Here is a 105,162-nt window from a genome sequence, read left to right as displayed (position 1 = left end):
ATTCAAATGCTTGCGAATCCCCTTTGAAAGAATCAGACATTGTCAATAGGACTTGGCACTTAACCAAGACTCACCCTACTCAGACATATGACACGGGCATCTTAAATCGAAATCTGAAAGCATCATTAATGGGAAGACATAATAGCAACTGGGGGCTAAAAATTGAAATGAAAGAACTAGGGAAAGAACTAAGTATACCTTGACCTTTTGTGCAGACATACACCAAGTAAAACTAAGTCAATTTGAAAGCGGTTTATATTCCCGCAATTCTGGAAATGATGGCCCTAAGAACCTAAAGCATGTGCCACACGGGCACAAGTAATATCTTGACGCCTGCACCCTGGCTTCCAGCAAATCCTTAGACATCATTGCGAAAATCGTAACAGTATTTTGATTCAGTCATGTAATCCTGTACGAACCCTTCTATAAGTCAACTTACTTAGGACACCTCGGATTATACACAGTAGGACTCGGATTTCAAATAATTTTCAAAGACTTCTTCGAACATAATAAAGTGTCGTTGGTTTAAGCTAAGTATGCGTTTATCTCGATGTTGCAAGTGAGTCAAAATTTTTTAAATATGATTATGGGTAAAGAAAGGCACCTAGCTTTTGGTCAAGGCACACTTCAACATGTGACTACCTTGACCATGGCAATGTCGCACAATACGACATTTACAAGAGAAGTAGCAAATCACTACTCGAACGTATCTCGAACTAAACGAGTCTGGTTCAAACTATTCATGATCCATGTCACCATGAATGCATAAAAACGTATGCCAAGCATTATAGCACCAAGCCAATCCCGTAGCTACAATTGGGGGCTTGAGAAAGACACTCTAAAAATGCTCGAAATGACGATTTTATCGCAAATTCTCGACGCTAATGCTATACACACATCATAGGGGCACAATCCTAAGGTTTAATCGTGTAAAACGAACCTTTGAATGGCTACAACCCCTCCCAAATTCTAAGCACTACTTAGAATATATAAAGTCACCCCACTAACAAGGGTAACTGAAAATCGTGAGTCACCATAACTCCGATCAAACTACTGCACATAACGCTCGCCCTACAAGCGCCCGTTACACAGTCTACGTCGTTCCAAAGCAAAAGCAAAAGAAAAATCAAGGATGAAAAAGAAAAAGAAAAAGAAACATCTATGAATCCTCGCATCGAACGAAGTAATAAGCCGTGCACACCCACGCAGAAGGTGCTACACTTGTTCGAACACCTGAACGAGGCGTGATGAAGTACTCCAACGCAAAAAATAATAATGATATCCCAACACCTGGAGGAATGCTCTAAGACACGCTGTAGGCCACACAGGCCTACGTCGCACCATAAGTTCAACCAACCCACGGTACAAGTCTAAAAAAAAAGATTAAGGCATATTGCACTAATAAGGGCACGACCGAGAGCATGTGTAAAAGAGGCAAAGACTACTTATCGCCCAAATTCAAAATGCAAGACACACGATTTCTACATTAAGGATTAAAGGTAGCAAAATATTTCCTACCACGGAAGGGATAGCTCGCACCTACACGAGCGGAACCCCAAGGCATCTTTCTCGAAAGAACCTACAAAAATCGTACGCCAAAAGGAAGCATCCCAACATACTTGGGGGCTCCAAGCTACGAAACGACCATAGCAAAATAAAAATAAAAATAAAAAGTCTCAAAGCAAATGTTTGAACGATAAAAAAGGCACGATGCTTGAGCCCACTTCATGAATGGGCCTGAACCCTATCGAGCTTCTAAGCAAACTATTCAACATCAGTCATTGCTCAAAAAAAAATGATTCAAGCGAACTGATTAATGGACCGCACGCAACGGCCATTCTATGAACGCTCGTTCGCACATATGTATCATCATCCTAAGTATCGAACATTCACGAACGCATTCAAAAGAAAAAAATATACGTTCAAAATAACAACAAGAGCGATTAAAGTCTTACGCCTCAAGGTATGTTCCTCGGGCCATATAGACTCGCCCAACTATTGCAACGCCTTAAGAGCGACAGTTCCTTTAAATAATCGCCCCAAAGCGACAAACACCGTAGTCCACCAATCGGCTACGGCTTCTCAAGAAATCATCACGATCACTCAACTCATTGTGATCTCTAAATTCTACGTTCCAAAAATAAAGAAAAATAAAAGAGAAGAGAATACGTAGAATTTCCAAGTGAAATAAACGAACGAACAAGAGGCCAACTGTGTCATCAAAAGACCAGCCCAAACAATATTTTCAACGCCCCACCTGGGCGTGAATAATTTTTAACGCCCAGGCCTGGGCGCCGAAAATGAGCTCAGGCCCAAAAGAGGCCCTGACTTCTATAGGGCCCTGCCGTATCCATTCGATTCGAAAATTGCCGATTTCTTTACTGAAAGTCGCACCTCAAGGCTTTGTTAAGAGTAGCACACCACTACAAAGATCGCTCGCACTTACGAGCACGATCCTAAACACGATCAAGGACATTGCAATATGCGTATCCCCAAGGAACCTCTTTGACAAGAAATGACCATCAAGCACGAGTGCTTGGGGGCTCGAAAGAAAATATATATTTCAAAAGAGAGTATGCAAAGTTAAAACAATATTCCCAGACTACGCTGTACGAAGTCCCATGTTTGGATAATCTCAAAAGATAAAACCGGATTACGACCTCAAGACAAAGGTCGCCGTTGATACTTATACATAAGTCCCCTAATCAAGGACCCAGGTAGTGGCAAAATTGAGCCGTAAAGACTAGCTCAAAACCATGAAAGATGATGACCACGAGACAATGGTCCGTCTAAGCACGTTGTCAACCCACATTCAGGTTGCAACTAAATCCGAGCATCCCTCGAAAGAATTCGCTCTTACAAGAATGAATAAAAAGAAATTCTCAAAAGAAATCACAAGAACAAATGAAATAGGGACTTGCCCACCTCAATCGGGCAAGATCGCGACACGTACCCTGCGAGTCCCAAATCAAATAGACGAATTCAGGTTCGCTCACCTCCAGCGGGCGGGGCGTCCACCCTTAGCGGACAGGGCTCGCCCACCTTCAGCGGGCGGGGTCTGCGCCACTAAACCGCGCAGGTCCTCAGTTTTCGAAAATGAAAAGAAAAATAAAATCTGCAAAAACAAAAAAACAGGCTCGCCATCTTCAGCCGGCGGGGTCTACGTCACAAACCGCGTAGGTCCTTATTTTCAAAACATCAAAACAGATTCGTCCACTTCTATCGGACGGGGCGTCCACCCTCAGCGGACAGGCTCGCCCACCTTCAGCGGGCGGGGTCTGCGCCACTAACCGCGCAGGTCCTTAGTCGCTGCAGCAATAACTTTTCCTGGTTTATCTTTTTCCAAAAATCAAAAGATGGTTTATCTTTTTCCAAAAATCAAAAGATGGTTTCCCTTTTCCAAAAATCAAAGGATGGTTTCCCTTTTCCAAAAATCAAAGGATGGTTTATCTTTTTCCAAAAACCAAAAGATGGTTTATCTTTTTCCAAAAATCAAAAGATGGTTTCCCTTTTCCAAAAATCAAAGGATGGTTTCCCTTTTCCAAAAATCAAAGGATAGTTTCCCTTTTCCAAAAAAAAGTAATGTGCTGGATTTTCCTTCGTTTTACGTCCTATAAAAACAAGGGGGTTTTCTCGTTTAGCTAACCCTGAAAATGAGAATCTTTAAAACATTTTACCTCGTGATTGGGCTTGGCCAGGCCTAGTTACATTTAATAGCTTTTATTTCGAAAACATCTTTAGATACTTACAATGACAAAGTGAGGGAGTTTCTATACTATCAGTTAACGAATTCCAATGACGCGTGAGGAATGTGTTAACACTTCAAGTGATGACCCTTAAGTCAAATGTTATCACTCGGGGGCTCGTGAGACCCTCGCAAAACAGGTCACCTACACCATGGCTTGTATGACGCATTCCGTCTAGTACTTTGACCATCGTCTCATCTCGAGACTCGGTCAAAGTGGGGGCTAACTGTAGACACCTAATTTTGTTCCCATTCCCGAAAGGGAAGGTTCGATGATGAGAACATAAATCTCCACTTGGCAACGCATCTCCTATAAAATAAACGAATCTCAATCACCCTCTCATTTCAGCCAAGGCTACTATTTATAGAAACCTGCTAAGAATAGTAACTGTCGTAAAAGGTAGTTGTTAAAAGTGGCAAAGTCATAAAAGATAGAAACCTGTCAGAATTAGGTGTTGCACTCCAACATAAATCCTAAAAGAGATAGAATTTGCATTCCTAGTACAATTCAAAAATAAGAGTTACGTATTAACTAAATTCCTAATTAACGAACCTAGAGTTCGTAATGGGCCCAGACGCATTCCGTCATAAAGTTAATACGCACTAAAAGACTCGGATAAATCTCAAAAGCTCCGTATTCTAAGAGTCCGAATCTGACAAAGAAATCGGCCTAGATCCCATTTTCAACGCCTGGATCTGGGCGCCGAAATCTTCGGCGCCCAGCCCTGGGAGCTGAAAATGCCTGGGGCCGTTTTATTTCCGGATTCTTTTTGGATCTGTATCTTAAAATCTATCTTTTCACACACCCTTTTCCTATAAATACAGCCTAAAACCGACGTGAAAAAGAACACACAATTGCATAACCTGAGTATTGACTCTAGCCTTAAGCCTAAGCCTCACGCTGCGAAATTGATCCGGCGTTCTGTCGCAATCGACCCAAAAGTCGAACAGAGTGCATCCTACCCCTTGTAGCTTGATGAATTAAGCCTAAATACTGGAACATTGCTTAGAAACCCGAGATTCGTTAAATAAAAGGAGAAATAGCAAAGCCAAGTGGTTAGTTTTCTGAGAACCACAACGCACCTCTCAAGGGTGCGTTGTAATGTGTCCCTCATATGATTTAATCGCTTTTATCACCCTTTTATAAAATTGTCAAACTATTAATTTGATTGATCTATCACGCCTAATAAGATAATACCTCGGACAATTGAATTATCATGCTAGGTACCTTAAATCAATCTAAATAAGACAATCATGATCTATTTAGTATTATGTGTTGCATATTGCTAAAATAAATTCAGAATAGTTTAATAGTTTAACGCATGTCCCTTCAATTATTTATGCTGAGCTAGTAATGATAACCTGCCTCTGGAGTATTATCGATGAGCACTCCTCTCGGTAGCTACAGTCCCCCGAACTCTCAATCTCTGCCCTGCGGGTGTACGTTGAGCGATCCCCTCACCAGGGATCACAAGGGAACCTATGGTCGTCGTGGTCGAACATAATTGCACTCCCTTTATGTCACAATAACCGGGTTTTGTCAGTTTTTCTCATTGTCGTTAAAAACTGAATGGCGACTCCTGTATTACTAGTCGATTGGGTGTAAACTCCCAGGAAATCTAACTACACTTGATCTGACGACGTCACGCCCACGAGGGACGAGGTCATGCATTAGCCTCGTGCTTTTTCGACCCCCTCACAAAATGCGAATTCTCAATTGTTCCCTCTTACTTTTGCTATTGTTAAAAGTGAAAATGGTGAGAGTTGGAAATGGTTAATGAAACACATTCGGCATTTGGTTACTCAAAGGGAAGGTTTGTGTGTCATTTCTGATAGACATGCAGGGATTTTGCAAACAATGAATGAGGTCAACAGTGGGTGGGAGGAGCCGCGTGCCCACCATCGATTTTGTACTCGTCACCTTGCATCTAATGTCAACACTCAGTTCAAGAATTCTTATGTGAAGAACCTTTTCGGAAAAGCTGCTGATGCTTGACAAAGAAAGAAGTTTGATTACTACTTGGGAAGAACTGGTGAATTGAATGTTGAAGCTCGTCAGTACTTGATGGATATTTCTTCTCAACGGTGGTCGATCCACCATGATGGTGGTTTTAGATATGGCGTGAAAACCACAAACATGTCCAAAGATTTTAATGGGGTGATGAAAGTGTCGGGGAATACAGTTAAACATACATAACATGTGCGGAACAATCCCCAAAGCCAGGAAACATGTATAAAGCACAGTTTAAGCAAACTTACATTCGAAGCGTGTTTTCCCGAATATTATGTCAACGAACACGAACAAAGAACTCCACTTGTCGTTCCTCTACTTGGTTCACCGACACGTTGAGATCCGTCTTGATAATCGTAGCTTAGACAATCACTCAAGAGTTTTACTTTTCGGGATGAACAGTTTTCACAGAAACTGAAGAACGTAATATTAGAATTAGGTTTAGGGATTTTGGAAAGCTGATTGTGAGTATTGGGTTGTATGCAAAAATATAATAACCTAATATTATATTAGTGTAACCGGCCAAGACAAGGCCTTGACCGGCCACACTTGCACACACGGCAAAACAAACCCGCGCACAGCCAACACGCTGCAGGTCGAAGCCCACAACGCGCACAACCGAGCAACTGGGTCGTGGGCCTCGTGTGCTCGATGTTGCGTCGATATGTTGCTGCGGGCTTGTGCCATGCCACGGGCTGGCATGCTTGCTTTGCTCGCGAGCTCGCTGGCTCGTTGGGCCTTGCGCGCTTGCGCGCTTGGCTCGACGGGCCGGCAGCTCCAATGCTCCTCGTATTCGCGACTAATACCTTACGGCTATTATTTATCGTATTGTATACGACGAATCACCGTCGTACGATACGATTTTTTGTTTCGCCCAGCTTACGAATATTCGCGATACGATATACGATTCCGATGCAAGGTCCTATCGTATAATACGTTTTCCAAAACTAATTCCCGAAAAGCTATTAAATGAATTTCCGATTCATTTAATCCGGTGATCTGTTCCATGCCATTGGTGTGACCTTGTAGGTTCAGTCAAGAGTAAGTTGTGAGATTAGTATAGATTAGAACTCACTGATCGGAAGCATTGCTCCAGCTAGCTGTTCCGATCACTTGATCTCACTGAATTAATTGTTCGCAATTAATCTGAACCTTGGTATTAGACTTAATGCACCTTGGGTGAAGGACATATTTCCTTCAGTCTCCCACTTGTCATTCAGACAAGTGTGCATTCACATTCCTTTGTCGCTTAGTGTTACTTGTTGAACATAAGGTAAGATCCAAGCCATCCTTATTAGGTCCAGAAGTGTTTCTCGGATTACAGAGCTCAACTGCTAAACTTTTACAGAAGGTTAAGCCTTAACCATTTTGAGCACGACCATGCATTTTTACAGTATCTAACTCTCCGAGAGGCCTTGTTACACAACAACACCATATCCTATCACAGATAGGAGGACATTCCATTCTTGCAATCTATGAGAACTCACTTTGATTCATAGTACGCCCAATAACTGCTTTTATAGCCTCCTTTTACGGTGCAACGTTTAGCTAGCATCAAAGCGAACTAATTCTCAAACGAGCAGACATAATCACTCATGTTCTGAGGAATGGTTCTAATCACCATTAATGAGAACTACTTATGACATGACTTTAATCTCTTAAAGTGTCCTCATGGTCAATCCGATACAAGATCCAATAAGTATCTATGCAAATGATTTCTGACATCCAGTCCATCTAGTTCAAGAAACAGAACTATAAATCAACTTGCAATCTAATCTTCATTAGTCATTGGTCGTCCAACCTTTCAATGACCTGGATTAGGGATCCTTTTGTGATTTCAATATTCAAGTTCACTTATGGGTGTTTCTTTGTCGAAGAATTCATCTTGACATCCCATTTGAATGTTTTGAATCACTTGGACTTCATCATTTAATACTAAACCAAGATTAAATGATTTATGAAATGTAATTTCATAAATGATAAATGTTTAAACCAAATGCTTACCAATTTGTGGGCCTCTATCCCAAAATCAAGCATTTAATGTTTTACAGATATAGGCCTTTCACCCAATACTTAAAACATTCATGGAACTCAGACTTGATTCCATTTCTGCATATGAATGTTGTGTCTCATTCAATGTAGAGGTTTAGTTTTTCATACTTTGCTATTCTTAGCATCCTTTCTATCGAAAGCCTTTCGATGTAAGATGAAAAGATCTTTAAATATGTTTATAGAATGATCTAGTCTTTCATTGCTGTTAGAATGATTCTCATATTCAAAATAGAAAATTATCCAGATAGCAGACTTGTGATTAACCTGAGTTCATTGAAGAACTCCCACTAAAAACAATTCCCTTTTATTGCTTCTTAGGCAACAATGAATTCATTTTAATTATGTAGAATTTCAAATGATGCTTCCCTTTTGGAATACTCCAACCAGTTCACATAGATGTGGGAGATACATCTTTCAACCGAGAACTTGGAAACTAATCATTGATTCAGTTTCCCATGCATCACATATGGTTCAGAACCTATATTACCACCTTTTAATCACGACACCAAATTGCCCGTGTATGTTTGTGGTTTGCCTAACAACAAGATTCAACTTTTTCTTAGGCAAATGCATGTAGAATCAAAACTCTAGTTCATCTTCACTTCCTCTTATCAAGTGCTCATTGCACATATCCAAATGTATTAGATGTTCTTGATATGGTTCTAATGATCTTTGATCTAGATCAATAGAGATTGGTATAAACTCATCACGATCCAAAGTTCACGAGTTATCTTGGCGATCTATATATCACATCATACATCATTGATTGTAATGCAAAAACCATTCGCATTTTAAAATCTATCCATGTAACTTTTAGCTTTATTATGTTTTAAGAGATACTGAATGTTGCTAAAATCTTGGCATTGCCATGTGATATAAGTTGAAGGCACCTCTTCAAGGTCCTTCATGTTTAACTTTAGTGATAACAGCCTAGCTTTATACTTAGTTAAAGCATTCATTTCTTAGACTTACTCATATGGGTTAAGAGTCTCTTTTGAGTCTCTTAATTTTGTTTGATTTAGTAATTACTTTTACAGAATCCAAACAACGCTTTAGATCCTATCCAATAGATCTTTAACCCAGTATGTTCTAAGTTTCGCCATAGTTCTAATATTGACAAATACTTTCAAATCTAACCAATTAGAATTTGAATGTCATTTTCAATAGAGAGATATGTATCTCATATGTAGAACCAATAAACTTGACTTAGCTCCCACTAAACTCATCATCTACAAGATGATCCATGTTTTCATAAAGCTATGATTGCTCAATAGCCTTGTTGAAAAATATGGTCCAATTCCCACTTGCATGCTTTAATCTAGGAATAGATTTCTTAAGATTGCTCTTTTATCTAGCATCCAAAACTTTTACATTGTGTGATGTACACAATTCCTTTCTACAAGTCCAATTGAGGAAGGTGTTTCGTTTTCCAATTGCCATATTGCCATATGCAATTATTGCTAGATTTATCCAAAATAGTTCAAGCATTCCGACTTGGTGAAAAAGATTTCAACATTATCAACGCCGTGAAGTTATTTGTAATCTTTAACCACCAATCTAGCTTTTCTTTTGTATGTGTATACAGTATCATCTTTGTATGTTTTGAAAACATGTTTGCAACCAATGGGAGTGTACCCTTTATGAAAATCAACGTTGTATGTTTAGAAAACATGTTTGCAACTAATGGGAGTGAACCCTTTATGCAAATCAACGTTCTATCATTAGAAAACATGTTTGCAACTAATGGGAGTAAACCCTTTATGCAAATCAACAAAATCATAGATATGATTCTTTAAGATGAATGTACTTTGGATAAAATGGCCTCAAACCATTTTATATGGCCTCGAACCATAATAATGTTTCTGATGGCCTCAAACCATACTTGGGAATTTTAATTCGTCGTAGCTAACCTGTAAGTCGTATGTTTTGAAGCACTTCCAAAGTCTTCATAGTTTCCATTCCTCAAGATATCTATGTATCTATCTTGGTTGAATTCTATTCCTTATACGATTTACTTAGGTATTGAACATCAAATTTTAGTGTCTATAAAGACATTACTCAATTGAAGCACTTCTAAAGTCTTCCTGAAGCTCTTCCAAAGGCTTCTACGTACGGAGCTTTTCCAAAGACTCCTAAGTATCCTACATTTGTTTGTTGCTTGACTCGAAGTCCTTTTGAGGTCACTTCGAGGTCATTTTCTCCCACTTGCCTTTTTGGAAATATCATGGTTTTCTAAAAGACATTATCTAGAGCAACGACCATATGTTCTCAGATTTTTGGTAGAATCAATACCTTTTGTTTCTATGAGTCGCCCATAAAGAAACATATATCTATTTTTGAGTTTGTTTGATGTAAACACTAACTCCCACTGGGTTTGAAAACCCTAGATATATATATGAACTGAAAAGATATACTGAACCGAAGTTCAATCCTTATGACTGAAGGAAATAATGCCCTTGGTCCAAGTATGCATTCAATGATAAGTCTAATATATGCGGTTCAGTATTAATTAACAAGTTAATAATTCAGTGAGATCAAGTGAGCTGAATGCCTAACTAGAGGCCGCTTCAGTTCAAGTGGAATTAATGATATTAATCCACAGCTTACTCTTGACTGAACCCGTAGGGTCACACAAATAGTACGTAAACGGATCAAGTATTTAATGGCATTAAATACTCCATCTATGGATATTCGGAATCGACGGATCTTGGTTTCAGTGGGAGCTAAGATCGTCACAGGCAAGAAAAGAATACTCCGGAAACGATGATATTGCCGGAAACGGAAATATGGATCGTATCGAAAATATAAATATTATCCAAGTCGTAGATGTTGCCGGAAACGGAAACATGGTACGTAACGGAAAACATTATCGGAAATGGAAATATTGCCGGAATCGGAAATATTGCCGGAAACGGAAATATTTTCAGAATCGGAAATATTATCGGAATCGGAAAATAATTCCGGAAACGGAAATATTAAATATTTGTTCGAAACGGAAATTGATTCCGGAATCGGAAATATTAAATATTGTTCGTATCGGAAATGAATTCCGGAATCGGGAATTTAATCGGAAGCGTATCGTACGAATTAGCATCGGACGAGGCCCGCTAGACGAAGGCCCAGCACGAAGCCAGGCCATCGCCCAGCGAGCCAACACGCACCATCGCATGCCAAGCCTCGACCAGGCCCAGCGCAAGGCCAGGCCCAGCCAAGGCCTGGGGCGCGCGCGCGAGAGCACAGCAGTGGGCCGAGCGTTGTGCGCCTAGCGTGGGCCGCAAGGCTTGCGCGGGTGTACGGTGCTCATGCAATGCTTGTGCGGGAATCCTAAAGCAATCGGGATTCGAAATATGATTAAATCCTAAAACTATTAGATAATGATTATTTAATTAGAGTCCTAGTAGGATTATAATTAAATAAATTAGTATCCTAATAGGATTCCAAAACCTTTTCCATAACTCTATAAATAGGTGCCTAGGGTCACATATTTATATAGATTATTCAAGTATTCAAAGTGAGTTTTTGAGAGAAAAATTCAGTCACATACCTTGCCTAAAAGTGCCGAAATTATTAGTACCTTAAGGGCGATTCTAGTTGGTCAATCTTAAGGCGGATCCGGACGTGCTGTGGACTATCTACGGAGGGACGACACTTGGAGTCCTAAAGACTTGTTCTTGTTCGGTTCGGGCGCAGCTAGGGAAGGCACGCAACAAAGAGTATGCATCTAAACTATGCTATATGATTATGTGTAAATAATATGTATTCCTGGCTAAATGGTTTTTCCGCATGATTTATGAATTGTCATATGTATCATAACCTAACAGTGGTATCACGAGCCTCTTATTATTTTCATAATCTAAATTGCATGAACATGGTTAAATATTACAAATTTGCAAGAATTAAAAGGGGTGATTAATTTTCGTAATGGTTAATTAATTGCAAATTGCGTTTATTTAATTATACGTACGCAGTTTTTCGGCAGTTTCTTCGTTACTCATCCAAATCGAGTGATTTTTGTGTCAATTCCGCATGTAAAAGGCATTCTTAAATTTTGACAAAAACAGTATTTTTCTGCCGAACCCAGAATTCTCAAATTCGAAGCCTAACTATGACTTTTCGAAGGTTTTAGTTTTTCGAATGCAAAATTTCGTAAATTTAAGATGTTAAATTAAATATTTGCGATTCTTGTTGATAAATCTTGAATTTTTGATTGACCTACTGTATATGTTTAACAAGTTTGAATGCCTAGCCTTGTTAATTATGCAATCTAATTTGTAATTATGATTAATTTGTTGAAAATTAGAATAATTTAGAATTAATTTGATTTTCATAATTAATTATAATTTAATTAGATACCTATGACTAAAAACCACCATAAAAATTGTAAATTTATGATAAATTTTAAATTTTTATGACCTAGGCTTGAATCCATGTTAATCGGAAATCAATTGAATAATAAATTTTCGATTTTTCGCCCTAAAATTATGAAATTAATATTATTTATTAATTTGTCATTAATTTTAAATATAAATTTTTTAAATTTTATGCGATTCGTTCATATAACTTGCACGCACAAAGCAATGGACGCTACGTGTTACCCTTAAGGGGTGTTGTATAGTGCGGGCATGTGACGACGAGCAAGGGAGCTCGTCGCCCATGCGGCATGAATGCAATGAGCAAGGGCATGGTGCACGAGCACAAGGCAGCAGCCCTGCCTTGTGTCGTGGGCTATGAGCAATGGACGAATGGGCATGGGCGAAGGCAAGGCACAGCAATCGCGTGTGGGCAGCAAGCGAGCTGCGTCACAACGCGCACTGCCTCGCGCAAGCGCGCGCAGCCTCGCGCGCAGCGAGCGCAAGCTCGCGTGCCACGAGTGCTGCGCCCAGCGTCGATGCCGCGCGCAGCGAGCGCTGGCTCGCACCAAGCGAGCGCTAGCGAGCGCGCACAGCATGCGCTGGCGAGTGCACGAAGCGAGCGCTGGCCCGCGTGCAGCGAGCGCTAGCGAGCGAACGCAGCGAGCGAATGCAGCGAGCGATGGCTCGCGTGCATCGAGCGCTGGCGCGCGCGCAGCGAGCACATGCTCGCGTGCATCGAGTGCTGGCGCGCGCGCAGCGAGCACCAGCTCGCGCGATTGCTTGCGAAGGGTAGAAGCAGCAGCTATGCGACGCAACGCATGGGCTGCGCGCACATGACCAGCGATGGCTATGTGCGTGTGGCCCATGGGCGTGCGATGCGTAGGGTGTTTGCGTTGCGATTAGATCGTTTTGAATGTTTAATTTGAAATTTTCAGTTTACGTAATTTTAATTAATTTTAAAATTAATAATTTAAATTATTTTCTTGGATTTTAATTTTGAATATTGTAATTATAATAAATTTTTATTTATTCTAATTATTTTACTAAAATTAAAATCATGAATTAATTTAAATACGACTGAAATTAAATTAAACTTTTGGATTCAATTATAAATTTATATGAGCTTTAAATTTTAATTAAATTTGCATGTTTCCGGTTAGACTAGAAATACATTTTTATGTTTAAAATTAGTAAAGCATATGAATTTATTGGTTTGAGTGGGAGCCCTTTTTAGTCATAAACTCTTGATTAGGTCTACAAATCCTTAAGGTTAAAACAACTTGATTAGAATTAATAAGGACTGAATAATTGGTAGATTATTGGTGCCCTTGATTAATTGCTGCAAATGTTTACGTGATGCATAATGTGTTTTACTAACCAGCTATGTGGGCCATTCATGATAATGAATGGGTGAATGGTATATATTGTATATGTACTGTTTTGCAGGTTATGAAGTGACTAGTATGGCCCAAATAGGATAGAAAATATGGTCTGCGTACCATTAATTTGAATGTAATTGGTCTAAAGTACCAAAGTTGTTTTTCAATTCAAATATGGTCTGCGTACCATCAAATAGTTGTAATTAGTTTTAATTATAGCTTATCCTATTTGAAGAAAATGGTGCCTCCCACGGAGATTTTCGAGACGGACTTTGAAGTTGAAGCTTCAAGATGAAGTCGGGCCATACTAGATCACATTTATCTTATGCATGTTTTAAGTTATTTATTACTTTTAAATATGTCTTAAAATGCATGAGATCAAAAGCTTGATTATGTTGCATGATTAAGGATTTTAGTTCACTTAAAATCTAACCAACATAGTAAGAGCCTTAAGTTCCAAACTTAAAAATTGAGTTAAAAGGTGCCATGCCAAAATATACACTTGCTTGGATATCCTTTACATCAATCTAGTAATAGTTTTCGCTCAGCGAGGTGTTACTTATTGGTCCTAAAGGGGCAAGGTACACAAATAATTGTGAGTACATGTTAGTTTTGGTGAAACTCAACGATATAAGTAAGGAGTCCTTTTATGTCGTGGCAAAATCGATAGGTTTACCTAATAAGTTCTTAGACGTACCTATCAACCAAGAATAGTTTCTAGACTATTAGCAAAAGGCTTTTGCTTACCTAAGATGTTTTAGGATTAAGTCGACAAACTGTGCTTAGTTCTTCAATGATTTTAGGATCTTGGAATCATTTTATTCACACCTGCAAGAACAATAAATTCGAATAAAATGCTAATAACTTGTTTAAATTGCATGATTGCTTTCATTTTCAAGTTATTATTCATGATAAATGTTTAGACTTTGCATGCTTCAATGAATGTTTTAATTATTGTTTATAATTAAATATCTTGCACTGCGGTAAATCCTTTTAGAAAGGTAACAGTAAATTTCCTCGATTGGTAATCCAAGAACGATTCACGGAAATGAGAGAAAGTGAGCAATTTAAAATGTACGTTTCTTATATCGACTTTTATGGTTGTTTTCGAGTATCAAAGTCGAATGGCAAACCGATTGGTGCTTGTGAATTCAAAATACAATGTAGTTTTGAGATCATAAAGCATTGAGTTTAAACACTCAGCTTTACCATTGGTTAACAACCTAATATCTTTGTCCATTTAATTCTCGAATGAGTCTAGTCCCTAGACATCCGAATAGATCGATGCTTAGAGAACTTTAGAAGCTTCTGGTAAGATCATCTAGTTGAAACAGAATATTCAACATAAATTAAATGGTAAGAACCTTGTTGGAGTAACATTGGACATGTATAACAAAGTATAAAAGTCAACACTAAAGAAATCAATTCTTAAGACTATAAGAAATGGAACAAGAAATAGGAAAACGAGGAACAAATGAAAGGAATTTACGATTCCGTTTCTACCTATAAGTTTATGTTTAAAGAGAAGTGACCTAGCAATCAAACTTCCTTGGTATCATATACCGCTTGAGGTTCTTACTTCGGTAATAACTCAAACAATGGAAGCTAGGATACACTAATGACCTACAAGTGGGAAATGAAGCATGGCAATGCTACATTAGTTGTAGGGTCATCTAGTTTGTTTTAAGTCCTTTCAAAGGCTGGAACTTAATGGCTATTTTGTTCCATAATCAGCATACCTAAATTTCTGCTTCAAACACAGAAAGACTCACATTCAGAAGAACAAAAACAATGCTTGTTTGTTTGTTTATTTGAATGAAATGGTCAATTACAGGTTGAGTCAATATGCTTGATTAAAACAAACAACTCTTTAAAGAACTTTACTAGGTTCAAATCAAACCCTTGATTTGAGTTCCATTAATCTTTGGCATTGTTGCTTAGACCATATCAACAAGTTAACATTCATAAGCTCTATTTTGATGGACTTTTTGAAAGTTGGTTGATTTCTAGATCAACTTAAGACAAGCTAGTCTTACTTGTTGAAAGTAACAAAGAATATGAACTATTGTTAGAACGCCTAGACGATAGAGTTCAAAGCTAAAGAAAGGTTTTATGACTTTATTATTTCACATGGATTTGAGTGAATATAGGTTTATTTACTCAAATGTGATATAAGTTGAATCTGTTTGGCTAGTTCAAAGATTCAGAAGTATAAAATCCACTTGGCAAGAAATCATAAATATCTAGGTTAGATCATGTTGATGATTACTTGAGACCAAATATGATCATCAAAGATTGTGTGTTGTAATTTCACAATCTAGCTCCATAAGATATGGCATATCTATGTTGGAATGATCGAAGTCAATTAGTACTTGATTCGATCAATGATGAATCATAAAGACTTTTCCTATAATTTCTAAAACAAAATGCTCAACTACCACCAAACTAAACCAAATTCGTCAAAGCTATTGAAAAGTAATTTCAGAATATCTTTTCATAATATATCTAAAGAGTTCCTAAACTCAGTGGGAGCTTAGTGTTTGTTATTCAACAAACTAAGGCCCAAGTATAGATATATGTTTCATTGTGATTTATTCAAATGAGACACAAGGGTATTGTTTCTACCACGAATTTTTGAGAACATAATGTTTGTTTGCTCGAAATAATGTCTTTTTGGAGATTCGTTTCCAAAATGACAAGTGGGAGAAAATAGACCTCGAAAGTTTTCGAGGCGAACAACAAACATAAACGGACATTCCGGAGGCTTTTCGAAGTGCTTCAGAAAATCCGAACTTATTCTTTAAGGACTTTAGAAGTGGCTTTAAAGAATAGACATCTCTTAGAAGACTTTACAAGTGCTTCAAGGAGAACAGAATATTCAAAGGACTTTCAAGTGGCTATTGATATTCTATTGTTTGATGTTCTATACCCAAGTAGGCATAGAATTCAAGTCACTGAAACTATGAGATTCTTCTATTAGATAGTGAAGAAACATAGAGATGAGGTCAATGAAACTATGAGATTCTTCTATTAAATAGTGAAGAAACCTACAACTTGCAGTCAAACTATTATCATGTAGATTAATGAGTTTGTGACTTATAAGAAAGCTATGACGAAACCTAGATTCCCTAAAATGGTTAGAGGCCATATATAGACTCAAATGTTTTAAATGGTTAGAGGCCATAAAACATACTCAATGTTTTGATGACAAAATTGAAATTTTGTTGATTTGCAAGAATAGGTTCACACCTATTGGTTGCAAGTTTGTTTTAAGGATAAAAACCATCAAACATGAAATTGTGTTCACACACAAAGCGAGATTAGTTGCTAAAGGTTACAAGCAAATTCATGGTGTGAATTGTGTTGAAACCTCATGCATAATCGTAATGCACAAGTCTATAATTCAAGCAATGATTGCATATTAGTACATATAGCAATTGGATGACAAAACGTATTCCTCAATCAAATGTTGGAATAAACTATGTACATGGCATGTCATAGGATTTGTGGATCCAAATAAATGCTTGAAAAGGAATGCTAACTTATGAAATCTAAGTACAGATTTAAGCAAGCAATTGGGAATTGGAATTGTATTTTAGTGAAGCTAATAAGTATTTTAGTTTCATAAAATGTACATGATTCTTATAGATATATAAGAAGTTTAGTGGGAGTACATAAAACTTAATTGGTCCTATGTGTATCACACACACATCTCTCTATTGTAAAATAACATTCAAATGCTAATGACTTAGATTTGAAATTATTCATCAATGACGGACCAAGGCGAAACTTAGTACATAATGGGTATTAAGATCTATTTACAAAGATCTTATATTAATGTTTTGGATTAAGTAATGGCATTTACTAAATCAAACACGAAAGTCTCCATTGGAGACATTTGACCCATATGAATAAATCTAAGTAAAGAATGTTTGAACTATGTATAAGCATTTACTAAAGTTAAACATCAAAGGATCTAAGTAAGATTCTTAACCTATATTATATGTCAAAGAATTTAGCTGGATTCAGTATCTACTGAAATTGAATGAGTTAAAGTTACATGAATAGAATTCAATTGGGAATTATTCTGCAAAAGAATTTATCATGTATGATATAATATGAGGATCGCCAAAAACGTATCGTATGACTTTAGGCATGACGAACATATACCAATCTCTATTGATCTAAGTGAAGATCAACTAGATTGAGATCAAGAATACTTATGGTACTTGAAAAGGTGCATAGGAATAGTTCTTGATTCAAGGAAATAAAGATATGCTAAATATTGATGCTACACGCATAAACACTGGCAAAGGATCAAGCAAGATTCCCTTGGAGTTAACCATTGATAAGGACGAGCTATAGAGCATCGTGTTTTGAAATGGCAACATGGATTGGAGACCATGAGTTGTTGCGTGGGAAATTAAATATTAATTTCTATGTTCTAAGATACAGCTGGAAAGTCTTCCACATATCCGTGAACTGCTTGGATAAGTAAATCCAAACCAAAGCATCACTAGCAACCTATACAGTTGAAGTAGAAGTACTTATTGCCTAAGAAGCAATAAAACTGAGTTGTTTACATTAAAAAGCTTCTTCACTGAACTTGGCTGGATCACATGTCTGCTGACTTGATGGTTCTTCATTGCAAAATGCGTAGAACCACTATCGAAGTAAGAAAGACTAGATCACATACTAAACAAACTCAAAAGATCTTATCATCATATCTCGAAGAACATTCGATGAAAAGGATATTAAGATTGGCAAAGCATGATAACTAAACCTATGCAACAAGTGAGAAGCAACACTCACATTGTAGCACTGGAAATCAAGCATAGCTTTGAATTCCATGAACTGTTTTAAAGATGGGTTTTGAGGCCCATGGTTGTAAAACGTTGGGGTTGAACATTTATCATATATGAAATGTATTTTCATATTCCATTTAATCTTGGTTTAGTATTAAATGATGAGTCCCTTCAATTTGACGATATATTCAAGATAGACTGTCAGGACCAGTCCTGTGACTAAGAAATGTCTATCAAGTGAACTTGAATGTCAAAGGTTAAAAATGGTCCCTAGTCGGAGTTTTCTATAAAATTGGACGCATAGAAAACGTTAGACGATTAGAATGCAAGATGACTAGTAGTTCTGTTTCTTGAACTATGTGGACATGGAAATGTCATAATCATTTGCATAGATACTTACTTTGTGAAGACTAGTATCGGACAAGACCTATGAAACTTTACTGTAAGAGATGAAAATCTGTCATAAGTAAATTTCATTAAAATTATTAGACACTAAATCCTCAATACCTGAGTGATTTGAGATTACTTGTTTGAGAACTGGTTACTTTGACGTTGACCAACCGTCGCACCGTAAAAGGAGGCTATAAAGGCAACGCTCAGGTAATCACCTATCAAACGAAGTCTAATCTCAAGATCGCAAGATTGGGATTGTCCTCCCATAAATCGGGATGAGATACTTAAAAGTTGTACAAGGCCACTCGGAGAGCTAGAAACTGTGAAATGCATGGCCGTGCTCGGATGAATCATAGGCTATGATTATCTGTTTATTTGATCAGTTGAACTCTGAAACCGAGGAAACACCTCTGGACATAATAAGGATGACAACTCTTACCTTATGTTCAAGAGCAAGCATCGAGCGACAAAGGAATTAGGAAATGCACACTTGTCCTTAAGGACAAGTGGGAGACTGAAGGAAATAATGCCCTTGGTCCAAGTATGCATTCAATGATAAGTCTAATATATGCGGTTCAGTATTAATTAACAAGTTAATAATTCAGTGAGATCAAGTGAGCTGAATGCCTAACTAGAGGCCGCTTCAGTTCAAGTGGAATTAATGATATTAATCCACAGCTTACTCTTGACTGAACCCGTAGGGTCACACAAATAGTACGTAAACGGATCAAGTATTTAATGGCATTAAATACTCCATCTATGGATATTCGGAATCGACGAATCTTGGTTTCAGTGGGAGCTAAGATCGTCACAGGCAAGAAAAGAATACTCCGGAAACGATGATATTGCCGGAAACGGAAATATGGATCGTATCGGAAATATAAATATTATCCAAGTCGTAGATGTTGCCGGAAACGGAAACATGGTACGTAACGGAAAATATTATCGGAAATGGAAATATTGCCGGAATCGGAAATATTGCCGGAAACGGAAATATTGTCAGAATAGGAAATATTATCGGAATCGGAAAATAATTCCGGAAACGGAAATATTAAATATTTGTTCGAAACGGAAATTGATTCCGGAATCGGAAATATTAAATATTGTTCGTATCGGAAATGAATTCCAGAATCGGGAATTTAATCGGAAGCGTACCGTACGAATTAGCATCGGACGAGGCCCGCTAGATGAAGGCCCAGCACGAAGCCAGGCCATCGCCCAGCGAGCCAACACGCACCATCGCTTTCCAAGCCTCGACCAGGCCCAGCGCAAGGCCAGGCCCAGCCAAGGCCAAGGGCGCGCGCGCGAGAGCACAGCAGTGGGCCGAGCGCTGTGCGCCTAGCGTGGGCCGCAAGGCTTGCGCGGGTGTACGGTGCTCATGCAATGCTTGTGCGGGAATCCTAAAGCAATCGAGATTCGAAATATGATTAAATCCTAAAACTATTAGATAATGATTATTTAATTAGAGTCCTAGTAGGATTATAATTAAATAAATTAGTATCCTAATAGGATTCCAAAACCTTTTCCATAACTCTATAAATAGGTGCCTAGGGTCACATATTTATATAGATTATTCAAGTATTCAAAGTGAGTTTTTGAGAGAAAAATTCAGTCACATACCTTGCCTAAAAGTGCCGAAATTATTAGTACCTTAAGGGCGATTCTAGTTGGTCAATCTTAAGGCGGATCCGGACGTGCTGTGGACTATCTACGGAGGGACGACACTTGGAGTCCTAAAGACTTGTTCTTGTTCGGTTCGGGCGCAGCTAGGGAAGGCACGCAACAAAGAGTATGCATCTAAACTATGCTATATGATTATGTGTAAATAATATGTATTCCTGGCTAAATGGTTTTTCCGCATGATTTATGAATTGTCATATGTATCATAACCTAACAATGACATCTTATCCTTAGCTTTGACAACTTTGTTGTGTATGATCATTAGTTTAAATAGTGTTATAAGCCGGTCCTTAAATAACGACTTGTTGTGTATGATCATTAGTTTAAATAGTGTTTTCCATCTAACATGTGCGACTAATTATCCTAGATAAAATTCAAAATAGAGATCGATACTCGTTAGTCGTTACTTATAATGAGATAGCTTTAATTTGATAGAGCTCCATTTGATTTACTCGCTGATAAAATTGATCGCCTAACATTTTTAAAAATAAAATAAAATTCTACGTAATAAATCTTCTACTCCTCATCACAGGGACCTATTTAAAATGGTTAAATACAATGACTTGTGTAGTTGTATATGATAATCGATAGGTCACATATTTGAATCTTTCCCTCCATTTGTAGTATTTATTGCCTTATCGCTCATTCGATAAATAAAAATCATGTCACATATCCGAAATAGTTATGATCCTATCTGCGTCTTTGACCATAACACCTCATTATGGCTAATTGGAACTAAAATAAATAATCCCTAAAAATAATGTAATAAATCTTAAATTAATCACGAAGCTAATCAAGACACATGTGAAGATCAGAAGATGAATCCACAACAAAATCATAAGATAATAATAATAATAATAAATTTGTCTTAGTTGAACAGATAATTCTAAACTAGGCAAATTCAATCTTATCATTAAAATCCAGAAATAAAAGTCAAATAATAAATAATTTCCTCATTGATGAACCTGGTACTAACTTACAAAGTTATAAGTACGAAGTATTTAATTTGGTAACGTTACTGTATTTGGCCACACTTTGGCTTTACATACAAAAATAACCCAGAAAAAAAAAACGTTAATTTCTTCTTCCCTATTAACTTCCCAGTTTTTTTTCTTCATTTTTCTCATCAATTAATGATCTTTTCTTGGGTATTTTGATTTTTTTTGTTCTTTTCCCTCATTTTTTTTTTGTAATTTCCAAAAAAGAATATTAAAAAAAATATATCAATTTTCTCTTTTAATCCATCAATCGATCATTTTTTGATTATTTTTTACTGTAATTATTCATTTTTGTTTCTGAATTTGGCAGAAAAATGGCAAGTGTGGATGTAGCAGTAATTGAGCATGGAGAAATAGAGAAAAATGGCGGAAATATTTGCTGCCATGGAAAAGGCCCAGGCTATGCTACTCCCTTGGAGGCCATGGCTGGTCCTAGAGAAGCTCTTCTTTATGTTACTTGTGTATATACTGGTAAAACCCTTGAAATCTTAATAAAATTTAATCTTTACCGTTCTTAAATCTTTACAATCATGTGATTTTTATTGATCTTCTTTAGATTAAGAATTTTCATAGTCTAAATGTTGGGAGATGATCAACTTTCATAGTCTGTTTTTTTTTTTTTTTTTTTTTGCATGTTATGTGATGTAGATTCTACTATCTGTTATTGTTATTGTTTGATTAAGGAATTAATAGAATTAATACATTTGATTAGATGTTTGGATATTTAGTGATTTCCATGAGGATGGTTTTGATTGGAATTGTAAAATTTTAGTTGTGGTGCGTACTAGTGTCTCAAAGATGGATTAATTGATCATGGTGGTTGACATTGTAGAGACAAATTGGTAAACGAGGCTTAAACAAGTTAGTAAACCTCGGGATTAACGAAATGGTTTCCCTTGATGAATGGTAATCACTAATCACAATACAATGGCAAAAATCTAGTATGATTTGGTCTCACAATAGACAGTTTAAGTTTAGTGTGAAATTAGGGTTTGGGGGTGAAGAGGGTGACTTCTGACTTTGTTAGATCTAATGTTTGGCGTCTCCCAATAAATTAGTCTAAGACAATCTCATTTAAGACTTGCTCTTTTTCATTAGGATTGGGGAATTACAACTGGGAAATGTTTTAGGTTGGGACATTGAGTTGTTGGATTGATTAGCCAAAGTAACAACCTACTTGAAATATTCTGTCAAAAATACTTAAACTTGCTTCATGTCACAATTTTATTTAATCAAGTTAGCGTATGAGTTCGCTTGGTGCCTTAACTTGTGAAGAATCCAGTATATTCTTGTTAGGTTGCTGCAACATTAAGCTTACATGGTTTCTGCAGGAACTGGAAGAGAGAAGCCTGACTACTTGGGCACAGTTGACGTGGATCCAAACTCTCCTACATATTCGAAAGTTATCCATCGATTGTCTGTTCCTAATTTGGGGGATGAGTTGCATCATTCAGGTTGGAATTCCTGCAGTTCTTGCCATGGAGACTCGTCTGCTGACAGACGTTTTCTCGTGCTTCCTTCTTTAATGTAAGGCTTGTTGCTTCTGGCATTACATCCAAGTATCATATCTTGCATATCGATAAATCTGTCTTAATTAGCAATATCACCTTTTGTATAAAGACTTCCAATGATTGATTCGCATTCGCTGGACAAGAGCCTCCTTAGAGATGGTATTGTATGAGTATGAGAGTGTTACTTGCCATGATTGATTTTTGCTGCATGTATTTGAAGTTTGGAATATGGAATCTGATGGTTGGATTGTGTAAATCTGTCAGGAAGAATGATTCCAGTAATAACTATAAATCTGATCTTGATTTTCCAGTGAAGGTTGCATATTGATCTTGATCATTTCTTCTTGCAGATCAGGAAGGGTGTACATTGTAAATACAAAAAAGAATCCGAAGACCCCGTCGTTGCACAAAGTTGTTGAGCCTGAAGAGATCTTGGCGAAGACTGGATTAGCTTACCCGCACACTTCTCATTGCCTTGCCTCCGGTGACATCCTTATCTCATGCCTCGGTGGCAGCGATGGGAAAGCCGAGGGAAATGGGTTTCTCTTACTCGACTCTGAATTTAATGTAAAAGGAAGGTAAACAAAATGACATTCTTATTTCCTGCTACTGCATAATTCGCATATGTAGCTTTTGGTAGCTCAAAACTTGTGCTTGATGGAATTTTATAATGGTAGGTGGGAAAAGCCGGGACATAGTCCATCCTTTGGCTATGATTTCTGGTACCAACCCCGGCATAAGACAATGATAAGCTCATCATGGGGAGCCCCTTTGGCGTTTTCCAAGGGTTTCAACCCTCAACATGTGTCAGAGGGCTTATATGGAAGACATTTATATGTATATAGCTGGCCTGATGGTGAATTGAAACAGACAATGGACCTCGGAAATACTGGACTTATACCCTTGGAGGTAGGTCAACAATATAAATCTATTTGTAAAATTCTTGATTCCTTAGCTTAAATTTGTTTCGTAATTATGCAGATACGATTCCTTCATGACCCTTCTAAAGATACTGGTTATGTTGGGTGTGCACTATCAAGTAACATGGTTCGATTTTTCAAGAACCCAGATGGATCTTGGAGCCATGAGGTATGTATATTGTGCCAAGTTGCATGAGTTAGTGTCCAATAAAGAGTAAAAACAGCAGTGTAGTTGGTTTTCTGAGATAGGAATAAGAATGAAGAAAAGAATTATAATTTCCATTGGTTGCCTATCTTTTATTTCACTGGATTACCAAAAGGAACCATGATCATTTTGTGTGGTTTACGTTATTGGGTCTAAGCACAGAAAGTTGGTGGATCAGTAAAATACTAAAATGAGACTTCCAACGAGAAGCATATCCTTAAAATTTCCTCCTTGCCTCTCAAAATCCAAGTAAACATAAGAAAGTGAGTCTTTTTTTTTTTACTTTCGACATTTTTACTCAAAAAAGCTAGCAGATATAGCGTGGCTTAGACTACTGGTAATTTTGTGTTTCGCTTTCCAGGTTGCAGCATCTGTGAAACCAATAAAGGTGCAAAACTGGGTTCTTCCTGAGATGCCTGGGCTGATAACTGACTTCTTAATCTCCCTAGATGATCGATTCATTTACTTCTCGAATTGGCTTCATGGAGATATCCGACAGTATAACATTGAGGATCCCAAGAACCCCGTCTTGACTGGCCAAGTGTGGATTGGAGGACTTATCCGCAAGGGAAGTTCTGTTTCAGCAGTAGCTGAAGATGGTTCAACTTATCAGGTTGATGTTCCAGATGTTCAGGTAAAATTCGTCAACCATGAAATCTTAATTAGCTCCTCAAATTAGGCATTTAGGCTAATGACATACCATGCCTGAATTAGCTCTGTGACACTTTTGGTCCTACAAATTGATTAGGATTGATGACATACTATGCTACAATTAAATCTGACAAATTTTAGGGTTTTTTTTTTTTGGTGTGTGGAAACAAATCTTAGATCCTTATATTTGAATTATCCGAACGGGATGCTTTACTTGGATTAGTCCCATGAAACCTGTCTGAAAATTGAATCTGATTCATGACATATTGACATACTTTACTTGATTTAGGTTTGTAAACTTTTAGGTCCTTTAGCTAATGTTAGACTTGAATTTGAATTCTGAAATCTTGATAATGATAAATAAACCTTGATAGTCAGACTAAGCTAAGGATATGCTATGATTTGCAGGGCAAGAAACTGAGAGGTGGACCTCAGATGATACAATTAAGTTTAGATGGGAAGCGGCTTTATGTGACCAACTCCCTCTTTAGCGCATGGGATAATCAGTTTTATCCTGAACTAAAGGAGCATGGATCTCATATGTTGCAAATAGATGTCGACTCTGAGAAAGGTGGACTTGCTATAAATCACAACTTCTTCGTAGATTTTGGGTTGGAGCCTGATGGTCCTTCGCTTGCCCATGAAATGAGATACCCAGGGGGTGACTGCACATCAGATATATGGATTTGAGCAGCCAAATTACTCGGGCAAATAAGAGGTCATCATGTTGAATAAATTTAGTTATGTTATACTGTCATCATTACCTTTTACACTTTTCTTACTTCACATATCGCAAACGAGTCCTTGTGACAGTTGATGTTAGCTGACCCCAAATCATTTTGGGAATAAGGCTTGTTGTTGTTGTTGTTGTTGTATACTGTCGGATTGAAATAAAACTGGGTGTTAATGTTCTTTTACAACTGTATAAATGCTGTTGAAATAAAAGGATATGATCTTTGGATGACCACAAGGGATGAATTCTTGGTTTATGCAGCGGACCCATCATTTTATGGGAATAAGGCTATGTTTTATTTATTTTAAACCATATTCATTATGAAAGGCGGAGAAGAGCCATTTGGAGCATCATGTTTATGACGCAATGCTGCACTTAGGTGTCTGATATAACTTGCAGGAGAGAAGTTTATCTTATGTATGCACGCACTTACTGTAAATTGAATTATATATGGCACATAAATTTTGACTTTGAGCGAGGAATTGGATCTTATTCATCATCACATCCATTTGCTGGATTGTCACTTTTGACCTCTGAGCGAGGAATTGGATCTTATTCGCCCGTTACATTCATTGGATGGGTGCTGATACCAGTAGTAGCATCAGTTCTTGATGGCTACTGTCATGAACAAGTTGCGTGTTAAGCGAACTGAGTTATGTATCCAAGAACAAATTTACCTGAATCTGATCAGCTAACTTACCTTAACTTTAGAGGGCAAAAGCCGATAACTGATAAGGCGCCATGAATACAGGTCTTTAAGAAATTAGTTGCACAAATTTTGTTACTGTATACATTCTGATTGTTAGCAGTTAACAGGTTTCAGGTTTTGCTTAAACATTTGTATGATTTCGATGTTGACCTTAGTTGACCTGAACTCTTGTTCATTTTCTGGAATTGACCACAAGAGTAAAAGACACAGCTCAATAACATTATCAACCATCTTACTAGTGTCATAGGAATATATTCAGTGCGCTATCAAAGTGGCCATATTCTACTATATCCTTTCCTCATTACATTACATTAGTCATTAGATGAATAATACTACCTATTTAAAGAGAGTATATTGTGGTAACAATATCACTTGTCATTTCAAAATACAAACCCAACAACATCAGTATGGAGTGCTATCAAGACTACAGGCCATACACAAACCAAGAATACGACAGTGGTAGTGTGACTCAGGTGCAGCAGTACAACGAGTATGATGGGTTCAACAATGGCAGCCAACACGATGAGGTTGAGCGAGACACGATGTTTGCTGATCAGAAAAACTACATCAGTTATAACGCTCTAAGGGGAGATCAGGGTAATCCATACCCAGGAAGTCACAATCAACTTCAGCCTGCTAACACCTGGCGCCGTGGACACTCTAAGTGTAACAGGTGCAGGGGATGATAAAAAGAGACAATTATAGGGACTTTCAGTTTCTTTCATAAATAAAACTAGACCCATGTTGTAGGGGATTCTGAAACGCTATAATACATACCAACTATCTGTTCAAGTACAATAAGTCCATATCTATATACTCCATTGATACATTGGATTATTGGAAAACATAATTATTTTCTTCCAACAAAAAGAGCATCATAATTATCTAAGTACTAATATTTGGTTAGATTGAAGGCAAGTATTTCAAATCTTATTACTTTCCTCAATGTTAATGTGCATAAACTCAGAGTGGGGCGAATTTTTTGACACTTGTCCCACATCCGCCCCAAGTAGGCGGAGTGGAGATGAGGGGAGGCTTGGTTGGTTATGAGGCGGTGATAGGTATTAAAATTACACCCGCCATGGGTGAAAGGGCGGGTGTGGATTTTATGTTGGACCTGCTTCATCCCACAACCCGCCCATGCATACTGCAAATCCATGTCACTTATAATTTAATACTTGAATATAAAATTTATGAACAATTGAGACGTAGGAAGTATATAAATAGCGTAGAAAGTCTACATGATACAAGTATATATACAACTATTGTGAAACGGAACAAGTAGTAGTTATTGATTGGTTAATAAACAAATTGTGAAATTAGTTGGATGTGTGAGATGGGGATGGATACCCAGGTGGGTGGTGGAGCGGATTAGTTTGTACCCGTCGGGATAGGGATAGATGTTGGTAATTTACCTGCCATTGGTAGTGGGGCGGGGATGAATATGAAAATTTTAGGTTGGTGTAGGTATGAAGGTAACATCCTCCGCATCCGTCACATTGACATCCTTAATTAGACTTTCTCAAGATAGGCTCTACTAAAAACTACACAATCGAGGGAATTGATGCCCATCGGATGGAAGATTTCAGCTTTCAGAAGTAACAAACTATGCTACGACATCTAAGACAAATAAAGAGTTTAAGTGTTGATAATAGAGTGGAATCTGATTCTTCCATAAAGAAAGAATGTGAATAATTTAGAGAGAGGCCATATGTTATATAATATAATATTCCCTCCGTCCAAAAAGAATAAACATGTTCCTTGTCACAAATGCTAAGGTGAATTATACCTCATAGAAATAGCATATACTCAATTTGTTTTCTCAAATTTTTTATTTTTTTTTATCACCAACGTATCATTAACATTGTATTGATGCCTCTTAGACGTACTCTTAGTAGACTTTCGCCTAAATGAAGAACCAAAAGGTCGCCTTACTAATGTTTTGTGACTATGAAAGTTTAACATAAACAAGTTTCGAAAATGATAAAGGTCGCAACATGTGACCTTTAAGGCGTGTCACAATGATGACATGTCATGATTTAAATTGGAAATTAAAAAATTTATCGTATATAACCTATTATACATGTTTCAAAAAAAAAAAAGGAAAATATTAATATTCTAATTTGTTTTCTTCTTTATATGGAATACCTTGTTTACATATTTTTCATAGTAAAAATATTCTGATGACGCATAACCTACGTGACGCCTATATGTATCAATTAAACTTCGACATGTAAAATTGTGACAACGAAATGTTATTGCAACTTGTGACCTTTATCATCACCCAACAAGTTTTATCCAAGTCCGAGCTCGAGTTGTTTATTGAGAGTCTCGACTTATTTACACCCCTAAATATATTATCAATAGATTCCAATTTGTTGGGGGAATAGATTCAGTACCTGCAAGACTTCACATTGTTAATAAGTTAGCCTATATAAAGAGCATAAGTTCTCACTCCATAACAGAAACACATTAGAAAAACAATGAAACGGTACCAGCAGCATTTTGATGGTATCCAACATCACAGGAAGAAGAGCTGGACAAGTGACGAGTCCAGTGATGACGACGACTCTAGCGATGAGGAACACTCGACAACACTAGTCTATGTCCCTAAATTGTCTTTGAGATCTAACTTCATCAACTACCAAACACTGAAACGTGATAATGCAATTAACGGCAACTCCCACCTTTCACCAGCAAACCCCTGGCGCCGTCCTAGGAATCGTCGCGGGAACTGAAGCTTCCGTGGTTCACTTAAAACACTTAGAATAACTTATCATGGTCCATGGCCCGAGCCCAACTAGGCTGGCCGCACGCGTATATTATATTATTATGTGTCCACCCATGCCACTCTCATACTTTCTTAAACAAGTATTACACTCAATCCCCATATATAAACAACAAATAAAGTTTCTCACTTTTTCACTCTTTTCTTTTTGCACTTTCAACAAGAATTTCTAACTAAGTAGTAGCACTTTGGCAGACTCTAAGTCTCAACTAAAGCAGTGTGTGTTTATTAGACTGATCACTGATGTGTGTGCTTTGGCTTATTGGGTGTCTCTTGTTCTGGCTCATAATCAGCTAAAATAGTTGGCATCCACAAAACTCCACGTATATAAGATTGAATGAAAGTTCATATCTTAACTTGTTGAATTTCTATTCCATGTCATTGTCGACCAAACATATCTAAGACATGATTTGACAGTGGTTTACCTAAAACAGGGCCTGCCTTGTGGTTTATCATAAGTCAAAACCCACCAATTAAGCTAATCATGTTTTACCCCATTAAGCGCGCAAAGCATATCTTAATTAGTGAAAATATTAAATCGTATAATTTGACTAAAGCTAATCATTCTGAGCTACTAAATTATTTTGACACATTAGATCATTTTGTTTTTGTATTATTGGAGTAAAGCTAATCATTATTGTGAGCTCCTAAACGTGCAAAAACCCAATGAGCTTTGTGATAAAGAGGAAGTGGGTGACTCAAGTGCGGTCCATCAAAATTCATGCCTAAAGTTAGCCTTTTTTCCACTATCCACTATGTCACCTTTATAACATAAAGGTGAGGATGAGGAGGACACTTATATACTTCCCCTCTAAAGGAGAAACCATCATAAATAAGGAACACAAAGCCATGAGAAAACTTACATGTTGTTTGTTCCTTATAGTGATCAGTATCCCAGTCCACCACGTCCATGGTGTTGAAGCGAAGAAGAAGACAGGTACAAACTTGCAGTGTAATGGTTCAAGAATAGGTGAATGCGAAGAAGAAGAAGAGAATGAGATGTTAATGGTGTCAGATATAGCACGGAGAGTTCTTGAAGAGCGGAGGTACATCTCGTATGGTGCTTTGAACAGAGATCAACCTGCCTGCGGTGGTCCTCGTGGTCAGGCCTATTCCAACAATGCTGAATGTCTTGGTCCTGCAGCCAACCCTTATCACAGAGGTTGCTCTAAGTATTATCGCTGTAGATCAGATACCTAGCATTTTACTCTACCTGTTTCATATTTTTTGCTGCTACTTTTTGTATTCATCACACAGAAAAACAATCAGATTGTTTTTGAAATATGGTTTATCAGCTGTGCAGTCCATTTTTGCTGTAACTATTTATGTTTTCCCCATGATTTTGGTTACTTAGACCCTGTTAACCATTGCTGTCAGTCTGATTTTAGGTCAGGCATATTTGGTTTCAGACTTTCAGTGCATGGTGTATTTCAGGTTAAAATTGTATACGGGAACCTAAGTTTTCTGGCGGGTTTTGACCAACTTTCAGGCCGGATTAACATTTTTCCTAGTTTACTCTGTTACTAAACTTTTATTTCACCTCAAATATCTGTGTTGGATACTCGACAAGCACACGAGTATGACACTTGTACACTTCGCTTTGGAGTTTGGACCAAAAATGATTGAAATTATTCACAAGATGGCCTTGGATCTATGCTGAAGCCAAGTCCGAGTAGCAGGGCTTACTGCAGACTTTTTTATACCTGTAAGAGTGTTCTATTCTGGCAAAGAATATAAGAAAACAACTGAAGATGGCAGTTTCAAAACTCAGCTGGAAACCACAACCCCATTCATCTTATTAGAACTCCCATTCATAAGTTCAAATAGTTCCTTCACATCACCTACATGAGGGAACAAAAAAGCCCCTACAATAAAACAAGTGTAAAGTGTGAGGTGTTACATTTCAGCAACATTAATCAAGATTACAGCACGCATCAAGACCACTTTGCAGCAAAACCAGAAAGCAACTGCCAAATCGATTATTAGGTCTGCTAACTGGTTTTCCTTCAACGCTTCTCAACAGTCAGTCCCGCCATTTTTGAGGCCTAGTTGCATCATCAAAACTGAAATTTTTTAATTTCATGCTCACTTGCACGACAGTTTCCAAACCTCTCTGAGGTTTGATGAGCCATCAGCCACTTCAGCAATTCGGCTGGCTGTCATCATGCCTGCGACATCATCACAGCAACAGATTAAATTAAACCCTACAACAGCATGGGTGCTCAGAAATGGCAAACAACAGAATCTCTGTAATAATTTCCTTTATAGTAAATTGATCTGAAGTTAAGTCAAGTACTCCCTCCGTCCCAAATTATTTAGCATAGATGTCCATAATAGCATGCAACTACACAACTTACTCTCTTTCTCCACAATAGACAAGAATTGCCTTGATCCTCCACCTACGCCAAAGTAATGCTTCTTTGCAGAAAAATAGATAACACCATGTGGACGGCTGACACACTGCAGGGCGTAGTACATATTATGTTTAGTCTTAAGAAAACAACCCCTTGTGTTGCAAAAACCAAATACAAAACAGAAACTTCAACAACATACGTTCTTAACAAGGTTGTAAAGACTCTGTAGGGTGGAGATGGAATAAACAGTTTCCGCCATCAAAATCACATCATATCCAGTCTTTGGATTGCTATCAGATAATGTGGCATCACTACTGATTGTGTGAGCATGGGGAAGAATACGATCCAGTTCTCCCCAGTCACCAGCAAAGTAACGAATTTCACAACTATCGGAAACACTAGTTCCAGGGGGAATATTTGTATTAACATTAGGAAGCGTGAGGCATTTTAAGACCTCTGCATTGAAATCTTGAAAATGGACGGATCCTGCACCCTGACACAACAAGAAATTTGAGCTGCTGAACAAATGAGATTAAAATACCAGTGGGGCAGTGGATATAAGATTACAAATGACATAATCACCTTGAGGGAGGCAAAGATGCCAGGAAGCCCATGGCCACATCCAAGCTACAAAGAACAACAATTACAAAGTTAGTATCAAGCAAGGAAGAAATGAAGATCTCAAAAGATGTTGAGCTGCACTCGATTTTCATTGATAAAATTAATTAAAAGATAATTCACAACATAACTAGACTTCAGTTCGAGCGAAAGGTTTACCATTCAAGAATTACACAATAGTTCACAGTGGATAAGGCTAAGGCATCATCTAATAATACTTGCAAGGGGCTATACCCTATAGGCTACATGGCTACAACCAAGGGAAAGGTATTACCCATGAAGGCCAAAACCTATGCATTATTAAAACCTAAGGCCAATGTCAAGACAAGCATACACATAACAAATTTCAGAGGCTATACTTGAGGTCACTTGACAAAAACAACAATGTCTGTTTTAGGTAAGGGGGATATCTAGATGGAAATTACAGAGGAACATCATCCCAAGTCCCTAGGCAGTAATCTAGAGTCATAACTTAGATAATACTTGGAGTACAACTCGATATGGTCCAAACAAAATTAAAGGCTAGAATTTTCACCCCGTGAGAAAGTCAGCCTTATCATTTCCTTGTTGCTCAACATTGCATAATAATAGAAAAGCAAGAATCACCTGAAAATTAGAAGCACACCTCTAAAACTTTCTTCCCTTGAAATGATAAATCCCCTTTTTGTATCTCTGAATGGAGAGCTTTCACCAAATCAAGTGAGCCTTCCCAGAGTTTAAGACCTCCTATCCTCCATGATTAATTCATAAGCAAGGACACCAATTTATCATAGTCAGCAAATAATGCCATGGTAAAATCATAAAAATTATGCCCGCAGGTTAACCAAAAGTAAATAACTTTCCACACCTTCATATTTCCCAGGAACCAAATCAGAGTTTGACAATGCGAAAACCTCTTTTGTACGCACACGACCCTGCAAGAAGAAGAAAAACATTATGTTCAAACTTTGTTGCATTTCAAATCAACGTGTCAAATTCAGAGTCTTCTACCCAAATGGTCAAGCCCCTTTTTCTTCCCATTTTTAAAGTAAAAACAAGGTAAGAAAAAACTATGTAAGGCTTCTTCCATTCTAAAGAAATTTAAGTTTAGAGTGTGGTGTTGTGCAAGACCTAAACAAAATCTTGGGACATTTCAAAGGTTAGAGTTTAGATATGTATGCTCGGTAACAGTTCCAACTATTAGAAATGGTTATCTCAAACAAAATGCAAAAGATGGCTTCAGTTTTCGAATTTGATCACAATTCTTATAAAATGTGATTAGTGTCTCTTAAGTTTTACAAGACATTATCTTCGCAATGCATTCAACATCAATAAAAGCTCTAGCTCAGACCATTGATACAAAAGAAACTTACTGACAATACAACAAGATAACTTAGCCTATCTTTGCGGCGATAGTTTCCTCTCCTTATCTCACAATAGTATGTTCCAAAAAATCCTATGATGTGTAAGTTCATTAAATATGTGTCAAGTGTATCCCATGAATCAAAATGACAAATTTCTAAACCATACATTCTTGAGAGTTTCCAACATTTTCCTGTATTAAGTTCGGAATGCACGGGAATATCACACGTCAATCGGCGTTTTTAATGTTTATAATTTCCTGCTTTCAAACACACACCATCTCTAGCAATAACTATAAGAAAAACTCTAATTTTTCTGGGTAATTTTTAATCTTTATTAACTTATGCCATTCAATAAAAAGAAATAGAGTGACAACAATTACCTTAAGCAAAGTAAGAACCCCCAAATCAACCTGCTCCACAATATACTTCACAGAACTAGAAACCTAAATCATCAAAACCCAACAAAATTACTAACCAAAAATGCAACAAAAAAACACTAAAAATTCCCACACAAAAAATTAAAAAATTGACTAACCTCGGAAGGGAGTACTTCTACACAAGGGGGTGGAGGAGGAAGAGGGGTTTCTGGGGAATCCATAAACCCTAATCCTCCGAATTTGGGCTTGTTTTTACTCTCATCTGTTGATTGAAATAGCCGAAACGTTTCGACCCCTTTATTCTAAAAGATTAAAAGAAAACATCAACGAGAAAAAACAGGAGAGAGTAACAGAAGTTGAAGGTGATGGATTCGGAGCTAACCTCGGAATTTGCCGCCATTTTTTGCTTGCAAACTTCAATTGCTTTCACCGGAAAAGTGAAGAACAATCCACAAAAAACACACTTGTGTGAGAAAGAGTAGCATAGCGTAACGCATAACTATAGAGAAGCCCATTATTGATTTGTTGGGTCTAAAGTCCGAAGTAGGGCGGTCAAATCAGGTCAACAGTGGGTTATTAGGCTCTGCTCTAAATTTCTAATTGGTTTGGTTGTCGATAATATTATGCTCGTACGGATTGAATATATGAATAGAATTTGTGTCAGTTTAGTTTTTGTTGGATGTCCGTTGAATATGGTTAATTTTTTGTGATTGTAGTTCGAATTCACAAATTTTTTATGGGCTTAATTAGTTTAATTCATTTAATTAGGGTTAATGTTAAGGTTAACAGAGTAAATGGTTGATTAGGGGTTAATTGGTTAACGACGTACGTTAGCGATCGTTAATCAATATTGGTATTTGGTACATTTTAACAAACCTCGAGGGTATTTAAGGTATTTTAAAAACATGAGAATATTTGGTGCATTTCGTTAAAACTTAGGGACATTTAATGAAAAACCCGTTAATTTTCTCTTTTCCTTACTTTTCCCCAAATTTTGCCTCTTGGACATTTTTTTTCTCTTCCATTAACAATGCCCTAGAGTCGACTTTGGTTTAAGTCACTCACCACTTATCATTTTAGCTAGAAAGCATCATGTTTAGATTCATTCTCCAACATTACTTTTTTTTTTTTAGTAGGAAAACTAAAAGCTTAGAAGATTTTGTTTTTCTCCTATGGAATTCATTCTCCTTTTCGATATGCTTAATTTTGGACGGTACATAAAATCAATTGAAATAAATAATCATATGAATATATTCAACGCAAAAAAAAAAAAAATTCTCTGAAATAAAGAAAATTAAAAATTTAATAAAGTTAGGAGCTTTTCTAGAGAATACAATACACTTCGATAGTTACATGACCTTCTTCCACTATTGTAAAAATAAAAATAAAGGATGGCTATATCCTTTCGTTGTGCCAAAAAAAATTCTAGCACATAAAATTGTCCAGTGAATGATAATGGAATAAACATCATCAATGAGATGTTGGTTTAGTGGCTAATAATGAATATGCTATCCCAAATTTGCGCTAAAAAATAAAATGGAATAAACTTTTTAATAATCACACACAAAAATAAACTAAATTCAGGCTCTCACTGCTCTCAGCTTTCGAATCTATATATTATATATATATAGATAATATAGTAGTAAGACCATATGAGTCATATGACAACCAAATTTCTTGCATATACACAGAAAATTTATTTCACATTAAAACCTCAAGAGACCCTCCTTGCAAATGAGTTGAATACTCGTAATAAACTCTGCGTACTCAGAACGTAGTTGGGTGCAAGTCGTACAACCGTGTGCAACAGCTAATGAAATATGAGTTGGGGGTGGGACTACGGGAATCACAATTATTCATCACCATGGCAATATGAACCATCGGGTTATGGTGTCCCTTACTACTATGACGATCATCATCATCATGGATGGCATGGAGGACATGATCATGATCATGGTCATCATCATCATCAACACCACCATCATTGTTACGACCATGACTACGTTTGTGATCATCATCATTACCATCGCTATCACGATGGTTACCACCACTATGACCATCATGGTGGCTACCACCATCCTCATCACCATGATGATTGTTACTAAATTAAACGCCAAGTTTTATGCATTCACAACAAATCGAATCAACGAGGCGACCAAGACAATCGCCCTCTTTAATAGAGAGGGTAATATTTTTTGGTCGCCCTAAGTCAATTTATTAAGTCCGTGCCTTTGATCAAAGAGGGGGAATTGGCTTTTTAAGTTACCTTCGTTGATGAAAGTAGTTCAAAATTTCAAATAGGCTAGGCTACTTTATCGGCCCTCATTGTTGTACTAATGTATGTACTAAACTTGTTTCACACCACATTTGTTTTGGTTAATTAGCTACTCCGTACTACGCATATAAATTGTTGTTTTACTAAAATATATAAATAATCATCGAAAAATTAATATCACCCGATAATTAATAAACTCACAAACAATCACCACGCCGCAACAACAACAGTATCCAAATCTTTTTATACTCCCTTCGTTTCTTTTTTGTTATACAATTAAGGACTAGTTATAATATATGTTAGATAAGATTGTATACGATGCTAGATCAAGTTTGGTTTAATTAGGCTCTGTTATGTTCATCTTATTTAGACAAAATAAATTCATACAAGTTCAGAAAAAATAAATTTTTTTCATACAGTTTCACACATAAATAAGTTAATTTCAAATAAAATAAGTCGAATAAAACGGAGTCTTATTCTAATTTGATAAATTCAAACATACGTACACTAAAATAAATCTAATTCAATAAACCAAGAAGCCAAAAGTCTATAAACAAATCTAATCTTTAAATTTAAAATCAGACCTATTTGAACCACCACAACAAGCTCCGGTTTGAAAAGTTGTGACATAATTATCTCCTTTAACATCCCCATATCCAACCTTAATCCCACAATTAAAGTCATTCAATAAATTAAAAACACCATCCTGAATCTTGTTATAGATAACAGCAGCAGTTTTAACAAAAACCTCGTCAACATTTTCACCAGTTTTAGCAGAACACTCGACAAATCCCATCAACCCATGATCCTTGGCAAACACTTTCCCTTCTTCGACGCTTACTTCCCTCATACGACAAGGAACATCACACTTATTCCCTACAAGCACAACTGTCATATTCTCGCTAAGAGCGTGTTGTCGTGCATCATTTAGCCAAGTTTCTAGATGATTAAACGTCTCTCTTCTTGTAATGTCGTAAACCAGAAGTGCAGCTGCAGCACCCCGGTAGTACGATCTTGTGATTGATCTATACGCTTCTTGACCACCCGTATCCCATATTTGTAACTTTATTACCTTTTTGTTTTTGTTATTATCAATTGTAATCGTTCTGGACCCGAATTCGGCACCGATTGTAATCGCATGTACGGGTTTAAACCTCTTGTCTGTGAACTGTAGATTGAGACATGATTTCCCGACTCCTGTATCTCCGATTACGATGTATTTGAAAAGGTAATCGTATGGCGATGACATCTTCACCGATTATACAAACTAACAATTACGTAACAAATATATATTGTGATTAAGGTTTATTCTATTCAATGGATCGACGTTTTGTTACTTTATATAAAAACTAATACTCCTAATTTGCATTGGAATATATTATAACTTCATCTAATTACACTAGCTTAGGAGTCCTAATCTAACTCGTGTTCGTAAATACAAACTAGTCTTGAATTTTCATTCATCAATTTTTGTACAAGTTACATACGATGAGAGTCCTAAGTAACTACGGAGTATTGTGGAGCCAAAAATTATGGAAAGTCCTTATTGAGTTTGAGGGCACTAATATTTAATTAGGGTGTGTTTTTTCAACTTATACTTCCCAACACCTTAATTGAATAAGTTTTATGACTAATAATTTTATACTCCCTCCGTCCCTTAATACTCGCACCGTTTTGATTGGACACGCTTGTCAATGCACAACTTTGACCACCAATATCTTTTAATACATAATATAAAAACTTATACAAATATTAATATTTTGAAAATATATATTAAGATGAAGCAAATAAGATATTATATACTAACATTTGTTTTCATATACTAGAAATAAAATAAGGTCAAAGTGAATTATGTGAATAATCTAAAAAATCAAAACAGTGCCAGTAGTAAGGGACAGAGGGATTATACGTTCTAATAAAATTTTACTAACTTCATTCCTAAAAGTTTTTTATGCTTTCAGTTTTAGCCTATTTCTGAAAGTTTTTAACATTCTATTTTATTCCATTATGACATTTAAATTTTAAATTTATACTCTCATTTGACTCACCACGACATATAACTTGTAATATTTTATTATGTGAGTCGTTCATAACTTACTCATTCAAAATATTTTAATATTATTTTTCACTCATTTATATTGTTGGATAATTTATAACCCCATACTTTCTTCTTGTTATTCCATCATGAAATGCTCATAAAAATTAGGAAAATTTGTCAGAAAAGACCTTTTAAAACATCAAAATTGTGAGAAAGAACCTTTTAAAAAAAAAGTTGTGAAAGAAGGCCCAATTGAATTTTTTTGTTGTGAATAAGGACCATAAGCCATATTCCAGTGGTCAACGACTGTTTTCCGGCGTTGACCATCACGTGACACGCATGTGTATAACATTTTTTTTTAAAGTTTCCCTCCAAGTTTTCCTACCCCCAACTAACTTATTCAAATCTTAAAAAAAATCGATTTTCTCTCCCCTGCTCTGCTGCTCCTCCACCATTTTCTTCTTCCTTCCAACCACGAATTTCTTCTCCCCAATTGAAATCAACCAAATTCGCGCAACCCAATTGCTTGTCGGTCCTTTTCGTACGAGATAACACTAAAAGCCCTAATTTTTTTCCTCAAATTTCTCCAATTTTTTGGTTCTTGAAATTAGGGTTCTTAGTGTTACCTAATTTCAAGAAACGGTTTTTTTTCGGATATTTCATGAAATACCCCCGAGTTTTGAAGTAATTAAACAAATGCCCATCAAGTTCCAATAATTCACCAAATACCCCTGACAATTGACTTAATGCCCCAAATACCCTTACTGATAACAGTCCGTTAGTCCGTCGTTAGCCTAGTTTCATAATTCACCAAATGCCCCTTTTTTAAAAATTTATTTCACCAAATACCCCTATTATTAAACTTATTTCACCAAATGCCCCAACCTTAAAAATAGTTATTCTGATGTTCCAACGTCTAGTTTTTTCGTTTGAAAATTAGTCGTTGCTTATTGTTTGCTTATGCCTTCTTGATCCACTAAAGTCGTGATAATATCTAAAGGCTAATTTTGAACAAACGTTGTAGTACGAAGAGAAAATAATAATGTTGATTGTGTGTTCCACTCAATACAAAGCTACACAATTTATAGGTATCAAAATAACAAACTAAGCCTTATAATAAGGAAGAAAGATACTTATGAAATGAATCCAAGCAACAAAGAAAATCAATATTCTGATTAACGAGTGGGATATCTTGAAATGACAATTTGTACATTAAACTTAAGGCATAATCCAAAGAGAAGCTAGTAGGAAACTTATTCCTGATTTACAGCTACGATGCCAATTATGAGGTTTGGATCTATTGATGTCACAAGGAAATTTGACAAGCATCGACTCATCGTACACAAATTCAACTCCACTGCTTCAACCTAGGGACGGGAAACACTCGAGGAGAATCTCAGAACCTGTTTCGAGCTCCTGTTCTAATATGGTCAGTGGAGGAATCAATCTCACTATTTTCCTTTTCCAGCAGTTAATATTAACAATTTAACATTCCTGAATTTCGATAAGCATCAACTAGCGGGCCAACTTGTACATCCAACTCTATACCAATAATAAAGACCCTGCCCTCAGACTTCTTTCACATGTTGTTTGCCTCCCAATTGCTTTGCTAAGAGTTCTCTGAAGTCTTTAACTTTTTTTTGCTAAAAGTACTTGCTTGCTCTCCTGAGTCCTAAGTTCTGCCTGTCCATCCCAAACCATGACATAAATAGGATTAGCCTTTCTTCATTTCAAAATCAAAGTAAGATGCCTTGTATTGACATTACAGTATCAGCCTTTTCTTCATTTGCTTCAAGTCCTATTGCATCTTACTATTTCCCCTATTTTCAGTACTTTCTCCTTCGTCTAAGCTTCCCATGTATTGTCCTTCATGCTGCTGCCCCCTGTTTTCTTGCTCAACTACTCCCTTGCACCATCTCAGATTGTTGCAAGGATCACACTTGTAGTACAACCTTTGTGGATTGAGTGTTGTATCGGAGCTTCAGATGACAAATTTCCTATCACAATAGCAAAATTGGTTAGGTACTCTAATATATGTGGACTCATTGTGTGTGGATGATGATTTGGAAACAAAAATCATGACACAAATCTAATGCAATTAGCAAAGCAAAGAAAAACAATATCTAAATTACAAGAAACATTCAGAAAGTGGGTTTTTATAGCCAAGCAAGATCAACAGCTACTTTTCAAACGAAAAAACTAGTCGTTGGAACATCAGAATAACTATTTTTAAGTTTGGGGCATTTGGTGAAATAAGTTTAATAATAGGGGTATTTGGTGAATTATGAAACTAGGCTAACGGCGGACTAACGGACCGTTAAAAGTAAGGGTATTTGGGACATTAAGTCAATTGTCAGGGGTATTTGGTGAATTATTGGAACTTGATGGGCATTTGGTGAATTACTTCAAAACTCGGGGGTATTTCATGAAATATCCGTTTTTTTTTTTTTAAGATCTGAATAAGTTAGGTGGGGGTGGGGGTGGGGGAAACATGGAGGGAAACTTTTCAAAAAAAATTGTAAAAATTTAAGGCACGTGCATGTCACGTGATGGTCAACGCCGGAAAATAGTCGTTGACCACCAGAATATGGCTTATGGTCCTTATTCACAACAAAAAAACTCAATTAGGCTTTCCTTAATAACTTTTTTTTTAAAGGTTCTTTCTAACAATTTTTGTGTTTTAAAAGGTCCTTTCTGGCAAATTTTCCTAAAAATTACGGCACAAATAAAGGCATATCAAAGGTGGGCTTTGTTGAATTGACCCAAACCAATCCGAACAAAAATATTGGCCCGACATTAGTCACATTACGGCCATTTAAAACTTACAGTCAATAAGATCAGTTTACTGCTATTTAAACCTTACTAGTTACTACTCCATTTGATTTTAGACTCTTCAATTCAAAGTTGAAGCTAAATCCACATCAAAATGTTTATTCTTAATTGTTTCGGGTGTATATAATCTCTAAGGAGGTAAGATATGTCTGAGTTGAGGAAGTCCACGAATTTGGAGCTGGCTCGCTGATTAGTACCTGTGGTACAAAGAAAGTAAACTTGCCATGGGGGTTTACAGGGAAAGCCCTCTCCAATGCCTAAGTTAGAAGGCATACGAAGTCGGTAATTAATGCTCAATATAATAGGTGAATCATGAATGTAATAAATGTCAAGTACCTTATATAAATTATAATAGGTGATTTCCATGCTTTTGCTGCTGTCAAGGATAAAGTACATTGTCTTTTACGCTAACTGCTTTAACTTCACCTCTTTTGGGTTTGTATTATATAAAACTTTTAGGCTAATTATGATCAGCCATAGCTATGTTTACAAGTTTTTGGGTGATAGCTATGGGCTGCTTTTGCTGTCGTGTAAAACTATTATGTTCGGGTGCAGAGGTGTTTAAATCCTCTTAATATATTTCATATTTCTGCGTAAAAAAAAATGGAGAACATTCGGTATTTATAGTAGTATTCATTGTCATGCTTGGGCTATTCATCATTGGGCATGCTAGGGCTTCGGAGAGTTAGACGCAAATTTTTGGCTATACCCGAGTACAGCCAAAGCTGGTTGTACTCCCATCCAAAACGATGTCGTTTTGCGTTGTTTAAAATGAACATTAATATACTGGTACAAAAATGAACATTTACTATTTCGGAAATGAACATTTATTTATTTATTTGGAATGAACATTTACTATTTTAGAAATGAACATTTATTTATTTATATGGAAATAAACAATATAGGCGCTTGTAAAAACATAAAAGACCAATGAAGTGAACAATTTCATTATGAACATTAACCATATATTTATTGTGAACAAACAAATAAACAAGAAAGAACAAATAATTCAACAAAAAAGAACAAACAATATAAAAAAGAACATAAAATTCCAGAAAAAAGAACAAACAATACAACAATTATGAACAATTTTATGATGAATTTTAAAGCCAACATGAAAGAACAAACAATACAACAAGAAAGAACAAACAATAAAGCAGATAATTATTATGAACAAACAAATAAACAAGAAAGAACAAATAATTCAACAAAGAAGAACAAACAATATAAAAAAGAACATAAAATTCCAGAAAAAAGAACAAACAATACAACAATTATGAGCAATTTTATGATGAATTTTAAAGCCAACATGAAAGAACAAACAATACAACAATAAGTTTGATGAATGAATTTAAAAAACATCAAGAAAGAACAAACAGTACAACAAGAAAGAACAAACAATACAAAAGGAAAGAATAAAAAATTAATGAAGAGTTTAATTATGAACATTAACCATATAATTATTATAAACAAACAAATAAACAAGACAGAACAAACAATATAAAAAAGAACATAAAATTCCAGAAGAAAGAACAAAAAATACAACAATTATGAAAATTTGATGATGAATTTTAAAAACAACATGAAAGAACAAATAGTACAACAAGAAAGAACAAACAGTACAATAAGAAATAACAAACATTACAATAAGAATGAACAAACACTACAATAAAAAAGAACAAACAGTCGACAAGAATGAACAAACAATATGAGCGCGTCATTTTGGGGGGTACAGCCAGAGCTGGCTGTACTCGGGTACAGCAGTTAGCGATTGATAGAGGGGCAAATGGGCCCAAAGTTGCTTAAACTAATTTGGGCCCCAACGTTAATCAACATGGAGTACTCTGTATAAGACATGTAACCAAAAAGAAGAATCAAAATATTTTTATCAGTAAGATATTAGAAGAATCCAATACTTTTAGTCTTTTAGATAACGCTGTTTTAGTATAAAAGTAGTATGAAGGGAATAACACGTACTAATTAACACCAAAAATCATATTCTCGCTATGGTCTCAAGTAGAGCTGTCAAAAACTGACCCGACCTGAAAACCCGACCTGAATCGATCGAACTCGTAACTGACCATGACCCGAAATTACGGTAAAACAGGTAACCCGAAACCCGACCTGTACCCGACCCGAAAAAACCGATAACCGATTTTAACCCGATGTTGTAACACCCGAACCCGAACCCGACACCCGACCCGAAAATGACCGATAACCGAACTGACCCGACCGAACAATGACCCGAACTCAATTCGACACCCGACCCGATGTCAACCCGAAACCGATTGTAACTCGATGAAACCAGCTATTGACCCGACTTGTGACAACCGCTACCCGATTTACCCGAGTTATCAATGACACGATCAAATATTAACTTCAACGATAAATCTATTTTAATTATTTATTGCTAGATACCGAAAAATTTAGCTCTAAAATAAGTTAAACAAATTTTTTTAGAATATAAAATAATTAAAATGTATAGGTTAATTATCAGACCCGAGTTTGACCCGTCCCTGAGAGTGACCCGACCTGAATTCTATTTGATTTGATTATTATCCGATCCAAACTAAGACCCGGACCCGAAAATAACTGTGTTGCAAACCGACTTAAACCCGACTCGATAAGACCCGAACCCGAAATTATCTGCTACAAACCGACTTAAACCCGACCCGATAAGACCCGAACCCAAAATTAAACCTGACCGAAATGTGACCCGACCCGAACCCGACCTGAAACCGGGATAAGAAAAAACCCGACATGACCCGACCTGAAATCGACCCGACCGAACCCGAACTCAACCCGGATGGAATATTAACCCGACACGACCCGACCTGATCACGACCCGAGACCCGGGATGACCCGACCCAAACCCGACCCGATAACCTATTTTGACAGCTCTAGTCTCAAGTACCTAAGCTCCTCCTTATTCATGGAGTACAAAGTAATATAAAGGGAATAACGCATAATATATACTAGTACAAAAGATCACACAAGTATTCAATTAGGTCTTGTACATGAACCTGATTTCCTTCTTATTCATAGAGTATAAAGAATTATAAAGGGAATAACACGTAACATTACAAATTATATTCGCAATAAGGTTCCATGCACCTAAGCTCTTCCCCATTCATTATAAATACCATATAATAACTTAGATAATATATATTTTCCACATTTGTCGAACATTTTATTTCAATTTGTTTTTTCTCTTTTCTTATTCAAAGATACAACCAATTATATTGTGAAATAAATATGACATGGGGATATGGATACGGGCATCAACACTATGCATCGCCATGGCAAGGGTCGTCGTATGACTATGGAGGTAACCCCTATAGCTATGGAGACTACAACCATCACCATCATGGAGGGCATCATGATTACGGTCATCATGATCATCATCATCACCACGGCCATCACCATGATTACGACCACCACCATCATGGTCATCACCATGATTATGACCACCACCATCACGGTCATCATGGTGATCACCACCACCACGGCCACCATCACTACGATGACTACTAGTAGTATGCTTGATTAAAACGAGGTTTTATGTAAGATGCGTGCATGGACTAAATTTAATTCGTTGCCTTTGATTTGTAGGATGTGTTAGAATAAAAGAATGGCAACGTAGTTTAGTAATAGTGTGTACGTACTAATCAGCTACCTTAATTTATGTGAACCTTAATTTTACCTCCTGATTAAATTTTGTGATTGAATATGTTTTTCAATTTGTCCCCCTTTATTTGGAACACTAGATTTTAGCCCCTGCGATGCACGGATTATATTAAATTGTTAAGTTAAAATAAAACTCCTATAAATACTAAATTACTAACTGTTATATTATAATTTTGGATTGAATTTCATTTTAGATTTATTTTTTAATTATTAGAGTGTTTGATTTCGGATTAAATTGCATATGCGTAATATTAATAATTAATAAATAAAAATATCTATGTGTCACCTAATTACTTATCTACATGGCACTCGACTTTTTTAATTCAAAAATAAATTTGAAATCTAATTTTTCATTAGGCGAAACCAATAGGTTTCCTACGTGGCGCTCTAATATTTGAATAATGTTTAATTTTAGATTGAATTTTATTTTAGATTAGTGTTTGATTTTTGATGAATTTTATTTCAAATTTATTTTTTAATTATTTGAGTGTTTGACTTTATATGGAGTTGTATATATTACTAATTAATTAAATAAAATATCTACGTGGCAACTAATTATTCATTTACGTGGCACTCGACTTTTTTAATTCAAAAATAATTTAGAAAATTTTACTTTACATTGACCTAAACCATCAATTTTAATACGTGTCGCTCTAATATTATTTGTATTAGACCCAATCCTCAGATTCCATCCACTATAACCATCTCAATCTCACCCTAACAGCTTAACATGTCAAACAAAAATCTCAAACCAATCAACCCGCGAATCATAAAAATATTAGAATTGGAGTATAGTAGTCAAAAAAAAATAATTAAAAATTGAATATCAGGAAATTCTTGTCCAATAGTTATAGATAGAGTACAAAATGAGAAAAATTTAATGTCCCAATGAAAAAGTGTGAGAGATTAAATGACGTAATGAATTTAATTGGTTAAAATAATCATCGGATACAAGTTTTGATAGAATATTAAAACATTTATGTGATAATATATAAGGTAATGTAGAGAACATTTTGGGACACCCAAAAAGGAAAACGTAAAGAACAAAAAGAGACGGGGGAGTAGTAGGGAACGAAGTTAAACCGTGCAACCATTTCTAAACGGAGGAAGTATCTTGATGAGATACTATTAAATATTAAGGGTGCGTTTTGTTCACCTGATTTTCACTTATTTATTTTTTTTGAACTTATCTTATCTGAAGTTAACTGAACTTATTTTGGTTATAAATTGTACTTGGTCAACCCTTATTTTTTCTGAACTTATATTATGTGAACTTATCTTATCTTAACTTATATGAACTTAACTAAATTTATTTGAACTTACTTTTTTTGAAAAAAGTGAAAATAAGGTGAACATAACATAGTCTTATCGTAAGACATCAAAAGTTACCCATAGAAAATAATAAGTCGCCCTTGATAGTGGAAATTTTTTATCTAGGTCTCACAATAAGTTGTTGTCAACTAAAAATCTACTTCTAGTGAAGTAAAAGAACGCTACATAACACATAAGTGTGTACATGTGCGTCATTTTCTAGCAATTAATACAATGCGTCAATGCCCTAATTTTAAAAATGATTCGATTTTGGTGTTCAATTTCCAATTTCTAATAATGTACAGCCGTTTGATTTTGGATTAAATTTTATTTTAGATTTATTTTTTAATTAGTAGAGTATTTAATTTTGGATGGAGTTGTACATATTATTAATTAATTATCTAAAATATATACGTGGCACCTAATTAATTATCTACGTGGCACTTGATTTTTTTAATTCAAAAATAAATTAGAAATCGTATTTTTCGTTGGCCGAAACCAATATTAATCCTAGGTGGCGCTCTAATATTTCAGCAAATATGCCTTCTATATATATATATATATATATATATATATATATATATATATATATACACACATATATATTAGATTGGTTGCTTATTTATCTATTTTTATTTTAAAAATCTGAAATATATTAGTGCCTATTTTAAATAAAAAAACTTTAAGAAAAATCTACCCTTCACGTAACTCTTTTTGTTTCCCCACCCAAAACCTACCCACTGCTAAAAGAAATCCCTAATCTTGGATAGAAAATCATATACACCAAAGTACCATGTAACAAAAGATACAGAGCACTTTTTTTCTTTTTTAAAGATAACTCCCCATCGTACAGTGCAACAATATCTTGTTAATTTTGAATTTGAGATAACTCACTATTTGTAATTCTATCATATTTTTAAACGGGATAATTATATCTTTTTCTCTTATTATCTTTTACTTCGTACTTATTTATCTCTTTTATTCCTAGTAAATTTATCTCTTATTGCCTTTTATCGGGTGCTTATTTATCTATTTTTATTTGATTTTTTCTTTATTAATATCTTTAAAGATAACTCAATTTAATATCAAACTCAATGATGATTAACTAATTTGATCAGTTTCCAAGCTAATTGTAATTCTTCCTTTCATACCGATCAAATGTGAGAGTTGTTTAAAATATAGTGTAGTCCAAAATATAGCCTAAATAATGTTGTTAATCGTTGATCATCAATTAATGTTGTAAATCGTTAATGTTTGACTCCGTTAGAATCCAACGAAAATCTATTATCTTATCAACTCAAAGATAAAACTGTTAGGTTGTGATACATATGAACAAACATAAATCATGCGGAAAAACCATAAAGCCAGGAGACATATTATTAACACATAATAATTTAGCATAATTCAGATGCATACACTTTGTAGCGTGCCCTCCCTAGCTGCGCCCGAACCGAACAAGAACAAGTCTTTAGGACTCCAAGTGTCGTCCCTCCGTAGATAGTCCACAGCACGTCCGGATCCGCCTTAAGCTTGACCAACTAGAATCGCCCTTAAGGTTCCTTAGATTTTCGGCTATTTTGGGTGCAAGTGTTTGGCTGATTTTTGCTTAAAAATCATACCTTTGAATACTTCAAAATCGTCTGTTAAATATGTGACCCTAGGCCCTTATTTATAGAGTTTATGGAAAGGAATTATAATCCTACTAGGATATGGATTTATTAATTAGAATCCTAATAGAACTCTAAATAATAAATTTAATCTTTTAGGATTAGGATTTAATCAATGCACGAATTCCGATAGGATTAGGATTCGTTACGAACACGAGCACACGCACACGCATGCACGCCCGCACGCAGGCCTTGCGGCCCACGCCGAGCGCACAGCGCATGCGGCCTCGCAGCCCATGGGCTTCGTGCGCGCCTGCCAGTGCTTGGCTGGGCCTGGCCTTGCGCTGGGCCTGGTCGAGCACTTGGCGTGTGGCTTGCTGGGCGTTGGCCTGGCCTTGTGCTGGGCCTTCGTCTAGCAAGCCTCGTCAGATGCTAATTCGTACGATACGCTTTCCGATTAAATTCCCGAATCCGGAATTCATTTCCGATACGAACAATAATTAATATTTCCGATTCGGGAATTAATTTTCGTTTCGAACAAATATTTAATATTTCCGTTTCCGGAATTATTTTCCGATTCCGATAATATTTTCGATTCCGGCAATATTTCCGTTTCCGGCAATATTTCCGATTCCGGCAATATTTCCATTTCCATTAATATTTTCCGATACGTACCATGTTTCCGTTTCCGGCAACATCTACGACTTGGATAATATTTATATTTCCGATACGATCGATATTTCCGTTTCCGGCAATATCATCGTTTCCGGAGTATTCATTTGCTTGCCTTTGACGATCTTAGCTCCCACTGAAACCAAGATCCGTCGATTCCGAATATCCATAGATGAAGTATTTAATGCCATTAAATACTTGATCCATTTACGTACTATTTGTGTGACCCTACGGGTTCAGTCAAGAGTAAGCTATGGATTAATATAATTAATTCCACTTGAACTGAAGCGGCCTCTAGCTAGGCATTCAGCTCACTTGATCTCACTGAATTATTAACTTGTTAATTAATACTGAACCGCATTTATTAGACTTAACATTATATGCATACTTGGACCAAGGGCATTATTTCCTTCAAAAACAACTCCAAAGTCTCAAATTAACACCAATATATTTTGTGTCATGTTTATTGATACTTTTCAAATCAACCTATTTTGATAGTTCTTCTATTAATATTTGATAGTTCTTCTATTAATATGATTATTAAAAATAAATTCATATAATCATACCTGGAATATTCAATTAAAAAATACAGAGTACTACCTACAAAATAAAAACAAACTGCTTTGGAGTAATCTAATGATGATAAATAAAATTATAAAACTACAATAAAATTAAAAGAATAAAATAAATTAATTAAATTAACGTAAAAATGAAAACACATAAGGTGACGAAGCATTGAACACCCAATAAGATCTCATAGGCTCATAGCTAGCTTATAAGTGGAGGCTCATTCTAAAACAACATACTCGTAGGCCCTGTTCTTTAGAGCTGAACTGAACTGAACTGAATTGAACTGAATTGAACTGAATTGAACTGAACTGAACTGAACTGAATTGAATGCTCCTGAACTGAACTGAACTGAACTGAATTGAATTGAACTGAATTGAACTTAACTGAACTTAACTTAACAGAATATATTACCGAAATAAATAATAAATAATAAATAATAAATAATAAACAATAAAATAATAAATAATAAATAATAATAATAAATGTTAACTAATAACTAGAGAATAATTATTAATTAATAACTAAATAACTATATAATAAATAATAATAATAATAATAATAATAATCTGTAATTGATTACTAAATAATTACAATAAATGATAAGTTTTAATAATAATAATAATTCATAGTTAATAACTAATAACTAAATAATAAATAACTAATAATCCGTAACTAATTAATAAAAATCATAATAAATTATATTAATTATTAATAAATAATTAGTTATAAATAATAATAATAATAAGTAATATAATAACATGAATATAAATATAAATAATAAGTAATATAATAATATAATAATATAAGTATAAATATAAATAATAAGTAATACAATAATATTAATAATAATAATAATATTATTATTATTATTATTATTATTATTATTATTAAGTTAAATTGAATTGAATTAAACTGAATTAAACTGAACTGAACTGAACTGAACTGAACTGTCAAATAAGTCCTGAAACTAAAATTAAGCCAAAAAGAACAGGGTCGTACTTTGTTTTCATTAACTACCAACAAAAAGGCAACCCTGTTTTGCTTAACACGTACAATCTAGAAAGCCATGTAGACCAAGTTACACATGCTTGCCTAAAGAAATTCTTTGTATAACTAATCCAAACAATGAGTTGAGGCGTTTTAAGGAAAAAAAAATTGAGTTTATATAAATTGATACATCAGTATTTTATTTTTTTCAAAATTTTATCTATTTACCTTTTTATCTTAAAATATTATGAAGTGAATTTTACCACACAGCCGAAATGAATGCGTAATCTAAGCTACCGACAGAGATCCCTTAATTACATAAATGGAAAATGTTCAAGTTTAGAAACAAGTACCCGCTTCTCACTTTCATAAATCAAACAAATTAAGCAAACGACAGTGCAAGATTACAGTAACCTTAGTTTTCAACAACTCAAAACTTACAGATCGAGGAGGAAGACCGTTAGAGTGATAATGGTGAATATGAATTGGATCCATGCATGTGCATTCTGAATCTATAAGATTACAGGTGCATGTATACCTGTGAGGGGTCGAAAAAGCACGAGGCTAATGCGTGATCTCGTCCCTCGTGGGTGTGACGCTTCTTTTTGTCAAATCAAGTGTAATTGGATTTCCTGTGAGTTTACACCCAATTGACTAGTAATATAGGAGTCGCCATTCAGTTTTTAACGACAATGAGAAAAACTGACAAAACCCGGTTATCGTGACATAAAGGGAGTGCAATTATGTTTGACCACGACGGCCGTAGGTTCCCTTGTGATCCCTGGTGGTGGGGATCGCTCAACGTACACCCGCAGGGTAGAGATTGAGGGTTCGGGGGACTGTAACTAACGAGAGGAGTACTCGCTCTTCAATAACTCCAGAGGCAGGATATCCTTACTAGCTCAGCATAAATAATTGAAGGGACATGCGTTAACTATTAAACTAATCTGAGTTGATTTTAACAGTATGCAACATATAGTACTAGATCGAGCGCGATTATCTGATTTAGATTGTTTCAAGGGACCTAGCATGATAATCCAATTTCCCAAAAATATCATATTTATTAAGCGTGATCGAACAATCAGATTTAGTTAGTTTAACAGTTCATAAAAGGGCGAGGAAAGCAATTAAATCATAGAAAAGGGACACATTACAACGCACCCTTGAGAGGTGCGTCACAGTTCTCAGAAAACTAACCACTTTGACTTTGCTATTTCTCCTTTTATTTAACGAATCTCAAATTATGGGACGGGATACGTTCTGTTCGATTTATGGATCGATTGCGACAGAACGCGTGATCGGTTTTGCAGCGTGAGGCTTAGGCTTAGGGGTTCAGAGTCAATACTCAGAAATATAATTGTGTGTTGTCCCCTTTCACGTCGAACTTAAGGCCCTATTTATAGAAAAGAGTTCGTGGAAAGATAGAATTGCAGAACTCTAATCCACAAGGAATTAGGAAAAAACACGTACCAGGTATTTTCGGCGCCCAGAACCAGGCGTTGAAAATAGGATCTGGGCTGTTTTCTCAGTCAGATTCGGATTCCGAGAATCCGAAGTATTTGAGATTTAATTGAGTCTTTTAGTGCGTATTAACCCTGTGACGGGATGCGTCTGGGCCCGTTACGAACTCTAGGCTCGTTAGGATTATAATTAATACGTGACTCTTACTTTCAAATCATATTAGGAATAGGATTCTCTCGCAATTTCTATCTCATTTAGGATTTATGTTGGAGTGCAACACCTAATTCTGACAGGTTTCTATTTTTATGACTTGCCACTTTTAACAACTACTCATTACGGAAGTTACTATTTTTAACAGGTTTCCATAAATAGCAGGTTTCGGGTGAAATGAAAAGGGGAATTGAGATTCGTTATTTTATAGGAGATGCGTTGTCAAGTGAAGATTTACGCTTTCATCATCGAACCTTCCCTTTCGGTAATGGGAACAAAAGTATGTATCTACAGTTAGCTCTACATAGGATCTGCATGAAGAAAAAAAAAAGGTAGGAGAAATTGAATGTTCGCCTAACCAATTCCATCATTAGTTTATCCAACAACTCAATAATTGTCACACGACATTCATCAAGTAAGCAAAAGCCAGGATCACAAGAAAGTTTACTATTTATTTATTTATTTATTTCTCATCCCCAGTTCTAGCAAAGATCCCCGTTGAATGAATGTTCATCTTTGCTACAACTGGGGATGAGAAATACCAACGGCTGTGATGCGTTCACTGTTTGGGGGAGTTGTGTTAGCAGGCGATGGACTGTATCTTTCCCTTTGGGCTTTGGCGAGTTACTCCGTATGAATTATGACATCGACATAGACTCTAATATTAAATAACATACGGTCTAATTCCAAGCGAATAGACTCTAATTATAATCAAAGTTATTCACTTATTTTTAGTTTTTGTATCACAAATTGAGGGAAGTTTTATAAAAAAAACAAGTGAGAGCAACTAAAGAAAATGTTAGGTTAATAAAGTATTTTTTAGAAAACTTTTTGAAGCAAATAGGGGGAAGTTTAGTTAGTTTATTTATTTTTAAGAAAAAGGTAGGAAAAAAATAAAGCAAGTTTTTATTGGGTTGGGGATCGAACTCAAGATCAGTGGGCTAGAGTACAATCCAAAACAACAAAAGCACTAGATTTTTGATGTTAGCAGAGTAATACCAATTGATTTAATTTTCCCTAAATAAATAAATTTGAAAAAAAATAAAGTTTTTTTTTCCAGACATTTTAACCCACAAATAAGTTTATTTAAGTGAAAATAAGTTATTTTTTCCAAATACAATAAGTTCAAATAATATAAGTCCAGACAAAATAAGTCAAATAAAACAGAACCTTAAGTTAACTACATTTATCTAAACTTATATATATTCCTTGAAATATGTGTACCAGCTTCAATGGAAACACTAACAAGCTGGTGAGCAACTGCCTTCTGCAAAGCTTAGCTTTCTCATCATTTTCAGGGACATCTTCAAAATCATCAATTGTAACAACCTTGGCATTCTTATGCAAGAGGAAAATAGAGACAGAGTGAGTCAAGATTACGTAGAAGTTGATCATTTTACAAAAACTATATATATGGAAGTAGTTTCTAAATGAATGCAAAGTGAAATATTGTACAGACCCTGTACTAATTACATTTTCCGTCTTTTGCTGTGTAAAGATAGTCTGCATCGGTATCTATGCCACCATTGTTAATGATGAAATCATATGCGTAATCCATAAGTCCACCATCACATCCAGAGTTGTAAGATGTGTCACAATCTACGAGCTCTTGCTCAGACAACGACAACAACTCCCCGGTAACAATCTGGTTGATCCCTTCCACAACAGCAATTGTGGAGATTGCCCAACAACTCCCTTTATTTCAAACAAAAACTAAATAGCTTGAGTACACAATCAATCAAATACTTAAGGCTCTATCAAAACCCAAAAGTTTCTTCCGTAATAAGGCATAAACAGATAACCCTTCATGAGGAATCCTCTCAGCCAGTGTTGCTTGGAATACAGAGGGTTGGATTAGATCAAGATCAAATACTAGATTGTAATCGTTTAGTCAAAATCTTCACTAATTTAAGATAGAATATTATCCAAGGATAAAAGATACACTGCCCCCCAATAAATCAATTATTCACGCAATAATGTGAACTCATATGAAATCGTGAGTCATGCAGACTCATGCCTTTAAATCTTATTTTATACGGAGTACATCCAAAGTACCTTAATTACTCCCTCCGTCCCGGAATACTCGACCCGGTTTGACCGGCACAGAGTTTAAGGGACTTGAATTGACTTATTTAATTTAATAGGTAGTAGTTGATATTGGGGTATTATTTTAATTTAGTTAGTGGGAAATGTGTAAAGGGGTGAGGTTGGGGGAGAGTAGGGGTTGAATTTTTAATTATTTTTTATATGGAGTAGGGGTTAGGTGGGTTAATAGGGGTGGAGTGAGAAATAATATAATATTGTTAGAATATTTCCATTTTTAGAAACAGGTCAAGTATTAAGGGACGACCCAATAAGGAAAACAGGTCCAGTATTCCGGGACGGAGGGAGTACTAATTTAATTAACACTTTTACAAAAGCAGCCAGCTACTAATCAACAGATCGATTGATTTATAATTCTCTAGTTTAGTACACGTGCAACACATGATTATTATTACTCCGTAAATATTTTTATGTAATACTTTTAATAATTTAATAATTATTTACAGAAAAGTTAATAAAATAAAATATATTTCGCAAATGAGTTTATCAATACCAATTGATTTAATTTTCCCTAAATAAATAAATTTGAAAAAAATTTAAGTTTTTTTTTCCAGACATTTTAACCCACAAATAAGTTTATTTAAGTGAAAATAATTTTTTTTCCAGATAAAATAAGTTCAAATAATATAAGTCCAGACAAAATAAGTCGAATAAAACAGAACCTTAAGTTAACTAAATTTATCTAAACTTATATATATTCCTTGAAATAGGTGTACTCATATTTATTTTTAATATAAGGTAACAATTTGCCAATATATTTTTTCTTTCAATTCTTTATAAAAAGTTTCTCATATTTACTTTATTCGTAACTTTCTTTTTCCTTTTTCACCCTATTCCAGCATATTTCTTACTTAAATTATTAATTTCATTACGTAAATTTGTTGAAGATACGACACATTAATTCATTTTCCGTAAGACAAAAGGATTTTAAGTCATTATTAAATTAATATAATACAAAGATATGAGAGATATATGCTACAATGAATTTTCAACAATAAAGATTGATAGCTCGAATTATTTTTTCTCCTTTTTTTTAATTTTTTTAATATACATTTTTTAAGTTAACAAACTAGTGTGTGGGACGGGCGTTGCCCCGGTTTCTTACTTTTATTCGGGTTTATTTATTTTTTAAATATGTGCACATGTAGATGTAGTCTTCGTCGACATCAAATGACATCGAATTACGGTGGTGACACAAGATTAGTGGCCGATCAACAACTTTTCCAAATATGAAACCCCACATTCGAAAATCAAAACAAAGTTGGATACTTTTCTTCAAAATTAGTTGTTTTATTACACCGTTTTTTTTTGAGGCTTAAGCTAGAAACGTAATAACGGAACATTTATAAATTAAGTAATCATTATCTTTTTTTTCCTTTTTTTTCACATTCACTTTTATTTAATGTATTATTTAACGTCAAAAGAATATATATGTTTATGTAGAAAGATGTAACATAAGTTGTGGTTGGCTAAGATGGTAGGAAATGTAACTTTTAACAAAGAGGTCTAGTGTTCAATCCTTGTTACATGTTTTTTGTTGTATTGACATGTCATGATGCTAATTAGTGGTGACGTGGCGTAATGAGGGTAGTTATACATGACACCTATACATTCTTATGAACGCCTTTTAATATATTAGTATAGATGTGAAGAGATAAAGCACAATTGGTGGTTGGTTAGGATGGTAATGAGTGTTGTCATCCACATTTGAGGTCTGGAGTTCAAATCTCATTGTAATGATTTTTGGTTGTCCATGACATGACATACCACTTGATGAGTGAATGATGTGGCGCAAAGAGAAGAGTACTACGTGGCACATATACTTTTTTCACAACGCCTTTTAATATATTAGTATAGATATAAAAAAAACCTAAAGACTCATTAGGAGATGACACATGTCATTTATGGTGTATCTTTTACTCCATCCGTTTCTTTTTGTTTGTTATGTTTGGACTTTTCCACGTTTATTAACATATAACTGTAGACACCTACTTTTGTCCCCATTCCCGAAAGGGAAGGTTCGATGATGAGAACATAAATCTCCACTTGGCAACGCATCTCCTATAAAATAACGAATCTCAATCACCCTTTTCATTTCAACCAAAACTGCTATTTATAGAAACCTGCTAAAAATAGTAACTGCCGTAACGGGTAGTTGCTAAAAGTGGCAAGACATAAAAGATAGAAACCTGTCAGAATTAGGTGTTGCACTCCAACATAAATCCTAAAAGAGATAGAATTTGCAAGAAGAATCCTATTCCTAGTATAATTCGAAAATAAGAGTTACGTATTAATTAAAATCCTAACGAGCATAGAGTTCGTAACGGGCCCAGACGCATTCCGTCATAAAGTTAATACGCACTAAAAGACTCGGATAAGTCTCAAACACTCCGGATTCTAAGAGTCCAAATCTGACAAAGAACTCGGCCCAAACATCATTTTCAACACCCAGCCCTGGGCGCTGAAATTGCCTGGATCCCATTTTCAACGCCCAGTGCTGGTCGCCGAAATCTTTAACGCCCAGCCCTGGGCGCTGAAATTACCTGGGTACGTGTTCTCTTTTAATTCTCCTTGGATTAGTGCTCTAAAATTCTATCTTTCCACGAACTCTTTTCTATAAATACAGCCCCAAATTCGACGAGAAAATAGAACACACAATTCATATTCTGAGTATTGACTCCAACCCCTAAGCCTAAGCCTCACGCTGCGAAATTGATCCCGCGTTATGTCGCAATCGATCCAAAAATCGAACAGAACGTATCCTGTCCCTTGTAGCTGAAGAATTAAGCCCGAAAACTTGAGATTCGTTAAATAAAAGGAGAAATAGCAAAGCCAAAGTGGTTAGTTTTCTGAGAACCGTGACGCACCTCTCAAGGGTGCGTCGTAATGTGTCCCTCCGCATGATTTAATTGCTTTCCTCGCCCTTTTATAAATTGTTAAACTATTAAAACTGATTGTTCTATCACGCCTAATAAAGATAATATTTTGGGAAATTGAACTATTATGCTAGGTCCCTTAAAACAATCTATATCAGATAATCGCGATCGATCTAGTATTATGTGTTGCATATTGTTAAAATAAATTCAGATTAATTTAATAGTTAACGCATGTCCCTTCAATTATTTATGCTGAGCTAGTAAGGATATCCTGCCTCTGGAGTTATCGAAGAGCGAGTACTCCTCTCGGTAGTTACAGTCCCACGAACCCTCAATCTCTACCTTGCGGGTGTACGTTGAGAGATCCCCACACCAGGGATCACAAGGGATCCTATGGCCGTCGTGGTCAAACATAATTGCACTTCCTTTATGTCACGATAACCGGGTTTTGTCAGTTTTTCTCATTGTCGTTAAAAACTGAATGGCGACTCCTATATTACTAGTTGTGAGGGGGTCGAAAAAGCGCGAGGCTAATGCATGACCTTGTCCCTCGTGGGTGTGACGATTCTTTTTATTCAATCAAGTGTAATTGGATTTCCTGTGAGTATACACCCAATTGACTAGTAATATAGGAGTCGCCATTCAGTTTTTAACAACAATGAGAAAAACTGACAAAACCCGGTTATCGTGACATAAAGGGAGTGCAATTATGTTTGACCACGACGGCCGTAGGTTCCCTTGTGATCCGTAGGTTCCCTTGTGTTCCCTGGTGTGGGGATCTCTCAATATACACCCGACCCTTTGTTGGGGGAATGGGTGCTTCCCGATGCCCGGATCTCGTATACCGGAGAGAGTGGATCCGAGATTGTGGAGACCTTCCCGGAAGACCGGGTTTTCCATGCTCCGCTCCCTGAGGGAGTAGAGGCGGTATGCACCTTTCATTTGTGTACTCTTCTTTATATTTTTTCTTTCTTTTTTACTGACATTCTTGTTTTAGGTTCCGGCCCGTACGGCCAATGCGATGGTGGGGGTGATCAACCGGTTGAAGTCCGCGTTGGTTCGAGCTCGGTCTGCACTTTCTTACAGGAGCCCCCACTCTACTCGGGTAATGTGCCCTCTCTTTTTTTTCTTTTGATCTGTACCTTTGGTTTGGCTTTCGGTTATTCACTCTCTTTTTTTGTCCCTTTTTGCAGACGGCTACTGGGCGTGCTGGAGCCGACGACGCGGGTCCCTCGGGCTAGGGACACGGTCGTCGCGAGAGAGAGAGAGCACAACACTCGCCCCTACGGCATCGCCATTCTGACACGGGGGTGAGTTCTTCCGGGGAGAGGTCCGAGCCGGAGCGTAGGCGGCGTTCCGTGTCGGTGGCCCGAGAGCCTAGCCCCGAGTTGCAGTCGCAACCTCATTTTTGGGGTGACTCTGGCTGGGGTCCCTCATACCACGGGGAGTGGAGTGGATGGACCGGCGAGGCTTGGAGACATGGAGCCGATGACGAGTCTTAGGCTTACCTCCTGTTTTATACATATTCATTCTTGTGTTCCGCATGTATATATATATATTTTTTGCGATTTTTGGTGCAAGAATGTTTTGAGCCCTCCGTGGGCTTTGTTTTAACATATTATAGCAATATTAGCTTCCTAAACCAACGACGAATTTCGAAAAAGGAAAAGACTTTCGTAAAAATAATGAGTTCATACAAAAGTGCACATATATTTTTAGACTAACCGACTACTTGGGGTATTACATATGCATGTTCACTATTTTTTTGTTTTTTTTTTTTGCCGACTCGTGTCATACTCCTTTGTTGGGCTTGTTCCTGGAAACTCTTGTGGCTTTTTCATTTTATGTGGTCTTGCCCGTGCATGGGTTAGGGTAGAGTGCCCTTTGCGATATCTTTTCTTCTTGATGCGTTGCATGACTTTATTATTTTATAATTTTTTATTGGACCGAATCCTTGAGAAGGATTGCCTACGTATCTTGTCAGAATCAGGTCGCGCGTAGTTCTAGCTTTTTTTTGAAAAAAACTTTTTGAAAGGGTGTTCATTACTCGTCTGCTTCCCCCCCAAGTGTTCGTGGTTCTTTTGAGGGTTAGAAAAAGGAGTACGAACACTTTGTAGAAGCGGGAGGGTAGGTGGCAAGAGAGAACGACGCGCGATCTAGGGCGAGGGAAATATCGGCGCCCAGTCCTGGGCGTGAGAAATAACAGCGCCCAGTCCTGGGCGTTGAATTGTTGTCCTTCGCTTTTTCTACTTTATCGAGTTTTATGCCGTTTGTTTAGAGTAATGCGCAGAATGTTGGCTTATGAGTCTTAATATGTTTTATTAGATGCCTTAACTCCGGACTGAATTTTATTAAATATGGTACTTTTTCAATTGGTCTAAGTTCGTGAGGTTAGCGAATTCCGCTCCATCTATGTCGGCTAGTTGGACTGCTCCGCCAGGTAGGATGGTCTTTACAAAATATGGTCCTGTCCAGTTAGGCCGGAATTTTCGTTGAGGGTCCGTAGTAGGTGCGCGGACTTCTTTTAAAACAAAATCGCCTTCTTTGATGTTTCGAGGTTTGACTCTTTTGTGGAATTGCCTTGCAATGCGCTTTTGATACACTTGCACGTGATGTAGAGCTCTTAACCTCCGTTCGTCTAAAAGGACGAGTTCGTCGTACCTAGCTTGAACCCAATCAGCTTCGGGTAGCTTGCTTTCTAGGACGATCCGGAGGGAGGGAATTTCCAACTCGACCGGTTGGACTGCCTCCATTCCGTATACCAAGGAGTAGGGTGTTACTCCAATGGAGGTGCGGATTGAGGTTCGATAGCCCCATAATGCGAAGTGTAATTTATTGGGCCAATCCTTATAATTTTCGGCCATTTTTTCGATTATGACTTTAATATTTTTGTTGGCCGCCGCTACCGCGCCGTTCATTTGCGGCCTGTAGGGAGAGGATTTTGTTAGGTTATGATACATATGAAAATTCATAAATCATGCGGAAACAACCATTAAGCCAGGAATACATATTATTTACACATAATCATATAGCATAGTCTAGAAGCATACTCTTTGTTGCGTGCCTTCCCTAGCTGCGCCCGAACCGAACAAGAACAAGTCTTTAGGACTCCAAGTGTCGTCCCTCCGTAGATAGTCCACAGCACGTCCGGATCCGCCTTAAGATTGACCAACTAGAATCGCCCTTAAGGTACTAATAATTCCGGCACTTTTAGGCAAGGTATGTGACTGAATTTTTCTCTCAAAAACTCACTTTGAATACTTGAAAACTCGTTATAAATTGTGAACCCAGGTCACATATTTATAGGGGTATGGAAAGAGAATTGGAATCCTACTAGGATACGAATTAATTAAATTAGAATCCTAGTGGAACTCTTATTTAATTAATTTATCTTTTAGGATTAGGAATTTAATCTTTAAACGAATTCTATACGCTTTAGGATTCGAGTAACACACTTCGAGTAATACGCTAGCACCGCACGCAGGCCTTGCGGCCCACGCACAGCGCCAACCCACTCGTCGCAGCCCCGGGCGCGCGCCCAAGCTTCGGCTGGGCCTGGCTTTTGCGCTGGGCCTGGTCGCATGCTTGGCGTGTGGTTGTTGCGCTTGGCTTGCTGGGCGATGGCCCGGCTTCGTGCTGGGCCTTCGTCTGGCAGGCCTCGTCCGATGCTAATTCGTACGATGCGCTTCCGATTAAATTCTCGATTCCGGAATTCATTTCCGATACGAACAATATTTAATATTTCCGATTCCGGAATTAATTTCCGTTTCGAACAAATATTTAATATTTCCGTTTCCGGAATTATTTTCCGATTCCGATAATATTTCCGATTCAGACAATATTTCCGTTTCCGGCAATATTTCCGATTCCGGCAATATTTCTATTTCCGATAATATTTTCCGATACGTACCATGTTTCCGTTTCCGGCAACATCTACGATTTGGATAATATTTATATTTCCGATACGATCCATATTTCCGTTTCCGGCAATATCATCGTTTCCGGAGTATTCATTTGCTTGCCTTTGACGATCTCAGCTCCCACTGGAACCAAGATCCGTCGATTCCGAATATCCATAGTTGGAGTATTTAATGCCATTAAATACTTGATCCATTTACGTACTATTTGTGTGACCCTACGGGTTCAGTCAAGAGTAAGCTGTGGATTAATATCATTAATTCCACTTGAACTGAAGCGGCCTCTAGCTAGGCATTCAGCTAACTTGATCTCACTGAATTATTAACTTGTTAATTAATACTGAACCGCATTTATTAGACTTAACATTGAATGCATACTTGGACCAAGGGCATTATTTCCTTCAGTCTCCCACTTGTCCTTAGGGACAAGTGTGCATTTCCTAATTCCTTTGTCGCTCGATGCTTGCTCTTGAACATAAGGTAAGAGTTGTCATCCTTATTATGTCCAGAGGTGTTCCTCGGTTTCAGAGTTCAACTGATCAAATAAACAGATAATCATAGCCTATGATTCATCCGAGCACGGCCATGCATTTCACAGTTTCTAGCTCTCCGAGTGGCCTTGTACAACTTTTAAGCATCTCATCCCGATTTATGGGAGGACAATCCCAATCTTGCGATCTTGAGATTAGACTTCGTTTGATAGGTGATTACCTGAGCGTTGCCTTTATAGCCTCCTTTTACGGTGCGACGGTTGGTCAATGTCAAAGCAACCAGTTCTCAAACAAGTAATCTCAAATCACTCAGGTATTGAGGATTTAGTGTCTAATAATTTTAATGAAATTTACTTATGACAGATTTTCATCTCTTACAGTAAAGTTTCATAGGTCTTGTCCGATACTAGTCTTCCCAAAGTAAGTATCTATGCAAATGATTATGACATTGCCATGTCCACATAGTTCAAGAAACAGAACTACTAGTCATCTTGCATTCTAGTCGTCTAACATTTTCTATGCGTCCAATTTTATAGAAAACTCCGACTAGGGACCATTTTCAACCTTTGACATTCAAGTTCACTTGATAGACATTTCTTAGTCACAGGACTGGTCCTGAGAAAATTGCTGATCCAGCCGACTCATATTCTCAATGAGTCCAATCATTTTGAGAACATGTGGACTTACGGGCTCGCCTTTCTTAAGCTTGGTCTCAAGAATTTGCCTATGAGTCTCGAATCTTTCGACTCGAGCCAGATCTTGGAACATGTTCTTCAACTCACTGATGATTGTGAAAGCATCTGAGTTGATGAACGTTTTCTGCAGATCCGCACTCATGGTGGCGAGCATTAGACATTTCACATCCTTGTTGGCATCAATCCAACGATTGAGGGCTGCCTGAGTGACCCCGTCGCCTGCGGCTTCGGGCATCGCCTTTTCTAGGACATACTCCTTTTCTTCCTGCATAAGAACTATTTGCAAGTTCCTTTGTCAGTCAAGGAAGTTTTTCCCGTTCAACTTCTCCTTTTCGAGAATTGATCGAATGTTGAATGAATTGTTGTTTGCCATATTAAAAACTACAATTGAAAAGAATAAACAAATAAATAACCATTCACAGTTTCTCTTAATAAACTTAAATTCTAGCATACATGCATAATTCAATGTTTATTAAGCATTTTATTCAAGTTATGTGTTCCGGCAGGTGTGAATAAAATGATTCCAAGATCCTAAAATCATTGAAGAACTAAGCACAGTTTGTCGACTTAATCCTAAAACATCTTAGGTAAGCAAAAGCCTTTTGCTAATAGTCTAGAAACTATTCTTGGTTGATAGGTACGTCTAAGAACTTATTAGGTAAACCTATCGATTTTGCCACGACATAAAAGGACTCCTTACTTATATCGTTGAGTTTCACCAAAACTAACATGTACTCACAATTATTTGTGTACCTTGCCCCTTTAGGACCAATAAGTAACACCTCGCTGAGCGAAAACTATTACTAGATTGATGTAAAGGATATCCAAGCAAGTGTATATTTTGGCATGGCACCTTTTAACTCAATTTTTTAGTTTGGAACTTAAGGCTCTTACTATGTTGGTTAGATTTTAAGTGAACTAAAATCCTTAATCATGCAACATAATCAAGCTTTTGATCTCATGCATTTTAAGACATATTTAAAAGCAATAAATAACTTAAAACATGCATAAGATAAATGTGATCTAGTATGGCCCGACTTCATCTTGAAGCTTTAACTTCAAAGTCCGTCTTGAAAATCTCCGTGGGAGGCACCATTTTCTTCAAATAGGATAAGCTATAATTAAAACTAATTACAACTATTTGATGGTACGCAGACCATATTTGAATTGAAAAACGACTTTGGTACTTTAGACCAATTACATTCAAATTAATGGTACGCAGACCATATTTTCTATCCTATTTGGGCCATACTAGTCACTTCATAACCTGCAAAACAGTACATATACAATATATACCATTCACCCATTCATTATCATGAATGGCCCACATAGTTGGTTAGTAAAACACATTATGCATCACGTAAACATTTGCTGCAATTAATCAAGGGCACCAATAATCTACCAATTATTCAGTCCTTATTAATTCTAATCAAGTTGTTTTAACCTTAAGGATTTGTAGACCTAATCAAGAGTTTATGACTAAAAGCGCTCCCACTTAAACCAATAAATTCATATGCTTTACTAATTTTAAACATAAAAATGTATTTCTAGTCTAACCGGAAACATACAAATTTAATTAAAATTTAAAGCTCATATAAATTTATAATTGAATCCAAAAAGTTTAATTTAATTTCAGTCGTATTTAAATTAATTCATGATTTTAATTTTAGTAAAATAATTAGAATAAATAAAATTTATTATAATTACAATATTCAAAACTAAAATCCAAGAAAATAATTTAAATTATTAATTTTAAAATTAATTAAAATTACGTAAACTGAAAATTTCAAATTAAAATTTCAAAACGATCTAATCGCAACGCAAACACCTCACGCATCACACGCCCATGGGCCACACGCACACAGCCATCGCTGGCCATGTGCGCGCAGCCCATGCGCTGCGTCGCATAGCTGCTGCTTCTACCCATCGCAAGCCATCGCGCGAGCTGGTGCTCGCTGCGCGCGCGCCAGCGCTCGATGCACGCGAGCATGTGCTCGCTGCGCGCGCTCGCTAGCGCTCGCTGCACGCGGGCCAGCGCTCGCTTCGTGCACTCGCCAGCGCATGCTGTGCGCGCTCGCTAGCGCTCGCTTCGTGCGAGCCAGCGCTCGCTGCGCGCGGCATCGACGCTGGGCGCAGCACTCGTGGCCGCGAGCTTGCGCTCGCTGCGCGCGAGGCTGCGCGCGCTTGCGCGAGGCAGTGCGCGTTGTGGCGCAGCTCGCTTGCTGCCCACACGCGACTGCCGTGCCTTGCCTTCGCCCATGCCCATTCGTCCATTGCTCATAGCCCACGACACAAGGCAGGGCTGCTGCCTTGTGCTCGTGCACCATGCCCTTGCTCATTGCATTCGTGCCGCATGGGCGACGAGCTCCCTTGCTCGTCGTCACATGCCCGCACTATACAACACCCCTTAAGGGTAACACGTAGCGTCCATTGCTTTGTGCGTGCAAATTATATGAACGAATCGCATAAAATTTAAAAAATTTATATTTCAAAATTAATGACAAATTAATAAATTAATATTAATTTCATAATTTTAGGGCGAAAAATCGAAAATTTATTATTCAATTGATTTCCGATTAACATGGATTCAAGTCTAGGTCATAAAAATTTAAAATTTATCATAAATTTACAATTTTTATGGTGGTTTTTAATCATAGGTATCTAATTAAATTATTATTAATTATGAAAATCAAATTAATTCTAAATTATTCTAATTTTCAACAAATTAATCATAATTACAAATTAGATTGCATAATTAACAAGGCTAGGCATTCAAACTTGTTAAACATATACAGTAGGTCAATAAAAAATTCAAGATTTATCAACAAGAATCGCAAATATTTAATTTAACATCTTAAATTTACGAAATTTTGCATTCGAAAAGTCATAGTTAGGCTTCGAATTTGAGAATTCTGGGTTCGGCAGAAAAATACTATTTTTGTCAAAATTTTAGAATGCCTTTTACATGCGGAATTGACACAAAAATCACTCGATTTGGATGAGTAACGAAGAAACTGCCGAAAAACTGCGTACGTATAATTAAATAAACGCAATTTGCAATTAATTAACAATTACGAAAATTAATCACCCCTTTTAATTCTTGCAAATTTGTAATATTTAACCATGTTCATGCAATTTAGATTATGAAAATAATAAGAGGCTCGTGATACCACTGTTAGGTTATGATACATATGACAATTCATAAATCATGCGGAAACAACCATTAAGCCAGGAATACATATTATTTACACATAATCATATAGCATAGTCTAGAAGCATACTCTTTGTTGCGTGCCTTCCCTAGCTGCGCCCGAACCGAACAAGAACAAGTCTTTAGGACTCCAAGTGTCGTCCCTCCGTAGATAGTCCACAGCACGTCCGGATCCGCCTTAAGATTGACCAACTAGAATCGCCCTTAAGGTACTAATAATTTCGGCACTTTTAGGCAAGGTATGTGACTGAATTTTTCTCTCAAAAACTCACTTTGAATACTTGAAAACTCGTTATAAATTGTGAACCCAGGCCACATATTTATAGGGGTATGGAAAGAGAATTGGAATCCTACTAGGATACGAATTAATTAAATTAGAATCCTACTGGAACTCTTATTTAATTAATTTATCTTTTAGGATTAGGAATTTAATCATTAAACGAATTCTATACGCTTTAGGATTCGAGTAACACACTTCGAGTAATACGCTAGCACCGCACGCAGGCCTTGCGGCCCACGCACAGCGCCAGCCCACTCGTCGCAGCCCCGCGCGCGCGCCCAAGCTTCGGCTGGGCCTGACTTTTGCGCTGGGCCTGGTCGCATGCTTGGCGTGTGGTTGTTGCGCTTGGCTTGCTGGGCGATGGCCCGGCTTCGTGCTGGGCCTTCGTCTGGCAGGCCTCGTCCGATGCTAATTCGTACGATGCGCTTCCGATTAAATTCTCGATTCCGGAATTCATTTCCGATACGAACAATATTTAATATTTCCGATTCCGGAATTAATTTCCGTTTCGAACAAATATTTAATATTTCCGTTTCCGGAATTATTTTCCGATTCCGATAATATTTCCGATTCTGACAATATTTCCGTTTCCGGCCATATTTCCGATTCCGGCAATATTTCTATTTCCGATAATATTTTCCGATACGTACCATGTTTCCGTTTCCGGCAACATCTACGATTTGGATAATATTTATATTTCCGATACGATCCATATTTCCGTTTCCGGCAATATCATCGTTTCCGGAGTATTCATTTGCTTGCCTTTGACGATCTCAGCTCCCACTGGAACCAAGATCCGTCGATTCCGAATATCCATAGTTGGAGTATTTAATGCCATTAAATACTTGATCCGTTTACGTACTATTTGTGTGACCCTACGGGTTCAGTCAAGAGTAAGCTGTGGATTAATATCATTAATTCCACTTGAACTGAAGCGGCCTCTAGCTAGGCATTCAGCTCACTTGATCTCACTGAATTATTAACTTGTTAATTAATACTGAACCGCATTTATTAGACTTAACATTGAATGCATACTTGGACCAAGGGCATTATTTCCTTCAGATTTATGGTGTTTGACATGATATTTTTTGAGCAGGTCTTGGACTTCGGCCCTGAAGTGGGAACCTTGGTCACTTATGATTTCATGTGGAACCCCGTTGTTAGGTTATGATACATATGATAATTCATAAATCATGCGGAAAAACCATTTAGCCAGGAATACATATTATTTACACATAATCATATAGCATAGTTTTAGATGCATACTCTTTGTTGCGTGCCTTCCCTAGCTGCGCTCGAACCGAACAAGAACAAGTCTTTAGGACTCCAAGTGTCGTCCCTCCGTAGATAGTCCATAGCACGTCCGGATCCGCCTTAAGATTGACCAACTAGAATCGCCCTTAAGGTACTAAAGATTTTCGGCACTCTTAGGTAAGAAATGTGTCTGAATTTTCTCTCAAAAACTCACTTTGAATACTTGAATAATCTCATAAAATATGTGACCCTAGGCACGTATTTATAGAGTTATGGAAAGGGTTTTGGAATCCTATTAGGATACGAATTTATTTAATTATAACCCTACTAGGACTCTAATTAAATAATCATTATCTAATAGTTTTAGGATTTAATCACACTTCGAATCCTGATTGCTTCAGGATTCCCGCACAAGCAATGCACGAGCACCGTACACCCGCGCAAGCCTTGCGGCCCACGCTAGGCGCATAGCGCTCGGCCCATTGCTGCGCTCCGCGCGCGCGCGCCCAAGGCCTTGGCTGGGCCTGGCCTTGCCCTGGGCCTGGTCGAGGCTTGGCGTGCGCTGGTGTGCGTTGGCTCGCTGGGCGACGGCCTAGCTTCGTGCTGGGCCTTCGTCTAGCGGGCCTCGTCCGATGCTAATTCGTACGATACGCTTCCGATTAAATTCCCGATTCCGGAATTCATTTCCGATACGAACAATATTTAATATTTCCGATTCCGGAATCAATTTCCGTTTCGAACAAATATTTAATATTTCCGTTTCCGGAATTATTTTCCGATTCCGATAATATTTCCGATTCTGACAATATTTCCGTTTCCGGCAATATTTCCGATTCTGGCAATATTTCCATTTCCGATAATATTTTCCGATACGTACCATGTTTCCGTTTCCGGCAACATCTACGACTTGGATAATATTTATATTTCCGACACGATCCATATTTCCGTTTCCGGCAATATCATCGTTTCCGGAGTATTCATTTCTTGCCTGTGACGATCTCAGCTCCCACTGAAACCAAGATCCGTCGATTCCGAATATCCATAGATGGAGTATCTAATGCCATTAAATACTTGATCCGTTTACGTACTATTTGTGTGACCCTACGAGTTCAGTCAAGAGTAAGCTGCGGATTAATATCATTAATTCCACTTGAACTGAAGCGGCCTCTAGCTAGGCATTCAGCTCACTTGATCTCACTGAATTATTAACTTGTTAATTAATACTGAACCGCATTTATTAGACTTAACATAGAATGCATACTTGGACCAAGGGCATTATTTCCTTCAGTCTCCCACTTGTCCTTAGGGACAAGTGTGCATTTCCTAATTCCTTTGTCGCTCGATGCTTGCTCTTGAACATAAGGTAAGAGTTGTCATCCTTATTATGTCCAGAGGTGTTTCTCGGTTTCAGAGTTCAACTGATCAAATAAACAGATAATCATAGCCTATGATTCATCCGAGCACGGCCATGCATTTTACAGTTTCTAGCTCTCCGAGTGGCCTTGTACAACTTTTAAGCATCTCATCCCGATTTATGGGAGGACAATCCCAATCTTGCGATCTTGAGATTAGACTTCGTTTGATAGGTGATTACCTGAGCGTTGCCTTTATAGCCTCCTTTTACGGTGCGACGGTTGGTCAACGTCAAAGCAACCAGTTCTCAAACAAGTAATCTCAAATCACTCAGGTATTGAGGATTTAGTGTCTAATAATTTTAATGAAATTTACTTATGACAGATTTTCATCTCTTACAGTAAAGTTTCATAGGTCTTGTCCGATACTAGTCTTCACAAAGTAAGTATCTATGCAAATGATTATGACATTGCCATGTCCACATAGTTCAAGAAACAGAACTACTAGTCATCTTGCATTCTAATCGTCTAATGTTTTCTATGCGTCCAATTTTATAGAAAACTCCGACTAGGGACCATTTTCAACTTTTGACATTCAAGTTCACTTGATAGACATTTCTTAGTCACAGGACTGGTCCTGACAGTCTATCTTGAATATTTTGTCAAATTGAAGGGACTCATCATTTAATACTAAACCAAGATTAAATGGAATATGAAAACACATTTCATATATGATAAATGTTCAACCCCAATGTTTTATAACCATGGGCCTCAAACCCATCTTTAAAACAGTTCATGGAATTCAAAGCTATGCTTGATTTCCAGTGCCACAATGTGAGTGTTGTTTCTCACTTGTTGCATAGGTTTAGTTATCATGCTTTGCCAATCTTAATATCCTTTCATCGAATGTTCTTCGAGATATGATGATAAGATCTTTTGAGTGTGTTTATTTTGTGATCTATTCCTTCTAGCTACAAGAGTAGTTCTACGCATCTTGCAATGAAGAACCATCAAGTCAGAAGACATATGATCTACCCAAGTTCAGTGAAGAAACTCTTTAACATAAACAACCCTGTTTTATTGCTTCTTAGGCAATAAGTACTTTTACTTCAACTTTATAGGTTGCTAGTGATGCTTTGTTTGGAATTACTTATCCAAGCAGTTCACAGATATGTGGATTACTTTCCAGCTGTATCTTACAACATAAAAATTAATATTTTAATATCCCACGCAACAACTCATGGTCTCCAATCCATGTTGCCATTTCAAAACACGATGCTCTATAGCTCGTCCTTATCAATGGTTAACTCCAAAGGGTCTTGCTTGATCCTTTGCCAGTGTTTATGCGTGTAGCATCAATATTTAGCATATCTTTATTTCCTTGAATCAAGAACTATTCCAATGTACCTTTTCAAGTACCATAAGTATTCTTGATCTCAATCTAGTTGATCTTCACTTAGATCAATAGAGATTGGTATATGTTCGTCATGCCTAAAGTCATACGATACGTTTTTGGCGATCCTCATATTATATCATACATGATAAATTCTTTTGCAGAATAATTCCCAATTGAATTCTATTCATGTAACTTTAGCTCATTCAATTTCAGTAGATACTGAATCCAGCTAAATTCTTTGACATAAAATATAGGTGAAGAATCTCACTTAGATCCTTTGATGTTTTAACTTAGTAAATGCTTATACATAGTTCAAACATTCTTTACTTAGATTTATTCACATGGGTCGAATATCTCCAATGGAGTCTTTCGTGTTTGATTTAGTAAATGCCATTACTTAATCCAAAACAATATTATAAGATCTTTGTAAATAGATCTTAATACCCAGTATGTACTAAGTTCCGCCATGGTCCATCATTGATGAATAATCTCAAATCTAAGTCATTAGCATTTGAATGTTATTTCTCAATAGAGAGATATGTGTGTGATACACATAGGACCAATTAAGTTTTACGTACTCCCACTAAACTTCTTATATATCTATAAGAATTATGTATATTTTATGAAACTAAAATGCTTATTAGCTTCACTAAAATACAGTTCCAATTCCCAATTGCTTGCTTAAATTTCTGTACTTAGATTTCATAAGTTAGCATTCCTTTTCAAGTATTTATTTGGATCCACAAATCCTATGACATGCCATGTACATAGTTTCTTCCAACATTTGACTGAGGAAGATGTTTTGTCATCCAATTGCCATATGTACCAATATGCAATCATTGCTTGAATTATAGACTTAAGCATTACGATTTTGCATGAGGTTTCAACACAATCCATATCGTGAATTTGCTTGTAACCTTTAGCAACTAATCTAGCTTTGTGTGTGAACACAATTTCATGTTTGATGGTTTTTATCCTTAAAACAAACTTGCAACCAATAGGTGTGAAACTATTCTTGCAAATCAACAAAATTTCAATTTTGTCATCAAAACATTGAGTATGTTTTATGGCCTCTAACCATTTAAAACATTTGAGTCTATATATGGCCTCTAACCATTTTAGGGAATCTGGGTTTCGTCATAGCTTTCTTACAGGTCACAAACTCATTAATCTACATGATAATAGTTTGACTGTAAGTTGTAGGTTTCTTCACTATCTAATAGAAGAATCGCATAGCTTTAGTGACCTGAACTCCATGTTTCTTCACTATCCAATAGAAGAATATCATAGTTCCAGTGACTTGAACTCTATGCCTACTTTGGGTATAGAACATCAAACAAATAGAATATCAATAGTCACTTGAAAGTCCTTTGAATATTCTGTTCTCCTTGAAGCACTTGTAAAGTCTTCTAAAAGATGTCTATTCTTTAAAAGCCACTTCTAAAGTCCTTAAAGAATACGTGTTCGGATTTTCTAAAGAACTTCGAAAAGCCTCCGGAATGTCCGTCTATGTTTGTTGTTCGCCTCGAAGACTTTCGAGGTCTATTTTCTCCCACTTGTCATTTTGGAAACGAATCTCCAAAAGGACATTATTTCGAGCAAACAAACATTATGTTCTCAAAAATTCGTGGTAGAAACAATACCCTTGTGTCTTATTTGAATAAATCATAATGAAACATATATCTAGACTTGGGCCTTAGTTTGTTGAATAACAAACACTAAGCTCCCACTGAGTTTAGCAACTCTTTAGATATATATAATTGAAAAGATATCCTGAAATTACTTTTCAATAGCTTTGACGAATTTGGTTTAGTTTGGTGGTAGTTGAGCATTTTGTTTTAGAAATTATAGGAAAAGTCTTTATGATTCATCATTGATTGAATCAAGTACTAATTGACTTCGATTATTCCAACTAAGATATGCCATATCTTATGGACCTAGATTGTGAAATAACAACACACAATCATTGATGATCATATTTGGTCTCAAGTAATCATCAACATGATCTAACCTAGATCTTTATGATTTCTTGCCAAGTGGATTTTATACTTTTGAATCTTTGAACTAGCCAAACAGATTCAACTTATATCACATTTGAGTAAATAAACCTATATTCACTCAAATCCATGTGAAATAATAAAGTCATAAAATCTTTCTTTAGCTTTGAACTCTATTGTCTAGGCGTTCTAACAATAGTTCATATCTTTTGTTACTTTCAACAAGTAAGACTAGCTTGTCTTAAGTTGATCTAGAAATCAACCAACTTTCAAAAGTCCATTAAAATAGAGCTTGTGAATGTTAACTTGTTGATATGGTCTAAGCAACAATGCCAAAGATTAGTGGAACTCAAATCAAGGGGTTGATTTGAACCTAGTAAAGTTCTTTAAAGAGTTGTTTGTTTTAATCAAGCATATTGACTCAACCTGCAATTGACCATTTCATTCAAATAAACAAACAAACATTGTTTTTGTGAGTCTTTCTGTGTTTGAAGTAGAAATTTAGGTATGCTGATTATGGAACAAAATAGCCATTAAGTTCCAGCCTTTGAAAGGACTTAAAACAAACTAGATGTCCCTACAACTAATGTAGCATTGCCATGCTTCATTTCCCACTTGTAGGTCATTAGTGTATCCTAGCTTGCATTGTTTGAGTTATTACCGAAGTAAGAACCTCAAGCGGTATATGATACCAAGGAAGTTTGATTGCTAGGTCACTTCTCTTTAAACATAAACTTATAGGTAGAAACAGAATCGTAAATTCCTTTCATTTGTTCCTTTGTTTTCCTATTTCTTGTACCCTTTCTTATAGTTTTAAGAATTGAATTCTTTAGTGTTGACTTTTATACTTTGTTAGACATGTCCAATGTCACCAAAAAGGTTCTTTACCATTTTAATTTATGTTGAATATTTTGTTTCAACTAGATGATCTTACCAGAAGCTTCTAAAGTTCTCTAAGTATCGATCTATTCGAATGTCTAGGGACTAGACTCATTCGAGAATTAAAAGGAAAAAGATTTTAGGTTGTTAACCATTGGTAAAGCTGAGCGTTTTAAGCTCAGTGCTTTATGATCTCAAAACTACATTGTATTTTGAATTCACAAGCACCAATTGGTTTGCCATTCGATTTTGATGTTCGAAAACAACCATAAAAGTCGCTATAAGAAACGTACATTTTAAATTGCTCACTTTCTCTCTTTTCCGTGAATCGTTCTTGGATTCACTACCAATCGAGGAAATTTACTGTTACCTTTCTAAAAGGATTTATTGCAGTGCAAGATATTTAATTATAAACAATATTTAAAACATACATTGAAGCATGCAAAGTCTAAACATTTATCATGAATAATAACTTGAAATTAAAGCAACCATGCAATTCAAACAAGTTATTAGCATTTTATTCGAATTATGTGTTTCGGCAGGTGTGAATAAAATGATTCCAAGATCCTAAAATCATTGAAGAACTAAGCACAGTTTGTCGACTTAATCCTAAAACATCTTAGGTAAGCAAAAGCCTTTTGCTAATAGTCTAGAAACTATTCTTGGTTGATAGGTACGTCTAAGAACTTATTAGGTAAACCTATCGATTTTGCCACGACATAAAAGGACTCCTTACTTATATCGTTGAGTTTCACCAAAACTAACATGTACTCACAATTATTTGTGTACCTTGCCCCTTCAGGACCAATAAGTAACACCTCGCTGAGCGAAAACTATTACTAGATTGATGTAAAGGATATCCAAGCAAGTGTATATTTTGGCATGGCACCTTTTAACTCAATTTTTAAGTTTGGAACTTAAGGCTCTTACTATGTTGGTTAGATTTTAAGTGAACTAAAATCCTTAATCATGCAACATAATCAAGCCATAATCTTATGCATAATTAAGACATATTTAAAGCAATAAATAACTTAAAGCATGCATAAGATAAAGGTGATCTAGTATGGCCCGACTTCATCTTGAAGCTTTGACTTCAAAGTCCGTCTTGAAAATCTCCGTGGGAGGCACCATTTTCTTCAAATAGGATAAGCTATAATTAAAACTAATTACAACTATTTGATGGTACGCAGACCATATTTGAATTGAAAAACAACTTTGGTACTTTAGACCAATTACATTCAAATTAATGGTACGCAGACCATATTTTCTATCCTATTTGGGCCATACTAGTCACCTCATAACCTGCAAAACAGTACATATACAATATATACCATTCACCCATTCATTATCATGAATGGCCCACATAGCTGGTTAGTAAAACACATTATGCATCACGTAAACATTTGCAGCAATTAATCAAGGGCACCAATAATCTACCAATTATTCAGTCCTTATTAATTCTAATCAAGTTGTTTTAACCTTAAGGATTCGTAGACCTAATCAAGAGTTTATGACTAAAAAGCGCTCCCACTTAAACCAATAAATTTATATGCTTTACTAATTTTAAACATAAAAATGTATTTCTAGTCTAACCGGAAACATACAAATTTAATTAAAATTTAAAGCTCATATGAATTTATAATTGAATCCAAAAAGTTTAATTTGATTTCAGTCGTATTTAAATTAATTCATGATTTTAATTTTAGTAAAATAATTAGAATAAATAAAATTTATTATAATTACAATATTCAAAATTAAAATCCAAGAAAATAATTTAAATTATTAAAATTAATTAAAATTACGTAAACTGAAAAATTTCAAATTAAACATTCAAAACGATCTAATCGCAACGCAAACACCCTACGCATCGCACACCCATGGGCCACACGCACACAGCCATCGCTGGCCATGTGCGCGCAGCCCATGCGCTCGTCGCATAGCTGCTGCATCTTCCATCGCAAGCCATCCCACAAGTGGTGCTCGCTGCGCGCGCGCCAGCGCTTGATGCACGCGAGCCATCGCTCGCTGTGCGCGCTCGCCAGCGATCGATGCACGCGAGCCATCGCTCGCTGTGCGCGAGCCATCGCTCGCTGTGTGCGAGCCATCGCTCGCTGCGCGCGAGCAATTGCTCGCTGCGCGCGATCGACGCTGGGCGCAGCGCTCGTGGCACGCGAGCTTGCGCTCGCTGCGCGCGAGGCTGCGCGCGCAGTGCGCGTTGTGGCGCAGCTCGCTTGCTGCCCACACGCGACTGCCGTGCCTTGATTTCGCCCATGCCCATTCGTCCATAGCTCGTGGCCCACGACACAAGGCAGGGCTACTGCCTTGTGCTTGTGCACCATGCCCCTGCTCATTGCATTCGTGCCGCACGGGCGACGAGCTCCCTTGCTCGTCGTCGCATGCCCGCACTATACAACACCCCTTAAGGGTAACACGAAGCGTCCATTGCTTTGTGCGTGCAAGTTATATGAACGAATCGCATAAAAAATTTAAAATTTATATTTAAAATTAATGACAAATTAATAAATAATATTAATATCATAATTTTAGGGGGAAAAATCGAAAATTTATTATTCAATTGATTTCCGATTATTATGGATTCAAGCCTAGGTCATAAAAATTTAAAATTTATCATAAATTTACAATTTTTATGGTGGTTTTTAATCATAGGTTTCTAATTAAATTATAATTAATTATGAAAATCAAATTAATTCTAAATTATTCTAATTTTCAACAAATTAATCATAATTACAAATTAGATTGCATACTTAACAAGGCTAGGCATTCAAACTTGTTAAACATATACAGTAGGTCAATCAAAAATTCAAGATTTATCAACAAGAATCGCAAATATTTAATTTAACATCTTAAATTTACGAAATTTTGCATTCGAAAAACTAAAACCTTCGAAAAGTCATAGTTAGGCTTCGAATTTGAGAATTCTGGGTTCGGCAGAAAAATACTATTTTTGTCAAAATTTTAGAATGCCTTTTACATGCGGAATTGACACAAAAATCACTCGATTTGGATGAGTAACGAAGAAACTGCCGAAAAACTGCGTACGTATAATTAAATAAACGCAATTTGCAATTAATTAACAATTACGAAAATTAATCACCCCTTTTAATTCATGCAAATTTGTAATATTTAACCATGTTCATGCAATTTAGATTATGAAAATAATAAGGGGCTCGTGATACCACTGTTAGGTTATGATACATATGACAATTCATAAATCATGCGGAAAAACCATTTAGCCAGGAATACATATTATTTACACATAATCATATAGCATAGTTTTAGATGCATACTCTTTGTTGCGTGCCTTCCCTAGCTGCGCCCGAACCGAACAAGAACAAGTCTTTAGGACTCCAAGTGTCGTCCCTCCGTAGATAGTCCACAGCACGTCCGGATCCGCCTTAAGATTGACCAACTAGAATCGCCCTTAAGGTACTAAAGATTTTCGGCACTCTTAGGTAAGAAATGTGTCTGAATTTTCTCTCAAAAACTCACTTTGAATACTTCAATAATCTCATAAAATATGTGACCCTAGGCACGTATTTATAGAGTTATGGAAAGGGTTTTGGAATCCTATTAGGATACTAATTTATTTAATTATAACCCTACTAGGACTCTAATTAAATAATCATTATCTAATAGTTTTAGGAATTAATCACACTTCGAATCCTGATTGCTTCAGGATTCCCGCACAAGCAATGCACGAGCACCGTACACCCGCGCAAGCCTTGCGGCCCACGCTAGGCGCACAGCGCTCGGCCCATTGCTGCGCTCCGCGCGCGCGCGCCCAAGGCCTTGGCTGGGCCTGGCCTTGCGCTGGGCCTGGTCGAGGCTTGGCGTGCGCTGGTGTGCGTTGGCTCGCTGGGCGACGGCCTGGCTTCGTGCTGGGCCTTCGTCTAGCGGGCCTCGTCCGATGCTAATTCGTACGATACGCTTCCGATTAAATTCCCGATTCCGGAATTCATTTCCGATACGAACAATATTTAATATTTCCGATTCCGGAATCAATTTCCGTTTCGAACAAATATTTAATATTTCCGTTTCCGGAATTATTTTCCGATTCCGATAATATTTCCGATTCTGACAATATTTCCGTTTCCGGCAATATTTCCGATTCTGGCAATATTTCCATTTCCGATAATATTTTCCGATACGTACCATGTTTCCGTTTCCGGCAACATCTACGACTTGGATAATATTTATATTTCCGACACGATCCATATTTCCGTTTCCGGCAATATCATCGTTTCTGGAGTATTCATTTCTTGCCTGTGACGATCTCAGCTCCCACTGAAACCAAGATCCGTCGATTCCGAATATCCATAGATGGAGTATCTAATGCCATTAAATACTTGATCCGTTTACGTACTATTTGTGTGACCCTACGGGTTCAGTCAAGAGTAAGCTGCGGATTAATATCATTAATTCCACTTGAACTAAAGCGGCCTCTAGCTAGGCATTCAGCTCACTTGATCTCACTGAATTATTAACTTGTTAATTAATACTGAACCGCATTTATTAGACTTAACATAGAATGCATACTTGGACCAAGGGCATTATTTCCTTCACCCGTATCGACAGAATATGTTCTTTTCTAGGAATCGAGCGACATGTTTGGCTGTTAACTTTGCATAGGAGACTGCCTCTACCCATTTAGTGAAGTAATCAATTGCAACTAAAACGTACTCGTGTCCCCCTACGCCTGTTGGTGTTACCTTGCCGATTATATCTATACCCCAGGTGGAAAAGGGCCATGGAGAAGTGAAGGTGTATAGTTCTGAGGGAGGCAAATGGTTAAGGTTACTGAAGATTTGGCATTTTGGGCAAGTTTTTACAAAGTGATGGCAATCGGTTTCCATAGTGGTCCAATAGTACCATGAGCAGGATATTTTCCGGGATAGCATTTTTCCGTTCATATGGGGTCCGCACACGCCGTTATGGTATTCTTCCATTAGTCTTTGGGCTTGGTTTTGATGGACACAAAGTAACTTGATTTTATTCGGCGTGTATTTGTACAGTTCTCCCAGAATTATGCTATATTGTGAAGCGAGGAGGCGTAGGGCCTTTTGTGCTCGCGGGGAAGTGTTTGGGGGGAATTCCCCACTTCTTTTGTAACGAAGGATGTCCATGTACCATGGCTCTTCTTCGGTGTTTTCAGGTTCGGAGTCTATGGCACAACAATAAGCCGGCTCTTTCCTTCGCTCGACCCGAAGGGTCATTCCGTCCCATTCATTCGGGATGTTGAGCATTGAAGCTAGCTTCGCTAGTGCATCCGCGAATTGGTTGTCGTCTCTTGGCAAGTACGTATACTCGATTTTTTCAAATTGCTCGACTATTCGGTCCAAGTGAGCTTGATATTTTGAGAGACTAGTGCTTCGGACCTTCCATCTTTTGGATATATGGTTGATTATTAGGGAAGAATCCCCGAAGACTTGTAGGTATTTGACTCCGAGTCTAACTGCGGCCTCTAGCCCGACTATGCAGGCCTCGTATTCGGCGGCATTGTTTGTGGCCTCGAAGTCAAGTTTGACGGAAATTGGTATATGGGCTCCTTCGGGACTGACTAGGAGAACTCCGACGCCGCATCCTTTTTGGTTGGACGCGCCATCGAAGTATAGTGTCCAATAGTCGTCTTGTATCATCAGAAGTTCCTCGTCGGGGAGGAGGTAAGCTTCTGGGGTTTCCTCATTCGTGGCATGCTCGGCCAGGAATTCGGCTACCGCTCTTCCTTTGATTGTTTTTTCCGGCATGAATTTTAGGTCGAATTGTGAGAGCATGACTAGCCACCTGGACAGGCGACCACTCAGGGCGGGCTTTTCGAACACGTATTTTAAGGGATCTAGTTGTGACACTATATGAACAGTGTGGGCCAATAGGTAATGTCTGAGTTTTTTGGATGCCCAGACGAGGGCGAGACATGTTTTCTCAAGTTCTGTGTATCTCGTCTCCTACTGTATGAACTTCTTGCTCAAGTAGTAAATGGCTCGCTCGGATCCATGTACACACTGTGAGAGCATAGCTCCTGCTGCAGTATCCGTGACGGTTAGGTATAGGCGCAAAGGGATTCCAGGCAAAGGTAGGGAGAGGACGGATGGCTTGCTTAGGTATTCTTTAATTTTATGGAAGGCAGTTTGGCATTGTTCATCCCATTCGGCCTTTTCCTCTTTTCTTAATTTTTTGAATATTGGCTCACAAGTCATAGTAAGCTTGGAAATGAACCTACTAATGTACTGCAGCTTTCCTAGGAAGCCCCTTATCTGTTTTTCAGTTTTTGGTGGGGGCATTTCGGTAATGGCTTTGATCTTAGATGGGTCAATCTCGATTCCTCGCGTACTAACAACATATCCTAGCAATTTTCCCGAGGTTACCCCGAACACACATTTTTGTGGATTTAGTCTCATGTTATATTTCAAGATTCGAGTGAAGAATTTTTTAAGTGCCGGGAGGTGACCGCGCCGGTCTTTAGATTTGACGATCATGTCGTCCACGTAGACCTCGATTTCTTTATGTATCATGTCATGGAGTAACGTTGTGGCTGTTCTTTGATAGGTGGCCCCCGCGTTTTTCAAACCAAAAGGCATTACAGTGTAACAATATGTTCCCCAAGGGGTAATGAAAGTTGTTTTTTCCATGTCTTCTTCTGCCATTAGTATTTGGTTATATCCGGCGTACCCGTCCATAAAGAAGAGGAGCGCGTGTTCTGCGGTGTTGTCTACTAGTATGTCAATGTGAGGTAGGGGGAAGTCATCTTTAGGACTGGCTTTGTTGAGGTCTCGAAAGTCTACGCACATTCGCACTCGTTCATCTTTTTTAGCTACGGGGACAATATTGGCCACCCATTCTGGGTAGTTGGAGACTTTTATAAAGCCGGCATCTAATTGTTTAGTGACTTCTTCTTTTATTTTCAAGGCTATCTCTGGTTTGAGCCGCCGTAGCTTTTGTTTTACTGGCGTCATTTTGGGATCTAGCGGAATTTTATGCTCAGCGATTTCTCGATCTATTCCCGGCATGTCTTTGTAGGACCAAGCAAAGACACCCTCTGATAGATTAAAAAGTGATACCGCAAGTGCACGGTGTCTGTTGTTAGCAGATTCTTAGCAAATACGGGTCGATCCCACAGGGAGACAAGTTCTATTAGTTTTTGCCCAATTATACGAACTATTTCAATAACGAAAGTTGAGTTGAGTATTAACTACTAAAGCTAAAACAATAATAAAAATGCGTAATTTATCAATGAATTAAAGGTCTAGGGCGTCTGTTCGGTTCACCATGCTTATACCAATCCAAGAACATAAATCAATTCGGAAATGAATAAACTAAGCCGAGTAATTAAAGTACATGCTAAGCCTACGGTCGGGTCTTAACACTTTCAATTCAACATATGCAGTACGGTCGCTAACATAATCAGAATTGCCAATTGCACTAAGCCTCTAAAAATACGATCTTTCGATTCTAATTCCTATTAGCTAGATAATCAATTCATGAAATTGGCCGATAACATGAATCAACAATTAAAACAAATCAATCGGAATACTCAAGCAATAATCTATAAATTAACAAACTTTATGCATAATAATCATGGTATAAACATGGTTTCCCTTACTTAGCCCTAGAATACGACTACTCGCTCATAATTGAATTAACAAACATGATAGAAATAATAAACATGAATTTCATAATCAAAGGAAAATTTAAACTAAGGAACGAAAACAATAAGAAAGAATAAAAGCAAAAGAAATTATTGAATTACCTCTAGATTGATGAATTGAAAATTGAAAGCTAGGGTTCAACAATGGAAAAAGGGAAGAATAGAAAACCAAAAACTGGCGTTCAAGTGTTCTCCCAATTGAAAAACGTAAAAGAAAATAAAAGCATAAGGGAATACATTAATTCCCTTGAGGTATTTTAGTCTTTCTTAAATTCTAAAAAAAAAAAGGAAAATAACAATTACATAAGCTATGATTTTATTGGACGATCACCAAGACGAAAGCATGAACCCGCGTGGAAGTAGCTGGGCGGAGAAACCAGCGGGCCCGCTGGTGGGTCGCTGGTTTTCGCGCCCAAGGGGAAGATTGGGCCATCGTTTTGGGCTTCGGGCGAATCGGATAGTCGAGCCATCTTGTTTATGTCATAACTCTTGTTCTACAATGCCTATAAGGACGTGTGACCTGTCGTTGGAAAGCTCTTGAAGTCTACTTTCTAGGCCAATAAAAATCGCCTCATTCCGACATGTAGAACTTGAGATATCATCAAAAGAGTGAACGCCTGTCCGTTTTGATGCTTAGAAAAATAGCGTTTAGCTTCGTTATTGACTCAAAATTATCCCTAGAGATATGCAATGATCCTCGAGTCAACATTCCATCCGTTCATCATCCAAATCAACTCATAACACTCCGAAAGCATCCAAATGACCGTAAAATCACCTGAAACATTAAGAAAACACAAATGGGGCGTAATAGAGTACGACAACGATAACTTATGCAAATGTGATCCTAAATGCAACTAAAATGATATAAATGCCTAATAATGCAACCTAAATGCGCCTAAAATACCCTATACAAATATGACTCATCAAATTCCCCCAAGCTAGACTGTTGCTTGTCCCCAAGCAACACTAAACCAAAGATAGAGAAGCAAGACGCACTTGACTTTCATAAAACCATGGTAAGACCAACCTAACTCTCGAGCAAACAATCAAACAGAGTTATTGAGACGGAAATCTAGCTCAGATACAAATAGAACCACAAAGCATCGTGATCCACAATCGAAACAACCAAGCTTAGCCACAAACTATTCTCAATCAAGCTAGTCGTCGCCGCATACCTTGTAGAATATAAATATATGATGCAACATAGGGTAAGATGACAATAGCAAGAAACGATTTTCATTCAATCACAAAACAAACATGCCGATCAAGAGGTCTTTATAATAAGCTTGTAATGGAGCTAGGTGAAAAGGAAGGGTAGGGTATAATTTGGGAAAAAGTGAGGTTAAGGTCCAACTTGGGGAGCAAATGTGAACTATATGCGTCGGCGTGATAATGCCGCAAATCCAACTCCATCGAACCATGAAACCCTAACAATCAACCAAGTTACAACCAAGGGAAAACATAATATAATGTCAATGATCTTTCTTCATTCCCCTTTCCTTGCTTTCAAATTACATACAAGAACGAAAAACATATATTTTTTTTTTTTTTTCCTTGATTTTTCTCTATTTTTTTTTTCTTCTTTTTTTTTTCTTTTTTTTTTCTTTTTTTTTTTTTTTTTTTTTTATTGAATGAAAATGAAACTAGATAATGAAATCGAAAGTACATAAATAAATCTAATGCTAACTGTTACAAGCTTGGGTGCCAACAATAATATACACCATTTCCGAACCACAAATCCAAACATAGCCTCGAACCACGAACTATTGGCTTAGTGTGCCAATCAATCAACATCAATGAAACCATTACGAACACCGAAGCTCCCCCAAGCTAGACTCGGGACAAGTAACCAACGGGGCTAATAGGGCTCAATTTTGTGGAGTTAAAACAATAAACGGACAAGGCTACAACATGGGTATGAAAGGCAGGAACTGATGTTTCTAAGTTCGTCTGAAGGCTTCCTAAGAGAATGGCCTCTGTCATACGCGGCATGCGTGAGTTGCAACTAAACTACTAATGAATCTCAAGCCAAAATCATACGATAACAAGTCACATCAATCACACAAACACATAGTAAGGTGACCTACAAGATAATTGGCTAGCTATTCTTGACACGAGACCAACATCTTACCGCATACCATTCAATTGGTTCACACAATGCCAAGCAGTTATCAATGTATAGCATGACCGACTGAATTTCAGAATCATAACTAAGTTCAAAAGAAGCTCAAGAGAGTCAAATAAAGCCCGAACATAGTTTGAAAGTCAATTGCACAATGCAGGGTATAAAGACATATGAATGCAAGTAAGAATGCAACTAAATTGAACAATAACACTAGGAAAGCAGTACATTTTTTTCGTTGCACGTAAACTCCCACCCCTAACGGACGGTACAAAGCGTACAACACCTAAACAAAACAATAAAACTATACTAGAAAGCAACAAAGAAAGATATCCCTCCCCCAAGCTAAACAAAACACAGTGCCCTCACTGTGAAAATAGCAACAATATAACTCAAACAAGGGAGAGAGATGGAAAGTGCTCACTCGTGATGAGCCTCGTCGGCCGAGTAAGACTCGGTAGGACTGGCGACAGTAGAAGCGGTGGGGCCAGAAGCTTCAAACTGACGACGCAAAGAGCCAATCTCCATGCCCATTGCTTCAACCTTCTTGTCAAGGCCATCAAAGTTAGCCTTGATATCCTTGGAGAACTGAGTAAAGCTGTTATTTGGATGGAACACTACAAGAGGGGGGGGGTGAATTGTAATATGGAACTTTCTAGCCAATTTTTGCGGAATTATAAAGAACATAAGCAAGTAGAGAAACAATGCAAGAGAGATTTTACGAGGAAACTTTCCAGGGCCCAACTGGAAAGAAAACCTCGACCCACTAGGGATTTCAACTCAAACTCTTTTCACTATAGGGCAACAACTCAGTTACAATCCTATAAGAAACTTGGCCATTACTTGAGTTCCTCTACGAACTCAAGTTCCCAATAGTTGTTCCCTCAAACAACTACGCTCTCACTGACTTCCCTAGAAGTCTCTCTTGACTCTTAGACTTCACTCAAAGCCTCTCTTCTTCTCTCTCATAGACTTCACTCAAAGCCTACCCAAATACATATCAGGAACTCACTCACGTTCCTGCCCCATACACATCAGGAACTCACTCAAGTTCCAGCCCAAAACTTGATACAAGAATTCACTCAAACCCTTTACCAATTCCCCATTACAAGAGTTCGCTCAACCCTTGACCAACTCTCAAAATATTGATGATTGATAATTGATTAGTATCCCTCTAGTATGTAGCACATGAAAGAACAATGGGGAACTTTAGAACTTCGAGGAACTTGGAACTAATGGACTGAGTCAAGAACGTGGAAACCAAAACATACTTCTATTAAAATGTTTTTCCTCTTAAACCAGACCTACTGGAAAGACTGTGAGAGTCAGACAGTTTGGAATGAATGCTAAGATCTTCTTTTATAGTGTTGAAACTCCTAACCACTTCCCCCTTAATCTCCTCAACTGACGACCATGTTGCCATGATTTTAGGCATGTTCCCATGACCTATTCAGTTGCTGAAAACGTGGGAGTCAAAGCTGGAAGTGCCTGAATTTTCTCAACAGAATTTCCTTTTGAAAGAACAGAAAATAGGAAAACGTGATTAAATAAAATCCTTGGGGAAAAAGAAATGTTTTGTAAAATAGGATCCAAGGTGTATTTTCCAAAACATAACTATTTCATTTTATTTCTTCACAGTAAAATTCTATTTCTATTTTATAAAATCTTTCTTTATAAAATATTATATTTTATAAAATCTTTCTTTAGAAAATATTCTGTTTTATAAAATCTTTCTTTAGAAAATATTAATCTTATATTAGAGAGACTTTATTTTACTATTTTAAGATCACATTCAAAGTTCCTTTTAGTACCTTGTTCCATAATCTTTCAAGCTACTACATACTTACATGAATCCTAGAAAATAAACTCTTATTTCCTGTCTTCATGTTCCATGCTGCTCCGCATGTTGGTTGTTCCACCTCTGGAACTTCTCGAACCATGTTCCCATCAGGAACTTATTTATGCCTGCTTGATCAGTTTCTCTGATTGTCCAAGTCTACATGCTTTGGCCTTCTCTTGTTCCTGCTCTGGAACTCCTGGTTTTCTTAGCATAGAAACTTAAACATTTATTAGTTAAGTTTGCCTGTCATCATCAAAACCATGTGGGTTAACAAATTCCCCCTTTTTGGTGATGACAAACCAAGCAAACTTAATAGAGAAAATAAATCCAACATGCATAGAAATCTTAAAACAAAATATTTACAAGAGTTAAAAGAATATACATAGTTGTAACATACTTGAGAAAAGCAGATATTTGAGACTAGGAACTCAAAATATTTTGCTTTCAATGTTTGCCTTTCTTTTCCCCCTTTTGGCATCATCAAAAAGGTTTAGCTAATAGTATTAATTTAATCCCATCACAGCACCATACTAACGAGAATGGTTAGTCAGAATCAGAGACAAAGCAAAATATCTCCCTCAATGTTGTACTGTTTAGACAATCATACTCAAGCGAATAGAATTCAAAGTGAAAAGAAATTATCATAAGCCAATGTTCCTTAGCAACAAGCAGAAAAGAAAGAAATAAGTTCACCAAAAAAAACAGAAAAGCAAAATAAAAATAATGAAAAATTATTTCAAAATACATAAACACCATCAATTTGTATTTTGCAGGGATAGGCAATTTATGAGGTAAAGGTTAGGCATGGGTCATGATTTTAATGAATGTATTCCTTTGGTCACTTGTTTATCTGCATGTCTCCTTCTTTACGGACTTTCAACTGAAGATCCTCTCCATAAAATACACCGTTGTTCCTTTCTTTCTTCTATTCTTCTTTAGCAGTACGTATAAATTCTTTGAAGCTTTTTGATAGTTCCTTGATTCAATTTTTGTAGGAACTTACATTTATGGTGTAAGTTCCCATGTGAATCTTGAAGGAACTACATAATTTTTGAGATAATTCTTTAAGGTATAGACAGCTTCATTTGCATTTCAACTTGGAAACTTGAAATGCTTGTAGGAACTTATGATCCCTTCTCTTTCTATTTTCACATATCTCTCCTTTTATTCCCCTCTTTTTTTTTCGATTTCTTTTGTCTCCTTTTTTTTTTTTTTTTTTTTTTTTTTTTTTTTTTTTTCATCTCCCTTTTGTTTTTTCAAAATGTACATTAACGCTCTATTAATCACCTTCCTCATTAGTTCCCCCTCAGTTGTTGCTGCATCGATTTAGTGACAAAGGAGGAATATTTTGTAGAGGGTTTTTGTATAGTGATGAATTTTTGAGAATGTTTTTGAAGAGAAAAAATAAATCAACGTGTGGTATTGATTTGGCTTTTGTGGTTTCTAATAGGTTGATATGGTAAGAGAATATTGGGAAACATTTTTGTGAGGAACAAAACTTAATTGGTGCATAAGTCTTTTAGGATATAGGTGAAAGAGATTTTAAGTGTTTTAGGTGTTTATGATAGATTGAAACATTTAAAAGATAAAATTTTATTTTATTGGGTGTAACTTAACAAAAGATGGAACATCCTTGAGGAAAATTGAGATCGGCAAGGAGTCCTTTCTTAAGCAAATACGAAAAATTGTAAAGGAAAAAGAATAAACGAAGATTGAATCAAAAGAAAAAATATAAAAAATTGCTTGTCGTACTAGTAATAGGAACACACAAAACAACATGGCTTATGACTCTTCTTTTTACCTTTTCATCAGTTAGCACAAGTAATTATGAACCAAAATACGAGAAATTAGGAGAGTCCTTCACAATGTACAATTCTGATCTATGTTCACACACAAGAATTGCGTGGGATTAATTTTACCAAAAGCTAAATACTTACAGTTTTGCCATATTTGGGGAACTTCAAGGAAAATATATCCAGCTTGAATATACTGAGTTCCAGTCACATTTTCTCGTGCTTCTGATCAAGAGTTATAGGATGGTAAAATGCGACTTTCGGAGATTTGATTGGAACCTCTCGCTTAGACCTATGGATATGGCAATATTTGGTCTATTAGCGGTTAAATATTGGACAATTTAACAATCATACCTCTGAAGCTTTGTGTATGGCTCACAATCATCCCTTAGGAACCTTCATCTAGTCTTGCTCGTGTTCCTGTGGGAGTGTGATGCGTCTCTGCATTCTTACGCTCATATTACTTTATGAGTTTAGTAAAGTACTTACACAGAGATTTGTTAGTTGTACCAAAGAATATATAATCAGTGATAAATACGTACAACAACCAAATTATAACATGCATTCATATGAAGGATTTTTTTTTTTTTTTTTTTTTTTTTTTTTTTTTTTTTTTTTTAAAGAAAATTCATGATGCATGAAGAATAATTCTTTGGAAAAATAAGCTATAATGCGTTTTCCTTTTACAGCACAAAATATAAGTGTGACACATTTACTTTAAGCATACATAAGTGCCTTATTTAAATATGTGTATGCGTTCCAAATCAACAAAACTCTTGTTAAAGACTATGTTATGCTCATGTCATGCTTCACTAAGTCTTGATCCTCCAAACAGTCCATGAGTAGATGAAATCATAAAGAAAGCATATTCACATAATGCATTGCAAAACTTGTACACTTGTATTAATAAGTTAACAATATAACGCATTAAAACATGCTATGATATGAATAAGAAAAATTTACCTTATATAAATTTTCACCATGTATATGATTTCTTTGAAGTGCTGGACTGATTTTGATGACTTTATGTTCGAGTTACTAGAGTGCTAGTTCCACCATCTTGATGCCCTCACATCTTATGGAAACATTCATGTGTAATCGAATATTGTCAATCATTCTTCAGAAGTTCCTTGACATGCTTTTGTCATTTGATCATCTCAATTATCACTCTCTATTTAATTTTTATAGAAATTAAGAGAGTGGTTGTTGTGTTCTTTCATCATGTTCATATAAACACTTATGATAATGAAACCTTATAAAACAATTCGTTAGGTTCAACATTTATGTATATATATCACTAATAAATCAGTTTCTCTTGAAAACAAAATATGTTAATTTTAAAATCAGTTTTCAAGAAGGGACTTGACATTGTTCTTTATAAGAAAAAAAGAAGTCATCTTCTGTTTGGAACAACCTACGTCCCATATGTGCAACAACATAGGATTATATATAATTACCTTATAAACAAGCTACTGGAGAAAGAGTCTCCTAAAAATCAATACCTTTCTGACTGGTTGTTCCTTTCAAGAACCAACCTTCTCTGAGTTCCTTTGTCGATGTCATTGATAAATTGATGAATGAATGTTGTAGTGCACACAGGAACTCGATAAATGAATCTGGCAATTTCTCTACTACTAGAGCAGTCGTGGAACTTGTTGCATGATATTGATTGATCGAGTTGATCTTCAGCTTCATGAACTGGAACTTGAACCTTAGTTTGAAGTTCCTCGACATGAGCTTATGTAGCTGGCTACTGTTGCTTTTAATAGTGACATATTTTATCATTAGAAACTCGATTAGTTCTACAGGAACTTGCGAGTTCAATATTGAAATAAACTTAAACCTGTTGCTGGGAATAGTCATGTTAGTTTCAATCACAAGTAATATATTCACTTATTTCAACGCACATTTTTATATTTGTTGTAAACTCTGGATCATCTTCAATAACCCCTAGAAATATCAAATTATTGTTAGGAACCAAATTGTGATCCACAAAGTATGTGTTCCCTCTTTGATTCCCTTCAACTATGACATTTATTACTGATGATGTAATTTATTTTTAAAATTACCAGAGAAAACATAATTTTGGAAACTCTAAACAAATGTGCATTAATTACTCGACAATAAAAATTCACAATGGAACAGGAACTTGACTTACCAACTTTTCATTTGGAACCAATCTTACCTTAACTGTCAAAAGTTATAAGTTTCCACTGTAGGTAGCAACCAAACGATAATAGTGAATTTTCTTTCATAGAACAATCATTGTCGAGATATAACGAGTTGTTCCCCCTTAGTTGTAGCCACCTCATTTTTCATGTTACAAGTAAGCTAGAACATGTTCCTATGGTCTTCATGACCATTCTCCATCTTGAGTTATTTTAATATGAGTAATCTGGGAAAAAATAACACTCAAGTGTAGTACTTTTGTGCAAAGTTATGATTAGCAGGTTAGTCTAAAATAAATATATATATACTCAAACATAATAACAAAATATGATGTTCCTGAAAAAGTTACTTCACGAAAGAAACATGAAACATATATTTTGTTCCATGGAACTTAAGTTAACAAGAACCAAGAACTTGGACATGAAAAACTTTGACACCAAAAATTTGCTATCAAATAGTTTATGCACCATTTATCAAGTTACTGTAACCTTGAGTTCGCTGATTGTTTCACCAGAACTTAGGAAGAGTTCCTTTGATCAATCAAACTTATTATTATGAATTTTATACATATTAAATTCCAAAACAAAACCTATAACACAAATAAGGTTAGTTTGCACAATAATTTAAGAGAAACAGGTTTATAAAAAAAATTCAACATTAATTAACACAAGTAAAATGAGGGAACAACCTTACTAGCATTTCACATGATTGAGTTCCTTTGAGATGTTCAAAGTGACTTCCCATTATATAGTGCATGTGAGTTGATTCGTTGATATGACCCATCATATTTGGAAGGAACTTACATGCTGGTGGAACTGGAACTAGTTTACATCTGAAGTTCCAAGTTCCGAGCCTGAGTTCCTCTTCACTATTCCAACGAATCTAATGGATTTCCAACTCATTTTTCCTTGGTGTAATTCTGATGTTGTTCCTTTACTTCATACACACACTCAATCATGAGTTATAAACCTGTAAAAATCATTTCTCTTCTACTACGTTCCATAATCATGCATTAGTAGTAAATATATGTAAGTAGCATAATTTAGAAGATTAAAGTATACAAAAATTGTAAACTAACAGACCTGTAAACAATTAATGGTCTTGGGAACCTGACATGATTTCAGTTCCTTTCTTTTTAGCATTAGCATCTTAGAAAATGATTATCTTAAACTGCTGGATCTAAGATTCAACATGCATACATGTAATAAACATTCAATATACTCATAATACATGGAAAAATCGTTCTTTGGACAATAAATGATATAACATTAGATTATGTAGCCCAAAGAATAAAGTTCCCTTCGCAGGGAAACCAAGTTCCAAGAGTGGCTATATGCATTGTTCCTTTGTCTTGTTCCTTGAACCATTCTTATTAAACAAATAATGCATAAATGTAAAATCAATTTTAGAATCTGAAATTTGTCTCACAAAAACATATTTGAGAAGATCCAAAATCGATTAAACAAATTCAAAATACATTTGAATAATTTTCATAAAACGTTGTCAGGAACTTGAGTTAAATAAATAGCGTATGCATATAAAGATCTCAAAAATTAGATGTTTACCTTAAATATATCATTAAGGATCTTTTAGTTGCAGCCTTTATCTGTTCCTTGGAATGGTGCTGGAATGAGTTCCTTTATCTAGAAGTTCCTCTTCGGATTTTGATCCTTGTTCTGAAGTGGGGTGCTGATGTAATGTATCTTTAATAATGTCACACCCTCATGAGTTACTAAGTGTAACTCGTGGGTCAACAGTGATCTAGTGAGTTCCTCAATGTGGAACTTATATTCATAGGAACTCTGACATATTAATGTGCATCTTTGTTTGTTCCTGTAACAATTTCTTTGTCAAGGGAACCCAACAGATTTGGGTCCCTTCTTGTTAGTAGTAACTGTTAAGAAAATAATCAACACAACAACTACTACCAAGATACAATAAGCCTTCATATAAATGATATTCAATATATTCATGAAGCATATAAAATAATAGTTCTTAGGCAGAGAAAAAATAAGTAGGATATTTTGTTGCCTAAAAATTAAAAAACTCCGAGTTCCACAAATATGCATTTTTCAAAATACGTTTCCTTGACATAATTTTAATGTACTGAAGTTAAAAAAAATTGAAAAATCATTTATTAAATATAGATTTTAGATTTTTCAAATTTAATTTTAAATCAAAACAAAACAGAAGTTCCATTAGAAACAATGCAAGGAACACGCAATAAATTAATGTATGCACACAAAGAAGGTCTAAAGGAATAGATATTTACCTTAGAAGATCGCCTGTCACACCTTGACTGACTTTTATTCAACAATAAAAGTCAGATCTGCCTTGTTCCTTTGAATGGGTAGGATCGAGTTCCTTTCATCAAGTTTCTTGTAATTGTTCCTCCTTCCATGAACTTAACTCAGCAGGGTTGCCTGCTTATCAGCGAGTTCCCGCTCTGATACCAATTGTTATTTGGATGGAACACTATAAGAGGGGGGGGGGGGTGAATTGTAATATGGAACTTGCTAGCCAATTTTTGCGGAATTATAAAGAACATAAGCAAGTAGAGAAACAATGCAAGAGAGATTTTACGAGGAAACTTTCCAGGGCCCAACTGGAAAGAAAACCTCGACCCACTAGGGATTTCAACTCAAACTCTTTTCACTATAGGGCAACAACTCAGTTACAATCCTATAAGAAACTTGGCCATTACTTGAGTTCCTCTACGAACTCAAGTTCCCAATAGTTGTTCCCTCAAACAACTACGCTCTCACTGACTTCCCTAGAAGTCTCTCTTGACTCTTAGACTTCACTCAAAGCCTCTCTTCTTCTCTCTCATAGACTTCACTCAAAGCCTACCCAAATACATATCAGGAACTCACTCACGTTCCTGCCCCATACACATCAGGAACTCACTCAAGTTCCAGCCCAAAACTTGATACAAGAATTCACTCAAACCCTTTACCAATTCCCCATTACAAGAGTTCGCTCAACCCTTGACCAACTCTCAAAATATTGATGATTGATAATTGATTAGTATCCCTCTAGTATGTAGCACATGAAAGAACAATGGGGAACTTTAGAACTTCGAGGAACTTGGAACTAATGGACTGAGTCAAGAACGTGGAAACCAAAACATATTTCTATTAAAATGTTTTTCCTCTTAAACCAGACCTACTGGAAAGACTGTGAGAGTCAGACAGTTTGGAATGAATGCTAAGATCTTCTTTTATAGTGTTGAAACTCCTAACCACTTCCCCCTTAATCTCCTCAACTGACGACCATGTTGCCATGATTTTAGGCATGTTCCCATGACCTATTCAGTTGCTGAAAACGTGGGAGTCAAAGCTGGAAGTGCCTGAATTTTCTCAACAGAATTTCCTTTTGAAAGAACAGAAAATAGGAAAACGTGATTAAATAAAATCCTTGGGGAAAAAGAAATGTTTTGTAAAATAGGATCCAAGGTGTATTTTCCAAAACATAACTATTTCATTTTATTTCTTCACAGTAAAATTCTATTTCTATTTTATAAAATCTTTCTTTATAAAATATTATATTTTATAAAATCTTTCTTTAGAAAATATTCTGTTTTATAAAATCTTTCTTTAGAAAATATTAATCTTATATTAGAGAGACTTTATTTTACTATTTTAAGATCACATTCAAAGTTCCTTTTAGTACCTTGTTCCATAATCTTTCAAGCTACTACATACTTACATGAATCCTAGAAAATAAACTCTTATTTCCTGTCTTCATGTTCCATGCTGCTCCGCATGTTGGTTGTTCCACCTCTGGAACTTCTCGAACCATGTTCCCATCAGGAACTTATTTATGCCTGCTTGATCAGTTTCTCTGATTGTCCAAGTCTACATGCTTTGGCCTTCTCTTGTTCCTGCTCTGGAACTCCTGGTTTTCTTAGCATAGAAACTTAAACATTTATTAGTTAAGTTTGCCTGTCATCATCAAAACCATGTGGGTTAACAAAAGCAATCTAGGAGCGTTCGGAACGCTTCCATGGTGACTGGGGCAGAGCTCGGGGTCGCAAGATCATGCACCTCAGGTGGATATGAGGGCTCATGCGCTGAAGTAGTGGTATCATGTTGTCGGAGATCGACGCTTGCTTGCATAGTGGCCGCTTTGTTGGTAATAGGGGTGAACAACAAAGCATTAGGCAAACTCAACCGTGTAGCAGGATTAGGGAGGAGTGAATAAGGGACCTTGCATGCGCCCTCCGTTACCCCTTTTGTATACCACATATATGTGCTAGTTCCACATGCCGATAACCAGTCAAATTTTTCCAACCTTTGATGAGTAAGGGGAGCCATGTTTGTCAAAGTTGCAAAAGAAGACAAGGGGACTCCGACATGCTCGGCAAAGAGAGTGACAAAACTCCCTATAGTGATGTTTTCCTTCTTCTTTTGGCGCTCTCGAATGAATGCATCAATGAGGAACTTCCCAAAGTCAAGTTGACCCATTTTGTCCTTGTCACCATGCACAAACCACCATAGCATCTTGAAATCTTTGGTTGTGAGATTACCCAGATCTTTCCTTGCATAAAGCACCTGTGTCATGATCCGATGCCAAAGACGAATAGCTGGATTCACAAAGGAGAAGGCCTTTGAAAGACCAACTCTCCAATCATCCCGACCCGTCACCTCCTTCCAAAAGGCCTTAGAAAAGAATTGATGCCCATTTTTGTCTCCGTCGAATGACTCGAACTCCGTAGGACCGATGGTCCCATCACATGGCCATCCAAAAAGCTCATTGACCTCCGTCGAAGTCATAGTTCTTTCCACCCCATCAAGGTAAAAAGATATGTCACCTGTCTCCGAAACAACCTCAATCGAAGAAAGAAATTCAATCACCAATTCCGGATAAACCTCGACTTTCAAATTGAGAACCTTGGACCATCCATATTTTCTTGCAAGACCTTGCAAGCAATCATCTATCCCAATGGCTTTAGCATGCTTGGCCGAATAACGAAGAGTGGGCATGATGCTCCGATTTTGCAAGGCTAAGCAAGTCTCTTGTTGAGTGTCACTCAACCATGGATATTTGGGACACGTAGAAGTTGATGGTGGGGTGGGGGGTTGTTTGTGTGTAGTGGATGGAGTGGCTTTAGATGGTGCTTTGGTGGATTTCTTTGGTGGTGGCTTGGCTCTTGCTTTGCGGGTAGGATTACGCTTCTTTGCAATGGAATTTGTAGGTGCAAGTGGGGGTGCAATGGATATTGGGTGAGAGCTAGTTGGTTTAGTTGTTCTCATGATGAAACAACCACAATTCAAAGTACTCCAAATCTCCAATCAACCAAATCGGCGCACAATTCAATATTCAACGATCAATCCCAACAAACAACTCAACAATCACAATAATCCTCCAATGCCAAGAATTCAAATTCAACAACCAGCTAACGCCAACCAATTTCAACCAATCAATTCAATCAATATTCACCAACAAAGATAACCATTCGATTCGACAATCAACATTGACATCAAAATTCCAATTTCCTTTTCAAAATATGAACCAAGTGAATAAACTTTTAGAAAAATTGAAATTCTAATACTTTTGTGCACCACAAAGACTAGAATTTGGTTGCAAATTCACATGAAGTCCACAAAGAAGCACCAATGCTACACAATTTACCAATGCCTACAAAGAATAAAAAATCCCCAAATTGATTTTAAAAGTTAGGGTTTTAAAATTCATGAACAAGATAATGGTGGAGGTGAAGAGGAGGGAAGGTGATGGGCTGGAGTGGGGGTGGTGAGAGAGTAGCGGGGTGGTTGCTGGTGGTTCGAGGGTGGTTCGATGGTGCGCAGGGGTTCGAACGAGGGAGAGGGAGAAGTGCGAAGGGGATGGTGGTTCGATGGTGCGCAGGCTGGTCGTCGGTGGTTGCGGGGGTGACGAACGAGGGAGAGGGAGAGGCGGAGTGCGAAGGTGGGCGACGGTGGTTGGACTGGGCGAGAGAGGAGGTGGTGGACGGCGAAGGTGATGGAGTTGCGAAGGTGATGGAGTTGCGAAGGTGGCTGACTCAGTATTTTCATGCTTATTTTGAATCAGGTGGGGCGGAAATTCCAGCGAGAGCGCTGGACGGCTAGCGGGCAAGGCAGGAAGTGTAAAATTGAGGCATATTTGGCCAGCGAGGCCGCTGTATGGCCAGCGCGCAAGGCAGAATGTGTAGCAATTGAGGCATATTTGGCCAGCGAGGCCGCTGTATGGGCGCTGGTTTATGCGTGCACGAGGCAACGACCAAGATGCTCGCTGGGCGAGCGCTGCTTTCACGTTTGATGCACCGGGATTTCCAAATTGACTTGAACTTGCACCTATACATCCTAGAAATTTTTTATCAAGTACCACTGAAATCAAAAGTTAGGATCGTTAGTAAAACTAAACACACAGAATACATAAATAAACAAATAAATACGATGAACGAAAACTAATCTAAAAATAAAATAAAATTATACGAATTCAATCGAAATCAAAATAAAATGTTTTTGTTCTTTTGTTGTTTCTAATTTATTTATTTTTTTTTTTTATTTTTTTTTTCAATAAAATAACCAAATAAATAAAATAAATTAGATTAAAAATTGAAATAAATAGAAAATAATTTGAAAAGAAAAAGAGTTAGAAATCGGGTTGCCTCCCGATAAGCGCTCGTTTTAAGTCATTAGCTTGACTCCAAACCTCAATAGTCAAGCGTCGGTGGGTGGATCGGAGAGATAGATCGTCTCCAATTTTCCAATAAACGTTCCTTCAGTGTATAGCTTCAAACGTTGACCGTTCACTTTGAACTTGGTGCCATTTTCACTAGCAACCTCAATTGCTCCATGTTCCTTGACTTCGGTGATAGTAAAAGGCCCGGACCATCTAGACTTAAGCTTTCCTGGAAAAAGCCGTAGTCGTGAATTATAAAGCAAGACCTTATCACCGATGTTGAACTCCCGCTTTTGAATCATCTTATCATGGAACTTCTTCGTTTGCTCCTTATAGAGCCTATGTGTTATTTGGATGGAACACTACAAGAGGGGGGGTGAATTGTAATATGGAACTTGCTAACCAATTTTTGCGGAATTATAAAGAACATAAGCAAGTATAGAAACAATGCAAGAGAGATTTTACGAGGAAACTTTCCAGGGCCCAACTGGAAAGAAAACCTCGACCCACTAGGGATTTCAACTCAAACTCTTTTCACTATAGGGCAACAACTCAGTTACAATCCTATAAGAAACTTGGCCATTACTTGAGTTCCTCTACGAACTCAAGTTCCCAATAGTTGTTCCCTCAAACAACTACGCTCTCACTGACTTCCCTAGAAGTCTCTCTTGACTCTTAGACTTCACTCAAAGCCTCTCTGCTTCTCTCTCATAGACTTCACTCAAAGCCTACCCAAATACAACCGGAACTCGCTCAAGTTCCTACCCCATACACATCAGGAACTCACTCAAGTTCCTGCCCAAAACTTATACAAGAATTCACTCAAACCCTTGACAAATTACCCATTACAAGAGCTCACTCAACCCTTGAACAACTCTTAAAATATTGACATTTGATAATTGATTAAACTCTAATATGTAGAGAGTGAATAACTGTAAAGGAACTCGGAACTGACAGGAACTCGGAACTGCAGGAACTGACTAAAAAACGTGGAACAAATATATCTTCTTTAATTACCTTCCACGTAAACCAGACTCTGTGGAATGACCGAGAAGTCAGACTCTTTGGAATGAAGATATAAGCCTCTATTTATAGCGTGTACAAGACTTAACCATAATCCCACTAATTCCTCCACTAACAGTAAGTTTCCTAACTTCTAGGCACTTACCCATGATCAGTTAGTTGGGGAGAAACTTGGGGAGAAAGCAGTCAAAGTCTTGGGCACAACTTATACCACGTTTACAGTAAAACAGTTAGAGTAAAAATAGGAAATAAAAAGAAAATAAATACTTGGAGAAAAAGCAACGTTTTATCAAAACATAATCCAGGAGATATTTTTCCAAAACTCACTTTTTATTTATTTTCTTATGCAAAAATATTTTACTGAAAACCTTTTCATAAACGTGAAATAAATACATGAGATTTCGTTCGTGCAGGAACTTGCATTACAAGTTCCAACACTCACAAACTCATTATACGTATTTTAAATTTTGACTCTTTATTTTCCAAAAGCAGGTAAGATAAAAATAAATAAAAGATGAAATTAAAATCAGAATCCTAATTAAAGTTGATTTAATTTAAAACTTATCTTTTATTTAAAACTAAATCTTATCCTAAAATAACTAGTGCATATTATCTAAAACTCTTAACCAAGTAGAGATTTATTAAGAAACAAAACTCTAAATAAATCCCTACAGATTACGATAATAATATGCAACATATTCACTGACTCTTAGATGCTTTTGACTCTAAGTTCCACGAGTTCCTTTTGACACCTTGTTCCATTACCTTTCACGCTACTACATACTTACATGAATCCTAGAAAATAAACTCTTATTTCCTGTCTTCATGTTCCATGCTGCTCCGCATGTTGGTTGTTCCACCTCTGGAACTTCTCGAACCATGTTCCCATCAGGAACTTATTTATGCCTGCTTGATCAGTTTCTCTGATTGTCCAAGTCTACATGCTTTGGCCTTCTCTTGTTCCTGCTCTGGAACTCCTGGTTTTCTTAGCATAGAAACTTAAACATTTATTAGTTAAGTTTGCCTGTCATCATCAAAACCCTGTGGGTCAACAAATTCCCCCTTTTTGGTGATGACAAACCAAGCAAACTTAATAGAGAAAATAAATCCAACATGCATAGAAATCTTAAAACAAAATATTTACAAGAGTTAAAAGAATATACATAGTTGTAACATACTTGAGAAAAGCAGATATTTGAGACTAGGAACTCAAAATATTTTGCCTTCAATGTTTGCCTTTCTTTTCCCCCTTTTGGCATCATCAAAAAGGTTTAGCTAATTGTATTAATTTAATCCCATCACAGCACCATACTAACGAGAATGGTTAGTCAGAATCAGAGACAAAGCAAAATATCTCCCTCAATGTTGTACTGTTTAGACAATCATACTCAAGCGAATAGAATTCAAAGTGAAAAGAAATTATCATAAGCCAATGTTCCTTAGCAACAAGCAGAAAAGAAAGAAATAAGTTCACCCAAAAAAAACAGAAAAGCAAAATAAAAATAATGAAAAATTATTTCAAAATACATAAACACCATCAATTTGTATTTTGCAGGGATAGGCAATTTATGAGGTAAAGGTTAGGCATGGCTCATGATTTTAATGAATGTATTCCTTTGTCACTTGTTTCTCTGCATGTCTCCTTCTTTACGGATTTTCAACTGAAGATCCTCGCCATAAAATACACCGTTGTTCCTTTCTTTCTTCTATTCTTCTTTAGCAGTACGTATAAATTCTTTGAAACTTTTTGATAGTTCCTTGATTCAATTTTTGTAGGAACTTACATTTATGGTGTAAGTTCCCATGTGAATCTTGAAGGAACTACATAATTTTTGAGATAATTCTTTAAGGTATAGACAGCTTCATTTGCATTTCAACTTGGAAACTTGAAATGCTTGTAGGAACTTATGATCCCTTCTCTTTCTATTTTCACATATCTCTCCTTTTATTACCCTTTTTTTTTTCGATTTCTTTTGTCTCCTTTTTTTTTTCATCTCCCTTTTTTTTTTCAAAATGTACATTAACGCTCTATTAATCACCTTCCTCATTAGTTCCCCCTCAGTTGTTGCTGCATCGATTTAGTGACAAAGGAGGAATATTTTGTAGAGGGTTTTGTATAGTGATGAATTTTTGAGAATGTTTTTGAAGAGAACAAATAAATCAACGTGTGGTATTGATTTGGCTTTTGTGGTTTCTAATAGGTTGATATGGTAAGAGAATATTGGGAAACATTTTTGTGAGGAACAAAACTTAATTGGTGCATAAGTCTTTTAGGATATAGGTGAAAGAGATTTTAAGTGTTTTAGGTGTTTATGATAGATTGAAACATTTAAAAGATAAAATTTTATTTTATTGGGTGTAACTTAACAGAAGATGGAACATCCTTGAGGAAAATTGAGATCGGCAAGGAGTCCTTTCATTAAGCAAATACGAAAAATTGTAAAGGAAAAAGAATAAACGAAGATTGAATCAAAAGAAAAAATATAAAAAATTGCTTGTCGTACTAGTAATAGGAACACACAAAACAACATGGCTTATGACTCTTCTTTTTACCTTTTCATCAGTTAGCACAAGTAATTATGAACCAAAAAACGAGAAATTAGGAGAGTCCTTCACAATGTACAATTCTGATCTATGTTCACACACAAGAATTGCGTGGGATTAATTTTACCAAAAGCTAAATACTTACAGTTTTGCCATATTTGGGGAACTTCAAGGAAAATATATCCAGCTTGAATATACTGAGTTCCAGTCACATTTTCTCGTGCTTCTGATCAAGAGTTATAGGATGGTAAAATGCGACTTTCGGAGATTTGATTGGAACCTCTCGCTTAGACCTATGGATATGGCAATATTTGGTCTATTAGCGGTTAAATATTGGACAATTTAACAATCATACCTCTGAAGCTTTGTGTATGGCTCACAATCATCCCTTAGGAACCTTCATCTAGTCTTGCTCGTGTTCCTGTGGGAGTGTGATGCGTCTCTGCATTCTTACGCTCATGTTACTTTATGAGTTTAGTAAAGTACTTACACAAAGATTTGTTAGTTGTACCAAAGAATATATAATCAGTGATAAATACGTACAACAACCAAATTATAACATGCATTCATATGAAGGATTTTTAAAGAAAATTCATGATGCATGAAGAATAATTCTTTGGAAAAATAAGCTATAATGCGTTTTCCTTTTACAGCACAAAATACAAGTGTGACACATTTACTTTAAGCATACATAAGTGCCTTATTTAAATATGTGTATGCGTTCCAAATCAACAAAACTCTTGTTAAAGACTATGTTATGCTCATGTCATGCTTCACTAAGTCTTGATCCTCCAAACAGTCCATGAGTAGATGAAATCATAAAGAAAGCATATTCACATAATGCATTGCAAAACTTGTACACTTGTATTAATAAGTTAACAATATAACGCATTAAAACATGCTATGATATGAATAAGAAAAATTTACCTTATATAAATTTTCACCATGTATATGATTTCTTTGAAGTGCTGGACTGATTTTGATGACTTTATGTTCGAGTTCCTAGAGTGCTAGTTCCACCATCTTGATGCCCTCACATCTTATGGAAACATTCATGTGTAATCGAATATTGTCAATCATTCTTCAGAAGTTCCTTGACATGCTTTTGTCATTTGATCATTCCAAATATCACTCTCTATTTAATTTTTATAGAAATTAAGAGAGTGGTTGTTGTGTTCTTTCATCATGTTCATATAAACACTTATGATAATGAAACCTTATAAAACAATTCGTTATGTTCAACATTTATGTATATATATCACTAATAAATCAGTTTCTCTTGAAAACAAAATATGTTAATTTTAAAATCAGTTTTCAAGAAGGGACTTGACATTGTTCTTTATAAGAAAAAAAGAAGTCATCTTCTGTTTGGAACAACCTACGTCCCATATGTGCAACAACATAGGATTATATATAATTACCTTATAAACAAGCTACTGGAGAAAGAGTCTCCTAAAAATCAATACCTTTCTGACTGGTTGTTCCTTTCAAGAACCAACCTTCTCTGAGTTCCTTTGTCGATGTCATTGATAAATTGATTGAATGAATGTTGTAGTGCACACAGGAACTCGATAAATGAATCTGGCAATTCCTCTACTACTAGAGCAGTCGTGGAACTTGTTGCATGATATTGATTGATCGAGTTGATCTTCAGCTTCATGAACTGGAACTTGAACCTTAGTTTGAGGTTCCTCGACATGAGCTTATGTAGCTGGCTACTGTTGCTTTTAATAGTGACATATTTTATCATTAGAAACTCGATTAGTTCTACAGGAACTTGCGAGTTCAATATTGAAATAAACTTTAACCTGTTGCTGGGAATAGTCATGTTAGTTTCAATCACAAGTAATATATTCACTTATTTCAACGCACATTTTTATATTTGTTGTAAACTCTGGATCATCTTCAATAACCCCTAGAAATATCAAATTATTGTTAGGAACCAAATTGTGATCCACAAAGTATGTGTTCCCTCTTTGATTCCCTTCAACTATGACATTTATTACTAATGATGTAATTTGTTTTTAAAATTACCAGAGAAAACATAATTTTGGAAACTCTAAACAAATGTGCATTAATTACTCGACAATAAAAATTCACAATGGAACAGGAACTTGACTTACCAACTTTTCATTTGGAACCAATCTTACCTTAACTGTCAAAAGTTATAAGTTTCCACTGTAGGTAGCAACCAAACGATAATAGTGAATTTTCTTTCATAGAACAATCATTGTCGAGATATAACGAGTTGTTCCCCCTTAGTTGTAGCCACCTCATTTTTCATGTTACAAGTAAGCTAGAACATGTTCCTATGGTCTTCATGACCATTCTCCATCTTGAGTTATTTTAATATGAGTAATCTGGGAAAAAATAACACTCAAGTGTAGTACTTTTGTGCAAAGTTATGATTAGCAGGTTAGTCTAAAATAAATATATATATATACTCAAACATAATAACAAAATATGATGTTCCTGAAAAGTTACTTCACGAAAGAAACATGAAACATATATTCCATGGAACTTAGGTTAACAAGAACCAAGAACTTGTACATGAAAAACTTTGACACCAAAAATTTGCTATCAAATAGTTTATGCACCATTTATCAAGTTACTGTAACCTTGAGTTCGCTGATTGTTTCACCAGAACTTAGAAAGAGTTCCTTTGATCAATGAAACTTATTATTATGCATTTTATACATATTAAATTCCAAAACAAAACCTATAACACAAATAAGGTTAGTTTGCACAATAATTTAAGAGAAACAGGTTTATAAAAAATTCAACATTAATTAACACAAGTAAAATGAGGGAACAACCTTACTAGCATTTCACATGATTGAGTTCCTTTGAGATGTTCAAAGTGACTTCCAATTATATAGTGCATGTGAGTTGATTCGTTGATATGACCCATCATATTTGGAAGGAACTTACATGCTGGTGGAACTGGAACTAGTTTACATCTGAAGTTCCAAGTTCCGAGCCTGAGTTCCTCTTCACTATTCCAACGAATCTAATGGATTTCCAACTCATTTTTCCTTGGTGTAATTCTGATGTTGTTCCTTTACTTCATACACACACTCAATCATGAGTTATAAACCTGTAAAAATCATTTCTCTTCTACTACGTTCCATAATCATGCATTAGTAGTAAATATATTTAAGTAGCATAATTTAGAAGATTAAAGTATACAAAAATTGTAAACTAACAGACCTGTAAACAATTAATGGTCTTGGGAACTTGACATGATTTCAGTTCCTTTGTTTTTAGCATTAGCATCTTAGAAAATGATTATTTTAAACTGCTGGATCTAAGATTCAACATGCATACATGTAATAAATATTCAATATACTCATAATACATGGAAAAATCGTTCTTTGGACAATAAATGATATAACATTAGATTATGTAGCCCAAAGAATAAAGTTCCCTTCGCAGGGAAACCAAGTTCCAAGAGTGGCTATATGCATTGTTCCTTTGTCTTGTTCATTGAACCATTCTTATTAAACAAATAATGCATAAATGTAAAATCAATTTTAGAATCTGAAATTTGTCTCACAAAAACATATTTGAGAAGATCCAAAATCGATTAAACAAATTCAAAATACATTTGAATAATTTTCATAAAACGTTGTCAGGAACTTGAGTTAAATAAATAGCGTATGCATATAAAGATCTCAAACATTAGATGTTTACCTTAAATATATCATTAAGGATCTTTTAGTTGCAGCCTTTATCTGTTCCTTGGAATGGTGCTGGAATGAGTTCCTTTATCTAGAAGTTCCTCTTCGGATTTTGATCCTTGTTCCGAAGTGGGGTGCTGATGTAATGTATCTTTAATAATGTCACACCCTCATGAGTTACTAAGTGTAACTCGTGGGTCAACAGTGATCCAGTGAGTTCCTCAATGTGGAACTTATATTCATAGGAACTCTGACATATTAATGTGCATCTTTGTTTGTTCCTGTACCAATTTCTTTGTCAAGGGAACCCAACAGATTTGGGTCCCTTCTTGTTAGTAGTAACTGTTAAGAAAATAATCAACACAACAACTACTACCAAGATACAATAAGCCTTCATATAAATGATATTCAATATATTCATGAAGCATATAAAATAATAGTTCTTAGGCAGAGAAAAAATAAGAAGAATATTTTGTTGCCTAAAAATTAAAAACTCCGAGTTCCACATATATGCATTTTTCAAAATACGTTTCCTTGACATAATTTTAATGTACTGAAGTTTGAAAAAATAAATTGAAAAATCATTTATTAAATATAGATTTTAGATTTTTCAAATTTAATTTTAAATGAAAACAAAACAGAAGTTCCATTAGAAACAATGCAAGGAACACACAATAAATTAATGCATGCACACAAAGAAGGTCTAAAGGAATAGATATTTACCTTAGAAGATCGCCTGTTACACCTTGACTGACTTTTATTCAACAATAAAAGTCAGATCTGCCTTGTTCCTTTGAATGGGTAGGATCGAGTTCCTTTCATCAAGTTTCTTGTAATTGTTCCTCCTTCCAGGAACTTAACTCGGCAGGGTTGCCTGCTTATCAGCGAGTTCCGGCTCTGATACCAATTGTTATTTGGATGGAACACTACAAGAGGGGGGGTGAATTGTAATATGGAACTTGCTAACCAATTTTTGCGGAATTATAAAGAACATAAGCAAGTATAGAAACAATGCAAGAGAGATTTTACGAGGAAACTTTCCAGGGCCCAACTGGAAAGAAAACCTCGACCCACTAGGGATTTCAACTCAAACTCTTTTCACTATAGGGCAACAACTCAGTTACAATCCTATAAGAAACTTGGCCATTACTTGAGTTCCTCTACGAACTCAAGTTCCCAATAGTTGTTCCCTCAAACAACTACGCTCTCACTGACTTCCCTAGAAGTCTCTCTTGACTCTTAGACTTCACTCAAAGCCTCTCTGCTTCTCTCTCATAGACTTCACTCAAAGCCTACCCAAATACAACCGGAACTCGCTCAAGTTCCTACCCCATACACATCAGGAACTCACTCAAGTTCCTGCCCAAAACTTATACAAGAATTCACTCAAACCCTTGACAAATTACCCATTACAAGAGCTCACTCAACCCTTGAACAACTCTTAAAATATTGACATTTGATAATTGATTAAACTCTAATATGTAGAGAGTGAATAACTGTAAAGGAACTCGGAACTGACAGGAACTCGGAACTGCAGGAACTGACTAAAAAACGTGGAACAAATATATCTTCTTTAATTACCTTCCACGTAAACCAGACTCTGTGGAATGACCGAGAAGTCAGACTCTTTGGAATGAAGATATAAGCCTCTATTTATAGCGTGTACAAGACTTAACCATAATCCCACTAATTCCTCCACTAACAGTAAGTTTCCTAACTTCTAGGCACTTACCCATGATCAGTTAGTTGGGGAGAAACTTGGGGAGAAAGCAGTCAAAGTCTTGGGCACAACTTATACCACGTTTACAGTAAAACAGTTAGAGTAAAAATAGGAAATAAAAAGAAAATAAATACTTGGAGAAAAAGCAACGTTTTATCAAAACATAATCCAGGAGATATTTTTCCAAAACTCACTTTTTATTTATTTTCTTATGCAAAAATATTTTACTGAAAACCTTTTCATAAACGTGAAATAAATACATGAGATTTCGTTCGTGCAGGAACTTGCATTACAAGTTCCAACACTCACAAACTCATTATACGTATTTTAAATTTTGACTCTTTATTTTCCAAAAGCAGGTAAGATAAAAATAAATAAAAGATGAAATTAAAATCAGAATCCTAATTAAAGTTGATTTAATTTAAAACTTATCTTTTATTTAAAACTAAATCTTATCCTAAAATAACTAGTGCATATTATCTAAAACTCTTAACCAAGTAGAGATTTATTAAGAAACAAAACTCTAAATAAATCCCTACAGATTACGATAATAATATGCAACATATTCACTGACTCTTAGATGCTTTTGACTCTAAGTTCCACGAGTTCCTTTTGACACCTTGTTCCATTACCTTTCACGCTACTACATACTTACATGAATCCTAGAAAATAAACTCTTATTTCCTGTCTTCATGTTCCATGCTGCTCCGCATGTTGGTTGTTCCACCTCTGGAACTTCTCGAACCATGTTCCCATCAGGAACTTATTTATGCCTGCTTGATCAGTTTCTCTGATTGTCCAAGTCTACATGCTTTGGCCTTCTCTTGTTCCTGCTCTGGAACTCCTGGTTTTCTTAGCATAGAAACTTAAACATTTATTAGTTAAGTTTGCCTGTCATCATCAAAACCCTGTGGGTCAACACTATGATTCTCGTAAGCTTCAAACCGAAGTTCATCTAGCTCATTCAATTGAAGAAGTCTCGCTTCACCGGCCGCTTCTAAATCCATATTGATCTCCTTGACGGCCCAATTAGAGAGATATTCCATTTCAACTGGTAAATGACAAGCTTTGCCATACACCAACCTATACGGAGTTGTCCCCAACGGAGTCTTGTAGGCCGTGCGTAATGCCCACAATGTGTCATCCAACTTCAACGACCAATCTTTTCGAGACTTGTTGACTACTTTTTCGAGAATTCTCTTGATCTGTCGATTAGAATCTTCAACTTGGCCACTCGTTTGAGGATGATAAGCCATGCCAACCTTTTGAGTAACTCCGTGCTTCTTCAGAAGAGCCTTAAAAGTCCTTTGATGAAAATGGGAACCCCCATCACTAATCACGACCCTTGGGACTCCAAAGCGCGGAAATATGATTTTCTTGAAAAGCTTCTTTACGACGTTAGAGTCGTTGGTTGGAGATGCAATAGCTTCCACCCACTTTGTAACATAGTCAACGGCAACCAAGATGTACCGATTCCCACATGAAGAAGGGAATGGTCCCATAAAATCAATGCCCCATACATCGAATGGCTCAACCTCAAGAATTCCGGTTTGTGGTAGCTCTTGCCTTTTCGAAACGTTGCCCGTTCGTTGACATTCGTCACATGCATTGCAAAAGAAACGAGCATCCTTGAATATAGAAGGCCAATAGAAACCACTTTGAAGAGTTCGATGGGCGGTCGGAATAGCACCAAGATGACCACTAGAAGGTAAACTGTGGCAATGCTTAAGAACCCCGTGGGTATCCCAATCCGCTACACACCTACGAAACATACCATCGGCGCACTTCCGATACAAATGTGGATCGTCCCAAAAATACCGCTTAGCATCATGGTAGAATCTCTTACGTTGTTGATATGTCAACTCCGGAGGATGGGAGCCACCGACACAATAGTTTGCGAAGTCCGCATACCATGGGGATTGAGTAGACACAGAGAATAGATGATCGTCAGGAAACGAATCATTGATAGGCCCGTCTGTGCTAGATTGAAATTTCAACCGAGAGATATGATCTGCAACAACATTCTCTGCACCCTTCTTATCCCGAATCTCCAAATCAAATTCCTGGAGAAGAAGAATCCATCGAATAAGTCTCGGTTTGGCCTCTTTCTTGGCCAACAAATACTTCAGGGCGGCATGATCAGTGTGTACAATGACTTTCGAACCAACAAGATACGTCCGAAATTTGTCAAGAGCATAAACAACCGCAAGGAGCTCTTTCTCAGTAGTAGCATAATTC

The 105,162-nt window shown here is 36.6% G+C and overlaps 5 protein-coding genes across 6 annotated transcripts; 2 read left to right on the top strand and 3 right to left on the bottom strand.

The window, feature by feature from the left end:
- Nucleotides 1–21,381: 21,381 nt before the first annotated feature.
- Nucleotides 21,382–25,666, top strand: LOC110776406 (selenium-binding protein 2). Of its 2 annotated transcripts, none has more exons than XM_021980969.2 (8): nt 21,382–21,565; nt 21,726–21,886; nt 22,747–22,942; nt 23,277–23,504; nt 23,604–23,835; nt 23,908–24,015; nt 24,413–24,685; nt 25,111–25,666. In XM_021980969.2, exons 2-8 carry the CDS (start codon nt 21,730–21,732, stop codon nt 25,390–25,392), a joined length of 1,476 nt encoding a protein of 491 aa, XP_021836661.2. In that variant the 5' UTR covers nt 21,382–21,565; nt 21,726–21,729; the 3' UTR covers nt 25,393–25,666. The 2 variants fall into 2 exon arrangements, with proteins under 2 accessions (XP_021836661.2, XP_021836662.2); XM_021980970.2 differs by having other exon boundaries at nt 21,440–21,490.
- Nucleotides 25,667–28,592: 2,926 nt separating this feature from the next.
- Nucleotides 28,593–30,223, top strand: LOC110776405 (protein RALF-like 32). Its single transcript, XM_021980968.2, has one exon. It carries the CDS (start codon nt 29,716–29,718, stop codon nt 30,130–30,132), a length of 417 nt encoding a protein of 138 aa, XP_021836660.2. The 5' UTR covers nt 28,593–29,715; the 3' UTR covers nt 30,133–30,223.
- Nucleotides 30,224–30,704: 481 nt separating this feature from the next.
- LOC110776404 (uncharacterized) lies at nt 30,705–34,165 on the bottom strand. The gene is made up of 9 exons (XM_021980967.2): nt 34,007–34,165; nt 33,783–33,926; nt 33,628–33,690; nt 32,752–32,818; nt 32,530–32,630; nt 31,869–31,913; nt 31,486–31,779; nt 31,290–31,392; nt 30,705–31,100 (listed from the first exon to the last, which is right to left on the bottom strand). Exons 1-9 carry the CDS (start codon nt 34,022–34,024, stop codon nt 31,018–31,020), a joined length of 918 nt encoding a protein of 305 aa, XP_021836659.2. The 5' UTR covers nt 34,025–34,165; the 3' UTR covers nt 30,705–31,017.
- A 1,111-nt stretch (nt 34,166–35,276) lies between these two features.
- LOC110776407 (ras-related protein RABB1c) lies at nt 35,277–37,231 on the bottom strand. The gene has a single exon (XM_021980971.2). The coding sequence runs from the start codon at nt 37,146–37,148 to the stop codon at nt 36,459–36,461; it is 690 nt and encodes a 229-aa protein (XP_021836663.1). The 5' UTR covers nt 37,149–37,231; the 3' UTR covers nt 35,277–36,458.
- Nucleotides 37,232–52,739: 15,508 nt separating this feature from the next.
- On the bottom strand, nt 52,740–86,877 carry LOC110776408 (uncharacterized). The gene is made up of 3 exons (XM_056831394.1): nt 86,646–86,877; nt 53,021–53,146; nt 52,740–52,969 (listed from the first exon to the last, which is right to left on the bottom strand). The coding sequence occupies exons 1-3, from the start codon at nt 86,875–86,877 to the stop codon at nt 52,740–52,742; spliced, it is 588 nt and encodes a 195-aa protein (XP_056687372.1).
- Between the last annotated feature and the right edge of the window lie 18,285 nt (nt 86,878–105,162).

Source organism: Spinacia oleracea, chromosome 1, assembly GCF_020520425.1.
Source record: "Spinacia oleracea cultivar Varoflay chromosome 1, BTI_SOV_V1, whole genome shotgun sequence".
NCBI lineage: Eukaryota > Viridiplantae > Streptophyta > Magnoliopsida > Caryophyllales > Amaranthaceae > Spinacia > Spinacia oleracea.
The sequence above is the reverse complement of the archived record's forward strand: the minus strand, read 5'-3'. Positions and strand labels throughout refer to the sequence as shown.

Bases quoted from the DNA above. Each gene is read 5' to 3' on its own strand.
- LOC110776407 (XM_021980971.2), bottom strand. From the start codon at position 37,148: ATGTCATCGCCATACGATTACCTTTTCAAATACATCGTAATCGGAGAT.
- LOC110776404 (XM_021980967.2), bottom strand. The intron at 33,691-33,782 runs GTTAGTCAATTT...TTGATGATTTAG, and splicing joins TAGAAGTACTCCCTTCCGAG to GTTTCTAGTTCTGTGAAGTA. The intron at 31,393-31,485 runs GTATGTTGTTGA...TACGCCCTGCAG, and splicing joins TTTACAACCTTGTTAAGAAC to TGTGTCAGCCGTCCACATGG.
- LOC110776405 (XM_021980968.2), top strand. From the start codon at position 29,716: ATGAGGAGGACACTTATATACTTCCCCTCTAAAGGAGAAACCATCATA.
- LOC110776408 (XM_056831394.1), bottom strand. From the start codon at position 86,877: ATGTCGAGGAACTTCAAACTAAGGTTCAAGTTCCAGTTCATGAAGCTG. The intron at 53,147-86,645 runs GTATTGATTTTT...ATTACAATCTAG, and splicing joins AGGAACAACCAGTCAGAAAG to TATTTGATCTTGATCTAATC. The intron at 52,970-53,020 runs GTATTTGATTGA...TTTGAAATAAAG, and splicing joins GGGTTTTGATAGAGCCTTAA to GGAGTTGTTGGGCAATCTCC.
- LOC110776406 (XM_021980969.2), top strand. From the start codon at position 21,730: ATGGCAAGTGTGGATGTAGCAGTAATTGAGCATGGAGAAATAGAGAAA. The intron at 23,505-23,603 runs GTAAACAAAATG...TTATAATGGTAG, and splicing joins GAATTTAATGTAAAAGGAAG to GTGGGAAAAGCCGGGACATA. The intron at 23,836-23,907 runs GTAGGTCAACAA...GTAATTATGCAG, and splicing joins CTGGACTTATACCCTTGGAG to ATACGATTCCTTCATGACCC.